The sequence below is a fragment of the Manis javanica genome, chromosome 4 (genome assembly GCF_040802235.1).
Source record: "Manis javanica isolate MJ-LG chromosome 4, MJ_LKY, whole genome shotgun sequence".
In the NCBI taxonomy this organism is placed as follows: Eukaryota; Metazoa; Chordata; class Mammalia; order Pholidota; family Manidae; genus Manis; species Manis javanica.
In genome coordinates, this window is record NC_133159.1 from 450,603 (window position 1) to 560,081 (window position 109,479).

The 109,479-nt window shown below is 62.3% G+C and overlaps 10 protein-coding genes and 2 long non-coding RNA genes across 27 annotated transcripts; 6 read left to right on the forward strand and 6 right to left on the reverse strand.

Annotated features, from left to right (window-relative positions):
• Nucleotides 1–8,650: 8,650 nt before the first annotated feature.
• Nucleotides 8,651–13,333, reverse strand: C1QTNF12 (C1q and TNF related 12). Its single transcript, XM_036999855.2, has 8 exons — nucleotides 12,927–13,333; nucleotides 10,678–10,794; nucleotides 10,486–10,597; nucleotides 10,244–10,395; nucleotides 9,619–9,727; nucleotides 9,281–9,371; nucleotides 9,045–9,123; nucleotides 8,651–8,866 (listed from the first exon to the last, which is right to left on the reverse strand). Exons 1-8 carry the CDS (start codon nucleotides 13,092–13,094, stop codon nucleotides 8,768–8,770), a joined length of 927 nt encoding a protein of 308 aa, XP_036855750.1. The 5' UTR covers nucleotides 13,095–13,333; the 3' UTR covers nucleotides 8,651–8,767.
• A 2,759-nt stretch (nucleotides 13,334–16,092) lies between these two features.
• Nucleotides 16,093–35,100, reverse strand: UBE2J2 (ubiquitin conjugating enzyme E2 J2). Of its 4 annotated transcripts, none has more exons than XM_073232998.1 (7): nucleotides 34,864–35,100; nucleotides 25,711–25,841; nucleotides 23,552–23,592; nucleotides 18,795–18,897; nucleotides 18,576–18,714; nucleotides 18,105–18,185; nucleotides 16,093–17,582 (listed from the first exon to the last, which is right to left on the reverse strand). In XM_073232998.1, the coding sequence occupies exons 1-7, from the start codon at nucleotides 34,975–34,977 to the stop codon at nucleotides 17,298–17,300; spliced, it is 894 nt and encodes a 297-aa protein (XP_073089099.1). In that variant the 5' UTR covers nucleotides 34,978–35,100; the 3' UTR covers nucleotides 16,093–17,297. The 4 variants fall into 4 exon arrangements, with proteins under 4 accessions (XP_073089099.1, XP_017534908.1, XP_017534925.1 ...); XM_017679419.3 differs by lacking the exon at nucleotides 34,864–35,100 and adding an exon at nucleotides 29,555–29,756; XM_017679436.3 differs by lacking the exon at nucleotides 34,864–35,100 and adding an exon at nucleotides 29,305–29,506.
• Nucleotides 33,224–39,659, forward strand: SCNN1D (sodium channel epithelial 1 subunit delta). 3 transcript variants are annotated; one of them, XM_073232993.1, is made up of 14 exons: nucleotides 33,224–33,797; nucleotides 34,215–34,322; nucleotides 35,855–36,216; nucleotides 36,628–36,835; nucleotides 36,944–37,134; nucleotides 37,308–37,396; nucleotides 37,473–37,636; nucleotides 37,721–37,819; nucleotides 37,944–38,061; nucleotides 38,186–38,264; nucleotides 38,344–38,401; nucleotides 38,532–38,596; nucleotides 38,753–38,794; nucleotides 38,884–39,659. In XM_073232993.1, the coding sequence occupies exons 1-14, from the start codon at nucleotides 33,609–33,611 to the stop codon at nucleotides 39,059–39,061; spliced, it is 1,950 nt and encodes a 649-aa protein (XP_073089094.1). In that variant the 5' UTR covers nucleotides 33,224–33,608; the 3' UTR covers nucleotides 39,062–39,659. The 3 variants fall into 3 exon arrangements, with proteins under 3 accessions (XP_073089094.1, XP_017534879.3, XP_017534892.3); XM_017679390.3 differs by having other exon boundaries at nucleotides 33,233–33,797; nucleotides 38,719–38,794; XM_017679403.3 differs by having other exon boundaries at nucleotides 33,238–33,841; nucleotides 38,719–38,794.
• Nucleotides 39,660–40,113: 454 nt separating this feature from the next.
• Nucleotides 40,114–54,839, reverse strand: ACAP3 (ArfGAP with coiled-coil, ankyrin repeat and PH domains 3). The gene is made up of 24 exons (XM_073233001.1): nucleotides 54,422–54,839; nucleotides 50,747–50,804; nucleotides 50,023–50,142; nucleotides 49,825–49,878; nucleotides 48,620–48,678; nucleotides 47,885–48,068; nucleotides 47,357–47,401; nucleotides 47,173–47,268; nucleotides 47,026–47,100; nucleotides 46,512–46,523; nucleotides 45,805–45,917; nucleotides 45,666–45,717; nucleotides 45,322–45,422; nucleotides 45,137–45,248; nucleotides 44,692–44,897; nucleotides 44,550–44,619; nucleotides 44,339–44,433; nucleotides 44,061–44,263; nucleotides 43,752–43,856; nucleotides 42,551–42,649; nucleotides 42,232–42,461; nucleotides 41,939–42,048; nucleotides 41,741–41,851; nucleotides 40,114–41,559 (listed from the first exon to the last, which is right to left on the reverse strand). Exons 1-24 carry the CDS (start codon nucleotides 54,466–54,468, stop codon nucleotides 41,412–41,414), a joined length of 2,505 nt encoding a protein of 834 aa, XP_073089102.1. The 5' UTR covers nucleotides 54,469–54,839; the 3' UTR covers nucleotides 40,114–41,411.
• On the forward strand, nucleotides 51,670–53,595 carry LOC118968630 (uncharacterized). Its single transcript, XR_005056391.2, has 2 exons — nucleotides 51,670–51,729; nucleotides 52,436–53,595. It is a non-coding gene; the product is annotated as an uncharacterized lncRNA (long non-coding RNA).
• Nucleotides 54,840–54,940: 101 nt separating the features above from the next.
• Nucleotides 54,941–58,061, forward strand: PUSL1 (pseudouridine synthase like 1). The gene is given in 9 exon segments (XM_073232995.1): nucleotides 54,941–55,318; nucleotides 55,425–55,482; nucleotides 55,597–55,784; nucleotides 55,949–56,098; nucleotides 56,187–56,357; nucleotides 56,928–57,049; nucleotides 57,052–57,231; nucleotides 57,330–57,481; nucleotides 57,674–58,061. Coding segments are annotated over 9 exon segments (1,305 nt in total). The 5' UTR covers nucleotides 54,941–55,088; the 3' UTR covers nucleotides 57,728–58,061.
• Nucleotides 57,964–69,190, reverse strand: INTS11 (integrator complex subunit 11). 2 transcript variants are annotated; one of them, XM_017679345.3, is made up of 17 exons: nucleotides 69,035–69,190; nucleotides 66,179–66,276; nucleotides 65,576–65,649; nucleotides 64,206–64,434; nucleotides 62,120–62,218; nucleotides 62,003–62,037; nucleotides 61,575–61,713; nucleotides 60,989–61,053; nucleotides 60,361–60,550; nucleotides 59,991–60,074; nucleotides 59,462–59,551; nucleotides 59,190–59,352; nucleotides 58,983–59,090; nucleotides 58,829–58,890; nucleotides 58,616–58,758; nucleotides 58,413–58,542; nucleotides 57,964–58,305 (listed from the first exon to the last, which is right to left on the reverse strand). In XM_017679345.3, exons 1-17 carry the CDS (start codon nucleotides 69,060–69,062, stop codon nucleotides 58,240–58,242), a joined length of 1,803 nt encoding a protein of 600 aa, XP_017534834.1. In that variant the 5' UTR covers nucleotides 69,063–69,190; the 3' UTR covers nucleotides 57,964–58,239. The 2 variants fall into 2 exon arrangements, with proteins under 2 accessions (XP_017534834.1, XP_017534841.1); XM_017679352.3 differs by having other exon boundaries at nucleotides 66,179–66,265; nucleotides 69,035–69,171.
• A 51-nt stretch (nucleotides 69,191–69,241) lies between these two features.
• On the forward strand, nucleotides 69,242–73,263 carry CPTP (ceramide-1-phosphate transfer protein). Of its 2 annotated transcripts, none has more exons than XM_017679289.3 (3): nucleotides 69,242–69,317; nucleotides 71,292–71,478; nucleotides 71,688–73,263. In XM_017679289.3, the coding sequence occupies exons 2-3, from the start codon at nucleotides 71,357–71,359 to the stop codon at nucleotides 72,208–72,210; spliced, it is 645 nt and encodes a 214-aa protein (XP_017534778.1). In that variant the 5' UTR covers nucleotides 69,242–69,317; nucleotides 71,292–71,356; the 3' UTR covers nucleotides 72,211–73,263. The 2 variants fall into 2 exon arrangements, with proteins under 2 accessions (XP_017534778.1, XP_036855594.1); XM_036999699.2 differs by lacking the exon at nucleotides 69,242–69,317 and adding an exon at nucleotides 69,336–70,376.
• A 139-nt stretch (nucleotides 73,264–73,402) lies between these two features.
• On the forward strand, nucleotides 73,403–78,783 carry TAS1R3 (taste 1 receptor member 3). 5 transcript variants are annotated; one of them, XM_036999688.2, is made up of 6 exons: nucleotides 73,403–75,061; nucleotides 75,154–75,454; nucleotides 75,541–76,323; nucleotides 76,459–76,662; nucleotides 76,807–76,927; nucleotides 77,091–78,783. In XM_036999688.2, exons 1-6 carry the CDS (start codon nucleotides 74,862–74,864, stop codon nucleotides 78,038–78,040), a joined length of 2,559 nt encoding a protein of 852 aa, XP_036855583.2. In that variant the 5' UTR covers nucleotides 73,403–74,861; the 3' UTR covers nucleotides 78,041–78,783. The 5 variants fall into 5 exon arrangements, with proteins under 5 accessions (XP_036855583.2, XP_036855582.2, XP_036855581.2 ...); XM_036999687.2 differs by having other exon boundaries at nucleotides 75,541–76,662; XM_036999686.2 differs by having other exon boundaries at nucleotides 76,459–76,927.
• A 134-nt stretch (nucleotides 78,784–78,917) lies between these two features.
• DVL1 (dishevelled segment polarity protein 1) lies at nucleotides 78,918–90,657 on the reverse strand. Of its 5 annotated transcripts, XM_036999695.2 has the most exons (16): nucleotides 90,292–90,572; nucleotides 85,057–85,126; nucleotides 84,764–84,885; nucleotides 84,445–84,545; nucleotides 84,068–84,206; nucleotides 83,646–83,739; nucleotides 83,496–83,565; nucleotides 83,284–83,423; nucleotides 83,140–83,216; nucleotides 83,003–83,070; nucleotides 82,702–82,854; nucleotides 81,932–82,063; nucleotides 81,694–81,861; nucleotides 81,415–81,621; nucleotides 80,718–80,754; nucleotides 80,106–80,245 (listed from the first exon to the last, which is right to left on the reverse strand). In XM_036999695.2, exons 1-15 carry the CDS (start codon nucleotides 90,459–90,461, stop codon nucleotides 80,744–80,746), a joined length of 1,722 nt encoding a protein of 573 aa, XP_036855590.1. In that variant the 5' UTR covers nucleotides 90,462–90,572; the 3' UTR covers nucleotides 80,106–80,245; nucleotides 80,718–80,743. The 5 variants fall into 5 exon arrangements, with proteins under 5 accessions (XP_036855589.2, XP_036855587.2, XP_036855586.2 ...); XM_036999694.2 differs by lacking the exon at nucleotides 80,718–80,754 and adding an exon at nucleotides 89,089–89,183 and having other exon boundaries at nucleotides 78,918–80,245; nucleotides 81,415–81,861; nucleotides 90,292–90,657; XM_036999692.2 differs by lacking the exon at nucleotides 80,718–80,754 and having other exon boundaries at nucleotides 78,918–80,245; nucleotides 90,292–90,570.
• A 209-nt stretch (nucleotides 90,658–90,866) lies between these two features.
• Nucleotides 90,867–108,182, forward strand: LOC118968617 (uncharacterized). Its single transcript, XR_012129919.1, has 3 exons — nucleotides 90,867–91,499; nucleotides 92,579–101,701; nucleotides 108,168–108,182. It is a non-coding gene; the product is annotated as an uncharacterized lncRNA (long non-coding RNA).
• On the reverse strand, nucleotides 92,713–96,799 carry MXRA8 (matrix remodeling associated 8). The gene is made up of 10 exons (XM_073232994.1): nucleotides 96,669–96,799; nucleotides 95,705–95,725; nucleotides 95,296–95,601; nucleotides 95,093–95,194; nucleotides 94,541–95,011; nucleotides 94,187–94,345; nucleotides 94,014–94,053; nucleotides 93,854–93,930; nucleotides 93,680–93,760; nucleotides 92,713–93,473 (listed from the first exon to the last, which is right to left on the reverse strand). Exons 1-10 carry the CDS (start codon nucleotides 96,715–96,717, stop codon nucleotides 93,448–93,450), a joined length of 1,332 nt encoding a protein of 443 aa, XP_073089095.1. The 5' UTR covers nucleotides 96,718–96,799; the 3' UTR covers nucleotides 92,713–93,447.
• Nucleotides 108,183–109,479: the final 1,297 nt, after the last annotated feature.

Consider the following 109,479-nt stretch of genomic DNA (forward strand, 5'->3'; position numbering starts at 1 on the left):
TCCATCACAGCAGGTTTGGGTTATTTCTGTTTCAAGGTAGAAATCCAGAACTCAGTGTCTCAACCCAGAGAGAAGCAAGGCAGTCTTGTGGTTGGTGACCTGGAAGCGATTCTCCCACCTTTAGATCAAGGCTAGACCAGAGAGGTGCAGAGATCTGAGTGTTCTGAGGATGAGGCGAGACCTCTCTCTACTGGAGACAGAGAGCTGGCCCTGTGTACACCGTGAAAGGATCCCGGTGAGAACGCCAGAGTGAGCAGAATGGGGTCCAGCCATGCAGATGAGGGGGAAGGTTCCTGAGGGTTGCTGACTGCAGTAGGACCCAATTCCTGCCAACCATTTTTACCTGGATGGCCCATCAAACCCTGGGAGCACGGGAGGAGTCACTGTGCGTACAGCTGTTTTCCAGATGAGGAATAGGTGCTCAGAGAAGCCACACCGTCTCACTGAGGCCCACGTGGCTAGAGTAGCAGAGCCGGGATTTGAGCCAAAGATCAGACCCCAGATCCCTACCCAGCGGCCCCTGTGGAAAATCTAAAAATCCCAGCGTGTGCAGGGCCCCGAGAGCTTTAACATTTGGGTGAATTGTGTCAAAGTGCCAACATGCACCCAGTTCTGACCTGTGACCTACAACATGGAAATTTTGTATTGCATGACCTAGCTATTAAATTTCAAAAAGGAACAAACCGCACCCTGAGCTGACCACACACATTGACGCTGTGACATTACAAAGATGGGACAGATTCACGCAGGGGCCCAGGAGGGGTGGTGGATGGGTCCTTCGGATGGAAATGCCTCACATCTTGCCTGGGCAGAATCCCAGCTGTGACCAGGTCCTATATTTTTGCAAGACTCTGCCATTGGGAACCTGGGTAAGGGAACATGGATCTACAGTTATCTCAACAGTAAATGTTTAATTTAAAAATATGTATCATATCAAAAAAAAATCTATCATATCACTAATAAAACAGGCACTCGGGAGGCAGCACCTCAGGATGGCAGGCATGGGAGGTGGTGGGGCTCTGGGAGGTGAGGTTTGAGGCAGCTAGCGAATGGGACACCCCCAGATGGGCACCTGGGGCTGGGGCTGCACCCCACCATCCACCCCTTCTCCCCAGATCTGAGCCAAGACCTCCCCATGCCCCTCAAGACTCCCCTGAGCCTGGGCCCACCTGGTGCGGCTTAACAAAAGGACCAGAGCCATAGTGGAGGCTGGGGGGAGACGGGGCACAGTGCAGGGGGTTCGCCCAGGACACGCACCTCTAGGAGACCATGGGACAGAACAGGCAGAAGGCTGGGGGAAGGGGGCACCCCCCTGCTCCAGCAAGCCCAGAGAAGACAGGCCCCACCCTCAGCTCTGGGGGGCTCCCCGGCCTCTCTGGATCCTGCAGGCCAGTGCGCAGACCAGAGCTGCAGAGAAGCCAGCCCACCAAGCTGCTCCTCTGATCCAAGTGCGCGTGGACCAGCCCTGAGCCACCCGAGAGGGTGGCAGGGGTCTTCCTTCTAGGCCAGTAAGTTCTGGTCTTCAGAAGGTCCCTGGCCTCCATGTGCACGTGATAAAAATAGACACGTCCAGATTCAAAGACCTCTCAAGTTTCGAAGCCGTCACCCAGCGGGCCAGGTTCTGGCTGCCCATGGCAGCTTGCTGGAGCCAGGCGGGGGTCCAGGCAGCCCCCAAGATGCTGACATCGTTAGGGTGGGGGCTGTGGAAGCTGCCCCCTTTGCCACCCCCAACCTAGCCATGGAGCAGCAAGGCTGCTGGGAGCTGCAGGGAACCCGAGACCAGCCCAGCCTAGCACTTGGAGCAGGAGGTGTGGGCAGGGTGCCATCGTGCCTCGGGCTGTGCTCGGACCCCTTGGCCCTGCTGCCTGTCCCCCGCCACCACACGCACCTTCCCACCCTCAGGCCTCTTGCCCCACTGGCCATCTTGCATGTGTCCCCTCATTGCCCCCCCCCAACCACTGCCCATGATCTCTCGCCATCCCTGGCTTCTCGGGAGTGCCTGGCTACCCCTGGGTCTGTGCTGTACCCCTCACACACCCCACCGCACACTAAGAGCATGACTGCCTCAGGAACAAGGGGCCCCTCACCTGCCTGCCTGCTGGGCCTACCTGCCCAGGAGCAGCAGCTGGGAAGTAGAGCTGGCAACCAGCACCCCAAAGTGGCTCAGGTACTGGGCTGGCCTGGGAGGCTGCCCTGGGCTCCCTGAATGCAGCCTCAGGATGCAAAGTGCTGCTTGTGCCTGGGTCCTCCCAGAGACGTGTCCCCCCGTGCCCTCCGACCTTCGCTGAGGTCCCCATCTGTCCACCAAACTGGGTGGGGCCTTGCTTGGCTATGGATTAAATTATGTCCCCCAAAGGGATGTTCGCCTCCTCACCCCCCCGTCCCTGGACATGGGGTCTTTGCAGATGCCATTAAGGCGAGACAAGGTGTTTAGGGTGGCCCTACTCCAGCATGACTGGTGCCCTTGTAGAAAGAGGACAGAGACCCGCAGAGGAGACACAGAGATGGCGGACATGCTGCTACAGGGCAGGCAAATGCCACGCTGGCCACCAGAGGCCAGGAAGGGCTCTGCCCAGAGGGAGCAGCTGGTGGGCCCCTGGCCTCAGCTTCTGGCTCCAGAGCTGGGAGAGGACACATTTCTGTTGCTCGAAGCCTCCACTTTGGCACTCGGCCTGGCCAGGCACAGCCCCAGACGCCCACCTTCCCTTGTCCCTCCCAACTCGGGCGCAGTGTGACTGGCACTCAGCCACTGGCCAGGTCCATCCTTCTCTGCCTCCCAGGGCTCAGCACCAACCCTGCCATCGGGCAGTCTTCCCTCTGTCCAGCCTCTGGGCTGGGAGGACAGGAGCCTGTGGTGGCCGCAGGCCCGGGCGTTCCCACATCCCGTGGACGCTGCCTCCCATGGCTGCTTGGCCCCCACATTCCTTCCACCCAGGAGCCTGGCCCTTGTGCCCCACTGGCTGGGTCTGATGGGGGGCCAGTACTCCCCTCTTGGCCCCCGCCTGCCCAGGCACCTGCCCGTCCTATGACCACCTTGCTGGGGGTCCCCAGCCCCACTCCTGCCTTCCTGTGCATGACGCTGTTGGGCCCCCACCCACCCGGACCCTTGCAGCCTTATGCAACCCCAGCACGACCCCCATGGCCTCCCTGCCCACAGGTGACCCCACCCTGTGCTGCTGCAGACAGCACACAGGCAAACAGAACGCCACCTCGGTGCATCCCAGCCCCGCGCTCCCCCTGCCACGGCATGCCCTGGGTCCCCCTCTGCTGGGGTCTGCCTCACCCCTTCCTCCCCAGGACCAAGCCTTCCCCACCGTGGGGTCCCACTGGCAGGGGCACAGAGGGTGAGGTGGCCTGAGTAGGGGTGGCAGGGGAAGAAGAGTGGCAAGGAGGAGAGGAGAGGGCCATGGGGCCAGCCGTCCCCATGAGTGGGCCTCTCCTGTCTGCCCCTGGGCCAGCCCCTGGCCTCTTCTGGCTGCTGACCAGGAGGCCTACAGCCTGGCCTCATGGGCATCCCATGGACCGTGGCTCCTGGCCCTGCTCTCCCAGGGCCCAGGGCTGGTGGGCGTCATGGAGGCTGACGGCCAAAGTGTTAGGCGGGGACCACAGTGCCACCTGGGTAGCGCAGCCCCCCAAGGGGCCTGGGAAAGGGCACAGGATATGGGTGGAGTCAGGAAAGATCAGTTCCTTTGAGGCAGGGCACCAGGGACCTCAGGCCTGGGCCAGGGGTACCTATTCTGGGAGGTCCCAGGAGCTCGGGATCCCAGCCTGGATACCAGCTCAGCAGCCCAGGTAAGAAGACTGGGCTGAGGTGCGGCACCTGGTCTGAGCACAGGCAGATGCCAGGGGTCTGCCCAGCCCCACCTGACTGGCAGGGTCCTAGCGGGAGTCTCCCCAGGCTGCTCTCAGGAGACCTGGCTGGCAGGTACCTGCTCCTCCCCTGGCATACACTTGAGGGATGCTGCTTGGCCATCTCAAAGGAGGAATGTAGGGCCGTCCAGCAGGTGAGAAGGGTCAGGGTCTCTACAGAGGGCTCTCCACGTGACTCTGAGATAAAGGCCACCCCACAGCACACACCCCCACCCTGTGGCTCTGGTAACTGGTGGGCAGCAGGGCCTGAAAACCAGGGAGGCCCGAGCAATGGGGACAGGGGGCTCAGCAAGGGGCAGAGGCTGGCCTGGACGTCAGAGCCCTCTCCCCACACCCCTGGGCCCGCCTGCCCCTGCCTCAGCCCCTACCTACCCTTTCCCTGCAGCGGCCAGCTGGCTGTGATGTGGGTGGTGCTCCAGGCTGAGGAGAAGCAGGGCTGCGGCCCCGGCCGTGGGAGCGAGGCAGTAGCCGGCCACTCCTCCAGAGTAAACACCACGGGTGGCTGGGTCAGCAGGACAGGCACCCAGGGAGGACCCTCACCCAGCTCCCACCTCCCGCGGACCCAGGCCTGACCCAGCCGGTGAGCCGAGGAGAAGGAAAGCCCCTCCCGCCAGTGGCATCTGAGGGTCTCGGAGGCCCAACTACCGGGGGGCTCCTGCACCCCGGCCACAGCCACCTACCTGGTCCCACACGGTGAGCAGCAGGAGAGACGCACCGCAGGCCCACCCCCGTCCCATTCCCAGGCAGGCCCCACCCGCCCCTCCAGCCTCCCCACGTAGGCCTGGAAGTACCTCCCGGAGTCTAGCCTTGGTGCATCCTGCTGTGAGTGGGCGGAAGGGCTGGCGCGTGCTAGGTGGCAGCTTCTGGAGACACTTCACTTGGCCTCCGACACCCCTTCCTGTTAACTCCTGTCCCTGCCGCCACTCCCTCACACACGCAGGCTCCACAGAGCAGCCTGGAGGGGCCACAGGCACAGGCGGGGGTCCCACCTGCCCTCAACACTGCCCCAGGTGTGTGTGACATGCCAGCTGTTGCAAAACTGATGTTATCAAACCAGAGGAACCCGTGAGTCACCGCCCCAGAGCAGGGGCTGCACCCCAAAGTCTCCTGAACAAAAGCCCTTTGTCCCCGAGCCCCTGGGGCCAGGCCTGCTGTGCACACTGTCAGACTCCCAGTGGCAGCAGTAGGCACAGGCACAGGTCAGGGGTGTGCCCCCAACACTGGGACGTGCTTCCCAGCCCGCCTGATCCAGCTCAGGGGGCTAGGCAGCGGGAGACCCCGGGCTGCCAGACGCCTCGGCTTCCAGGTCAGCTCCAGGGCCAGGCCTGCAGATGCAGCCCCTTTTTGACACTGGAGCAGGGCCCTGAGGTCATGCAGAGCTGGAGCAGCAAGAACTTGGAGCCCAGAGGGCACACCAGCCAAGCCCCTTCCATAAGCAAGGCCCCCCCAGGATGTAGCACCCTGCGTCCCCAGCTCATCCCCAAAAGGTCTCTTGGCCATAGCCCAGTCCTAGGTCAGCTCTACTGCACACAGGATGAAGGCCTCAGATGAGACGGGGCTCCCCAGGGCTCAGGACCCCCTCTGCCTTGTCCCCACCCCTGAGATCCCCAGCCGTTGCAGTGAACCCAGCAAGAGCCCAGGAAGCAGCATGTCGCCACCCGGGGTCTGGCAGCTCCGTGGCCACCTGCCCGGCTGTTCAGCCTGATGGGCTTCCTAGCTTCACTAACGCCAGGGCTCTGACACCAAGGGCCCTGGCCACCATCATTCGTAAGCTCAGGTATTGAGCCCCCCGGGTCATAAACACCTGCTCTGTGCTTGCTCCTGAGGCACCTGGCAACTCCAGCTCGGCAGAGGTCACCCCCCTGCCCCACCACCATCACCCAAACACTCAGGCCACAAGGACACAGGGGAACATAGTGGGGTCCACACGGGGAGCCCAGGTATATGCAGGGCCATCTGCACAGGGCCCTACAGGCCTCCACTGCATGTACCCAGGCCACTCCTGGTCCTCGGCCCAGGCCACAGGGGTCAGAACACCTGGTCCGGGTGTAAGAACCTCCTGGTGCGCCAAGAGGGCCCTGGCTGGAAACGGCCCATGGCTCAGACCCCCCTCCCAGCCCCAGGCCCACCCTGACGACAACGAGGTCAGACTCACAGCAAGGCCTGGCCACAAAGGGCCAGGCTTCACACCCCTCCCAGGCACCCCAGGGCCCGAGCCAGGTGGGTGGGCCTCTCCTGCCAGCCTTAGCCCCAAGGGGGAGCCACGGGGCACAGAGCCAGGCAGCCTCCTTGCTCCCAGCCAGGAGCACACAGCCCCACTCCTGGGCCTGGCTGTCCCCTGGCTGCTGCCCCTGGCTCCCAAGAGGTTCTTCCGGCTCTCCCCAGCCAGACACCCACATTCCTATCTGCAATCAAACCCAGCAGCAACGATGCTGGAGGGTCAGGCTCGGAGCCGGCAGACACAGGCCCGCTCCCAGCGCCCTAGAGCTGGCCGGAGCCAGGAGGGGCAGGTCAGGGGCAGCCGGGCTGAGGCCCCAAGTTCCCCTCCTAGGAGCCTCCAGGACAGTGGAGCAGACGCCTCACGATCGGACGGCGCTTCTAAGAAGTGAGCTGCTCCGGGGCCAGGCTCGGGGTCAGGGGCCAAGCTGAGGCCAGAAGGCGCTGGCACTGTGCTGGCTGCTCTGGCTGGGCCCCAGCCAGCGAGCTGTCACACCACAGCTGGGGCCAAGCCACCCGGGCCGTGAGGCTGCAGGCGGATGACAGAGCTGGGCCCAAGGCAGGTCTTCAGGGGCCTCGTCTGCCCTGGGGCCAGCCTGTGCCTTGAGGGCCTGAACCCCAGGCCACCCCAGCTCACACCCTTGCGCACCCCGCCTCACCACCACTGCCCCACTCCCCCGGCTCTGCTTCTGCACCCCCAGCTGGGGGCTCGACCGGAGACGGCACATTCCGGGGGAATCACAGCTGAGTGGCTAATGACCTCTGATCAGGGTGGCAGAACCAGGGCGGAGGAGGGGCAGACAGAAAGCAGGTGGAGCTGCACGGCGTCCCCGGCGCCCTCCAGCGCCCTGGCCCCTCATCTGTCTGCTCCTTGTCTCTCGTCTCCTCGTCTGTCCCTGTCTGCAGGGCCCTGGGCCCCCGTCTCTGCAGCAGGTCTCGTCTCTGTCATCGCACCCTCGAGCAGGTGGGTGAGGACGAGGCCCCCTTGTGGGCCAGGCAGGACGGAGGGGGTGGTTCTGGCTGGAGCCAAGGGACCCACGTGAGCCCCTGGGAGCAGCGAGGCCCCAGGCACAACCAGGGGTCTGGATGGGAGCTGGCCAGCTCCCCTGGCATCCCCACCCATGGTGCCCTGGGCAGTTCGACTGGTCACAGCCTCACTTTCCCCTCTGTGACAGGCAGCAAGCTCAACTGGTGCCAACTGCCACGCCAAGCCACAGTTCCAGACCTCAGCCCCACACAGGACCTCCCTAACAGGAAGTGCCCTCTCCCCTGCGTGCCCCTCCTCTCCCAAACCCCCTCCACAGGGACCCTACCCGGCGCATACACCCCACCCTCACAGGCTGCCAACATCCCCACTCAGACCAGGCTGGCGCCTGCCGCAGACCTCCCCCAGACTCCCCAGCCCCGACACCACCCTGCGGGGATCAGGGGGAGAGGTGGGGACGGGTCAGCGGCCAGCGCCCGCTCGGCACCAGCATTCTCCTGCTTCATTACCCAGCAAGCCACAGGGAGGGTCCCTCCTGTGGCCCCCAGACAGGTCAGGGTCCTGGGGGAAGGGGCTGGGTAATGGCCCACAGCCTCTAGCCACCACCTGCCCCACCTCCCACCCCTGCCCTCCCCCTGCCCTCCCCTGTCTACAGGGTGAAGGAGCACTTTGCTGCTCAGCCTTAGAAGCAGGGTCGCCAGGCCCCCTGCTTTGGAGCTGAGCCCCACTCCACCTGGTGGCATCCCCAAAGGGGCACCGCCAGCCTCAGCCCTCCAGGACAGCTGCCTGCCAGAGGGCCTGGGTACCAACCAGAGACAGGACCTCAGCAGCTCTGCAGAGGCCCTGACATCCCAGCCCCAGTTTACACCCTTTGGTCTGGGTCTCCTGGAACCAAAAAGGGGTGGGGGTAGGGGACCCCAAATCCACAGGACCTGCAGGCAGGGCCTCGGCTGCCCCACCTGGGGCAGTTCTAACCCCATCTTTGGGGTGGAAAGTTTGTGCTGGCCTAGAGTGGCCGCAACCACAGGGAAGGTGCCTGCCTGCCTGAGCCAAGACAACACATGGCCAGCCCTGCACACGTAAGCACTCAGCATACCCAGGTGGGCAGGGACACCCTCCAGGCCCACCCGTGGTGCTAGAGCAGTACCCATGTCTGCTCCTCCACACCTGCCCCCATAGGATGAGGCCTCCAGAGCGCTCCCCATCCTGCCCCGCAGACACGCAGGGCACACAGAACCTGGCCACCATCCAGCTCTCCAAACCCGGGCTTCTAGAGCTCCAGGCAGAAGAGGCCTGGGTCCCTGGCCCTATAGGTGTCCACAGACTACTGCCCTCCAAGGCTGCCCCAGGCCATGGGCAGGGCTGAGCAAGGACCTCATGGACATCTGTCCTTGTCCTCAGCAGTCACAGGGGCTATGGGAGCTGCATCTGGAGCTGCAGGGCATCAGCAGGAACCCCTGCCTCCAAACAAAACCCACTCCCCACCCACCCTGCCCCAAGGAGTGTATCCTAAGGCCACATGCCCCTCCATGGCTGCCACCCACCTCCACCTCCACGATGACGCAGTGACCAGGCACAGAGGCTGGGGGCTCTTTATTGCCATGACCACAGGTTTAACAGAGGGCAGCAGGTGTGGGCAGGTGGGGCAGCTTCCCTGAGGCCCTCAGGAAGTCCTCTCAGCCTCTGACGATGCCCTCACGCGCCCAGGAGCAAGCCAGAGAAGCTGGAGCCACTCTGGATGGTGAGAGCCACCCCAGAGCCGTTGTCCACAAAGACAGAGGTGTACTGTCCAGCCTGCAGACACCCCACAACGGACATCACCCCATGGCGACAATGCTCCAGTCCCAGGCAGAACCCGCCCCAGACCACGTGGCACCCAGGGCTCCTGAGTGTCTGTGTGGCCATGCCCCTCCACCAGCTGGGCTGGGCCATGCCCAGGCCACGCTCAGAGCCGGAACCCCTCTGGCCTCACCTGCAGCTGCAGCAGCCCCTGTGCATGCACCGTGAAGGCCCTGCCATTGCTCTCCAGGCCTGAGACAGCCTCCAGGGACCTGCGCGTCGCACCCAGGACCGGCGTGAGAACACAGCCAGCCCCTGGGCTGGGACCTCACCCCAGCACTCAGTGCCACCCTCCACTCTCCGAGGGCAGGATGGCCCTCACTCAGGCGCCCACCCCTCCCCCTCAGGCGCCCCAGAGGCCCCACTCACGCGTGGCGATGGCACAGGGACTCGATGCAGACCAGCACTCGCACTGTGTCCCGGGCCCGCGGCCGAGCCCTGCCCTGCGGCTCCCTGTGGTCTGCAGAGACATCCTGTCTGCCGTGGCCTCAGGAGGACAGGGCAGAGAGGGCCGAGGGCTGGGGCTGGGGGCTTAGGGCGCACTGCCAGGGACAGGCCCGGGAGTGGCTACAGCTAGGAAGGTGAGTGTGAGGCCCTGCCCAGGCCCCCAGGGGGAGTTGGGGTGGACAGGAGGCCCTGTGCAATGGGCCTCTGGCCTGGGGGCTGGCCCCGCCCCACCACATGCACCCCAGCCTGGCCCCACTCACCCACGTGCAGGCTGGCAGAGAACTGGAAGATGGCAGTCACTGGGGCTGTGAATCGGCCCGAGGCCAGGCTCAGGCCAGACCCCCGCAGGAAGGCACCCTGGGCAGTGGGCTGGAGGGATGGCAGGTGATGGGCGGATGCAGGGCCCCAGCCCTTGTCTTGTAAGCCCGCCTTGGGGAGGCACCCATGACCAACAGCCCCCAACCCCGAGCAGCCTCAGGTGAGGCTGTGTGTCGGCACCTATCTGGGCCTCTGCATGGGGGCTCCAGGACCCAGTGGGCACATGAGGCCCCAGAGGCCCCATGGCAATGGTGTCTTGGCCACTCACCACCTTGGACCCCAGCCAGGTCTTGTGGAACATTGGGGTCCAGGCAAACCGGGCCTCGTGACTGATCTGGGCCGCTCCCCCAGACCCCTGCTGCACGTATGTGCCTGGGCAGCCACCTGGTCACAGCTATAAGCCCTGCTCACCTGGGGAGGCCTACCCAACACCCTGCCTCCCAGTTAGTGGCCCTGTTAATGCATGAGGACGTGCAGCAGATGCCCCCAGAGATGAGCAGGGATGGCCAGGCCCTCGGCACCCACCCCGGACCCCCATGTGCGGCCTGCCCCCCCACGCGCACTCACAGCCTGGAAGCCCTGCAGCTCCATCAGTGTCTTCTTGTCCACCAGCACGGGGCCCTTCAGCCGGCAGTGGAAGGCTTCGGCCACCAGCCTCCCACCCGCATCCTCGGGCAGGAACGGGCCCAGCAGCCCCGAGAACCGGCGCTCGGTGGCCTCTGGGGGGACAGGGGCAGGGATGGCAGCTTGGAGTCAGCACGGGCCACCCCCAAAGCCCGGGCAGGAGGAGTGGGGAACAGGGTCCTCACCTCTCAGCATCTCCTGAAACTCCCGCAGGAGCGCCTCCTGAGTGATTTCTGCTCCGGGGGGGCCTGGGGGGCCAGGAGGCCCAGGAGGCCCTGGGGGGCCAGAGAGGCCCCTCTAGGGAGAGGCAGGAGAAAGTGAGGATCCTGGTGGCAGCCACAGCAGCCCCCGCCCTGGGTTCAGACCCCGGGACTCACCGACTTCTTGTCCCGGCCTCGGCACCGTTTCTTCAAGGGCCCATCGTCTGGACGCCGGACAAAGTTCAGCCATGTTTTGTGGGCATCTGAGAACTCAGGCTCTGAGGCCTCAGGCAGCTAAGGCCAGGGGACAGGGCGAGCAGGCTGACTACTGGGCCCTGTTGGGACCTGTCCCACTGCCCCCAGTGGAGAGCAGGCAGCCCCGGGGCCTAGGCTGCCTCAGGGCAGACACACAGGCCATGGCAACAGGGCACCACAGGGCTCCCCTGGGGACTTGGACTAGGACAGCAGGGAGGGACAGGGCTTGAGGCCTGATGTCCAGACCCTGGTTTGGGTTCTGGGTGGGAGTGGCAGTGCTCCTTCCCATGACACTGTCCCCAAGCATATGGGCACACCCCACAGGGGCTGGGCGGGCTGAGGCAGGGGTGCAGGGCAGAAGTGAGTTTTCCAGGGATGCTTCCGAGAGTCCCAGAGCCGCACCGGGCGCAGAGGGGGCAGGCACAGGCCTGCTCTGTGCTGGGCACTGAGAGTGCGAGCCGGCAGCCTCAGAGCTCCATCTGGGCTGGGACCAGGCCACAGCAGGTGGGTCCACCTCGCACACAGTAGGGACAAGGGCCAGAAGGGGCAGAACAGAGCCACCCAAGACTGTGTCCCCCACCCTCTAATCTCCCCTCCTAAGCCCTATTCCTGCACCAGGGCAGGTGGGAGGGGAGGAGCAGGGACATCCCTAGCCCCAGTCGGAGAAGCAGACAACATGCTAAGGGGGGCGTGGGCTGGGGAAATCTCTCCCAGGCTCCAACAGGAAGCCCATAAAATGGGAGGGAGTCTAGCAGATGCTGGCCTGTCTGGGAGAGAGCCACCACCAGGAGGCTGGCAGAGTCCTGGCCACGCACCCACCATCAGAGCCACCCCAGGCAGGGCAACCTGAGGGGCTCTGACCCAAGATCCCGTGAGCAGTCAGCCCTCAGAGGAGAGCTGGGCAGCACCTTGACCAGGGACGGCCAGGGCTTCCTCCCACCCTGACCCGGGATCCACCCAGGAAAGAGAGCACACTCAAATGCTCCTGATTCCTCGCGAGTCTCTTATCTACCTGATACCCTGGCTGCCCCAACTCCAGCACTTGAGGGACCAGTGGTTCTGGGGGCTAAAGGCTGCAGGAGCAGAAGACAGGTGGAGGACGAGCCCTCCACCAGCAGGAAGGGCAGAGGCCCTGACCTCTGCATGGGTCCCGTCTCACAAGTCCTGGGGCACCACCCTCCCCTGGACTGCCCCACACCCTTGGTCTGGAGGCACAGCCCTGGGCAGCGTGATCCAGGCAGGGTGGTGAAGTGTCACCGAGGATCTCTCTGCTGGGTGACTGGCTTGCATTGCTCAAGACCCTCTGCTCCTGCCCAGAACCCGTCTGCAGCCCCACTCTTCCCTGGCTGGCAGGGCTCAGGGACTCACTCCCCTCAGCCTGCCCATCTGGAAAACGGGGCCTTGGGCTCCCATGGGGCTGCGTGGGCAGAAAGCAGCCGGGCTGGCCGCCACAGAGACGCCCTCGAGAGGCGGGAGGCCTGGATCAAAGGCACAAGGGCTGGCGGTTGAGGAGGGTGGGGGGCCTGCCGGGGCTACCGGCCCTCACCTTCCAGCCCTGCAGCCCCTGGGTTGGCAGCTGCAGGAAGCCGCCAGGCCTGTGCTGCTGGGGTCAGCTCCAAGACCCCCTCAGGAGATCTTCAGCCCAAGAGGGTGGAGGCCCAGGGCTGAGATGGGTCTCCGGGGGGACGCTGGGCACAGGCTGGGGCTGGAGGGACTCCAAGGACCAAGCACATCCCAGGCCAGAGGCCACCAGGATGCTGGCTACACGTGGGGGGGCAGGGAGGGGACCTCCAGGAAGCGCAGCCTTTGACCTCTGCAGCCCCAGCTGTGGATCCCTGGCTCCCAACAGAGCAGGCTGCCGGGAACTCTGTCCCACCGGCTCCAGAATTGGCAGTGGCACCTACTGGCAGCAGGTTGCTCCGGGCCTGGGGGCCTGGGGCTTCAAAGGCTTTTACGTAGCCCCGCCGGGCAGCCCCTTCCCTTCCCCAACCCCTCCCAGACGCAGCGGGGCCGAGGCCGCCCTAATCCCGGCGGCTGGGGCTCCTGCCCAAAGCCCCAGCCGACCCAGGCGGGAAGGCGAGCCGCGGGGCCGCACCGGGCAGGGCGGGAGACCCCAGCGGTGCCGCAAGTGCGCGCACGCCCCACCCACGTGCGCCCGGCCCGCGCGTTACCTTGTGGAAGGCCGGGTACCCCTCGCTGTTGGGCGCGGTGGCGTTGGGGGGCTCGAGGCGCTGCCTAGGCTGCCGCGGCCCCTTGGGCTCGCGCCGGGCCCCGACGCCCCCGAGGTGTGCCAGCTGCGGCCACAGGAGGGCCACGGCGACGGCCCAAGCCCAGCGCATGGCGGCCGGCGGCTCCGGACCTCGGCGGCTCAGCGCCCCGGAGCGCTCATGGGGACGCGGCCCCAGGGGGCGCCGGGCCGGCGGCGGGGCATGTGAGCGGGGAGCCGAGGTGGCGGCGCAACGCAGGCGGCGCGAGGGGCGCGGCGGGCGCGCTGGGTCCCACGGGATCGGCGGCGCCGGGCTCCCCTCCGCTGCGCCCTCTCCGCCCGCGCCGCCGCGGACTGAGCCCTCGCCTCCTCCCCAGCGCTCGCGGGCTCCAAGGGGGAGGGCTCACGCGGCGCTCGTCAAGCCGGCCGGGGGCGTGGACGGGGCGGGAACCCCACTGACCCGCGCCACCCGCACTTCCACTAAGCAGCGGCCGCACCTGGCGCCACCCCTCCCCAGGAGGGCCCGCGACCCTGGGAACCGTTAACACGGATGGCGACTGCGCGCACGCACCCCAGCCCCTTTAGGGTGCTGGCCCTGGAACCCAGGGGTGGAGACGCACTCGCAGGGGCTCCCAGACCCACCAGCCCCTTCCTATGACCCACCTCCCTCCTGCTGCCCCTCAGCCTCCCAGCCCCTCCTCCTCTGGGGGGCACAGGGCCAACCCTTACCTCCTGAGGGGCTTCCTACCTCCTGAGCAGGGGGAAAGGAAGACGATTCCCCCAGCCCGTCCCCTCAGGGGTTAGCACGAGGGTGAGCCGGGCGGCTGGGTGCTGCTGGGTGAGTCCTTTCCCTCCACGGCCCCGGGTCTGAGATTCCCCTCCAGCTGGACAGCGACGGTGGGCGGGCCCCGGACTACCTGCTGGGGCCTGCAGGCCCCTCACCACACGGGGCTGTAGGGGGTAGTGTTCTTGAATCCTAAGCTGGGACCCCTGCTCCAAGCCATCCCTCAGCCTGTGTGGACCCAGGCAGGAGACAGGCAGAGCCATGGCTGCCCCCCTGCATGCATTCCTGCCTCAAGGGAGTGGGCACACTGTTCTGGTGGACAGCACAATAGGGCCCTCCAGGCCTTCCCCAATTTCCAGACGTCCATGGGGAATTAGAGGCAGCCAAGCAGGAGACTGCTTGGGGTCAGCTCCAAGACCCCCTCAGGAGATCTTCAGCCCAAGAGGGTGGAGGCCCAGGGCTGAGATGGGTCTCCAGGGGGACACTGGGCACAGGCTGGGGCTGGAGGGACTCCAAGGACCAGGCACATCCCAGGCCAGAGGCCACCAGGATGCTGGCTACACGTGGGGGGGCAGGGAGGGGACCTCCAGAAAGCGCAGCCTTTGACCTCTGCAGCCTCAGCTGTGGATCCCTGGCTCCCAACAGAGAAGGCTGCCGGGAACTCTGTCCCACCAGCACAGAGTTAGCAGCTACAGGCCCCAGGCCCACGGTTAGCAGCTACAGACAGGGTGGCCCCAGAGACAAGATGGGTGAGGACGTGAGGTGTGCCCACCCAGGGACACCCATCCTTCCTTGCTCAGGCAGAGGTGGTCACCTCCTGGGACAGCAGTGGCCAGTTCTCACCTCAGCTTCCTCGTGTGTCCAGCTGGCATGCCAGCTCCCAATGCCTAGGCCCTGAGGGGGGCCAATGCATGACCTTTGTGTCCTGCCCAGTTGAAACCCTCGGTGTGGCCTGCACCCAGTACAGGGTCAGGAAAGGGACCAAGAGACTCCCACCAAGCTGCGAGGCCCCTTCTCACAGGCGGGGCGCCTGTTTCTCTGTCAACTGTATCCTGACGGCCTAATGCTTCAGGGCCTGAAGGCGTGCCAGCAGAGAGCCGCTGGCAGCACGCCATCTGACTGGCTGTGCTGCGAGGACACGGCCAGCTGGGCTGGCCTCCAGCAGTCCCACAAGCTAACGGACGCAGAGGTGGGGACTCAGGCAGGTCCAACCTCACCCGACAGCAGCGTCTGCTCCCCGTCGCCTTCAGAGCCAGCAGGAAGCAGGAGCCGCCTCACTGGCCCACAGGTGCCAGCCCACAGATCTCTGCCCAGCTGTGCTTTGCAGCAGGAACCTGCCCCCTGAGCTGGGCCCTGGGGGTAGGCCCCTCAGGGTCACATCCACTGGGCACTGGCTCTTCTTCCCAGTGCACCCCAACCACCATGGATCCTTCCATTGGGAAAAGGACCAAAGGGAGCCTGCTGGAGTCGACCGGGCCTTCCTGCCACAACCACCAACTGCCCCCTCGGAGGCGTGACTCAGCCCACTCTCCCCACCCACAAAGCACATGTCGGGACACAAGTCATCACGACTCCCTAGGAAGGGCTCGGGGTGAAGCCGTGACACAGGGAGAGCTACTCCAGCCTGAGTGAGACCTCCAGGCTGGTCTGCTGGTCCTGAAGCCTCAAACTCAGGTCTGGGGGAACCTTCTTGGGGGTAAACACAGGAAATACTTTTCTCTAATCGCTGTCCACACCAGCAACACGTTGCTGTCCACGCATCCATAGAAAACAGATCTCGTCAGGGGCTTTTCCGTCCCTTGCTTAAGACAGACTTCACAACTCGGCCTGCACTACAAAGGGTTCAGCCATGCCTGCCAGGGATGCCACGTTCAAGAATGCGCTAAGGACACCCAGCTGCCCTTCCCCCAGGGACCCCAAACAAGGGGGGCCTGTGATCCCAAGAGCAACAAGAACATGGGGTTGATGCAGGGCCCAACAGATCACCTTTATTTTGGGTCACTTCCAATAGTTCCCACCTTGGACTCAGTACAGCACAAACCCACATCCGCTGATGCAGGTTTCACATACAGGGAAGGAATACGGACGTTAAGTGAACCATCTGCTAAGCGTCCTGCCTCCCGGGAGCCTCAGGGGACATTGAGGGTTTGGGAAGGACGTCGACCCCGAGACGCCCTCCTGTGGACCAAGGGCTAGGCCTGCCCAGCAGCAGGCATCACCACCAGAGCCACTGCCACAGGTGCGTGGCCACCTCCGTGCAGACCCCCAGCCGGGCCCGCTGGCAGCCATTCACAGACTTGCATTTCCGCCCACCGAGACCCAAAACAGCACAGAATTCAGGCACAAACATAATGACTTTTTTTAACACACAGAGTGAATTAAGCACATACAAGTGGCACCTTACAGAGCAACCGTGAATAAACTGATGAAAAAAAGTCGGAGGTCACAGGCACAGAGCTGCAACCCCATCGGCTCTGGAGGGGGGTCCGGCCTCAGCTGGCAGCTGACGCAGCCCCTCCCAAGCCCTGTGCGGGAGCACCCACGACACAGAGCAGCAGACGTGGGCAACCCAGGGCCCCGGCCGCAAGGCCGAGACGCTGCCAGCTGTGGCTCCCACCTTGGGCACATCCTCCTTGGGCAGACTTTTCCTTTCCTTCTGTGATGCTCCACCCATATGATCGTCCAGGAAGGGCAACACCTGATGCGGATCAGCTGGACAAGGGCATGTGGACCTATTGGTAAGGTCCACGGAACCAGGCATGAGGGAAGCCGCCAAGCACGGAGCGCCGTCTGCACCTGTGCAGAAAGGGCTTCCGGGCCACCCCACACGCAGCCTTCAGAGCCACGCTCCTGCAGGTCCAGGGGGCCGCCCCACAGCACGGGAGCCTGGCCCACGGTGGGGACAGGGCTTCTGGAGGTAAAGGGCGACCCCTTGTGGTCAGAGTGAGCACATGCTTAACTTCAGCTTCCGCCAAAGACCGCGCCTGTCCAAAACTCCCCTTCCGTCCAGGTGAACATGAACGCCTGCTGAAGTGCAGAAGCCAAACCCTACGTCTCCTGTATCCCCATCCGTGGCTGCCCCGGACAGCTGGCCCCTGCCCTCAAGGGCTGGATGCTGCCACAGGCCTGGCTCTTGCCTGGTCAGCAGGGCCTTGCCAGATGAAGAATGCACGCGGAGCACTGGATAGGCATCGAGTTTTATATTTTTAAGTGAACAAATCTAATAAAATGAAAAACAGGTTTACTAAAACAAGTCCAAGAGACAATACAGAAGATAAGCTATAAAACCAAAGCGCGAGGGCCCCTCAGGGATGCCTGGGCTCCACGGCCCCCAACAGACCCAGAGCGACAGCAGGAGGCTGGCACTCCTTGTCTCCTCCAAATCCAAACTACACGCTTTGGTTTTGTTTTCCTCTTAAAAGGTTTTTAAAAGGTTAACACCAGGAGTTAGGCAGGCCTACCCCATACTCGGCGGGCCGTATAGCCAGCCCACGTCGAGCTGGGCCCAGCGTCCCTCACTTCCGACTGCCTCTGACAGTTGTGGCGCGTGGCTCACTCCTGAGCTATGCTCCTCAGCACATACTTGACCGTGTAGGCAAAGGCTGCAAACCCAACAATAACAAACAAGTTCGCCAGGGCACCGCCCAGGAGTCCATGGTGCCGGTTGGCCTGCTGGAGCCCTGCAAGGTGCGGCCCGGCCCCCGGCGCGTGCCCGTTGAGGAGCGGGAGCCCGTTCTGGCCGTGGTGTGTCTCCCCATCTGGAATCACATCTGGTAAGGGGAGAGCCTGGGGTCTGCTACTGAGTTCATCTTGTGCTTTCTGCTTCTGTTTAATTTCCTAAAAGAAAACAGGTTGGTCTAAACAAATCGCTTCCTCTAGGACTAAGGAGGGTCCTGCAATCCATCAAGAAGACCCTGTGAGGCTGCGTGTTCAAATCCCGCTCCCGCCCCTGAGGGTGGGTGCTGCTACGAACCGTTTTACAGACAACGGCCAGGTGACGGGGTCACACAGCCCTGACCTCGTGAGGTGTGCTCTCTGCTCCAGTCCCATGACCAGGGAGTATCCCAGGCCCTGAGCGGGGCCCCCCAAGAGCCTGAGCAGCCAACCTGGGGAGGTCAGCTCGACGGGAGCTCAGCCAAGCTGCCCCAGCCCATCCCTGGTGCCCAGGTATCAGGGCTACTGCACCTGCCAGGCTCTACAACCCAAAAGCGTGTGTGGGAACAGGCGCCTTCAGTGCCCGCCTAAGGGGCACAGCACAGGGACACAAGGGGAACACACTTTCACTTCACAAACGGTTGAATCTGAAAGTGTTTCTGATGTGGGGAAAAAATCCGATATGACCAACTCTCACTTTCTTACCTCCACAACTTCAGGAAATAGTTCACAGAAAACTTTGTCTTTTAAATTAAATGCTAAACTTTGTGCAGCCAGTTGTCTTTTCTAGGAAGAAAGAGAAGGGAACATCAGCCTGAAGGCCCGTGTCAACTCCTTCCAGCCCTAGCAGACGACCTTACAGCCGGGCTGGCCCCCGTCCCGTGGGAGCACTCACTCCGGGAGGCTTGCTCTTCCCAGCGAACTGAGACTCATGAAGGGCTACGCATCTTTCCAACAATTAGTAACATCACACTCAATTCCTACTTGAGCAACAGAAAGATGAAAGCCCCTTAACAAGGAGCGTGTGCAGCTGTCTGTGGAGGGGCCGTGTACTGCCGTCCCTCCCCAGGCCCCGAGGACGCCTGCGCCTGCTCTCCCGCTGCTGAGGAGGGCAAGGAGCCCTGGAGCAGGGTCTCTACAGTGGTGCCGGGGAGCGGGCGTGTATGCGGGCCTCACCGTGAAGTCCGACGTCTCCACACTACCCAGTGTGGGGCCCTTCTCCACCATGAAGCTTAGGAGCCCCGTCAGGATGGTGGACACAGACCAGGCTGGGTTCCATGTGTCTGGGTGGAAATCCGTGATGGAAAGACACAACCTGCCAAAACAAGACCCACTTGACAGCGCACACACACTGCGGCCACGATCGCACTCCACATCAGGGCAGATGGACCTTACCTCGTGTTACACTTGAACCTTCCATTGGGTGTTATCATATAAATGCTGGGAGGCTTAAAGGGAAATTCTCTGGGAAAAGTGAGTTTTCCGTGATAATAGCCACCTACAGCAGAGAAAGAGCCTTGTCATGCCCGAAGAGCCACGCCCGTGGTCTGGACCCCAGCACCCATCGCCACTGTCCTCCTCCCGCCAACTCTCCCCACCTCCACGCCTACCCACTGACCATCCCTGCATCACTCACGTCTTGCTGGTGACCTCACTGGCGGCGGGCTCAAGACCACCAGCCTGGAGCAGGCCCCCCAAGGCTACTGCAGGCCCCTCTGCAGCCCTGAGCCCACCCGACTGAGCAGAGAATCAGAAGAGAAACTGCCCAGTCTCCTGGGTCCCCACAGACCCCCATCACAGCAGGTCACCCCTAATCCAGGTCCCCTCTCTTCACCAAACCACACCTGACAGCAAGCAAACCTACCATCGTTTCTCCCACCTTAAACATAAACTTTGACCCCACTGCCCTCCAACCCCAGCAACTGCTCCTCTCCTGCAGGTAAAAGCTCTGGACAGTCCATCCACCCTGCCACACTGAGCCAACCCCTGACAAGGTTTGAAGACACCAGTCTCCCAAACTTGACCTCAAGGTCATCAGACAACCCACTGGTGAGTCCTACTGCACCCCAGGCCTCACCACCACTCCTGCCCCTGCCCCTGAAAGCCCACCCTGGTTTGGCCCCCTCCCCCTCCTCACCCTGTGCAGGCCACCGGCTCCCACCTAGGGCCCCACCACAACACTCCTGGGGTCTCACAATCTCTCCCAACACAGGGAGACCATGATGCCTCTCCAGCCAGCACCTGCCCAACAGGTCCAAGACGGAATTCCCACTATCTCCCCAAAACAGCAACTCCATCTTCTTAGTTGCTCAGACTAAAATCTTGGAGGCCTCCTACCCCCACAGCACATTTACTCCCATGAGCCCACCTTCCATTGATCAAGAGCCCTTTCTGGGCTGCCTCCACCCCTGCCCGCCCTGCTCCTGTCTCACACCAGGGAGGCACCTGGGCGCCTGTTGGGAATGCAGAGCTTTGAGCCCTCCCAGACCAGCTGAGTGGAACGTGCACTTGACAGGATTCCCAGAGGTGCAGGCACAGGAGGCCTGAGGACCTCTGCCCTGTCCCCCCACTGGGGCTCCCTGCTGGCCCCCAGCACCTGGGTGCCTCGAGGGTCGGGACATGCCAGTCCCAAAGCACTGCAGGTCTCTGCTCATGTGCCACTCCTGGGCGAGGCCCCACCACCTCACAGGGCTGCAGTGGCCCACGCTGCCACACATGACTGCTGTCCACAGGGACAACGATGTGAGCAAGCGCCACCTTTACGGCCGGCAGGGCAGGCAGACAAGCCCGACAAGAGACTAAGGTAGAGCTGACATTCCCAAAGAAAATCATTAAGAAAAGCCAAACTGGAAAATAAGCAAGAGGAATAAGCAGGCATTTTCCCCAAAAGGAAGCAAGAGCAGCTGACACACTGCTGACAACTCTTTCGGCTCCGTACTGATCAGGAGGGGCTTGAACGCCCAGAAGCCCACCCCTCGTGGCCTCGTGGAGGGTGGTGGAAGGCGGGCCCACCACTCAGGACTCCCAAGGGGGAGCCGGCCAGGAGGGCACCTCCACACACACACACACACACACACACGCGCACACACACACACACACACTCTCTGGCAGTCCCACCTCGTTACCCACTCAGAAACGCCCAGGAGGGCACCTCCACACACACACACACACACACACACACACACACACACACACACACACACACACACACACACTCTCTGGCAGTCCCACCTCGTTACCCACTCAGAAACGCCCAGGAGGGCACCTCCACACACACACACACACACACACACACACACACACACACACACACACACACACACACACACACTCTCTGGCAGTCCCACCTCGTTACCCACTCAGAAACGCCCAGGAGGGCACCTCCACACACACACACACACACACACACACACACACACACACACACACACACACACACACACACACACACACACACACACACACACACACACTCTCTGGCAGTCCCACCTCGTTACCCACTCAGAAACGCCCAGGAGGGCACCTCCACACACACACACACACACACACACACACACACACACACACACACACACACACACACACACACACACACACACTCTCTGGCAGTCCCACCTCGTTACCCACTCAGAAACGCCCAGGAGGGCACCTCCACACACACACACACACACACACACACACACACACACACACACACACACACACACACACACACACACACACACACACACACACACACACACACACACACACACACAGTCTGGCAGTCCCACCTCGTTACCCACTCAGAAACGCCCACTGGTGCCCGAGAGCACCACTGGGGGGGCTCCTACATGGAGCGCATGACCAATGGTGCACACAGAGAAACAGCAACTTGCAGGGCACACCCGAACACAGGGGGACGCAACTCTCCACGCTCAAAGCTGTGCACTTCAAACTGCAGAGAACAAGCCTGGAGACACGTCCCCAGGGAAGCCCCAGCCAGGCAGGGGCTGTGGAAGGCGGAGCCTCGCCCGGAGGGTAAAGCCTCCTACCCGCTCCTGAGCCACCCCAGCAGGGCAGAAGAGTCAGGGGAGTGACCTCCCGAGCGGCTCCCACCTGTGTCCTGCCCGGTGTCCATAGCGGACAGGCAGGCACAGGGCAACAGCCAAACCCTGGGGGAAGAAACCGTAGCCAGTGCAAGGCCGCAAGGGAGGAGCTGTCCTGGGCTCCCCCTGGCACCCTCCACCCCTGCCTGGAGCTACACGGCAGATCCCAAAATCGGGCAGAGTGACTCCTCCAACTTTACTCCTTTTAAAACCCATTTTGGCTGTTCTAGGTTCTTTGCCTTTCCACAAAAATATTAGAGCAAGAGTTTTGGAGTAAGTCTGAGTCTGCCCACACTGTCAGCTTCTGACGGGACTGCGTACAGTCTCAGCACCACCACAGGGAGGGCCCTTCAGCACTGTGTCCTGTGAGGCTGACTCTGAGCAGCGGGGCCGGCGTGCCCACAGAGCAAGGGGCAAGAACAGGGTTGGTTCTCAGCCAGACGACGTGACCATGGGAGAAGAGTGGTGAGTGACTGGAAGGGTCAGAACACCCAGAAGCCAGAGGAGGAACAAGCGACAAGGATGCACAAATGCACACCAGCCAGGTCTATGCTGGCCCAGACACAGAGGCCTGAGAGCCACCCCTGGACGTGGCAATTCAGAGTGGTCCCTGGGAGACCGTGATGAGACCCGTCAGCCACAGGTGCGGAGGGGAAAAGGGGTAGGGGAGGAGAGGGGCCGGTTAGTGGGGAGGGGCAGCAGTGAAAGCCCGTTCCTGAGGGGCCTCTGAGGGTCCTTGGAAGGACAGCACAGCACACCAGGAGCATGAGCAACAGGAGCAGCAGAGCAAAGCACAGGAGATGGGGACAGGCCCGACGGAGGAGTGAGCGGCAGGCAAGCCGGGGTCTGGAAAGGGAGCTACCGTGGCCCAGGGTCCCCTGCAGTCCCGGCCCCTGGCAGCACCTGCTCCCTCCGCCTGCCACCTTACCACCCAGGTATCATGCTCTCCCTTCCACCAGCAACAGTCCTGGCAAGTCTTGCAGGCCGGGGTGGAGTGGGAGGGGGTGCAGTCACAAGATGAGTAAATGTTTGCTGTTCACTTGGGAAATATTAAAACTACAAAGAATCAAAAGCTAACACCCAGGCACAATCCCACTTGTGGGACAGAGCACACTGCTCGCTCTTGGCATCCGTTCTTCAAGTGTGTCAGCAACGCACATGTTTAACACGCATTTTAACAAGACCTTACAGGCGGTTCTGATGCCCACCTCACTGTATTTCTAGAACCGCCCCCCCAAGCCCCGACACTGTCCTGGGCATGCAGGCGGCCCCACCCCATACATGTGCTCCTCCACGCCTGTTTCCCTAGCACACATCCTCCCAGAACTGGGCCTCCCCGGCCCAACTGCCCGGAGCCCCACTGATGTCCAAAGCACAGGGGCTCTCGCCTCTTACTCTGGCAGCAGAGCCTTCCCAGTGGGGCCTGCTACCATCCCACCAGTGTGGGCCAACAGCCACGTAGCTCTGGCCCCAAGGGCAGGGCCTGTGGCCAGAGAGTGGAAGGCACTGCCCACCCACCTGCTGCCAGCCTTCCTGCCAGCCCCCAGAGCCTTGCTGACTGAGCGTTCCAAGTCCTACCCTGTAAATGACACCAGAGGACCTGGGTGGCATCACCGACCAGCCTGGGCAGCGGGCAGGAGAGCGGAGGGCCCATCCCAACCAGGGCAGGGCCCCATCTGCACAAGGGCCCCACCACCTGGCTCAGAGGACTTGGCACAGAGCAAACTCTCATACATACCCTTTCTTCTCCTTAGATCATAACAATCCTGGTGCTAAGATCAGGGAACAAGGCCTGTCTTCCCTGCTCTGACCTCACCAACGTAAGGCTGCGTAAACCTCTGATAGTGGCAGATGGTCCCTGGAGACTGAGACACAACAGCAAAACAAAACTCCGAGCAAACCCCTCTGACTTGCAGAGAACCCAGGTTAAGTTCCAAGCATGTCCAACCTAACTAATGCACGTCCAGATCAGAGCGGCATTTACACGTACAAGGTTCATTCAGCGAGGTTCATTCAGAATATGAAAACTGCCTCTTACCCTCCCAAGTCAGAGCAAAGACTTACCTTCATAAGGAGTCATCTCAGGGCCTCGGACCACGTAGTGCCTGAGGGAGAGAAGGAAATCAGCTGGCTTTGGGAATGGCAAACTCTCTAACCCGGAGCTGCTCCAAGGCCAGGGTTTTGTAGGATCAGCCAAAGCCAGATGCTCCCACACATTCAGCGAATGCACAGAAGCTACACTACCGGCCAGCGGCTTGTTCTCAGAGCCCTTCAGAATCTATGACGCACAGCCTTCGGTCACTTTGTAACAGGAGCTAAGAGGCCGTACCCTCTAAGTTTCCCAGAGTGCCCTACGTCCACCATATGTAAAAAGTCGATCTTCTCTAAGCATTAACGTCAACTGAAAATTTTTACAATTTTACTTATTTAAGTCAAAAAACTGATTTTCAATACACTCTTGATATGTACTTAAAAATCTGTATTTTTCAGTGTGCCCAAATATCATGCAGTAGGCTTAATAGCAAACAGTGACATGAAGCAGCTCTGTATCCCCTGCCCTGATGTCCTGGAGGAACCAGTAGCGACCTCAGCGCAGCTGTCCTTGAGCAGGAAGAACAGGGACAGCCCACGACTGTCACCAAAGCCCTGAGATGGAGCCCAAGCCCAGGGGCCCGTGTGCCTCACACCAGGAGCACTGCTGCCCACAGACCCACTTTCCACACAAATAAAGGAGGGTGACTCTACACCAAGAGGTTTTTGGCTTACAAATTTTCAAACAGATCAGAAAAGCACAAAGTGGCCCAGGAACAACCCTCAGAGCTAGCATATGATGCATCCGAAACATGGCCCTAATTCATCACTGCTCTCGATTCCAGTGCCCAGAGTGCGAACTGGGGAAGGGATGGGAGAGTGCGCCCTGCCGGCACCCAGGGCAGTGGAGTGAGGAGCAAGTGCCACGATGCTCGGGGGGCAGGACTTCTCTGGGCGGGGGGGTGGGGGGGTGCCCCAGCTGGGAAGAGCTCACAGAGCAACCAGGGAACTGCACCCTGGGGTATCTCACCCTCACCCAAAGGTGCCTAAACTGTGCAAAAAATACGGAAATCTGCTTTCCTGCAGGGTGTCTGCAATATTGGCTGGTGCCAGGTGGAGGTGCCTCTGTGACCTACCCCACACAGAAAACCTGGGCAAGGGTCTCTTAACGGGCTTCCCTGGCAGACAGCGTCTCACCCACTGCTGCCGCTCAGCGCGGGCCTGGAGTCCAGGGTGAGACAGTGAGCCTGTTCCCAGGCTCTGCCTCTGCCCCTTTCCCCGATTCTGATTTTGTTGTGTTTTTTCACTGTAATAAACCTTACCACTGGTCACTCTAGTCAATGATCAAACCTGGGGACCCCGACTTGCACATGAATGGCCCCCACACCATGAAGATGCCCCATGACTGCTGAGGAAGCAGCCCCTCCATCTGCCAGCCAGGTCCTGGGGCCGCCCTGGTTTTGTCGACGGGGGAGGGAGAGCTCCCTGGCTCACTGCCACCTCACTCCCAGGCCAAGGCTCACCTCACCCTGTAAGCCGAGAAAGGTGCACCCAGAATCCTCAAACACCTGTCCAATCTGGAAAATACTTCTTTTTAATTCAGTTAAATCTCTTCTCTCCAGATTAAAAAAAAAAAAAAGGTAAGTTGTTTTTAAGATCAAAATACAAAACACCCTTCAAACAAAGAGAAAATTATTTTCAGACCTCAGCCCTGCACCTCGTTTCTCAGCCACAAGGCAGCCTGCAGAGGCAGCCCTTCCGCAGGGCGTGCAGCATCCGCACAGTCTGAGGTACCCTGAAGGCGCTGCGCTCTCAGATCTTCACGCATGTGCCCCAGGGGTAGGGGAGCGCCTGTCCAGGCCAGTGCCAGGAGCTGCTTATCAGAACCCTGTCCCATCACTAACTCTCCAGGAGGACAGGCAACTTCACAGCACCAAGAAAAGAAGCAGAGAGTCTAGAAACACAGCCTCTCCTCCGACAGCCATCAGCCCCCCTGCCCTGAGGTGTCCCTATGGACCCCACAATGTCCTCAGCTGCAGCCCATTATGAAAACAACCAGGAAGTGTCTGCAGGCCTCAGCCGCTCTGCCTGAAAGGCATGGGCACACCTCTCCCAGCGCCTGACAGGAGCACCAAGCCTGGCCAGCCAGCACAGCCCAAGCGGCAGCTGGCGGGGACAGTGTACAGCCTTACCATTCTAGAATGTTGGAGGGGAGGGGCTCAGCACAGATGTAAGGCACTGGGTCCTTCTTGATCCGAAGGTAGTCCTGTTTCAGACGCTGGGTCGCTGTTGTTGGGGCTCTCTTATTGCTGCTGTTGCTCATCTATTTAAAAGACATTCATGTTTACAAAGAACGACAAGAGACGCACCACCACAGCAGCCCTCAACCACATTGTCATTTCCTCCTTGTCATTTCTGCAGCTCACCATTTGTGCACAGTCCATCCCAGCCACCCCAAATCAGGCCTGTAGGTCGTCCCGACTTGCCCACCCGCTCAGATGCCTGCAGACCTTGCAAACTGTCCTTCTCCATCCACCCTGCCACAACTTTCACTTATGCAATGTCAGATGAAAAAACCCCGAAGGCTTGCTCTTGTCCTCAAAAAACCTAAATGGGGAGAAAGACATTTAATTGCAAAGGGCCATGGGTAGAGGTATGCTGAAGCCAGCCCAGATCAGCTCCCGAGGGACCGTGACATCTCTCGCAACTCCGTGCTGGGAGATCCCACACCAGCGGAAGTCAGGATGCACTCCAAACCAGCCCCCACGAAAGCCCATTTACCTCTAGTCCAAAGTGAGGGGAAGGAACTGGGAAGCTAGTAAATAGTCCTTCCAAGAGACTCAGGGGCACATGCCAGGCAGAAGGGGGAGCAGCACCTTCCAGGCAGAAGGAGCTACAGGTGAGCAGCAGAGGCCTAAGCAAGCTCGGTATGTCCAGGAACAGCGCTGGGCCACGGTGTCAGGAGCCACAGTGCAGTGAATGGTGGCTCACAAGGCTGGCCAGGCATGCAAAGCCACCAAGCAGCGTCCCGTAAGGGTCCTGGGCCCAAGTCAAGGCAGATCAGATCTGTTAAAAAGGTCACTCGGGTGGCTCAGCAAAGGATGGAAGGGACAGCAGGGGACAGATGGGATGGTGTGGGGAGGGGCAGGACAGCAGTGAACTCTGGGGACCAGGGATGAGGCAGAAACCGTCAGTCAAGGGCAAAGACGAGGCCTGGCTCCAAGGACCCTGAGCCGCTCCACTATGCTCCAGAGGCCGCGGGGAGGGCTGGCGAGGATGGACAGAGCTCAGCTCTCACGGGCACCAGAACAGCTCCAAGCCCCGTTTCACACACTGAAGCTTACCCTAAGTAAGACGGAAAAGCCAAGTTGTGCTGCTAAAAATAAAGCATCAAAAAATAAATAAATAAAATAAAATAAAGCGTGGAAGCTACTGGTCTGAAATGCAGCAAAAGCAGAGGACACATACCACAGGCAGGCAGGTGTGGAGAGAAGAGGAAGGGCATGAAGCCAAGCAGTGGCAGACTGGACGGGCATGAGGGGGGAGCCATGCCCCCCTGCTCATCCTTTCACCTCTGACACCCAGTGACCCGAGCTCTCCCGACCACAACACTGGACATCTGCAGCCAGATCCCACCCTGACCCTCCGCAGTCACTCCACACGCAGGACCCGCCCCTCCTCACTGCTGCCTCAGGACTTTTGCGCTTGGCCCCACAGACACACTCCCTACCTCAGTATCAGGTCTGCAGACTCCTGGCCCCTTCACCTGGGTGGCTTCCCCTCAGAGCACAGCCCCGGCAGACAAATGCCCAGGGCTCGATGTGCTCACTCTGTTCCCCAGGGCCTGCAGGGCACCCATTCGGCTTCCTGCTCCGAGTGCCTAAAGTGCAGGCCCCTTCCCCTCCTCCTTCCCTTCCCATCCCCCCACACTCCCCAGAGGCAGGGTCTACCACTTCCCCGTCCACAACAGCCTCTTTGGTCTCCCCTTCCATCCATCCTGGACGCGTCAGTCAGACTAACTCAACACACAGTCCTGATCACAGCCTTCACGACTCCACCAGAGCCCCCAAAGAAACGTCAGCTCCTCCCCCTGCCTGCCAAGCTCGCTGCAAAGCAGCCCAGCCAACCCTCCTAGGTCCTGACACCCAAGCCCTCCTCATCCTAACCACAAGACAGGCGACTCACCCAGACTCTTCCCGGCCCGCCTCGGAGCCACGCTCTCAGACCCACCCTGGTCCCCAAATGAGGGCCTCCGAACTCCGCCCAGCCCACACCGTGCCAGCGCACCCACAGCAGGAGCAAGCTACAGACTGGCCAGGAAGGGAGTGCTTCCCACAGACGGTCTCCAAGCTCCAAGCCGAGAGGCCGAACGCACAAGGTGGCTCACCTTGCGGGGACACCTAGTGACAAGCGCAGCAACAGTCCAAACGCAGAACCACCACAGGACTCGGTTTCTTTTAAAAGTTCAGCCAAACATTTCACTTTGCCACGTACTAAACAATTCACAGGACATTTCAAATACGACTGTGTCTGGACTCAGGTAAGTGGGTAGGTTGGACAGCCACTCAAATAAAACAGACCCCGCCTGGCCGGCCACAAACTCTCTTATTCTTGCTCTCAAAGGCCTCACCTTCAGAGCCGTGTTTATGACTCATCTACCCGGTTCAGGAAAGGAAAGGGCCCTTGAGGACTTAGAACTGTGCCCTCACAGCCCCTCCTGGTGGTCTCACCTACACAGATCATGAAGCATGTCCCAGGTTCCCCTCGAACCAAGTCCACAAAAGCAGCACACACACAGTGTATTACATGAAGAAACTGGCTGCAGACACAGGAAGGCCCAGGCATGTTCACACACGGAAACTGAAGGGGCGCCCACACCACGGGCTCGGCCCTCAGCCCCATGTTGATTCCAACTTGTCATACGCCCACCATCTGCTCACCCTATTGTTCTCTCTGCAAACGCGTAACTCTGGTGACCGTGTGGCATGAGACCCTGGCCTGACTGACCAGATGGGCACGGGACACAGCCATGCCCCGGACTTTCGCGGAAGGCTCTCCCTTCTCCTCCGTGACTGCTTCACAGGCTGGACAGAAGCCCAGGCCCATGGAGGCAGCCCCACCACCACCCACGCCTCCACCTAAGAACCGACCTGCCAGAGATCAGCTCTGCCAAGATGTGCAGACCACTCACTTCAATTCCAGGCACCAAGATCCAACCATACCTGAAGCCTACGCTCTGAACTTTCCTACTCAGACTCTGTAGCTTCTTGCTGTTAAGCTGGATTACGCCAAATTTCACTCACCTGGAACAGAACAACTGTTCTGCCGTGGTTTATTCTTATTCACTACTAGCTCTATTCCCACTGGGCTGTGGCCTCACCTCTCTGTAGCCGTTTCAAGCCTGGACCAGGCAAGGGACTGGGAACTGGATTTGAATTAAATACAGACAGCTAAGTGGTATCAGCTGAAAAAAAATATAGAAGTGTACACCTGGCCAGAGAGTAGGACGACACAGGTCATTAGCAGCGGCAGAGTGAGGCCAGCACAGGGCAGGAACTAGCCCCGGGCCCAAGTCCCGCTCGAGCAGGCCAGCAATGGAGCGAACCACTCCGCCTTCCCGCTCTCACAGCCTGAAATCTCTGTTATCCCGGGCGGCATCATCTTGGACACACTCTTTCCTGGCTGCATGAAGCAATTTGGGGCTCCAACTGTTCAGGGGTGAAGCGGCGGCGGGTCAACGGCAGCCACCCCCACCCCACACGGTTTCCCAAGACGCATTTACACACCGAGATCTACGCCGGCTGGTCCTGGGGGTGCCCGCAAGCGTGCCACTAACTGCGGGCCTCTCCTTAGGACAGCCAAGTCCTCAAGCTAGCCGACGACCACTCCGGCCCGGAGCCCCGGGCGCCCGGCCGTAACCGACCTCGGGTTCCGCGCACAGAAGCTCCGGGCCTGGGCCCCGCTAGAGGGGGTTCGGGCGGAGAGGGGCCATGCGGGGGCCCCGCGCCCCCGGCGCAGGCCCGCGGGCGCGCTCACCTCTCCCCGTCGCCGCGCGTGGGCCGCCGCCGCGCTCAGGCTCGCCGAGGTCGAGGCCGGAGCAGAGAGCGGAGAGAGGGGCCCACGCCGGAGAACTGCACAGCGCCGGGACAGAGCCCACCGCACGGCCGTAGCCCCGCCACCGCCTCAGTTTCCAAGATGGCCGCTCGCGGGGGCCGGGGGGCAATCCTCACTTCCGATTCCGGTGCGCAGTTCGCCGGGTCCGCCGCTCTAGACACCCGGGCTGACGTCGCCTGCGTCTCGCTGCTGTCCACCGCCCCGCGAGGTGGGAAGGCCGGCGCGTGCGCAGTGGAGAACAGCTCCGCCCGGCGGGGAAGCGAGTGGGGAGGTCGGTGCGTGCGCAGTGGAGCGCAGCTCCGAGGGGCGGGGACCCGAGTGGGGAGGTCGGCGCCTGCGCAGTGGACGGCGGCTCTGCGGGGCGGGGACACGAGTGGGCTGTCGGCGTAGTGGCGAGTAGCTCCACGAAGTTGGATCCCTAGGTTCCCGGCCTGTGTGGTCGGGCGCTACCCCTCTCGCGGGCAACCTCGTCCTTGGCCCTCTCCGGCAGGAGACCCTAGGGGCAGTCAGTGGCCACAAGGGTCCTGGACCCCGCAGCCCGCACACTCCCCTCCCCGCGACCGGGGGCCGAGTGGAGTCCCGCCGAGAGCGGGACGCGCCATCCCAGGAATATAGGCCCAGTTAAAAGGTTAAAGGGTGACTCCAGCACAGGGCAGCCTGACTCTAACACCGGCCGCCCTCCGAGGGCTCTGCCCAGACCGGCCTGGGGGTCCAGCTCTTGCGCCCCCTGAACCGGAGGGCGCAGGAGTACGAGAGACCCCAGCCCTCGAGTGACTGAACCCCTGAGCGTCACGTCCTGGGCGTGGGGCCGGGGAGCGTCCTCAGAGCCCGAGCCAGGTGGGGTCCGTCTTGGACAAGCCTACCCAGCCCCTGCCCACGAGGAGAGCTTTCCTCACAAAAATAGCTCCACTGTTTCCCAACCGAATATTCCACCCAGCCCATGAATAGGGTTATTATGCACCGGCGGACGCGCTGAGGATCCTTTCGGCTCGCGTGGTCGCCTCCCTGGCCCTGAGGGAGGTGGAGCAGGGCTTGGCCACCAGCCTTGGGGGTGGGGTGGAAGCAGGCAGGTGGGGCTGCTGGGGGAGGCCCCCCAGCAGAGGGCTGCTCCCAAGGGCTGCTGCATCGACAGCCCTCACTGCAGGGCCCTGGCGCTGGTCCTGTCCACCTCACGTCTGCTTTGGAGGATCGTTGGAGGGGATGTGAGGGCGGCAGGTGGGCACCTGGCAGGCCAGCATGTTGCCCACCACCCTCCTTCAAGGAGCAGCTCAGATCAGGGCTGAATTGGGGACTGGGTGTTCCTCCCCACAGGTTGTGCCAGGAAAATGCTGCAGGGTAGGTGTGAGGCAGACAGTGGTCATCAAGTTGGACAGATCTGGAGGGCCATCACTGGGTAGGACTGTGTGACTGTGTGGAAGAACTGGGATTCAGGCCCTGAGTCCTCGCCCTTCACCACAACCCCAACTACCTTCTGGGGTAGACCACTGGTCAATGAGGTGACTAACCGCATGGCAATTGACAGTGGACATCAAGCCCCGACAGGTCCAGCTGGGACCCTGGCAGCTGGCCACACTCACCCCTGAGTCCAGTCCACCCAAGGCTCCTTAGGCAGGAGGAGCGGCCACTGCAGGGCTGGCCCTGCACCCTGGGCAAAACTCAAAAGAGTGCCCATCGTCCAACAGTTTGCCAACATGCAAGTCAGCCTGTGGGAGCCCAGGTCTGCCTGCCCCGGGGCTCTGCCCCCTGCTGTACACTCAGAGGCCTTCTCAGGATGGTGCCTTCATTCCTCCACCTCCCCTGAGGGCTGTGCTGTCCCCACAGAGTGCAGGCCTGGCTGATCTTAGCATGTGGCAAGTCACAAAAGGGAGGCCACCCTGGGGCTCCTGGGAGTTTGAGCCACAGGTGTGTCCAGCTCACACACACCTGCAGAGCATGGGCAGTGACACTGTGGGGCTGGGGTCTCTGGCAGATAGAGGCCCTCTCCTGAGTCAATGTGTCCCGTTTGAGATGGGGGTATCCACTTACATGGGAGCAGCATCTGAATGGGAAGGCTCAGCTCAGCACTCCCCAGCATCAATCCCCAGCCCCATGCTCACCAAGCACCCCTGAGTCACACCCAAGGAATAAGGTACCTAAGACAGGTGCGGTCAGCAGGTCTTACTAGGACCCTCACCCCACCAACCCCACATATGCTGCCTTCCTGTCAGCAAGACCCAGGCTGCCCAGGCCTCTGACAGGAGAGCTGGTGGCCTCAGCAGTTGGGAAGGGAGTAGGCTGCTGGGCTGGCAGCTGGTCGCAACTGGGACCTTCTTAAGCCCCAGACCCACCCTGCTGGAGCAGGAGAGGCTGGAGCCAACTTCAGGAGGGATTTCCTGACGGTGAGCTCTGCGGATGGCCAAGCTGCAGGAAGCCGTCAGCGTGTCCACTTCTGAGCATCTCAGGGGGGCCACCCTCTGTGTTGCAAGAGTGCCAGGAAGCTGAGGTCAGGACCAAGAAGACACCCCCGCCCCAGCTGATTGCCCCTGCCCCTCCCCAAGGCAGGACCTGAAAGGTCACATCTGACCAGTAAGGACTGTCTGGCTGGGGCTCAAGGGAGGGCACCAAAGGAGTGGAAAGGGGCTCCTTGGGGAGGGCTGCCACTCAAAGGCCTGGTGGGGGCTGTGCCAGCAGGTCAGGGTCAGCCACCCTCCTTGCTGGGGAGAGGGCAGAGAGTGCGACGCTGTCCACCTGTGCCTTCTCTCAGGCATTCTCACATCCTTTCAACATATAGCCACTGAGTGACCACATGGCTCACATCGCGCCAGGAGCCTGGGACATCCCGACCTGACTCAGCCTGCTGACCCTTGGCCCTGGTGCCTTCTGCTGGCCCCTTGGCAGTCACCCTGGCTTTCCCCAGGAGGAGGGGAGAAGGGTTTGTGCCTTCCACCTAGATGAGCTCTGACTCAAGTCCTATAGGACGTGGGTCACAGCAGGCATTCCGTTGCCCCTGGCCAGGGCTTCCTCTCCCATAGGAAGGCGGGGGCTCCTGCTCCCTGCTAGCTGTCCTTGGCTGTCTGGGACCCACTAACCAGACCTGGGCTCCCCGAGGCAGGGTCTCCAGGCCCCGTTCCAGGCTGGCCACTTTTGCAAACTCCTGAGTTGGGAGACACAGGTCACTCCAGTTCTAATTACTAAGAACACCTGGGGCCCTATTCTTCTGCTGAAAGGCCTCCCCCAGGGCAGTGTGCCACCCACCCCTCCAAAGGGAAAATGCTCAGGGGAGAGGACCAGAGACCCCCACACCAGTGCTGAGTCTGGGGTCTCTGGCCCAGGGAGGGGGGTCTCCACACCAGTAACATCAGCTGATCCCATCTCTACCCTGAGCATAAAGAGGAAACTCAGCTACATTTTCTGCCTGGGGAAACAGGCTCAGAGAGGTTGAGTAATTTGGGCAAGATGACACAGCCTAAGGTGAGTGACAGAGCCGTGATTTGCACCCACACCCAGGTGAGTCCAGGGCCAGCTCTTCCCCAGGGATGACAGCATGACAGCATGACTTCCCTCTCCCGGACGTCACAGTGGCTTTCTGCCTCCTTCCAAAGCCACGAGGCTGGTGACCTCACCCCTCCTCAGAGCCAAAGCCCCATCAGCAGGGCCTGGCCGGGGCAGGGGCGGAGCTGCCTCCCTCGGTGCAGCCCAGGTCCTCAGCACTCATTTGGGTGGGGTGTCAGGACCCCAGAGCCTGCCTTGGGAGGGGGCTGTAGGGCCCAAGCCAACCCCTAAAGCCTGGGACCAGGCTGAGAGTCTGGCCCCTTGGGATGGTGATCCCGGGTCATCCTGGGGGCATGTTAGGCCAGAGATGGTGGGTCATCCTGGGGACGGGGTCCTGGGCTACCAGCCTTCAGCACTTGTGATCTGGGCCCTGAGTGTGGTCTGCATCCTTAGCGTGTGTGTGGCATGTCAGAGGTGCCTTTGTGTCTGGCAAGGAGACTGAGCCATGTGCCACAGAGCACCAGGTGCCGTCTCCACACCCAGGCCCCAGGTTGTTCCCACAATTAGCCCATCCCAGTGGCTGGGCGGCTGGCCCTGGGGAACACTTGAGTTCTGGGAGCAGAGGCCCCTGCTCAGCGTCCTTTGGCCACAAACATCTATGGCAGAGCCGGCCGCACAAGCCAAGCAGCCAGTGGTAAGCCGGCATCCCTCCCAAGCCTGGCAGGAGAGAGTGGGCAGGTAGGTGGGGGCCCAGGGCACATGGGGGTCTGCAGGGAGCAAGAAGGGCAGGCATCTAACCCAAGGGAGGCCGGAGCTTTGGGGCCCAGAGGGGACACTCAGGGAGGGGCAGATCTGCATCCACGGGGGTCTCAGACCGACACAGGACTCCCATCTCCCTCCAGAAACTGCAAACCCCTCACCCCGAGCCAGGCACAGGGTCCCACGCCTTACTTCCAGGGGCTCCAGACAAGAAAGGCTTGCTTAGGCGGGGGACCCCATCCCTGCCCCCCAAGGGTTTACCTTCCAGGTCCAGAGCAGGTGTGGCTGCCCCCAGCAGGCCCAGCCCCTCCCCGCCACTATGCCCCACACCCAGTCTGCCTGTTATAAATAGGACGCTGCCTGGCTAATGCTGAGCCACGTCCCACTCTGTCCTGTCACCTGCTGGAGCCACCACCACAGGAGAATGGCGGCCCCTGCACAGGGAAGATCCAGCCTCAAGGTAACATGAGGCCCCTGGCTGGGGGCTCCCCTTACCAGGCGTGGACAGTGGGGCCAGGCATCTCGCAGTGTTTCCCTAGCCTGAAGCGGAGGGGCCTCTGCCCCATACGTCACCTGGAGCACACACAGGGCGAGGGCAGGAGGGTCACACAGACCCACTGACAGTGGGCTCAGTGTATATAAGAGTGTGTGTGTGCATGTGTGTCCACATAGGAAGGGGCCGTGTGCCCCACCTGTGTTGTGGCTGAGACCTCCCAGAACTCAAGTGCCCAGACTCACCCCGATGCATCTCAGGCCCTCTGTCTCAGGTGTCTGGATTCTGCCCCTTCTTGGGAAGCCCTGGAGGCTCTGAGTGGTCCCTGAGATGAGCTCCCCTCTCCAGAGCTCCCCCTTCTCCTGCCCTGGTGGCCACAGCTAAGGTGGGAAGGGGCTGGTGTGGGCTATGCGTCTAGGCGGAGGGGAAACATGGTTAACAGAGTCGCAAAGAACCATCCACAGTTCCTCTGCCTCACCTGAGACACACAGCCGAGGCCCCGCCTTACCTGTGAGGGCTCCGCGTGGTCATGGGGACGTACAAGGGCGGCTCTGCGCCATATGAGACCCGCCATCAGCACATCTTGCTGGCACATGCCCCTGGCCAGGATGCCAAGAGGCATATGGGGGGCCCACAAACATGGAGACCCCCAGGGGGAGGCCAAACCACCCCCATCTCGAACCTGGGGCCCAGGAAGCTGGCCGGCTTGCTCCGACGTGTGTTCCCAGAGCTCATGAGAGCGGCCTGCTCAGGCCCAGAAGAGGGCCAGCGTGTGCTCCCGGCTCAGCCCCCTCCCCAGGGGCCAGCCCAGACCCAGCCCACAGGAGGGGGCTGAGCCCAGGACGCTGTTACTCCAGTGCAAAAGGGCCTAATGATTCAGAGCAAGGTGGGGACAGCGTGGAAAGTCCCTGGGAAGCTCGTACAGTGACTCAGTGTGCATCTGGGGCCCGCAGGCCTGGCTTGGTCAGGGTCCCACATCTCTGGAGCTGGAAGACTGGGAGCCCAGAGGCAAATCTTCCAAGAGCTTCTGTCCCCCAACATTGGGCTCTGGACCCACAGACACAACACAGCCGCTACCCTGAGCAGGTCGCCTGGCCTGCTCCTCCCTAGAGGTCCCTGTCCCGCTCTGGGGACAGCAGCAGAGACCCTCCCCGCTTCAAGCCCACCTGCAAACAGGGCCAGGCAGGGCCTGTATGCCATGCCCTCTGCTGTCCCTGCCCCCATCACCCAGGCCTGTCTCCAGCCCTGATAAGACACCCAGACACCCAGGCCTCGTGGGATGGCTGCCGGGTCTGTCCCAAGCATTGACAAGCCTCTGTTGGAGCCTCTTTGGAGTGTGAAGAGACTGGGCGGTGCCTCTGGTGGCCAAGGGACACAACTCTCCAGGGAATTCCCAGGGACAGAGAATGGAAGTGGGACTGGCCTGGGCTAGGGAGACCTGGCTAGGGGTCAGGCCAGCAGCAGGCAGGGCCCTACTGAAGCTCACTTCTTGGACACAGGCTGGAGCTGGGGGCCCCAGGACCTGGAAGTGCCCCCCGGCCCTGCCATCACGGCCGCCACCACCAGAGGAGAGGCATGGGGAGAGGCTGGTGGAGCTGCACACCTCCTTCAGAGAGCTGTTCGCCTTCTTCTGTGCCAACGCCACCATCCACGGTGCCATCCGGCTTGTCTGCTCCAGCCAGAACCGCCTCAAGACGGCATCCTGGGGGCTGCTCTTCCTGGGCACCCTGGGCATGCTCTACTGGCAGTTCGGGCTCCTCTTTGAGCAGTACTGGCGGCGCCCTGTCATCATGACAGTGTCTGTGCATTCGGAGCCAAAGCTCTTCCCGGCGGTCACTCTGTGTGACATGAACCCGCACCGGTGAGGGGTGGGGGCTAAGATGAAGGGTGGGGTGGCCTGAGGGTTCCCAGCGCCTCTGCTCCATAGCCTGTGGGCACCTCACCAGGTGTGGTCGCAGTGGAAGCGCCAGGGGTTCACAAAGCCCTGGTCACTGTGATCCACCTCACCCCACCCCTCGCCCAGCCAGGCCCTCTGCTCTGTTGGGGTGGGGCTAAGGGACAAGGCAGAGCCATATGGCAGGCCAGAGCTGACTCCCGGCTCAGGACCGCCTTCTAAGCATCCCAAGGAAGGGGGAGGCTGCTGTCCACTGACCTCTGGTGTCAGCACCGTGTGGGCCAGCATGGTTCTCCCTGTCACCATCCCATCCCTGATGTGGGAGACCTTGGGGGTGGGGCCCTGACTCCCCTCCCCTCCCTCACCCTGCCCTCTCAGGCCCAGCTGGGCCCACCGCCACCTACAGGCACTTGATGAGTTTGCCCATGAGAATATCTACTCCCTCTACAAGTTCAACTTCAGCAGAAGCAGGGACACCCCCATCGTCAAGGACCCCGGCCCCGAGCCGGCCTTCCAGCTGGACCGCGGAATCCGCCTGCAGAGGCTGAGCAGCTCGGATGGCCAGGACAGAGTGGGTTTCAGGCTGGTGAGTGTCCGGATCCCTGCAGGGTCTCCACATGCTGTCACCTGCAGGGTGCTGAGTCAAGCGTGGGCAGGCGAGGGGGCTGTGCTGACCTGACACCCCCCCACCTAGTGCAACAGCTCGGGCGGTGACTGCTTCTACCGGGCCTACTCGTCGGGTGTGACAGCTGTCCGGGAATGGTACCACTTCCACTACGTGAACATCCTGGCCTTGCAGCCCGTGGCCTCTGAGGACAGCCACAGAGGCCACGGGGGCCATTTTGTCTTCTCCTGCAGATACGACGGCCAGGACTGCGAGGCCGGGTGAGGGCCGCTCCCCTCTGCTCCACCTAGCAGGCGTGGGGGCCACCCCCAGAGGCCTGCTGGCTACAAACAGGTCCCCCCAGAGATAAGGCCAGCCAAGGTCCCTTGGGCCACGCTCAAAGGGGTGATACACCAAAGGTGTGTGCTGGTCTGAGCGTGGCCCCTGCTTCCAGGCACTTCCAGACATCCCACCACCCCACCTATGGCAGCTGCTACACCTTCAATAATGAGTGGAGGGCGCAGCGCCCAGGTGTCACCCATGGTGAGTGCCATCCCTGGGCTGGGTGTGAACAGGGGGCGTCCAGGCCAGCCCGGCCTCATTCCTGGCCTTCCCCTAGGGATCAGCCTGGTCCTCAGGGCTGAGCAGCAGGACCACCTCCCTCTGCTGTCCACGGAGGCTGGCATCAAGGTCATGATTCACAGGCGCAACCACACGCCTTTCCTGGAGCATCGAGGTTTCAGCATCCGGCCGGGGACTGAGACCACCATTGGCGTCCGAGAGGTGGGGCCGGCCTCTGGGGGTGGGGCGCAGCCCTGGGGCCTCGAGGGCACGGTGGCGGGAACTGAAGCCGCCCCCTCCCCCCAGGATGAGGTGCACAGGCTTGGGAGCCCCTATGGCCCCTGCACCCGCGGCGGGCAGAGTGGGGCTGTGCAGCTGCTGTACAACGCCTCTTACACCATGCAGGTGAGCCGGCGTGGGCGAGGGGCAGGGAGGCTGGGGGAGTGAGGTGAAGCGGGCAGCAGGGAGGCCCGGGGGAGGGGTGGCCACCCCTGGGAACCCCAGCTCCAGTCCCTTGCTGTTCCCCTAGGCCTGCCTGGTCTCCTGCTTCCAGCAGCTGTTGGTAGAGACCTGCTCCTGTGGCTACTACTTGTACCCCCTGCCGGCCAGGGCTGAGTACTGCAGCTATGCCAGGCACCCAGCCTGGGGTGAGCCCTGTCCTGCCCCCACCCACCTCGTGGCCCTTGGTGGCAGAGTCACCCGCAGGCTCTGTTAGGAAACCTCCCCACCACTAGTGTCACTCCTAACAGGTTCCCTGTGACCCCTCCCCAGGTCACTGCTTCTACCGCCTCTATAGGGACCTGGAGGCCCACAGGCTTCCCTGTGCGTCACGCTGCCCCAGGCCCTGCAGGTGAGCAGGCCATGTTGTGGTGGGGTCAGGGGCACTGCCCTCGGCGCCGGCATGGTGTGATGTAGTCTGTCTCTCCTAGGGAGTCTTCCTACAAGCTCTCTGCCGGGACCTCCCGATGGCCTTCTTCCGAGTCAGTGGTGAGTGCTCTGAAGAGGTGGGGTGAGGGGCACCCCAGAGCCCACCCTAGGCCAGCCTCTGCCCTCCCCAGCCCTGCAGCGCCCCGCGGGCTGGGAGGAGTGGTGACCACAGCGGTCCTACTGTGTGCAGGACTGGATCCTGGCTGTGCTGGGCAAGAACAGCAACCGGAGACCCAGGGGGAGCCCAGGCCCCAGGTGGGTGCGCCCCTCCTGCTCTGGACTCATGTCCTGGCCTCTCCCCTGCGATCCTCACCCTTCCATGCCCCCAGGGAGGGCTGGTCCAGGGCCCGGCCCCTCATGCCTCTGCCCCGTCCCAGGAGCAACGTTGCCAAGGTGAACATCTTCTACCAGGAGCTCAACTACCGCACAATGGACGAGACTCCCATGTACTCGGTGAGCCAGCCAGGACCAAGGGCCAGGGGCGCACGGGGCACACAGGTGGGCGGGCCCCTTCTGCGCTCATGGCCCGCTGACGCCTGCAGGTGCCTCAGCTGCTCTCGGCCATGGGCAGCCTCTGGAGCCTGTGGTTCGGCTCGTCCGTCCTCTCTGTCCTGGAGCTGCTGGAACTGCTGCTCGATGCCCTGGCCCTTGCCCTGCTGCTGGGCTACCGCCGGCTCCACAGGCCTCGGGGGTCCCAGCGGGGGCCGGTCAGCTGACTAGTGGTTGCAGGCATGACATCCACCACCCGGGCGGCCCACCTGGTCTCACCTCCCACAGTGCTTCCGGGAATTCCGGCAGGTGTCTCGGCTGAAGAGTTAGGCCAGTGTGGCCCCTAGACTCCCAACCCCTGAACCAGCCTGAACTCGGTCTGACCCTGGGGGCTGTGGCAGCAGAGGCCAATCCTGGTTGCCCAGGATTGGCCAGGCGAGCCCCACGGGGCCTCCTCAGGCCAAGCCAGGCCCAGGACCCTTAGCTCCAGAGCTCACAGGTGGGCAGGCGCCCAGCCACCCTGCCCAGTGGTGGCCTCGCAGGTCTCAGGGAGGCCCCGGCAGGGAGGAGGGTAGTGTCCCCACCACTCTGTGTTCCAAGAGTGACTCTGTGAACATGTGTGAGCATGTACATGCGTGGGGTGTGCCTCCACGTGGGGGAGTGCTTGGAGTGTCATGTGTCTGTGTGTCTCTGTCCACACCTATGTGCATGTGTGTGCAGACATCAGGCAGGGCCTTAGCTGAGGGAAGATGGGAGAAAAGGCAGGACCAGGCTGGGCACTGGGTGGTCTTGGGCTACTTTGTAATAAAATCAATTATTCTGCCTGGTGGCTGGAGCCTGTCTGTCCACCCAGTCACTCTTCCCTCAAAGCTGAGTACTTGAGGCCGCACCTCCACCTGCTTGGAGCCACAGACATACTGCAGGGGCTGGGAAAGAGGAGGTCCCTGGGCCGAGGCCAGCTCGCAGGGCCAGGGCTTGTCCAGGGGACCAGCCTCACCCATTGGCAGCCACCCCTGCTCCCACCAAGAGGCCAGAGTCCAGGCCAGAGAAAGGAATGGGGCTGGGAACCAGGCTGGGGGTGTCAGGAGTCAGTTGCCTCAAAGAAGCCCCAGTCCCCCCATCAGGCGCCTGGCAGACGGCAGCTGTACTGTCTCACTACATCCTTCTGGGATACTGGTGCGCCCCGCCCCAGGCCACCCCTCGAGAAAAGCCAGGAACCTAGACGCCTCCCCTCCCCAGCCCCCTGAGTGAGCAGAGCGAGGCGGGTGGGCCGATGACGGGCAGCAGGTGCAAGCGCAGTTTATTAACTGATCTGGAGCAGGGCCCGCTCTGCCAGTCTGAGGCTCGAGCACAAGGCCCTGTGGGCACGAGGTCCTGACGCAGGCAGTGGGGCAGGAGTGGGAGCAGAGCTCAAGCAAGGAGGGAGGAAGGAGTTAATTCTGCTCTTTAGGGCTCATAGCCGGCAGGTGAGAGAGTTGGGGGAGCCCAGTCAGCACCCACCTTGCTGCCCATGGGGCCTCCCTAGGCAGCCTTTGCATAGTGACCAAGCAACTGGCCTTGGCCTGACCAAAGACCCAAGTTGGGGAGAGGCCCAGCCACTGCCCCAGGGCTCCAGAAAAGGGGCCCACTGAAGGCATTGGTAGGCCCTGGGCAGTGATCCAAGGGACCCCTGGGCCCACTGAGGGCCTAGCCCAAGGGGTAAGGCTGGTGAGGGAGCAGGGCAGAGCTGCAAGGGTCCCCTGTGGCAGCACACAGAGCCGGGGGTCAGGGTGGTGCTCCGGAGTCCACAGAGAGAAGGCGTGAGATCAGGTGAGGCTGTTGTAGAAAATCCACTCAGTCTGTGACAAAGAATATCAGATGCAGGGGTGGAAAGTGACAAAACCCTTTATGCGCTGGCTTTGGGCCAAGTACCTCTGCAGGAGGTGGGTTAGGGCCGCCAGCACGGGGCTGGCGTGGCCAGCCCCGTGGCCTCAGGACGCCTGCATCCAGCCAGGGCTGAGGCCCCAGGCCAGAGCCTCTGCCCCCAGCACCCAAGAAGCCCAGCCCGGATGCTGGGGTCACTAAGTGAGGTACATGGGTTGATTCCCTGGATGGACTGCCCCTCTGACCTCAAAAGGCGCTGGTGGCCAGCCACCAGCCAGGGCCCAATGGAGGGGGTCTGGGGGTATATAGGAGAGACCCAACTAGCAGGTCAGCATTCTGGGGCAGTAAGGGTGGGAGCAGGAGGCGACACAGGCAGGGGTGGGGACAGGGGCACAGGGACAGAGGGGCACAAGGTGACTCAGGGCCTTCAGAGTGGTTTTTGACATGAGCAACCCAGACCCCCGAGGAAGAGGTCACCTGGAGACACAGGGTCCCCGCGTGGGGGGAGGGGCCCCGGGTGACACAGCGCCTCCCAGGGAACATGGGGCTTCAGAAGATTCAGTGCTGGGGCCCCGGGGGTCCGGCAGCTCCACCAACGGCAGAGCAGGCGGCTAGGGCTCTCCGAGCCCAGCACGGGTGCCCTCTGGAGCTGGGCCAGGCTGTCCAGGCACGGCAGGGTGAGAGCCCGAGGCGGTTTGGCAGCCGGGCCCGTCCCGCCCTAGCTTTCCTCCAGGTGGAGGCTGATGAACTCCTGGATGCACCTGCGGTACTGGAGCTCCGTGGGGCTGCTGCCCGCCAGGAGGCCTGCCTGGCCCGCGGGAGCCTCGGCCTCCCGCATCTCCTCAGCCATGCGGGCCAGCCGGAGCCTGGAAGGGCAGCAGGTTGAGGCGCGCCCGGCCCGCCACACCCCCCCACGGAGATCCCCGGTGGTCACCTCCATGGGGACGCCGCCCCAGCCCTCTCCTCCGGAATCCCGACGGGTCCCCCCTACCTCCCAGACCTCCTCAAACCAGACACGGGCCCCAAGGTGAGCCAGTCTGCGCTCACAGCGTGACGATGTCGGCATTTGCCTCCTGGACCGCGATGCTCAGCGGGTCCTGCTTTTTGTGGTCCACCGCATGCTGGTCCGCCCCCCGCTTCAAGAACAGGCAGACCTGGCTGAGGGCGGAGGGACGAGTCGGGGAGGGCTCGGGGAGGGCGGGGTATCCCAGGCCTGGGCGAGCGGGACGCGCGCCCACCACTCACCCAGTGCGGCCCAGGAGCGTGGCGTGGTGAAGGGGAGCGCGGCCCCGGCTGTCTCTTTGGTTTACGTCCGCCCCGTTTTGCAGGAGGAATTCACAGACGATCAAAGAGCCCTGGGGCGCCGGGGAGTTCCCACTGAGCAGAGGAAGCGGCCCTGGCGGGGCCCCAGCACTCCTGACGCGAGCCCTGGGTGCCCGTGGCCCGACGGAGCCCTGTCTCCAGCAGAGGGATGAGGGGCCCTGGGTGCACGCCACGGAAGATGCCCCTTGTCCTGCGCAGCCCCCGTGCCTGCTCACCCCTAGCACAGCCTGCACCAACGGCGTCTTGCCCTCGTCCTCCACGTCGGCCCAGTTGACCTCGGCCCCATGGGCCAGCGCTGCAGCCAGCGCGGGGAGGTCGCGGGTGCGCGCTGCGCGGTGCGCCAGTAGCCCAGGGTGCAGCTCGCGCACGTCCGCCAGGCCCCAAGCGTAGGCCTCGGCCTCGCCATCCGCGTCGCCGCTGGACTCCTCCGACTCTGCTGCGCCCTCTGTGGAGAGGGGGACGGTCAGGGACGGTGACCTGGCCCAGAGTGGTGGTGGGGAGGGGCTACGTCGGAGGCGGGGAGACACCACCCACCCTCCTCAGTGACACTGTCCACCGCGGAGCTGGCGCCGAAGGCCAGGACGTCCGAGCTGCCGTCAGAGCTGCCCCCTAAGCCGCTGTCGCTGCTCAGACCTGTGGGGTCCGCAGGCAGAGGGGTCCTGAGCATCCCTGACTCCTCCCAGACCCCTGCGGGAAGGCTGGAACACCATCCATCCTCCAGGGATGCCCCCAGGGGACAGGATCAATCCCCACTAGGGAGGTAGCCCTGCCCAGAATGGGAGGAAAGGGGTGAGAACCAAGTAACAGCTCCAAGGTGCTAGGAGGGTGGCCCACCCGGGAGCCAGAGCCATGTGGAAGCCCACCCTCTCTGCAGGTCTGCCTTAGCAGCATGGATGCTAGCAGGATGAATAGCCATGCTCAGTCAGTCATTCAGCCCTGTTTGTGGCCAGTGCATGCTGAGAAGTCCCTGTGCAGAGATGGGGTCCTTGCCAGGCCCTGGAGACAAGGGCCCCAGACAGCACTGGGCCAGCTCTGCCCAGCTCAGGAGGGCAGCCCAGGCTTGGGACCGGCGAGGCAGCGCCCTCTGCTGCCCTTGTCACCAGCATCAGCCCTGCCAATTCTCAGCCCCTCCCTGCCTTCTGCTCACAATGCCCAGGGGGCTCTCTACCTGCCTTAGGCCAGTGGGTGCTGAGGAACCCTTAACAGGCAGCGCTTGGGGTGGAGCCCTGACCAGTAGCATATGCCCCCAAATCCAACAGGGGCTGGGGAAGACGCACATGAAGCCTCTCAGGAGCCGGCTGCAACACATGCAGTCAGGCCCCAGGCCCCCAGCACACATACACACACACACACACACACACCTGTCCTGTATATCTGTTTGCACATGTACAACCATGTGCACAGTCCACCCACACACCTGTGTGCACCGGCACACACACATTCACACATCACTCTTGGGGGGGCACGGCCTCAGCCTTCAAGTCAGTGACCAAGTTACTCCCAGACCCTCGAGATGCTGTCCCAGCCTTAGCCTGACTGACCCCCAAATTCTCTCCAACCCAGACTAGCCTCAGTGATACCGCCTCCCCAGTCCTTCCCCCTGCAAGGAATGCCCAGCCCACCAGTCCCTGAGCAAGTGGCCGTAGCTCCCCTCATTCATCCAGCCCCCAGGCAAGCCAGGCTTGGACCCTGCTCTGCCGCCCCAGCTGGGCTGAGGAGCCCTCCCAGCACTCACTGCGTGGACCAGACGCAGCGGCCCCAGCATCAAAGTAGGAGAATAGGGAGTCCAGCTCGTCCGGGCAGAAGAGCGAGTCCCTCCGGAACTTTCGCTCCACAGTGCCTGCAGCAGGGGGTGGGGAACTGAGGCCCAGGGCACAGTGGGGTGCCCGGGGCATGCTGGCAGCTGAGCAGAGCTCAGAGGTGCCCCTGTGAGCCCCTGGCTACCCCGTCCCTGCCCCACCCCACCCTGGCCTCCCTGGTGCCCAACCCCCACCCCTGCCCAGGCACATGAGCCCAGGGTGCCACTTGACGGCAGCCCTCCCACCTGAAGACAGAGCAGCCACAGAGGGCAGGACAGGCTCCAGCCGGACCTTGCGGCGGGCAGTGGGGACACGGGGGGAGCTGTGGTGGCGCTGGCACTTCTGCGCTTTCCAGCGACGTGGGGCCTCCCGGGCTGGTGCCAAAGGTGGCTTCCTCAGGAACTTCTTCTCCACATACTTGTCCTTGATCCAGGCCTCCTTGTCCCGCCTGGACCCGGGGCAGACATGAGCTGGCCTCCAGGGGCTGGGGCTCCCCGGCCTGTCCAGGCTGCCCCCGCCTCACCTGGGGCTGCTGGCTGTGGGCTTCCTGCTGCCCAGTCCCTCACACTGGGCCTCATAGATCTGGTTCACAGTGCTGTTCCCAAGCTCGCACATCAGCTAGCAGGAGAAGGGGGTGCAGGCATCAGTCCCAGATCACAGATGCCCCCAAAGCTTGCAGACTTGACCCCCAGCCCCCACACCATCAGCCTGCAGCCTGCGGTGGCCCCACACACCTTCAGCAGCTCGGGCTCCCATGAGTCCAGTGTCAGGGACCGCACCTTGGAGCAGTGGACACCCAAACTCCTGGACGGCAAGGAGGCGGGGAGTCAGAGCGGCTCCGCCACGGCACCCCACCCAGCCCGCCAGCGGACCCACCTGTGGATGCCTGAGCACTCGATGCAGAGCAGCACGCCCAGGTTGATGCTGGCCCAGCGGGGGTCTGGCTGACCGCAGTCTCCACACTGGCTGTTGCCAGCCACGTTCTGCATGCGCTGCAGCACACCCTCACCCTTGCCGCGCTCCCGAGAGTCTGTGGCTGAGTCGATGCTGCTGGTGGACGGGGATGCCGCACGGTCCAGCCTCTGGGGATGTGTGAGGGGCCATTCAGCCCTACAGGAGCTGGAGTCTGTCTCCCCAGCAGGCCTGCTCTTCCTCCCCAGACAGAGGTGCCAGCACAGGATAGGACCCCTGGAGCACAAGCCTGAACACGCATATGCACGCACTCACACTCACATAAGCACCATGCACACACATGCATGTGCGCACACATGCCTGCATGTAGCCCACTGGCCCTCTCCCCACAGCACATGTGGAGCCACACCTCGCTGTAGCAGCTGTCCGGGCTCTCCCGGTAGGCGGAGGCAATGCTGGCCTGCACCGCCTGGACCCAGGCCTGCCGCAGCTTCTCGGAGTCAGCCTGCAGCATGCAGCTCCTGGGGGAGGGACCGTCAGGCCCAGCAGGCAGGGCCCCCTCCCCACTCCCCACCCCGAGATGGGCCTCCTCACTTGGTGGGTGACACGACCTCAAAGCAGAACCTCCGCTCGATGTCCTCGCAGGGCTTCACGGAGCACAGGCGCAGGTCGTCCACCACCACAGTCAGTGCGTCCTGCGGGCGGTGCACTGTGGCCCTCAGCTCAGCACCCAAGACCTGGTCCTGTGCTGACCTTCTACTTATTGCTCTACCTTGGAGTCAGACGGTATGACAGGAAGGGGCCTCTGTCCCCTGGCCACCCAGGTTTGGTGCTGTTGGTGTCCTGAGCCCTGTGTGACCCCCGCTGACCAGCCCACCCAGGTCCAGGCCCAGGGGTGCCTAGCTGTCCAGCCCAGCGCCAGCAGCCCTACAGCGCACCTTGAGCCTCTTCCGGTAGACCAGCTGGCTGTTCTGGATGGAGAACCAGCGCCTGGGTGGGCAGACAGGTCAGGAGGGGGGTCAGGCAGGCCCGGACCCCATGTGAGCACCACAGCCCCTGAGCAAGGCCTGCCCTCACCGGTTCCAGGTCTTGAAGGCGTTGCTGGCCCTCTTGAAGAGGTAGCCCTCCATCACCACACCACTTGGTGCATCCACATCAAACTCTGCTTTGGGCTCATCATAGGAGAAGTCCTGGGGGTGGTCGGAGCCCAGCCCCCGTGAGCAGCCGCCCTGGCCTGTCAGCACACCGCTGCCCTCCCAGGCTCCCCCAGAGCCCAGGCTGACGTGGGGAGCTGCTCTTCATAGCCACTTCCTGACCCGAGCAAGGCCCACTGCCCCAAAACCCCATGGGGGTAGACGCCTCCCATCACAGCTGGGAACCCAAGAGCACCCTCCCCACCCCCAGCCCCGTCAGGACAGGGGCTCTGGGATCAGGAAGGAAGCTGCCTACCCCCCACCCTGAGCCCTCCATTCATGCCGCCAGCTGGGCCCGCAGCCGGCCTGACAGAGCTCCATTCACTCGAGCTGAGGAGGCACTGAGTGTTGTCCTGTGCATCGGGCACCCAGCCACCTGCTCTGGGGCTGAGTGGGGGCAGGAATGGGCAGCTGCTGCCGCACCCGCGGGGGGATGCTCCCAGCTCAGCCGGCTACTGCCAGCTGGCTGTGCTCCCTGGGCCGGTAGGAGGTGTCCTTGGTGCTGAAGCGCTCAGGGTGGAGAGGACAGAGGCCCCACCCCGCCCATCTCCCTCTTCCTCCCACTCCCTCCCCAAGGGTGGAGCCACTCACCTGCAGCAGCGTCTGAGAACCAGCCACGGGGTGGGTGGGCGGAGGGAGAGAGAGCTGGTTAGCAACGGCCCACCCCCAACCAGCCAGGCTCTCAGTGGTCCTGAAATAGCTGCTCTGCCCTGGGCAGCCCAGGGGTGGCCGTCTGGCAGGTGAGCCAAGAGGGCCCAGCAGGAGCCAGTGACTGAGACCCCAGAAGCCACTCCTAGCCTCAGAGGAAGATGCTGGATTGGGCTCCAGGCCAGCACCTGTGAGCTGAGGGCATGGCCCACGGCCCACCCAGTCCTGGCCTTGCAGTGGGTGGCCATAGGCCCGCCCATCCCACGGCACTGTGTTGAGGTCCCCAAGCAGGGGGACCTGTTCCAAAGAGAAGCAGGGCCAGCCTCTGCAGAGCGGGCAGGCCTGGGAAAGGACGGGGCAGGCGTGCGGGTAGGCCTCCCAGGTCAGCAGCTTGTAGGGGAGCGGAGGGGAGGTGGTGCCTCCGGGGCCCCGTAAGGAGGGCAGGGCAGGGCCTCACCCGCTGCTGGATGGCCGCGTGCTTGCGCTCCATCTCCCGCTTCTCCACTGCTGAGGCGATCACCAGCTGGTCTAGCTGTAGGTGCAGGGGGGAGAGTGAGGCCCCGCTCAGAGACCCCAGCCCAGTCCCGCCCTGCCAGAGGGCCACCTCGGCGGCCAGCGTCTTCATGTAGGGGTCCAGCTGGTGCAGCAAGCTGTAGCCCTGCTGGAAGAAGCTGTACTGGGCGTGCATGAAAGACAGCATCTGCAGGTGGGGGCACAGGGGGGGCCTCCTCAGCAATGGCTGCACTTGAAGGGGGCACTCCAGCCCCACCCCCACTCCAAGCACTCACAGAATCCAGGATCTCGAACTTCTTCCTGGCCTGGAGGACGTTGATCTGCCACGGGCGGAATGAACAGGTGAAGGGTGACAGGCTGAGGCAGCCCTTAGCCTGTGCCTGGCCAGAGTCCACTCAGGCTGCCTGTGCTTCCCTGAGACCCCCAGCTTGTCTTCAGCTCCCTGAACCTGGGCCAGCCCCACCCAGCCACGGTCCTGGTGTCCTTCCCCAAGCCAGAACGTTGGGTCCCTCCCGTGGGCAAAGCCGAGCATTCTCACCCTGCTGGGAGACTCTCCAGATGCTCCTCAACGAGGTCAGAGGCCTCTGCCCCTGCGGCCCACGGCCCCGGGCTCGTCCCCAGCCCACCCTCACCTCTGGGCTTTTGCCTGGGCACCCCAACCACGTCCCTTCCCGAGAGCTGGCATCTGAGGCTTTCTCGATACAGAGGAGCTGCTCCAGACACAAGCTACATCTGTCAGCAGGATCACCTCTCTGGCCTCCCGCTGTGTCCCAGGACCCTACCCAGCATGCCCAGTGGCCCACCTGGAGCACGTAGTCCAGCGCCAGGTGGCGGAAGCACTTCCGGGTAAGGGTCAGGGCACCTGTGGCCTCTTCCACCTCATGGGGCCGGTGCCGCGGGGCCTGGGCATTCCTCACCAGGGACAGCTCCATGTCCTCTCGCACTCTGTCAAACTGTTTCTTGGTCTCCTTGAACTTCCGCACATCCCTGGGGCCAGCGATGTCGGGTTGGGGGTCTGAGGAGGGGCATGTGCGGGGTCTCCCACCTTCATGAAAGGCCTCGTTCCCTTCCTGGCCCCTCCCTGTGCTCCTGGGCCAGATCCTCTTTCTGCCTCCCTGTGCTGCCCCGAACCCCGTCCCCACGCAGGGCCTCCCCCTGCCCTTCATCACCTCACTCCCAGGATGGGTCCAGCCCGCGGCAGCCTCCAGCCTCACCGGGGCTCCAGACTTATATACCCATCAACTCAACGTCTCCATGGGGGAGGCCCATGGGCACCCCGACGGCACATGCAGACACCCAGCTCAGACTCCTGCCCACGCCAACCTGCTCCCACGAGTAGCCTCCTGCCTGCTCCTCCCCTTCGCTGAGGCCCCACCTGCCCTGTTTCCTCAGCCCAGCCCTAGCCCACCACCCGACCTGTGTCCTCGCTCAGCCCCCACCCACAGCCAAGGCCTCCTAGGCAGGCCCAGGACCCCCCAGGTCAAGCATCGCTACACTGCTCCCATTCCTGCACAGGCATCACCCCTGGGGCCACTCACTCCTTGATGAAGTTGTGGAGCTGCTGGCGCACAGACCTCTGGGCTTGGTCAAACAGGATCTGGAGGCCCAGGGCGCAAGGCAGTTGTGAGGGGTCCATCCCCACACCACCCTGGAGGCCAGGCCTGGCTGCCAGGTGACAGAAGCCACGCCCACTGCCTGGGCCCCTGGCTGGCACCCTCATAGAGCCACTTCAAGAGACCCAGGGCAGTGGGTGTGGCTCCAGGCCTGGGCTAGCGCCCAGAGGCCACAGCTGTGACCACCTGCCCATCTCCCCCACCTGGCTCTTGGCCAGGCTGGAGGCCAAAGCTGACCCAGTCTGGCCACCTCCTACAGCCCCACCCCATGCTGCCAGATGGGGCGGGCACACTTGGTGCAGCACAAGACATTCACAGCCCCTCCGTAGGAAGAAATCAGGTCTGGGCCTGGAGCGAGGACCAGGCCTGAGGGCCACATGTTGGGTGACTGTCAGGAGCTGGAGGGGCCTCCCATGGTACTGATCAGGCCCAAAATCAGGCCCCCACGTCGGGAGCCAGGCCCCAAGGCGAGCAGACAGGCAATCAGAGGGATGGGGCAGGACAAGCTGTCCTGAGCTGGTTTATTTCCGCACTTCCCCTGTGGGGGTGGGGTGGGGCCCTTTGTTTAGTCTGGGGCTCTGGCTCCCAGGCCGTGGTCTGCCCACTCTGTGTGCCTTGGCTGTTGTGTGTGTCTGTGCTGGGGCGCCCAAAGGGCTTGAGGTCGCCTAGACCTAGCGTGGGTCGCAGTGAGGTTGGGGGTCACCCAGAGGCTGTATCTGGGCCTCCGCTCATTCTGAGAGCTGCCTCCTCCTCCTGGTCAGAGGGCCCTACCTGGTTGGGGGGCCCTGGATGAACCTCCCAGGACTCCCCCGCCCACAGACCCCAGGGCCCTCTGCCCTGGGCTGTGTTGCTGCACCCCCGACCCCCAGGATCCAAGTCCCTCCCCACTGTCCAGCCCTCACGTGCGCCACAGCACAGTGGCTCAGTGACGCCCCTCACCCCCTAGACTGGAGGAGCAGAAGCGCGGCCTCCCACAGCCGGTGGCCAGCTCAGCTCCATCTGGCAGCCCAGAGCCTTTCCAGGCTAGGTGGGGCCTGCGGGGAGGTGCCGGGCAAGTGGGGCCTGGGATGGGGTGGCTGGAGGCATGAGCCCTCAGACGGCGCCAGACCCCCAGCCCTGACAGGGCTTACCATGTGGTAGTTCACCATCTCTTGCAGGCTGTCTCCAAACCGCTGCAGACATTCCTGGGGGGCAGACCCCTTGCTCAGATGGGACGGCCAGGCCCCCAAAGTGTCCAGCACCTCCCCATCCACAGCCCAGGGCACCCTCAAGAGGCAGCCTGCCTGTGCCCACCCCTGACCAGAGTCAGAGGTCAGCTGCCTCCTCACCGAGATGACAGCATCGCCCTGGCACTGCTGGGACAGGTCACGGACGCCACTCACGAAGAGCCTGTTGGTTGTGACATAGGCCTTGCCTGCCTCGATCATGCCACTGCACAGTTTCACCAGCTGACGGGGGTGGGGGGGGGTGGGGGGAAGCGGCACTCACCACCTGAGCAGAGCCCTCGTTGCCACAAACAGGCCAGGCCACGGGCAGCACATGTCCCCAGGTGGCCAGAATCCAGCTTAGGGCCCATGTGGGACAGTGCCCCTGCACAGCCACTGCCCCAGAGCCTGCCCAGACCTAGCACAGCAAGGTACTGCCTGGCCTCTGAAACGCAGTGGGAAGCTGACGCAGGACAAAGCCCCAGGCAAGGAACCCAGGGCTGAGGTGGGCATGTGGTCCTGGCCCAGAGTCAGCAGGACCAGCCAGTGCGGGGCTGGGGAAGCTGCCCCTGCTTCCACCCTCTTCCCCTTCCCTGCCCTCCCCCAGTCAGTCCCTCTGACGCACAGCAACCCTCAGCAGCCCAGGGACAGTGGGAGGGGTCTCACCCAGGCCCATCCCACTTGATGGGAGAAGACCTGGGGCCGACACTTGTGCATGTGGTGTGTGCACCTTGCCCAGGTATGGAAGGATGAGGGACACACAGGTGGCTACACACGAAATGGGGTCAGGACTGCGCATGGGGGTCAGGAGAGCAGCCTTGGACCCCCGTGCACCCCAGGCCCTCACCTTGTCCAGCTTGGCCTCGATCTCAACCACGTCAGTCTCCACCTCATCGACAGTGGCCCTGCAATAGGAATGGCGGGGGCTGGAGGTAGACCTGGCAGCTTTGCCTCCCCGTGCACCACCCAAAGGGGTCTGTGGGGGAACAGCGCTGCATGGCGCACACCTACTTGCTCCCTGCCATCCCATGCCCCTCAGACACACCAGGAAATGGAGACTGGGAGAGGCAAATGCCCTGGCAGGAGGGGAAAGGACTGGGGCCCAGGTCCACCTGATGCCAGAGCTGCCCAACACCCACCACTGCAGGGAGGAAGAGGCCCCACTGGCTGCGGTGCCCCACCCAGGGTCTGGCTGCTGTGGCCCCAGGGAGAGAAGACCAGACAACCCCTAAGGATGGGGGTGGCTGGAATCCCAGCAGAGGCACACCCCCAGAGCTCCAGAGCTAGGGCCAAGCCTCACTGGCCACTCACATGGTCCAGCCGCCCCATCTCTGCGGGGCTCAGAGTTGGCTCAGACCCTATCTGAACCCTCGGCCCCTCTGCAGCCCACTGTTGCCTAGGGCCAGTAGACCCTGGGGCAGACCCATCTCTGTCTGCACCCACGAGCTCCGGGCAGCTGCGCTCTCTGGTTCTCACGGCACCAGGGGACCTCAGGCCAGTCGTGGTGGGCTGCCCCGGACTCCCTCAACCCAGAACACCTAGCGGCACAGTCTGCCCTGAGGGGGTGTGGGTCTGCCCTCACGGTAGCCCATCCTCAGGAGGCAGTCTGACAATGGGGTTGCCTTGGGGAGGGAAGAGTTAACGCATGACCTCACCAGAGAAGCCCCGGAAGGCAAGAGGCAGATGGACCAGACACGTGACCTCTACCCCCCCAAGCCCCACCCGCTCCAAGCTCCGGGAACAGGAAATAGAGAAATAGGGCCCCACCCCCAAACCAGCTCAGCTGGCAAGCTGGGACCATCTGGCCTATGGAAGACAAGGGACAACGGGGTATGGGGCTCAGGACTGCGGGAGGCAGGCCTCCAGGGACAGGTCCTGGATGGGGGTCAGGCAGAGGGGAGGGCACCTGGCCCAGGGGCCCGTGCTGCCTCTCGGCCAGCAGAGGGAAGGCGGGGTTCCCGGATTCCCGGGCCTGGGGGCAGGAGCTCCGTAAGCCTCACTTAGGGGCCGAGTGGGGGGCACCTGGCTGCCCCAGCAGGGGTCTTGAAGCCCCCTCAGTCCTCCCAGCAGGACCTGGGCTCCTCTCTGAGCAGCCCCGTCCTTCCGGCACGGGAAGGAGACCCTGCTCCGGAGCAGGGGAGGGGGCCTGAGGGGATGTCTGCTGCCCAGCTTCCCAGGGCTGAACCGCAAGGGGGTGTGGACTGAGGGGTGGCTGGCTGCATGAGGCTCAGACCCTGGGGACCCGACTGGTGCTGAAGCCTCCCCCACTAACGGTCCCAGGGCAGGGAAGGCCCCCCCACTCAGGAGAAAGTGCCCCCAGAGCCCCAGCCCCCATGCCCCCTCACCCACTCCACAGCCCCAGCTGTATGGAGGGCTGCCCTGCTGGGCCGGGTGCCTGGTCCCTAGAGGGCAGGTAGGGGTGGGCCACACCTGAGGCTGATGTGTTCACTGGGCAAGGGGGCGCTCAGCAGGGAGCAGAGAGCCGGCGCCTTGTACAGGGGCCCACACCCTCAGCTCTCCCCTCCCCTGTCCCCAGGGACCGACCGGGGCGCCCTCTCCTGCCTTCCCCCCAGGATTCCCTCAGCTGCTTAGAGAATGGAGAGGAGGGTGAGGCCGGCTCCCCCACCACAGACGTGACTCAGCGCCCGAAGCCCCACCCAGGGGAGGGGGCACCAAGAACAAGGGGCAGGCGGTGCCCCAAGCCTGTCCGGGAGAGTCTGGACACCCTCCAGACGGTACCCCAGGGCTGTGGGATTCTCCCAGGCTAAGAGTATGCAGGAAGGGTCCCCCTTCCCAGGGCCAGGACCACCTGGCCCTACGTCACTGATTATATTCTCCCTCACAGCCCTACTTTGGCCCACCCCAGGCCAGCCTCCGGGAAGTCCAGGTTATATCCTCAGCAGCACCTGAGGGTGAGCGGACAGAAGGACCCCAAGATGGCCTCAATTCCACTAAATCTCAGCCCAAAAACCCATCCAGGGCAGTTTCTGTAGCCCAAGGTCTGGGGGAATCTCCTCAGTCCCCACCCCAGGCCTGGCTGGGCACTTTCCCTGGCAGGTCCTCCCTGCCATAGGAAACACAGCAAAGCCCAGGCAGCTGCCCCCCACTGCGGTGCCACAGGTGGAGCAGGCTGTTGTGGGTGGGAAGGCTGGGGTGAACAGGGTGCTGGGGCCCCAATCTGACCAGGCAAAATAGGCCTGGACACCTCCAGTGGGGGAGAGCATGAGATTCTGAGCCAGGGGCCATGGCGAGGCTGACCAAGACCCCAGCTGAGGCCCTGGCTCCACCTCCCCACCCCAGCCTGGTCAAGGAAGGCAGTGCAGTGGTGGAGACCCAGGATCGTGGGTGCCTGAGCCACTCACATCTCCCTGCCAATCAGCAACCAGGAGATGGGGGAGCACAGAGGCTTGCCCAGCCCCACTGCCCAGGCCATCCTCTGGACCAACTCCTGGTGCCTCGTCCACAGCCTACCCAGGCCCTAACTCACACCCCTGTGAGGTGGTCGTGCAAGGGCCCTGGGGTAAGAGAGCCGATGCTGAGGCCCTCCCAGAGACCAGACACGCACATGCACATACCCGAGCACACACGTTCAAGAGGCACAGTAGCCATGCTCATGTTCTGTCAAATGTGCATGCATGCATGCATCAGCACAGGGCGCTCACAGATCTGTGTGTGTTCATGGGCTCCAGTGCTGGCATACATATGGACAAACTAACCTGTGTTTACTGCCAAAACGCACTTGTACAAAATGAATACACAGTACATGTGTTTCCACACCAAGGGACAATATGTGCACACACATGCATGCACCCACCACCATTCTACACTCTGGCATCTACAGGGAACCCAGATGCAGTTCACCCACACATTGATGTTCAGGGTCTGGCACTTCAAGGAAGGGTGCAGAGACAGAGCTCACACATGTGCACCTGAGCAAAAGCATGTGCTGATGGGTTCAGGCAGACAGGCGCACGTAACACACATGTGCACAGAGATGAGCAAGCCTGTACCCCCAGGAAGGACCGAACACAATTCCCGGGCAGTGCACAGCCCAGAACCTCCCACCGGAACATCACCCCTCATCTGTTCCACCTAGCCCGAACCGCCGCTCCAGGACCGAGGCAGGGCTCCGTCTGCCTGTCACCCATGCATTACATTACTCTGGGCACAGGGACCCTGGCATATTCCAGGACAGACGCGCACCCAGACAGCCCTGGCCAGAGCAGGGCCACAGGAGGCACAAAGCGGGGCGGACGCTGCCACTGAGCCTCGGCCGGCCGTCGGCGGCCCCGCCCCACGCTCTCACCCTCCGAGAGGAGTGACCACCAGCGGCATCTTTTGTTTGGGCCCTCGGCCGGGCGCTGCGGGTTTTGTCCGAGGGGGAGTCATCCCACTCCCATCCCGCTCTCGCGCGGGGCAGGAGAGGACACCGACGCCCCACCCCGCGCCCACCCGGAGGCCCGGGGACCCCGAGGGGGCGGTGACCCAGCTGACCACAAAGGGTCGCGGGTCCCGGGCGCACCTGAAGCGCGGCGAGTCCTTGATGCACTCCTCGAACTCCACCGTCATGGCTGCGGCGGGGCGCGGCGCTCACTGGCAGGAGGACCACGGTGCCCCGAGAGGCATCCCTGACCGTCCCTGCCCGCTCGCCCGCCCGCCAGCCTCGGAATGGGCCGCCGAGCCGCCGCCCCGCCCCGCCTGTCACCGCCGGGGAGCGTCGCCAAAGTCAGCCGCCCGCGTGCCGCCCGCCTGTCACCGCCGGGGAGAGTCGCCAAAGTCCGCCTCCCACGCTACGCCCACTGTCACCGCCAGGGAGTGTCACCAAACACCCCGCCCTGCGGTCGCGGGCACGCCCGACTCTGGTAGAGACGCTCCTTTGTCCCGCCCTCTCGTTCCCGGCCAAAGCGAGTCGCGGGGGTGGGCGGGCCCAGCAGAGCCGGGCTCCGGGAGCAGTCCGTCAGGCCACGGGCCCCGCCGCTCCAGCTATCCGACGGACGCGCGACTCGGGCAGTTTGCAAACCACGTGCGTGGGTCGCGGCGAACGGCCAGGCTCCGGAAGGACCAGAGAGAGGGGGCGGGCGAACGGGGCCCACGCGCTCCACAGCGGGCTGGCACTTCGCACCTGCTCCCTAAATCTTGCCCCGCCTCCGCTCCCCGGCCCTTGGCAGCCAGGGGGCTGGGAAGCTGGGATGCCGGGGCGGGGCGAACGAGAAAGCGCAGGCGCGGGAGCGGAAGGGCGTGGCCAGGCTGCGTACGCGTGCGCGCGCGCACGCGCGCGTGCTGGACCCACGTGCACCTCCAGTGACGCTCCGCCCTCCCAGGCTCTGCTCGCTGGCGTGGTCATGGGCTCGGGCCCGGTGGCAGGCTGGGTGCGGGCGCGGTACCTCGTGTACTTCCAGTACGTGGGCACGGACTTCAAGTACTTCCTCCGGACCTCCCACACCCATGCCCGCGACTCCCGTGCAACCCGGCGCGCCGGGGAGGGCGACCTCCGCCCGTTAACGTGCGTCCTCCTCTGCCCGCAGCGGGGTCGCGGCTGTCAGGGGCGCCCAGCGAGCCGTCGGGGTCCAGAACTACCTGGAGGTAAGAGCCGCCGCCGCATGAAGGGGGAAGCAGGGACGGGGCAAGGGAAGCCGTCCCTCGGGCCGGGTCTTCGCCCGCTCTGCCCGCCCCGCCCCCGGCGTCTTGTCCCCGTAGGAGGCTGCAGAGCGGCTCAACTCGGTCGTGCCGGTCAAGTTTACCATTTCCAGCCGCACGGACGCCGGGGTCCACGCGCTGGGCAACGCGGCTCACTTGGACGTGCAGCGCCGCTCGGGCTTGCCGCCCTTCTCTCCCGAGGCCCTGGCCGAAGCCCTCAACGCTCACCTGAAGCACCCGGCCATCCGGTGAGCGCCACTTTGGTCTCCCTGGACTGGCCCACTGCGGGTGGAGGCCAGAGGTCAGAAAGGACTTTGTGTCTGCACAGAACTGGGGCGTTGGGGGAGATGTCAAGATGTCACTTGGGTGGGTAAGTCACGCGGCTCTGCTGTGCCTGACCTCGCTCCCACAGGGTAGTTCAGGCCTTCCGTGTGCCCGACGACTTCCATGCCCGCCATGCTGCCACATCCAGGACCTATGTGTACCGCCTGGCCACCGGCTGCCCCCGGTATGACCAACTGCCCGTGTTTGAACGAAATCGATGCTGGGCCCTGCGGGCAGAGTGAGTGTGGGTGTGGTTGAGGAGGAGGAGGTTGCCAGGCCTACCTGGTTGGCCCCTTTCTCCTGACCACTCATCTGGCTCCCTGCAGCTGCTTGGATTTGGCTGCCATGCAGGAGGCTGCCCAGCACCTCCTGGGGACACATGACTTCAGTGCCTTCCAGTCGGCTGGCAGCCCGGCCACTAGCTCGGTGCGCACCCTGCGCCGAGCCTCCATGCACCCTGACCTGGCCGGCCCCTTTGTCCTCGCCCAGGAGAGTAGGTGAGAACGGCGGCCTGCGTGTTGGCCTCAGGCTTTGTATAGGGACAAGGCTCAGGCAAAGGACGGACATTGCCTTTCTCGAGAGCCCCCGGCCCTGCCTAGGGCCTATTTTTTGCGGATGGATCTTGGCAGCTGCTGAAAAGGTTCTACTGTGGGAGCAGCAGCAAGCCAGTGCCTCTGGCCCAGCCTGACTTCCAAAACCTTCCTCTTGGGCCAGCACTGAAGGAAGGCGGGACTTCTGTACAGACAGCCTCTGACTCAGCACCTGAGTTCCTAGCCCAGGGCTGGGGTGTGTCACAGATGAGCTGGTCTGGAGCCCACACCCCAGACCAGGACCTCAGTCCCTGCAGCCCCTCCTCCTGAGGGACCTGTCCCTGTGGTTCCCAGAAGGCTCTGCTGTCCCCCCCCCACTGGCTTCACTGAGGGTGGGATGGTCAGTTGGGGTCCTGGAGGTGGAAGAGAGGGTACCGACCAGTCTTCCCCCATATCCCCGTCTATCTCCCTTGTCTGGGCCCGTGCTGTGGGTTGGGGCTGCCACGTGGCCTGTACGTAACAGGCATGTGTTCTCAGGAAGTTGCGGTTCTGGAGCCTGGAGTTTGAAAGCCAGTCCTTCCTGTACAGACAGGTGGGCCCCATCCTGGGGGCAGTGGCAGGGGATGGGCTGGTGTGGGAGGCTGAGGCCACCATGGTAACTGCAGTTGTGGCTTGCAGGTCCGGAGGATGACAGCTGTGCTAGTGGCCGTGGGGCTGGGGGCTCTGACACCCACTCAAGTGAAGGCAATTCTGGAGAGCCGGGACCCCCTGGGACAACACCAGAGACGTGTGGCCCCAGCCCAGGGTCTGTTCCTCAAGTCAGTGTTCTACAGGGAGCTTGGTAAGACCAAGTGGCCTGGGAAGGCCCCTGCACAGACCCCAGTAACAGACCACCCTCTCACGGATGGGTCCTCACTGGACAAGGGGCTCTGGTGGCAGTGCCAATGAGCCCTTCTCTGTCATCCCAGCAGATGGGAATCCAGCTTATGCCCAGTGGGAAAGCCAGGACCCAGAAAACAGGGAGATCCCGCCCTGAGCTGCAGACCTCAGGCTGGAGACCAGCAGGCCATGGGCAGGTGGCCTGCAGTGAGGTGAGGGGCCTCCTACCCAAGCCCCACTTCTGACCTAGCCCTGTAAGCAAGTTCCCAACTGAGGCGGCTGGAGAGGGTGGTGAGGCGCTTGACCCCTGGGACAAAGCAGGGGCTCTGCAGCTCAGCTGGAGACTAGACCTGGGGCCGGCCCAAGTGCCTGCAGAGAGCCCCCCGCCCTCCATCTGTCCGTAGGTCCTGCCTCCCCATGGCCTCCATACCTCAGATGACCCCCAGACACCCAGCTGAGGTCAGGGCAGCTGTGACACAGTAGGCCCAGCTGCTGGAATCTGCCCAGCTCTACAGGCCCATGCGCCTGGCAGGAACCAGCCCTGTGCCATCCAGCTCTCAGCCATCAGGCCAGAGCAGTCCTCCTGCCTCCCATCGCCCTGAACCTGCCCAAAGTCTCCACTTCCCTGGGCATCCCCATCTGCCCCAGGTGGGCCACGCTGGGGACGGACTGCAGGAGACAGTATGAACACCAGGACAGGGGCACTCAGCCTTTGGTTTTACTAGAAGTGATGCCCCCAGAGCGCCCACACATCTTCTGTGGGCTCAGGGTAGAAATAAAAGGTGAAAAGGCTCCCAGGCCTGCTTGCTTCTCCAGCTGCAGAGGGCCACTTGGGCAGGCATGTGTCACTGTGGTCTTGTCCCCAAAGACCCGGCTGTGGGCTCCACAGCTGGGGATACAGATGGAAGAGCCAGAGCACAAACAGTCCTGGCCTAAAGGCCAGTCCCCTTGGACTGGGGGCCAGCTGGCCTCAGCTGGGGGTCTGAGGCAGGCCCTTCTTGAGCAGCGATGTGAGGTGGCTTCCTAGCTCTTCATCCTGTGGCCGGGGGTGGGGGTGGGGGGCACTGTCAGTCCACCTCCCTGACCCACCCCACCAGTTCTGGCCTTCTGCCAGGCACAGGATCCCTGGGACCTGCCGCCTACCTGGTAGGTCCAGGAGACCAGCAGCACCTTGGTGCCAGGGTCCTCTGAGTGGGCTGCGGCCTGAATGAGGATGGACTCCACGGTCACAGAGCCATCAGGGAGGTGCTGAATGCAGTGGTCCTTGAGGGTGCTGCAGGGAGGCAGAGTGAGACCCTGCCATGTACCCTCCCCACTAAGGCTGGAAGGGAAGGGTAGGTGCCCACCTCTTCAGGTGGCTATAGACACGTGAGACGATCTCCTGCTCCTTTCGCGTGTCATGCAGGTGCACACGGCAGGTGAAGCGCAGCTGGTGTTCGGCCAAGCCCAGCTCTTTGAGGGCTTGTTCTGAGGACACTAGCCGGAAGTTCTGTGGGGAGGGGGCAGGTCAGGGAGTGTGGGATTGGGTACCCCCACAGTGGCCACACGTGCACACTCACACTGTCCTTCATGATCAGGGTGCCATGCAGGAGTCTGGGCTTTTTTGCATCAGGATGCAGTCCTGCAGAGAAGGGAGCAGAGACTGGAGCTGCCAACAGGGCAGTCCACTGCTGAGCAGCCATCCGCCCTGCCCTGCTTGCCCTGCCAACATACCCTGTGCCATCTCCCGTTTCAGCAGCCCCAGCGAGATGCCCACGGGGATGCTGGGGCTCGTGGGCAGTGTCACCGTCTCACCATTGGCTGGCATGTAGCAGCTGACCCCTGGCCAGGGGGACAGAGTCTCAAACCAGGCCTGCAGGCATGGACCCTGTGGGCGGTCCCTGCCTGCACCCATCAGGCCCACCCACCCAGGCTGCCTACGGAACTCCTGCTCGATCTTCTGCTTTAGGAACTCCATCTTCTTGGCCTCCCCGTGTACCAAAAGCACGTGCTCAGGCTCTGCCTGGCCCACCAGCTGCATGATGCCCTTGGCATCGGCATGGGCACTGAAGGACATGTACTCCACCTGCATCTTGACCTCCAGCTGCAGCACCACAGAGCACACGGGCAGTCAGCAAGGTGGCATGCTCTGAGGGCCCACAACCCGCCCAAGAGGGACCCAAGGAGCTGTCAGGGAGTAGGTGGGGACTCACCACCTGCCGCCCCTCCATCTCTAGCTTGCGCTGCCCGCTGAGGATTTTGTGGCCCACAGTGCCCTGCACGCAGTAGCCAGGCATAATGACCTTTGGGGGAGGGAGCGATGGAACTCATGGATACCCTTGAACCCCAAGTGGCCATCCACCTCCATCCCCGGGCTTCCTCCTGGGACATCTCCCTAACCCGCCCTTTCTGCGTGTCTGACTTGAACCCCCATGGAGGCCCTTTCCCTTTGCCAGTGGCTCCTCCTTCCAGGCTTTCCAGTCCCTGTTGCAGACCCAGACAGGCCCAGCAATCTCAGCACAAGCCAGCCCAGGACTGTGTCAGCTGCTCAGGAGGCTGGAGGCCTTCCTGCCTTGTGGACAGGATGACCCAACGGAGAGTCACAGCTACCTGGGCCAGGCCCCAGGGTACCAGGCCCTCTCAGGAAGGGGCTGGTGTCCCCAAGCCAGGAGAAGCCCCTTCCCCTAGCCTCTTCAGTGCTGGAGGCCCTCCTGGGAGCTGGACCCAGGGCCAGGCTCTCACCATGTTCTTCTCATTCCCTGCCCACTTGCGGAAGATCTGCAGGGACTGGCCAGCATGGAGCATCCCTGGAGTGGCAAACACGACCTGAGGGGTGGGCATAGGGAGTCGGGAGCTAAGACGACGTATACTGGCCGCAGGTCTAGCCCCTCCGCTGCTCTCAGTGCCTCTTGACCCTGCGCCTGTCCCAGGGCACCCCCTTCCCAGCTCCTGTCCCTCCCAGCATGGGTGTGCCCTACCCAAGGGAGACCTGCAGGCCACAGCGCAGCAGCACCCACGTGGACACCCGGCGCTCGCCCTGGGTGGCCCAGCCGAGAGCTGCAGCAGGCACAGGGTGGCTGTCCCCACCTGACCCCACTGGCCAGGGCCTCACCATCGGACCCGGGTTGTCAGCAAAGGCTCGGTCGAAGGCCTTGATGTGCTTGAACTCAAACATGTTCCTCTGGACAAAGGTCTTGCGGATCTTCTGGTTGGTCCAGGTAATAAAGAGCTTGTAGTAGTGGTTCGCCTTCTCTGTCAGGCCCGTGGAGAAGTAGATGGGGGCCCTCAGGTTCATGCGCTCCCTGAGGGTGGCACAGGGCCTGTGGTGGAGGCTGCCTGGGCTGGCCCTGGTCACCCCCATGCCCTGTGCTGAGTCCAGTGGAACAGCCCATCATCTTCCACCCCTATGGCCGTGGCAGGCCAGGGCCCTTGGCCCAGCCCCCCACAAAATGTTGGGGCTAACAGAGGGGACACAGCAAGTGTGGGGCTTTGTGCTGTGTGTGGTCATGGGCTTTGTGGGGTCCCCACAGGCACTGGCACCCGAACCTCAGTTGTGCTACACCCAACAGCTGCCATGACTGTCTCAACTCTTCACTCAGAGCTCTGTCTGGAGCTGGGCCGAGGACCCTCCTGGGCTGGGTGTGGGCTGCACGGGAATGGCCTGGCTCATCTGGCACAGGCACTCTGCTCTCTACCACCCATAAACCGAGGCTCCCAGAATCCGTCCCAGCTGCACCCACCAGAAGGTTTCCAGCAGGATGCAGAGCTCCTGGGCACGTCCCAGCGCAAACACAGGGATGAGCACCTGCGGAGGGACAGCGAGTCTGGCTCAGCAGGAGCCCCTCCCTTGCTGCCCACCCGTCTCGGGCCCACGTCTGAGTACAGCAAGTGGGTGGACGTTCACGTGCCGGCTCCCTGTGGCCGCCTTCTCAAGCAGTGCTGGGAAGACCAGCCCTGCCAGCAGCTCTGATGGCCGGAGGCTGCATGCATGCAGAAGTCACGGCCAGGGGAGAGCCGGGGCCCTGTGCAAACCACAGGCTGCACCAGCATTCTGCCCTGTAGTCCTGCTCCAAGACACAGTCTGTCTGGAAGTGACTGTGGTGTATTTTCTGACCTGGAAGGACAACCCGTCCCCTTCACTGGGATGAGACACAGGGGCGAATGAGCCACCCCCAGAAGGGTCTTCTTCCCAAACCTTCCCTCCACACTCAGAAGGCAGAGCGTCCCGCCTGCTGCCTGTGGGCCAGGGGCAGCCATAGGGCCTCCCCTGTGGCTACGTGGGCACATGGCCCAGAGTCTCCCTGGGGCTCCCAAGTGGCCACCTACTTTCCCGCCACGCTCCACAGTCTCATGGACCTTCTTCAGGAAGTCTCGTTCCCGGCAACGCTTGGAGTCACGGATGGTTGTGGCGTATGTGGACTCTGTGATGAGCAAGCTGGGGCGGCATCTGTCGATCCAGGCGGCCCTAGGACAGAGGTGGACATAGCCAAGATAGACAGTCCATACGGCTGCAATGAGCAACACCAGCCACCACCTTCTGGGACCCTCTGGCTGATAGCCTGCCTCCTCGGCACAGGCCAAGGAAGTCATGTGTCATAGGCAGACCCCTGGCCAACAAGAGGAGAGACTCTGCTCCACAGGGGAAGACACACAGGGGACACTGATTCAAGGACCATGCAGGCAGCTGGCACACCCAGGGGTCACTGCGCTCTGGTGAGGATACCCCACAGAATAAAATACATTGGCCTACTTACCCCAAATGCCGGTCCGGGGTCATGTTATAATCACCCTGGCAAACAATGTGATGGTAAGGAGAGTGCCCGGTTTCCTGGCCAGGCAGTCCCTCCTGTGCCCCAAGGGCATCCACTGACCGTGTAGACCACAGACTCTGAGCCCACTTTAATCTGGAACATGGCTGCCCCCAGCACATGGCCTGCATAGTAGGCCTTGATTTCCAGCTCATCATCCACCTGTGGGGAAAGGCCTGAACTCAGCTCTGTGGGCTGTGCCAGAAGGGTGGTGACAGCTGGGGGGCTGGGAGGCGGCGGGCACAGGGGAGATGACATGGTTCCCTCCGCTCCTCACACACACATCTTCAGCCGAAAGCAACAGAGTCAAGAGACGAGACAAGAAGGCCAAGAAACTAGAGTCTGAAGGAGCAGACGGGGACTCCTGGAGTTTTCAGACATGGACTTTTAAAGGACTGTGATTAATATATTCACATACATTAATGGAAAGTGAGAGACAGGATTAAGAATGTTGGCAAAAAAATATTTTTAAGAAGTACAAGTTGTAAGACCAGAAGCTATATAATAAGCTAAATTAAGAATTTAATGGATGAGCTTAATTGCATATTATATGTAACCAAAAAGATAACTGATGACCTGAAATGTACAGAAGGGAGTGTTCTGCAAGAAGCACAGGAAGACAGGAGGGTGGGGGAGCACCTGAGGCGTCACCCCGCGCTCAGCTGCTGAGAGCCCCCCACAGGGGACGAGCAACCTTGGGAGAACCTGACAAAAGACAGTAAGCCGCAGATCCAGGACGCCGGCGCCCTGAGCAGTGTGAACGTGAAGAGGATGGTGGGTAGGTCCAGCCAGCACACCTGCCAAAGCCTAAGAGGAAGGACATAATCCTACAAGCGAAGTGAAGGCTCTCCCCTGAGCTGGTCAAAGCGAAGGAAGTACGCCAGCCCGGACGTCCGCAGCTGAGGGAGGCGTCCCCAGGAATGGGGGGGAGACACGCCCACCTGCAGACGGGTGGGACCACCCCACGGGCAGGTTCACACTGGCGCTCTTCAGGCGGATGGTAAGTCATCCCAAACGAAAAGTAAAGAACACAGGGAGCAAACGGGGGCAAAAAGGGGAGACGTGAAGGTGACCTGAAGGAAATCTGCCCTCAGCAGCACTAAGAGCGACGTCCACGTGGGCTGCACACTCTGGAAACGAATGTACAGAAATAACTGCCTGTAGGTCTGGGGAGGAGTGAATGGACTTCGAATGTCCTGAGACCCTTGCATCGCCCGAGGAAGAGGCAAGAGCCCCAAGGGCCTTAGGTCTCGTTGTCACGGCTGCGCTCTGTCAGCGCTACCGCTGTGAGCTATAAAAGCATGTAACCACTGACCGGAAGACACATGGGGTTTTTAAAAACCGATTAAAAGAAGGCTATAAAGAAAAAAACTCAGAGCAAGCAAGACAAATGGGAAGCAAATGGGAAGAGGGTAGAGCTAAACCCAAACTTATCTCATTAAACACAGACCCAAGCGCCCACCTGAAGGACAGGCTGTCAGGCTGGACTAAAAAACCCAATGTGCACGCCACTCGGAAGAGCCACATTCATCATATGAAGCCGAAAGGCTGAGAGTGAAGAGATGCGAGCCCACGCACTGCTCAAGGCCCCACCCAGAGGCGGAAGAGGCAGGAGCAGTGCGGCAAGAGACGTTAACGTAAAAAGCACAAATGCTTCATACTGACAAAAAAGTTTCGAATAAAATGACCATGATGTGTAGCACAGTGCCAAGCGACACCCACGACCCTGAGGAGAAAAAGGCACATCCATCCTTTTTGTGATGAACTTCACCAAATCTTAGGTCAGCTGCCTGTTCAAAACCCCGCACTTCGCCCGACATGCAGTTACTGAGACAAAGCCCGGACTCGGGGCTTGCCCGTTTCACCCATTGGCCTCCCCAGATGGTAGCCTGCGCACCCAGACCTCAGCGGGCCTGACCCAGACCCTCGTGGTTCTCCGATGGCACCAGTGTTCCTGCAGGGGGTGCCAGCCTGTCCCTCTCTGGCCTCTTCAAGGTGCTCAGGTACAGAGCTGGGGTGTAGTAAAGAGAGGCCCCACATGCTTGGGGGTGGGGCTCAGCCCCAGTCCTACATGCCCTTGCCCCAGTGCCCACTGGGCTGGGACCCAGTCCCCCGAAGGGTAAGCAAGATGGTCTGCGCAGGACCTGACCTGGACTGTCTGATGGAGGTGGACGGCCACCACCTTCTTCATACAGTCTTTGATCATCTGGGAGGTGAAGAAGTTGGCCTCGCCCTTCTTGTCCACGGCAATCTTGCGGTAGTCTTCCAGCAGAATGGGACAGATGGCCTGGGTGGGGTGGGTCATGTAGATAGGCCCGTCGTAGCCCACCATCTCACTGAAGTAGGGGAGCGCCCCGCAGTGGTCCAGGTGGAAGTGGCTGGGGCAGGCAACACAGGTCAGCCAGGGCCACTGCTCCCCCACAGCACCCCCACCAGCAGCCGCCTTCACTCATGCAGGGCCTACAGTGTGTCTCCTATACACTGGGCAGTGAGAGGTGAGCAAAGCTGATAAACCTGCCATCCTCTGGACTCAGACCAGGCGCCCAGCACAGCAGGAAATACGTGGGACAGATGGCAATGCACTGTACCAAAAAAGGAGCTGGGGGCACAGGGTCTCAGGACAGTTGCCATCTTCACTGGGTTGTCAGGAAGACACTGTGGCATATGAACTGGGGCAGGAAGGAGGTGAGACAGCACCAGGAGGCCTGGAAAGGCACTGGGGCAGAGGGAACAGCAGGGCCATGCCCCCCAGTGGGTGAAGCAGACCCACCAGGTCTAAGAAGGAACTGAGGCCGCAGGAGCCTCAGAGCAGCTGAAGCCAGGCTGCCCTAGACAGGCTGCCTCTGGCTGGCGTATCCCCAGGTTGTGTGCTGCTCCGGTCACCTAGGTCCGTGGTGGAGGTCAGGGTCACAAGGGCTGGATCCCAGAAACTTTGGTGGACTGCAGGTGTAGTGGGAGGGAGGGAGGGGAGGGAGGGGCCCCATTCAGCCAGGCTCAGGGGCAGGGTGGATGTGGGCAAACGGGGAAGCGTGAGGATCCAGGACCAGCAGGAAGGGTGTGCTCACTGCTGCCGAGCGCCACCGAGAGGCTGTGAGGGTGCCCGAGAAGCAGCGTGGGGCCTGGCAAGTGAGATGCGCCATCGCTGCATTGGTGGGGCAGGTCCCTGCATGGGCCTGCTGCCCTAGCAAGGCCTCATCTTCCTGGGACGCCTGAGGCTCTCATCCACAACGCTCAGGGGCACGGACCACAGGCACTCACAGCACAGAGTGCCCTCCAGCCCCGTCAGCACTTGGCTGCCTGCAGCCTGCAGGGAGCAACCGCGAACATCTGCGACCTCACACAAAGATGTCCCCTGACCTCGGGGATGCAGAGGGCTGGCCCTGGCGGGGAGCCACACAGGACCCAGGACAGACCCCTGGCTGGCAACACACCACAGTCCGAGTGGCTCTCCTGGGCTCCTAAGGGTCTGGATGTGGAAGCTGGCACCTCACAGCACTATCCCTGGCCATGGCCACCCACCTGATGATCACACAGTCCAGGAAGTCGGTCAGCCGGCCATTGCGAGTGATGTAGGAAAAGTCAGGGAAGCGCCTCTGAGAAGCCAAGAGAAAGTGTTAAAACACAGCAGGCTGCAGTCTCCAGGCAACAGGGTAGCTGGTACTCTAGGGAGCTTCCCCCAGGACATACGGGGAAGTGAGGGTACAGGCTGAGCCTGGACACCAGGACCCCACCCAGGTGGGCTGCGCCGGGACAACTGACTGCTCACAGCCTCCAAAAGGCAGGGAGGGTCCAACTGCTGCAGCCAGCAGCCCATCCAGGGTGGGCCAGGCCTGCCCACACAACCCTGCAGGAGCCTGCTGGCTCCTGCTCTGGCACAGACCAAACCAAACCCCATGAAAGGTGCCCCACCTGTCAAGCAATGTGTGGGGGCTGCCCAGGAAGGCAGTGATCCCTGGCCCACCTGCCTATTGGCAGTGCCCGCTTGCCAGACTCCCCACTCCATGGTCAGAGCCTGAGACTCCAAGGCCCAGGGTCCTGCTGCAGACAGCAACAAGGAACAGTGCGCGTGGGGGCCCTCCCCAGCCCTGCGGGGGCCCCCAGGGCATCCACTTAAGGACTCACGTCATCGTTGAAGCCCATGTGCATCCCGCAGTCCAGCATGACGTTCTTGCCCGCAATGGAGACGAGGATACAGCTTCGGCCCACATCCTGGCCGGCCCCTGGGCATGAGGGTGGGGTGAGAGGTGCCACCACACCCCTCTCCTATCCCTCATCCCTCCCCACTGCTGCAAGCGATAGCCCCAGTCTCAAAGCTAAGACCTGGCTGCCTGCCCCAGATCCCCACTGGGCTCTCTGGGTCCTTGGCCTTCTAGACTCCTCAGCAGGCTGGGGAATCTGGACCTCCGTGTGGATGACGTGTGAGGGGAAGCTGCCACCAGCTCCACATGCTGGCAAGGGAAGTGCAGAGGTAGGGGTCAAGGTGTCTCCAACAGCAAGTAAGTCTTCCCTCGTGCCCTCCTCCACTGCACCTCCAGCCCCAGACCCTGCCACTACTGCCCAGGGTCAGATGGAAGAAGCCCCTCACTGGAGGTGGCGAGCCCACCCACTTGAAGGCAAGGGACTGAGTAACAAATGCTGGATCAGTGGCCCCAGCACTCACTGGAGGCAGGCCAGCCCTGCGAGTCTGCCCACCCCTTCTGAAACCTCAACTGGAGCCACATACGTGTTGTGGGGTCCCCTCCCTAGGACCTGCCTCTAAGAGGCATCTCTTGGTTTCACCACAGAGAAATGCCATGTGGCCTTAGCCCAGCCAGAAGGAAATGGCCCCAGCTGACCAGCAATGTCCCACCACTGCGTCCCCTCGGCCACCCCCCAGCCCAGACCTTAACCTGGGTCCCATCCACATTCCTATAGTCCAAGCCCCGCCCAGCTGCTCCAGCCCCAGCAGGGCACATCCTGGCCACCTCATATGACCATGTGTCACCTCCTCTGGGGCCTAGGGCCTCAGGAAGAAAGGGGCACAGCCTCGGGAGGCCAGATGACAGCAAATAACCTGCTTCCCATCTTGTTCCTATGAACTTTCCTCTGCTAGCCACCTGAATCTTTTGTTAGCACCACACACACCAGGGTGACTGGGCCACAGCCCAAGTAGGGCACAGGCTGGTCCTTGAGAAGTTGTAGTCGCCTGCAACAGTGGGTGATGCCAGCCCAAAAATTTGCCTGCATGCCTCGGGCAGCCCAACCTCAGGTGGTAGACTGGAGGTCTCCCACAGGCCTGCTCCTGCCCCCACCAGGCCATGAGCTCCCTGAGGGCAGATCTCAGCTGTCTGCTCACTGCTGCACCTCCAAACCCAAAGCCATGCCTGGCTCAGAGGCCCTCCAGACATTTGGGAAGGAGCAAGGGCCACCCTCTTTACAGGCGAGGATGGAAGCCATGGAAGTCATGGCATCAGCCTACAGGCACACAGCTCCAAAGTGTGGGGCCAGGGATGGTTTTCTCACTCCAGAGCCCAGCTCTTAGACACTGGCTGCCTGCTCCCAACGGGACACACAACAATCCCAGGAAGCAAAGATAGTGGCCTGCACTGGGCAAGAGACATGGGGACAGAGTCTAGGGCACACAAGAGGCAGGACTCAGAAGAAGACAAAGGAGATGCCCTGCCCACAGCAGCTCACGTCCTAGGGCTAGGAGACAAAGACAACAACCACACACTCGGTGCATCAGGCAGAGGTCAGCACCACTGAGGCAGGGAGGGGGACACAGAAACTTCCAGAACCATGACAGGTGTGTCCTCCCTGAGATGACACTTTCCAAGCAAGGTGGAGAGAGCAGCCAGGGAGGAAGAGGCAGCTGTGCAAAGGCCCTGTGGTGGGAGTAACCTGAGAGGATGCTCCATATGCAGCCCAGGTGACCAGGGAGCCCACGAGACAGACACTACCCAAGGGAGACAGCAGAGCAGCAGCAATTCCGCTGTGACGGTGCTGTGGCTGCGACCTTGGGGTACCGAGGTGCAGATTTGGAGCGACAGAAGCAGTAACAAGACAGGAATATTCATTGAAAGTGAGCAGCAAGAAAAGGAGATAAATGGGAAAGGGGGTGCTGAAAGGAGGATGCCAGAAGCAGGGGGGCACAGGGGGCTAAAGCAGCCAGGGGGGACCCCGTGCCAACAGCTACCACACCACGGGGGTGATGACACAAAGGGCAGTCCGGGGATGTGCACTACGTAGCACCCAGCATGCCAGGGGCAGGGGTCGACAGCTCAGTGTTCACACTGGGGGCCGGTTGCTGTTCTGTTAGGACGTGGAGTCGTGTGGGGCATCTGTGCACGGCCAGTGAAGGAGGGGAGGCAGGTCCCACAACAGCCTATGGCACGTGTGCACAAAGAATGCGCGGACACCTGCGGGGGCTGACCACCACAATGGGAATCTCAGGTGTTCCTGGGACCCTGCATTCCGTGTGACCTTTCCTGCTCCACACTGTTCCGTACCGTTTCATTTCTTAAAACTGCGTTTATACCGTTTGCAAAAAGCAAAGCTGCTTTCTTAACGTTAAGGACGTCAAGTAAAACAAGGTTTGAACTGAAGGAGGATGGCCAGACTGGGTCAACGAGGGGCCGCAGGTAAGCTGGGCGCAAGGCGCATGGAGGAGGTGGAAGGAAAGCGAGGGGAAGAAGAGGGAGGCAGCGGGCAAGGCGCCTGAGGCATCGGTCCACGTGCAGGCGAGGTGACCGTGTGGGCAGGGGACCCGGGGCCGAGGCACGGAGGGGGGGGCAGCGTCCGCTCGGCGCCTGCTTTGGGCCGCGTGCTCGCTGCGCTGACAGGTCAGCCGGGCACGAACGGGGGCGTCGGCCGGGACGCGACCCCAGCGCCGTCCCTCCAGCGCTCCTCCGGGCTCCTTCAGCGGGGCCTGCGGGCCGAGGCCTCGCTGACCGCCGCCCAGCCCCACGGCGAGGCGCCGGCCGCGCGCCCTTCACTCACCCAGGGGAGTGACTCTGATCTCGGGCATCCTGCCGGGCGCACCCACCAAACCGGCGGGATCTCCGCAGCCCGACCAGGCCTCCGCCTCTCGCGACCCCGACTCGCGGCGACACACTGCGCAGGCGCAGCCCCCACAGCTTCCGGTGCGCCTGTCCGAAACCGGTTCCGCTCGTCGGGCCTCCTGATTGGGTGGCTGACAGCCAATCCCGGGCGGCAGGGTAGGCACGGGGGCGGAAAGGGTTGTGGGACCGGCGGCCGCAGCGCAGGTGAACCGGGGGCGCAGGTGAGCGGGGAGCGGCGGGCTCGGGCCTGCTGCAGGAGAACCGAACCGAGCCCAACCGAACAGGGCGGGCAGGGCTGGGCAACGCCGAGGGGCCGGGCGCGGGACGCCGGCCCCGGGAGGGGGCGGCCGACACAGCTCCCACGCCCGCCCAGGCCCCGGGACCCTAACCCATCTCTGGGTTGCAGCTAGAGGAAGACCTGCCCAGGACCGGGGCTTCACCCTCCCGGAGCCCCTGGTCCCAGCCTTCCCAAGCGAGACCTGCAGGACTTCCTGGACAAGGCCCTTCTCGCACCCGCTGGGCCTGGGGTTGAGAGGGTGGGTGCCCTCTTCTCCTGGGGGCCTTTCAGGCTATCAGCCACAGGGCTTGGGTGCTCAGGCTGCCCTTCTCCTGCACCCTGACCTTGGGCCGTGGCCTACCCCTGGGGGAGCCTTGGCGGTGCCTTGCATCACCTTACCAGAGCTGGCAGGCTGTCCATCCCCAGCTGCACAGCCACTGCCTTTCCTGTTGTCCCCAAGCTCTAAAAAGCTCCTGACAGCTCCTGTTTGGCCGCTGGGTCAGGTTCTGGCAGGAAGGTCAGGCCCACAGGATGACTGGTGGCCAGGAAGGTAGCCCTGAAGGCCTCAGAAACCATCTACTCACTGAACAGAAAACTAAGGCCCTGAGAGAGGGGAGGGCCATGCCAGAAGTCTCTGGAGCATCGTCTCCCTGAGGCCAGGCACGGCTGTTCCCTACACCAGAAGACAGGGTGGGCTCACCTCTGGGGACTCCACCTGATGCCAGGCATGTGGTCCGACCTGTGGGGCCTGCAGGGCCTCAGTACCCACTGGGCCTCATCAAACACTCCTGGCGGCCTGAGTGTTGGGCAGGGCAGGGTGTGCTGGCCCATTTTCTCCAGACATGAACAACCAAGTTTTAGGACAGTGAGTGACTTGCCCACAGAGTGGAAGGCAGAACCTGCACGGGCACCCAGGTGCCCTGCTCCTGGCTGGGGCTCTCACCACCGCGTGGCCAGCATCCCTGCTTGCCGGGAGCCCTGCAGGACTCCCACGCCCAATGGGGTAAGAGCTTCTCCCACACAGTGAGCTGCAGCTGAGTCTCCAGGGCCCATCAGAGCAGCACCCAGGGGCAGCCCAGAGGCACCCATTTAACCTAAAGGCACTTGGATATTTGTGGAGTGATTCTATGAATGCATGCAGGATCCGGAGCAGGACTCTGGCCTGGGGCACTTCCCGAAGATTCCCTGGGGGCTGGGGGAGGCCTTCTGGTTATCTTCAGAATATGGAAAGAATTTTGGCCCAAATACCCTTCTGCATGTGGCATGTACAGTTTAAGTAGGGGCTAAAAATTTGGTGTCTGTCCATCTGTCCAGCAAATGCTGATTCCGCAGCCTCTGCTCTGACTTTGGGGATGCGGCAGTAGCCAGAAGAGTGTGGCCTGCCAGCCATGCTCCAACCCTCCCAGCTCGCTCACTCCACTGTCTTTCTCCATAGTATCTATTCTCTGTCACCTTCCATGCTAGAATTTCCTGTCCTTGTTATTGTCTGTTCCCGCCCCCCAACTAAAATGTCACTCCTTTGAGGCAGGCTCTTTGTCTCACACACAGTGCACCAAAGTGCCCAGAAGAGCACCTGGCTCTGGGTGGGGACTCAGCAAGTATTTCCCCAATTAAGTAAAAATGCATATACTCCAGTGAGAGAGACCAACAGTAAATAAGCAAAAAGGCCCAAGTGCAGATGTCCGCTTCAGATGAGATTTGGCTTAGTGATATGGCAGAGACTGAGGCAGGGAGGCCGATGCTGAGATCTGTGGGCCGAGCAGAGGGCACAGCAGGGTCAGTCGCTGTGACAGCGTGTGTGGCCCGAGCAGAGTGAGGTGGTCTCCTAGGGGACCAGCCTGGGGACGAGGCTTACCGAGGGGGGCAGTGGAATCTCAGCTTCTCCTTTCTCACTGCCCCTGCCCCCTAACCCAATAAGACCCGAGGAGCGAGCTGACCGACAGCAGGACAGCCCGATCTGCGTGGTCCAGTTCCTGGGGAAGAATGGATAACCTGGAGTCCGACTTCAATCTGAAGAGCGTTCTGGTCAGTTTCAAGCAGTGTCTCAACGAGAAGGAGGAGGTGCTGCTGGACCACTACCTCACCGGCTGGAAGGGGCTGGTCAGGTGCGTGCAGGGGCCCGTCTGGGGGCAGGGCTTTCTGGCCACACTGCCCACACATGCCCTCTGCCCGGCACGTGCTGACCAGGCTCCTGCCTGCCCGGGGCTGGTCAGCCGTTGTCGCTCACCACCGAGCCCTGAGCCCTCTGGTCCAGGTGGGAGTGGGGAGCCATCTCCCCTGCACCCCCGCTGAGCGCCAGCTTCCCTCCATGCAGGTTCCTGAACAGCCTGGGCACCATCTTTTCCTTCATCTCCAAGGATGTGACAACCAAGCTGCAGATCATGGAGCGGCTGTGTGGCAGCCCACAGCAGGAACACTACCACAGCCTGCAGTCCATGGTGGCCTATGAGGTGGGCAACCAGCTGGTGGACCTGGAGCGGAGATCCCGCCACCCCGACTCAGGCTGCCGGACCGTACTGCGGCTGCACCGCGCCCTGCGCTGGCTGCAGCTCTTCCTGGAAGGCCTACGCACCAGCCCTGAGGATGCACGCACTGCCGTGCTCTGCACCGACTCCTACAATGCTTCACTGGCTGCCTACCATCCATGGGTCATCCGCCGGGCTGCCACCGTGGCTTTCTGCACGCTGCCCGCACGCAAGGTCTTCCTGGAGGCCATGAACGTGGGGTCCCCCGAGCAGGCTGTGGAGATGCTGGGTGAGGCCCTGCCCTGCATTGAGCATGTCTACGACATCTCCCAGAAGCTCTATGCTGAGCACACCCTGCTGGACCTGCCCTAGGGGCCAGTGGGCCCAGGCACAGCAGCCTCCCTTTCTCCAGAGCGGGGCTGCGCACTGCAGGCCTGTCAGCCCCACTGTGGGGATCTCTTGATGCTCCACGAGTGGGACAGTCACTGCCCTCACTGCAAGCTGAGCTTGTCGGGAGCTGCTGCCCAGCATGGCCCTCAGGCTGCGCCTCCAGCCTGCCACGCACAGTTGCAGACAGGTGGTGACAGAGAAGGGCTACACTCTGCCCAGGGCCATTTTAGCTTTACCTGTTGCCAAGCTACAGGTGTGTCCAGGCAGGCCGCATCTTGGTTGGTGAAGTGCAGAAGGCAGGTGGGTGGGGGCAGGATGGCATGCATGCAGAAGCTGAAGAAGCTGCCTCAGCTGTGGGTCCAGTCACTAGTCCCTGGAGGGTAGAGGTTCCATCCTCTTCACCAGCCAAATGGCCCAGTTGGGACCAGGATGCGGTGTCTGTGCCCAGGTGCCTCAGGCTGCTTGTACTGGGCAGGCTGTCCCCAGGACATGGCAGGACCCCATTGGCAGCAGGGCCCTGTGGGCTCTCCTGCCCCCCACCTGCTTGTTGGCTGGGGCCCACGTGCCCTCGGCAGGGAAGACCTGCTCTGTGGCCCTGTTCACGTGTCAGTTGCCTCCTACAGCCACGCGTACGCCCGGGCAGCTGCCTGGGAGTCGCACAGCACAGCCTTGCAGCCCTGGAAGTCAGGACTCCACTGGGCCGGGGCCGGGCCCCCTTCCAGCATCTGCAGGACGCTGTGCCTGTTGCCTGCCCTTGCTGCCTCGTTCCACAGAACTCAGGAGACCCAGGGTGACAGTGCGGGGGGGCGCCTGGGCCCCTCTGCCCCGATGGCAGGCTCACGGAAGGCTGTCATCCGCTGCTTGAGGGCCCAGCCTCTCCCACAGGCTCTTTACTGTGAGCCCTGGACCTTGGGTACCAAGGGGACAGTGTCCACTGTGCAGCAGACGTGCCCAAGTGTGAGCTTATGGGGACCCTTGGAAACTAATACAGTTGATGGCTTTCCCAGCATAAATAAATTACACTCCCAGAACTAGGCACTGTGCTCCAGGAGGGGCAGTCAGGGAAGTTGGGTTGCGCCAGGCACCTACTGACCAAGGGGCTGAGTGAGCCCCCACTGCTGTGTTCACAGGGCAGCATCGACCATGGCGACACAAGGCACACCTCAGGCAGCGAGGGACAGGCCTCAGCTTGGCTGCCCCAACCCCTGCCAAGGTCTACGTTATCCCCATTTTATAGGCAGGAAAACAGAATCGCCCAAGGGGCTGGGATGCAAGGGCAGGTCTGAAGCCAGCTGTACACCCAGTGGAGAGAAAAGACCCACCTAGGCTGCAGCCACACGGGAGCAGGGGATTTGCTGTGTCCTGTGACAGTGGCCCTGATGGGATGTGTCAGGCAGGTTCCTCTGTGACACTCTGCCCAATGTCACTGAACAGGGTGTCCAACACCAGGCCACCTCCAGAGCTGTACCCTGACCACCTCTGCCTCACACCCAGCAGGGCCCCGAGCCCCATGGGTGCCACCAGAGGCCAGTGACTAGGAGGGACTGGTGTGGGGGGACAGCCGGGCATCCACACAAGTCTGCCAGAGCAAGCTGTGTGTGCATGCAGACACGGTGCAATGCACCATGCAGGTGACATGTTACATGCATGTTCTGAGCATTCCCTGCGTTGTGGCCCTTCCCATGGGTCAACAGGACAGGCAAGACCGAACCTCAGAAGGCTGTAAACTCCAGGTCGCTGGAAGACACCCCCCCCAGGGGTGTGACTAGCCACCCTCAGTTCCTCTGGGCGCACAGGGCACCCTCACCCCCAAGCTGTGTCAGGGAGGCCTCTAGGCCCAGGGACACTGGTCCCTGGGTACCCAGGGGTTAGGTGGGGTCTGCCCATCCTTCCAGCTGGCCCTGCACACACCTGGTGCTGACACCGCTCCAGGGCCCGTTTGGTCAGTACTTTTCCTCCCTCGTTTGCATGTGCCTTCCTGCAGGCCCAGCTGTGAGCTTTGTTTTCAGGGGCGCTGGTTGCCCCCCGTGCCCACAGCCAGCCGTGGAGCTCCTGAAGCTTCTCCATCCCAGATCCCCAAGGTTCACCGTTCCCGGGCAGTCTGAGAGGCCACAAACCCCACCCCAGGACCCCTCCCAGGGTTCACGCCAGGCTGGCCACCCAACCACCGTCCTGGCTGGCCTGCCTCCTGGGCCTCCAAATGGAGCCACTCCTGCAGCCCCACCCCAAGTGCTGACAGTGCCTCACGCTTTGTGCCCACTGCCCAGGGCACTGGCACCTCTGCAGGCAGCTAGGAACCCCAGGACCCTCTGCCAGGGGTCCCTGGGGTCTTCCTCCTCCCAAGAATGGGGTGGGTGCTGAGGGGCTTAGACATGACGGGTAACAAAGTCATGGTCAGTGGCTCCTCAGAGCCTGCCTATCTGGGTCACTGTGCCCAGAGGGCCTGGTGGCGGCATCAGGATAAAGGAGCCCAAGGTGTGCAAACCCACAGGCCTGGGAGATTGAGGATATTTCCAGGGGCCCCAGGCTGGGCAGGTGGGAACAAATGAGAGTTTTGCTAAACAAATCTCCCCACCCTCCTGCACTCACATATCTGGGCCCCCACCTGGTTTGCCCACTGCCATCCCTGCTGGATGCTGCCGCCTGCCATGCCAGGCCTGGCTTTCCTGGCCCTTGCAGCTCTCCTTGGCCTTGGGGCAGGGACGCCGCTGTGCCTGTCCCGGCAGCTCAGGATGCAGGGGGACTACGTGCTGGGCGGGCTCTTCCCCCTGGGCTCTGCCGAGGATGCTGATCTGAGCAGCAGGATGCAGCCCAGCACCACAGTGTGCACCAGGTAGGAGACCAGCGTGGAGCTTGGGTGGCGCCGGTCGGGGTGCTCCCAGTGGGGATGAGGTGTCAGCTTCCTGCAGCCCCGCATGGCCACAGGTTCTCCGTCCTTGGCCTACTCTGGGCACTGGCCATGAAGATGGCCGTGGAGGAGATCAACAATGCGTCAGCCCTGCTGCCGGGGGTACGGCTGGGCTACGACCTCTTTGACACGTGCTCAGAGCCTGTGGTGGCCATGAAGCACAGCCTCACATTCGTGGCCAAAGCGGGCAGCCACACCATTGCTGCACACTGCGATTACACGCAGCACCAGCCCCGCGTGCTGGCTGTTGTCGGGCCCCACTCGTCTGAGCTCGCCCTTGTCACCAGCAAGTTCTTCAGCTTCTTCCTTATGCCTCAGGTGTGCCCCTCCCCCTCATCACCTGCTCCCCACCAGACCCGTCCATGGGAGCCCCTGTGTCAGCAAGCTCCTCCCGGCCACTGCAGGTCAGCTACGGCGCCAGCACGGACCGGCTGAGCAACCGGGAGCTGTTCCCGTCCTTCTTCCGTACTGTGCCCAGCGACCGCGTGCAGGCGGTGGCCATTGTGGAGCTGCTGCAGGCGCTCAGCTGGAACTGGGTGGCCGTGGTGGGCAGTGATGACGAGTATGGCCGGCAGGGCCTGAACCTCTTCTCCAGCCTGGCCACCTCCCGGGGCATCTGCATTGCCCACGAGGGCCTGGTGCCGCGGCTGGGCGCCAGCAGTCTGCAGCTGGGTGCTGTGGCGGGCGTGCTGCAGCAGGTGAACCGGAGCAGCGTGCAGGTGGTGGTGCTCTTCTCCTCCGCGCGCGCTGCCCACACCCTCTTCAGCTACAGCATCCACGGCAGGCTCTTGCCCAAGGTGTGGGTAGCCAGCGAGGCCTGGCTAACCGCGGACCTGGTCATGACCCTGCCCGGCATGTCCCAGGTGGGCACTGTGCTTGGCTTCCTGCAGCAGGGCGCCCCAATGCCTGAGTTCTCATCCTACGTGCAGACCTGCCTGGCCCGGGCTGCCGACCCCACCTTCTGTGCCTCGCTAGACGCTGAGCCGCCGGGCTTGGAAGAGCACGGGGTGGGGCTGCGCTGCCCCCAGTGTGACCACATCACACTGGGGGACGTGTCCGCCGGGCTGCTGCGTCACCAGACCTTCACTGCGTACGCGGCCGTGTACGGTGTGGCTCAGGCTCTCCACAACACGCTGCTCTGCAATGCCTCGGGCTGCCCCAGACGGGAGCCCGTGCGGCCCTGGCAAGTGAGGGCGTGGCACCCTGCCAGCACCTGCATGCAGCCTGGGCCACCGGGTGTCCCCAGAAGCGATGTTGGCGGGGTGTCTGAGCTGGAGGCTGCCCTTGGCCCATCCCATCCACTGCCTCAACCCTCTCACCAGCTCCTGGAGAACATGTACAACATGAGCTTCCGCGCACGTGGCCTGGCACTGCGGTTTGACACCAGTGGGAATGTGGACATGGACTATGACCTGAAGCTGTGGGTGTGGCGGGACCTGGTGCCTGAGCTGCGTACCGTGGGCACCTTCAGTGGCCGCCTGCAGCTCTGGCACTCCCGTATGTACTGGCACACTCCAGGAAATAAGGTGAGTGTGGGGCCGCCTGTCCACGGACACACAGCAGCTCCCTTGTGGCCAGGAGCAAGCTGTGGCTTGACTGGAGGGCCTGAGGGCTACCTCAGGACTTGGATGGGTGCACCCACCCTTCTGAGCCCTGGGGCCCCGTGCCAGGAGCCCGTGTCCCAGTGCTCCAGGGAGTGCAAGAAGGGCCAGGTGCACCGTGTGAAGGGCCTCCACTCCTGCTGTTATGATTGTGTGGACTGCAAGGCAGGCAGCTACCTGCACAGCCCAGGTGAGCCCCTCAGGTGGGGGGGCCCCCAAGTCCCTGAAGCATAAGTTGGGGAAGGGGCCACAGGATCAGGAGCATGTGGCCGGGCAAGAGCCCCAGCATGTCCTGGCCCCGCTCAGAGAGTGGAGCCTGACCCCCCAGCATCCCCTCTCTTCCTGCACCACAGATGACCTCATTTGCACCCAGTGTGACCAGGACCAGTGGTCACCAGACAGGAGCACACGCTGCTTCCCTCGGCGGCCCAGGTTCTTGGCATGGGGGGAGCCCGCCATGCTGGTGCTGCTCCCGCTGCTGGGCCTGGCCCTGGGCCTGGTGCTGGTGGCCCTGGGGCTCTTCATCCAGCACCGGGACAGCCCACTGGTCCAGGCCTCAGGTGGGCTGCAGGCCTGCTTCGGCCTGGCCTGCCTGGGCCTCGTCTGCCTCAGCGTCCTCCTGCTCCCTGGCCAGCCCAGCCCCACCAGCTGCCTGGCACAGCAGCCACTGCTCCACCTCCCGCTCACTGGCTGCCTGAGCACACTCTTCCTGCAGGCAGCTGAGATCTTTGTGCGGTCAGAGCTGCCGCCAAACTGGGCGGACATGCTACGTGGCTGCCTACGGGGGCCCAGGGCCTGGCTGGCGGTGCTGCTCGCCATGCTGGTGGAGGCGGCACTGTGTGCCTGGTACCTAGTGGCTTTCCCTCCAGAGGTGGTGATCGACTGGCGAGCGCTGCCCACAGAGGCCTTGCTGCACTGCCGTGTGCACTCCTGGATTGGCCTTGGCCTGGTGCATGCCGCCAACGCCACACTGGCCTTCCTCTGCTTCCTGGGCACCTTCCTGGTACAGAGCCCACATGGCCACTACAGTAACGCCCACGGCCTCACCTTTGCCATGCTGGCCTACTTCATTACCTGGACCTCCTTCGTGCCCCTCTTTGCCAATGTGCACGTGGCCTACCAGCCTGCCATGCAGATGGGCGCCATCCTCCTCACTGCCCTGGGCATCCTGGCCACATTCCACCTGCCCAAGTGTTACCTGCTCTTGTGGCGGCCAGAGCTCAACACCCCTGCATTCTTCCTAGAAGGCAGGCCTGACAATGCCAGAGGACAGGGTGGCAGTGGAGGTGGGGAGGGAACTTAGCAAAAATGAGTGACCCCTGACCTGGTGACCTCACCCCAGTGAATCCAGACCTAGCTGACCAAGTCCCTACACAGCAACCCCCAAACTGTGCTGAACTCTGCTGAGACCTCACCTTCAGCTCTAGATCCTGACCCCAAGCTGACTGCTGACCTTGACCCCACAGTGGCCCTGGGGCCTGCAGCACACAAGAGGAGCCCCAGCTCCATGGGATCGCACCACCTTGGGTCACAGAGAGCCAGGCTCTGTCTCTGAGCCCCGCTGCTCTGGAGAGACCCAGGGAAGGTTCCTCAGGGCAAAAAAAGGGTCCCCATTTTTGCCCTGAGGTTCCCCAGAGGTTAGGGAGCCCCCAGCCACTCCTTTAAGGCCAAGCTGGACGTCGCTCCTGTAGCTAGCCCCAGCATGGGGTTCCCAGCCAGCACCCCTCCAAGCATCACAGGAGGGGGGGGGGCTGGGCAGTCCTGGCCATGACCTGACTGTGGGCCTGAGTGTAGGACAGGAACGTGGGCAGAGGGCTGCTCAGGGGGAGGGGGCAGCCAGCTTCCTTCTCTTTCCCTGGCCTGGCCTGAGCAAGTGGACCAGGTCAGCTAGACGTCAGCACTGGGGACAGAGCCCAGGCAGGGTGAGGGGTAAGCACCACGGCCACCACCCACCGCTGGACCCCAGGAGCAGGGAGCCAGCACCACGGACAGAAGGCTGCCCTCCAGGACCCCACCAGCAGCCAGCACCGAGGGCAGAGCCTTGTCAGTGGTCTAGGACCCAGAGGACATGGGCCAGTGCTGGGTCAGCCCTCAGCCAGGCTCTGGGGAGCCTGCATGTGCCCCACACCCACCTCCTGAGGCAGCCCAGCGGGAGCAAAGGGACACAGGCCACACGTCAGTCCCATAAAATTAAATGCTTTAGTGTTTAAAATAGCATTTACACAGAAGCAGCTCTATTAACTATCCGGAACGGACTCTCGACTTGGTATCTACAGCTCAGACATGTGCAGGCCAGAGATGCCAGGGAAGTGGCGTGCGTGGGTGGACAGCAGGGGAGGGTGGGCCCCCAGGCGGGCCACCCCTACTCCCCTGGACCCGGCCCCTGTGGCAGTGTGCGTCTGTGCCCCTTGCCCTCAGGGTCACACTCCCCCTCTCCCACCTCCCCCACACTGACCCTCCCACACACCCAGACACAACCTGTGCCCAGCACTGACTGACACCCAGCAATGGGAGTGGGCATAAAAACAACTCTGCTCTAGCCTGTTAACGGGGCTGACTTGGCCACCACCTCCCTCAGAGCACACAGGCCAGGCAATAAATAAATAAATTAGATCCTTACCCAGGGCAGCCACAGAAGGGCCTGCGGGTGCTGATTCCACCCCCAAGAGAGTGCCTCAGCCTGGGCAACATGGGTGAGGCCTGTGAACCAGACAAGGAGGGGCGCCCAGGCCCAGGGCCCACTTGTCATCTAAGTGTTGGGCCCCACGCTCAGCCTTGTGCGCAGGTGGGGGGATCCCTGAGGCCCACCCCAAGGGGTACAGGGCAGGCCTGCCTGAGCACCGTTGACGAGTGAGGCCCCCGTTGCTGTCTGACGGACACACGCTGCTTTGGCTGGGAGGACACCTGCTGCCTCAGCCCACTCCCACTGCCCTAGACCCGGGGAACCCTACGATGGGCCTGGACCCCACGGCACAGCCCACCGCGTGTGGAAGCACAGGAGTGCCTGACCCAGGCCAGTGGCCTCTCAGGTCTGCCCACATAAGCCCCAGGTGCAGCACCCTCCTGAGGGACCACAGAAGCCCATGGCAGGCCGAGCCAACGGCACTCTCTGTCCTGGGTCACATGATGTCGACGAAGAACTCACAGGGATTCCCCATGGCCTTCTGGAAGGACTGGCGGCTGCCTGTCAGCTCCGGGGGGACAGCGGCCAGCTCCCGGACGGGCGGCCCCCCAGGCGGCCCCCCCCCCACCGAGTACGCCTTCGTCATGGGGTGCAGTGGGGGGAGCCCCGGGGCAGCGGCTGAGGCCTGGCTGCGTGGGCTGCCACCCCGACTGAGCTGGCTAGCTGGACGCTCCCACCAGCTGCTGCCACCCGCCCCACTCGGGGCTGTGTGGTCTGATTCGCTGCCACTGCCCCCGGCTCCGGCCGCCCGGCGCTCCTTCTCGAGGCCTAGGGCCCGCCGGCTGCTCCCGCCTGTGCTCCGGGTGGACCCACTGCTTTTGCTTCCTGTGGTCGAGAACGGATGAGAGGGATGGGATGGTCAGTGTCAGGCCTCACTACTTCCAAGACAGCCGGCCGCTGCGAGGGCAACCGGGGGCAGAGCCTGGTGGTCCCGAGTAGGGCAGGGTGGGAGGGGACAGCCATGCAGAGAGAAGGCCTGGGCTGGCCCCACTCGGAGAAGCACGAGCAACTGCAGCACGTAGAAGGGTAGCAGGCAGGTAGGGACGCTCCGGGGTCATCTCGGTGCCCCCACACCTCACCCACTGCCTGAACTGAGAGCCTGGTCTTACAGCTGAAAACTGAGGCCTGGCACTCCCATCGGCCATCCCAGGCTTCCCCACCTGCCTTCCATCTGACCCGGGGCCCTGGCCAGCTACTCCGCTCGGTCCCCTCCTGGGGTCCCAGGAAGAGGGGGCGCCTGAGGGAGCTGCTGGCTGGGGGCGTGTCAGGAGGGACGCGGGACAGGACCCTGGCTTACCGGCCCGAGGGTCCACCGCTAGTCCTTCAGTCTAAGGCTTGCTCAGCACAAAGCAAGGGATAGCATGAGTTACACACCAGGCACAGCCCACGTACCGTGCCCACCACCCTCTGGGCCTGTCCAGGGTCCACAGGTGCCCATCCAGCTTCCCCTGGGGCACTGCTGCCCTCCGATCCACCCTCCTCTCCCATCCCTTCCTGGGTCCGCTGGGCTGACTGCCTGGCTTCTCCTCAGACCCTGTGGGCACACACCCGCTGGCCTCACTGGCCCCCCTCAGCCACAGGCCACTGATCCTCGAGGACGCCCCCTCCCCACAGTGTGTGACCACAGTTGTCTGGAACCATCCGCCTCTGGCTCCCTGTGGAGCTGCAGGTGCCTGCAGAGAGGTGTCTGTCCTCCACGGGGTCCCGGCACCCCTCTGTCTCTCCACCCCTGGGCCACCACACCCCCACGCCCTCATCCCCACACCACTCCCAGGCCTCTTGCATCTGCCATGCTTGGAACACCAGCCCCACACAACACAACCAGCAAAGCCCGGGGGTCCCTTCTTCCCATCTCCCTCAACAACTCACCCCTTCCAGAAGGTGCCCACCCAGGGCCTGAGCAGAGAGCAGGAGAGCACGTACAGGGCAGGGGGCGGCACGCGGGGCGAAGCCAGGCAGGGCCAGAGCAGGTGGGGCGCCCTGGGAGCTCTCACCTTCACTCTGCTGGCTGCCAGCACTGCCACTGCCATAGCTGAAGCTGGGGTCCTGGTAGGCAGGCGGGAAGCAGGGCGGGGGCCCCGGGTACTGGTACGAGTAGCCCTGACCCAGGGTCCAGGGGGCAGCCAGGTGCGGCAGCGGGGCCAGTGTGTCCTGATCCGAGGTCCCACTGGAGCCGCTGTTGAGGTTCAGGGCTGCGAGATCTGGGGGGAGGACAGGTAGGTGAGGCGGGGCGGGTGGCCCTCTGGGGACCCCAGCCCCACAGCCCCACTCACTGCTGCTCAGGTCCCCGAAGACGTAGTAGCACTGCTCAGAGAAGGTGATCTTGTTCACCGTGTGCCGCAGGAAGCCGCGCTTCAGCATGCCACCGGCGTACTTGCGGGCCTCCCGCCGCTCCTTGAAGCCCTCCACGTGCGCGTACAGCCAGTCCACCACGTCTGCCCCTGGCCCATGCCACGCGTCAGGCCCGGAGCCAGGGCGCCCTGACCCCCAGCAGCCCCAGGGACCACCTACCAATGACAGCGTTGGCAATGGTGATCTTGAGCCACATGCGGTCTCGGATCTCCAAGCCCGAGTCCGGCAGCTGCATGACGCGCACGACAGCACCCATGTCGCTCTTCACTGACAGCGGAGCCTCCACCGGCTCTGCAAGGCACGGCCCCTCCTCAGCCCCCAGCGGCTGGCCAGCAGGGGAGGGCTCGGGATGAACCCAGGCCACGCTGCTGCTCCTGCTCGGCAGGGCCCCAGGCATTGTCTGCCACTGGGGAGCCCAGGACACAAGGCCAAGGCCATAGGGCCCACCCCTGCCATAGGAAGGGCCATAGGGTGGGCAGCGGGTGAGGGACAGCGGGCCTGCAGGCCCTGGATCAGGATCCTTGCCCAAGCCAGGGTGAGGCCACCTCACCCTGCAGACTCCCCATGGGTGGAGGATAAGGCCTAGCCCCCAGCCCGCCCTGCCAGCTCAGCGCAGTGGGTCCGTGTTAGCTGCAGGAAGGCAGGGTGGGAGCACTAGCTCAACTGTCCCTCCCCACCCCACACCAGCAGACCCCTGGGCAGGGACCCAAGCGCTGACCCGGCCCCTCTGGGCATCTCATCCCACAACACAGCAAGCGGGAAGAGTGTGCACGAGGGCACACGTGTGTCGGTGTGAGTCAGGCGTGCACGTGGCGGCACCGTGTGCATCCACACGGGCCCTGGTGGCAGCAGACGCTGTAGGCCGGGGCGGCCCTGGGTGCGACTGCCTGTTGTCCCCTCGCCCGGCGCCTCGGTCCCCTGCCACTTACGCGGAGCGCCAGGCACAGAGCTGGTCAGGGAGGAGGAGCTGGTGCGTGTGACGGCGCTGGAGCAGGGGCTCGTCCCGGGGCGCGGCGGGGCTCCGGTCAGCGCCACCGTGTGGGACAGCCAGGTGGCGGGGTCGATGGGCCGAACCGGGTCAGCTGGGCGGCGGCCGCGTGGCGACAGACAGGTGATGGGCAGACGGGTGGACGGACGGTGGGAGAGGGTGTGGCGCAGGGCGGAGGAGAAAGGCCCTTCAGGCTGCGCGGGGGCCCCCACCGCCCCCCACAGTCCTGCAGGGCCACTCACCCCTCGGGACGGTGAAGTAGCTCCGGGGGGTCGGGTCCCAGCACTTGGCCACCGTGAGGCTGACGGGCCTGCAGGGCGGGGCTGGTCACACAGGCCGCGGCCCCACCCGGCCGCCCCCCGCGGGCCCCGGGCCTCACCCCGTCCGGGCCACGATCTCCCGCAGCGCCCGCACGGCGTCGTCGTTGCTCATGTTCTCGAAGTTGACCTCGTTCACCTGGGGGGAGAGGCGCTGAGCGGGGCGCGGGGCCCCCGGCCGCAGGCCCGCCAGCCCCCGGCCGCACCTGCAGCAGCATGTCCCCCGGCTCGATGCGGCCGTCGGCGGCCACCGCCCCGCCCTTCATGATGGAGCCGATGTAGATGCCGCCGTCGCCGCGGTCGTTGCTCTGGCCCACGATGCTGATGCCCAGGAAGTGGTGCCTCTCTGCGGGGGCGGGGGGTGAGCGGGCGCCCCCGAGGGCCCCGCCCGGCCCCGGGGACCCCACGGGGGCCTCACCCATGTTGAGCGTGACGGTGATGATGTTCAAGGACATGGTCGAGTCCGTGATGCTGCTGAAGGAGGAGGCCTGCGGGGGACCGCGGGTGAGGGGCGCGGGCGGGGCCCCGGGCCAAGGGCAGACCCCGCCCGGCGCGCCGCACCACCTACGCGCTCCGCCGGTCGCGCGCGCTGCTTCCTCCGCCGGCGCTTGTGCTTCCGGAGGAGCCGCGACGAGGTGCTCCGCTCCGTGGAGCTGCTCAGCCTGCGGGGGCGGGGGTCAGGCCGCGCGCTGCGGGGCCCGGAGGGCGGGGCGCACCCCCCTTCACGCGGACCAGGCCGGGGCGGGGCGCGCTCGGAGGCCTCGGCGCCCTGGTCAGTCAGATCCCCACACGTGCACACGCCAGACGGGCGTGGACTGCCCTCAGGCGGTGCCGACAAACACGGAGCGAATCGGCCCGGATGCCCGTACACGCTCATGTGTGCAAAGAGCACAGGGCCTCACCCACCCACCCAGGTGCGTCTGTGCCCGACGCATACGCAGAGCAACGCGCATCTGCCCGTGCACACAGGGCCCACACATGCCCACACACCGGCTGGTGTTGTCGTCCTCTTCTGAGTCGATGAAGCTGCTGGACTCCAGCTCACTGCTCAGCATGGTGGACGCACTGTCTGGGGGCAGCCCCAGCTCCCGCCGCCGGTCCCCCCTCGAGTGCCCATTGGTCCGGGCAGCTGTGGGGAAAGCAGAGTGGGGGCTGGCTGTGGGTCCCCTGTGTGGCCTCACGCACTTGCTGACCCAGGAGCCAGAAGGGTGACACCGGGGTTGCTGAGGGGTCACTGGGGTCTTGGGCAGCTGGGCCTAGCACCTCTTCCTGGGGGCCCCATCTGGCTGCTAGGAGTAACTGGGGGCCATCAGGGGCTTGGGGTGCACCACAGAGAGCCCAGGGAGGTCTGGGGTGCAGCCTTGTACCCTCCTCACGGTTCCGACGTCGGGCTCGCTCCCGCCGGTGGCTGACCACGGACTCTGTGCCGGTCTCGTCCATCCCGTCATGGCTGCCGGCCACATTGGGGCTGGAGTGACAAGAGGAAGTGGGCTGGGGCGGGCCAGGCACTCTCAGCAATTCCCCTCCCCTCACCGGTGGGACCTGACGCCCGGGCCCACCTACCTGTCCAGTTTGGGCCTCGCTGCTGACCAGTGCCTACCCACCGTGTGTCCCTGCTCTGCTGCCCCTCCCCCAACAGGCCTGGCAGGCAGCAGGCCCCTCAAGACCACCACCCAGAGTCCTTACTGGAAGGAGGGGGGTCGGGAGTCCCCGATGCCACCTGTCCGCTCAAGAGGTGGGGGCAGGTCTGTATGACTGTCCGTGCCCTGAGACCCGGCATCCGAGTGAGTGCCCTCAGCCAGGACCAGCTGCAAAGGACGCCAAGCTCAGAGCTCCCCCTTGGGCACAGGTGACCAGCCTTCGCCCACCCACCCCCACACCAGGCTCACCCAAGCCCAGCCCCACCCCTGAAGCTCTGGGGCTCCCCTACCCAAGACAGGTGCCCTCTGCCAGCGCCCCATGGAGACCTGGGGACTCACCCAGGACACCACACGGCCATTGAAGCAGGGCAGCTTGGCATTGTCATCAGAGATCTCCTCCTTCACCACCCTGCAGGGGTGCAGCTGTAAGACTCCCATGTGGGGACCTACTCCCACCAGTAGCCTAGAGGTAAGAACCCCACCCTTGTCCAAGGTACGTCCGTCCAGCCACGTGGCCAGATGTCAGCCTGTGAGGATGCTCCTGCTCAGCACGTTCTCCTCCCACAGAGCCCTCCCAGGGCCCAGATCCAAGGGGGCCTTGCTCTGTGACCCACGGAGTGGGGACCCGCGAGGGTGGGGCTGTGGTGAGCTTCGTCCCTGCATGCACCCTCGCCCCGGCCCAGGACAAGGCCTGTCATGGAAGGCCTCAGCAGAGGTGGGCACAGCCATGCCCCACAGACACGGGCAGGTGGACATGGCACGGCACCAGACCCCTACGCAGATCACTACCTTCCTGGTCCACCAGCCCAGTCAGGGAGACAACCAGGCCCCCCTCACTGCACCAGCCAACTGGACCCTGAAGGTTGGCCGGGCACAGGGCCACCTGGGCCCATGGAGAAGCCACCCTGGAGGGTGGCCAGCCCCATGGCCACACTGCTTCGCGACCACCCCGCCTGTCTTGCTGCTGCTCACAGTCAGGAGGGTTTCAGGGCTGGGATGGCACCCAGGCAGCAGCAGAGGGCTGGGGCAATGCTAACTGGGAAGGATGACAGTGACCCTCGGGGATGGAAACAGGTGGGGGGATGCAGGCATCAGGTTCACGGGTGAGGAGAGCCGCAGTCAGCGCAGCTCACAGGGTGGCGGGGAGGGCTGTGGGGCAGGGCAGCAGCCGCTTTGGCCCAGGCACACCCACGCTGCGGCCTCCTTGACGCTCAGGGAGCCACCCCCAACGCCCCGCCTCCCTGCAGCCCAGCCCTGCCCAGCACAGCGGGATTTCCACGCCCAGAACTGGGCCCAGTGGAAAAACAGGAGCCTGGAGAGCAGTCCTGTGGCCCGTGGGCCCAGATGCCTGGACTCAGCTAATCCTGAGAAGCAGCAGGCGGCAGGAAGTCCATGCAGAGCTGGCACCCCACACACCCACCTGGGGAGCAAGGCCTGGGTCCACCCCACCCACCAAGAGGGCCCCAGAAGTTGGGGCAGAGTGGATACAGGAGACAGGACCAGCCTGGGAGAGAGGGGGCACCCCAGTGGGGTCCTGTGGTAGCCCCCCCAGATACCTCCCCGGGCCACCACACACACATGGATGTGGCAGACATCCCAGTGGACAGTAAGGGTCATTTCCAGGACCCGCTGTCCCCATCAAGGTGCAGACCCTATGTCCACTGCCCCCACACATGCACCTCAGCCCTGCAGAGCTGAGCTTCCAGGGGAAGCCAGGCCATGACCCAGCCCAGGACTTGGCTGAGGAGGCCACGGAAGAGGCTGTCACCACAGGAAGACCTGGGGTGGTCTGGGGACACCAGCTGCAGTTGACCGATGGGCTGCAGTGAGCCCTCCTGAGGCCCAGGGGGCCGAGAGCACGGTCTGCAGCAAGAGACCCCAGGTTCCGCCTCAGAGCCCAGGTGGCCCCGCTGGAGGCCTGCTCTGACACTCCCTTCTGACTCACTCCCAGGGAGGCAGAGGAGCACCCCAGCTCCCACACACAGTGCCTGTCTAGCTCCCCCAGAGATGGACACTCCAGGAAGGGAGCCCTGGAGCCCCCACTGCCCCCTGGCCGGGGCCTTGAGACGACCCTTCCCCTGAGGGTAGCGGGGCTGCCTGAGCCCTCTGTGCCCCCTACCCCTACATGGATGCCCCAGCCTGAGGACAAACCCTCCAACCTGCCCAGTGGAGCCCCCTAACTTCTGTCTGGGGTTGGGGCAAAGGCCCCAGCCAGCTAGACCAGGACAGGAGGGTGGGGCAGGTGCCAGAGCCCCTGGGACAGAGGGCCCGCCGTTGACCAGCACAGTCTCCTGGGAGGGACAATGTTGAGGTCAGGGGAGGCCTCAGCTGAGCACAGGGATAATGCCCCCGAAAAATCTGGGGCTCCCTCCTGGGCTGGTCCCACTGATGGGAGCACAGACCTCGGATCAGTCTGCACCAACCCTCGAGGGCAGCCACCCAGGGGCACCCCCACTGGCACTGTGCCCCCAACCTCAGAACTCCTGGCAAGATCCTGGTTAACCTCAAACTAACTTGTGGCCTCCCAGCCCCGCCTGCTGCCCACCGCCCCCGCAGACTCGCCCTCGCCAGGCATCTGCTCAGAGCTGGGCTGTGGAACCCAGCACAGCGCTCGGGGGGCCTGGGGCCACAGCTTGGAGCAAGCCAGCCCCTCCCAGCGGGGCCATCCCGCCTGCGTTCCCAGAGGCACAGGGTCCCCCAGCCAGCCTCCCACCTCAGGGCAGGAAGTTGGCAGAGCAAGCTGGCAGGACAGGAGAAGGGCTGTCATGGAGCCCCTGCACGCATACGCGCACACACACAGCCGATCAGGGGTCCCCAGCTCCCACTGAGTGTCCCCTGCCCCTTCACAGCCTCCTGACCCCAAAGCCCCAGGCTCAGCTCTGCAGGCTCCAGGGCAAGGAAGCCCCAGTCCTCACCCTGCTACAGGCTCCAGGAGGGCCCTACCTGGACCATCCCAACACCACCAGGGGTACAGACCCCAGCTGCAGAGGGCAGAGTGGGCACTCACCCAGGCCATCTGCCCCCAGCCCCAGATGCACAGCCCAGGGCCCACAGGAAGGCGGCCCCAGAGATGGGGGAGGGGCCAGAGCCACGGCCAGACACAGGCGCCAAGCACCAAGTCCAGCCAGGCCTGGCATCAAGGCGGGGACTGTGAACCGAGTACCCTCTGCCTCACAGACCAACAGCCGGGCCTGTTCCCCTCCCCTGTAACGCCACTTGCCAGAACCAGTGAGGCCCCTTTGGGCCAACCCACTGTGGGCCCCGAGACCCTCCCGAGCTTTGTTGGGTCGGAACAGCTATGACCTGCATGGGACAAGTGGGAGGTGGGCACAATGCCCACTCAGCCCTGTCCAGAGTATGTAGCCATAGCCACTGCCATACCTCAGACCCCCCCTTCTCTTCTTAGATGGCTGGCTGTGGCTTGGGGAACTCAGGACCCACCTCTCAGTGGGATGGGGGTTTGGGGCAGGGTGTCCAGGCTCACCAGGGTGCCCCTCAGTCTCCAAACTCATGGGGGGACTGCTATCCCAGCCCAGCCAGGCCTCACCCTCCCAGCAACTCCCACCTACATCCAATGGGTAGCCTCCAGCTCCCACCCATACTGAAGTGAGTGACTGATGAGCCCCTCTCAGAGAATGTATTCCAATGAATAAATTATTATATAGAATAAATAGAGCTTGGAGCTCTGCAGGGAGGTCTCAGGGGAAGGGAGAAAGGAGGCAGCTGATGGGGGTCCTCTGCCAGATCTGAGGATACCAGGTCACGGGTCAGAGGCCCTAGGAAGAAATAAGGTGAGCCCCCCTGTGCTGTCTGCCTCCTGCACCTGCCAGCTTCACCCTGATCCATCCTCCTTTCCTGCTGGGCCTTGACCTCTGCACCGGCCCCACATCCCAGCCATTCCCAGGCCTGCCCAGACAATCTGAAGAACTACTCCTGCTTCAAGACCCAGATTTGCCTGCCCACCTACCTCCTGAGCCAGGACACCCACTGGTCCTACAAATTCCCCAGCAGGCCTGGCCTCTGCTGGGAGTGCACATAGGGCTGCAGCCAGGAGGTGTCTGCAGCTTGTGGGTGACCCACAGTGACTGTCAGACAAAGGAGCCGGGGGAAAACCCCTCAGGACACTCCCAGAGCACAAGAGGCTGGGCACACGCCTCACCACACTCCCTGCTGGCTTGACTTTGTGACAGAGATCGTGTGTGACTGGTAATTTTCGTTAAAGTAATTAACTAAGCTAAAAACAAAAGCACCATTTCACACACCCAATGCTCTGGGCCCAAGCAGCCCAGACCCAGAGGAGTAAAGGCTGTGAGACTGCCCAGTGAGGGCAGGAAGATGACCTGGACCAGACTCCCTAAAACAATGCCCCACCTTGCAGAGCCGGGCGCAGGAAGACTGGCCAGGCAGGGCCAGGGGCATCCAGCCCTCCACGGCTGCCAAGGACACACTCTCCCCTCTGGCACTCCCTGGAGGTGGGGGCCCGAGAGAGGTGAGTTAGCCAAACATCCCCCAGGACCCCATAAAAGGCACACAGAGTGGCCCCAGCCTGGCCTGACCTGGGGCCATCCAGAGCCCTTGCAAATCACAAATTCCAGGAAATGGCCTCAATGTCACAAACACACACAAGGACATGCTCTGTCTGAGGGCGGCCAGGCACACCTGCTTGGCTCAGGAGGCCTCTGGGTACCCTCCCAGGACTGCTGAGCCAGGGACTTAGGTTACCGTGGCTCTGCTGGGTCAGGCCTCAAGTGGCCGGCCAGCCTCCTCCTCAACTGTCCTGAGGCCCAGCCCAATGAAAGGGGGAAGTCACCTCTGCCAGAGAGCCACAAAAGCCTGACTCGAGGACACTGACCCAGAGGCTGCCCCAAGTCCCCAGATAGGGCCAAGGCTACTCCCAGGAACCCAAGTGTTGTGTGGCTCAGCAGGGGCAGAGGCCAACAACCCCAGGGCAGGGATGGGTGGAGGGAAGTCCCACAGCCCCCAGTGACCCTGACCTCTGCCTCATTGTCAGGATCCTGGAGAAGGGGGCTTGGGGGAGGCTGTCCTGAACCTCTGGAGATGTTTGCAGACCTCAGCAGACAGATCTATGCCCCTGTCCCAGATCATTTCCCCTCATGCTAACTAGGGGACACCGTGAGTGACTGGGCCTCTGACCCCACCCATCCCTTCCCCAGCAACACTCCTCTGACCCTAGGCCCCATGAATCACAGCCCTACAGGCCAGGCCTAGGCACCTGCCATCCAAGGGGGTTAGTGGGACCCTGAGTCTAACAGGTGCCAAGGTGAGACCTCCGAGTCCCTGGGGCCGTGGACCTTAACCGCAGATCACACGCACTCAGCACTCAGGTACACAGGACCCGGACCAAGATGGGAGGAGAGCTAGCACTCTCGCCTGCCCACCGTCCAGAGTTCTGAGGCTCCTGGGCAAGCAGTCAGGGCCGCTCACGTCCAAAGCGCCGGACAGACAGGTGGGACACGCCACACCGGGTGCGGAGGGGCAGCCCCGGTCATACCCCAGGACGCAGGCGCAGAGGTGCCCACACGGCGCCCGCAAGCAGGCCCACGGCCCACTGACCCGAAGTCCTGGTCCATGGACTTGAAGAAGAATTTGTAGGCGTGCACGGGCCGGTTGCTGAGCACGTTCTTGAAGTCGGCCAGCGTGACGCGCTCGGGCGCCACGGGCAGCTTGACCAGGTACGGCGTCTCCTCCTCGTCCATGTGATAGATGATCTTGGTCTCCGCCATGGCGCGCCCGGCCTGGCCCGGGGCTCGGACTCGGGCGCCTCCCCGCCGCCGGCCTGCACCCCGCCCGCCGCTCCCGGCCCGGTCGCGACCAGGCCCCCGGCGCCCGCCCGGCCGCTCCGGCCCCGCCCGCCCTGGCCCCCCTCGCTCCCTGGTTGCTGCCCCGCGGCCCGCGGCCGCCCATCCGCCCCGGCGGGGGCGCAGGCAGGGAGCGCGCGAGGCCTCCGCTTCCGAGCCCCGCCCGCACCGCCGCCCCCTCGGGCCGCGCTGGGAGGGGACCGCGCGCAGGGGCTGCGCACGCCCGCCGGGGGGCGCCGGAGAGCGGCCCGGGCCCGACGTCCGGGCCCGGGGCGGGGCTGCGCACGCGCGAGGCGCCGGCAGCGGGAGGGGCCGGGCTGGGGTTCCGGTGCTGTGACCCCCCTCGCGGGGCGTCCGCATGGCTGGGCGCTCAGATCCCAGTGCGCCTCTCGCCTTGGCGGCTGCGGGGTTACCGCGAAAGCCTGGGGATGCCCCTGTCCGAGCCGGAGCCGCGAACCCTGGTCACTGAGCCCCGCGCCGGCTCCCAGCTCGCGTGCGCTCTGCCGGGCCCCGCTGGCGCTCCGAGAAACGCGGGCCAAGCGAATGCGGGGGCACGCGTGGACGCGGGGACCCAAGTGCGAGCACGTATGGTGTTCTCAGGCGGTCAGCATTTGTGCGCAGAGATGCCCGGGCACGGTCGCTTCCTGTACGCTCTCCATCAAACCATCCTGGGGTCCTGCGGGGGGCAACGAAGACCCGGGGCAGCGCCTTGGGGCTGGCAAGCGGCCGGCCACATGCTGCACCCCCTGGACAGAGAGGCCCTCCGTACCCCAACCCTAGGAGGAAGACTTGAAGCCATTAGAGGGAGTCCCGTGCGAGCGTGATGCACCCTTGCGGCCTCTCCCTGAGGCTGGTGGAGCCCGGGGCTCCCCATCTGCTTGGTCGTGACCATCCTTGGGCAGTGGGCCAGCACCACAGGAAAAATACCCGTCAGTCCACCACTGATGAGGAGCCGGTTTGGAGGTAAGTCCCCAAGCCCAGGCTGGGGCCCGCCCCCACGTCAGACCGGCCCAAGAGTCCTGAGCTCCTCTCCCCTAGGTGCTGACGGGGAGGCCAGACAGGGCTCTGTGAGGTCGGCACCCACCAGCAAAGCCTGAGCCTCCCCCTTGTGTCTGGTCTCCCCAGAAGTAACCCGAGGGAGCCACGAGGGGCGGCCTTAGAGAAAGAGGCTGCCGTGGCGCTGTGCCGTGTGCCCAGGGGGAGTCCGGTGGGAGCTCGCTGGGCGCCCGCAGTTTTCAGGCCAGAATCAAATGGCCCGTGGCCACTGTGGGGTCCTCAGGGGTGTGGACCTGCTCACACCTGGAGGCTGGACGGTTAGATAAAGACTCCTGCTTAGGATGCCTACCCCACGGTCCTGCCTCGCTTTCCCTGGCGCACCTTTTAAAATGAACCCTCAGAGTTGAGCCCACAGAAAGCTAGTGACCTTGTTAAATCCCAGGCCTTGCTCCCCTACTCTGTCTCCTTGCTGGTGACCTGGGACAGAGGGCTGCCCTTTCCTGACTCCTTGCGCCCCTGTTCTGGAATCTCTAGGGAATAAATATTAACGACTTATTTCCCGTGAGTGTATTGAAGTTGCAGTGTCATTAAAGCTGGCCTCAGAGTTTCCCCTTCCCAGAGTGAAAGCCACCTGCCAACCTGGGGCAGGGGGGCCGTGCCGCCTCCTTCAGCCGGTCATAACCTGCGTGCTGTTTACACACCAGCTCCTGTTCCCAGCACAGGGTGACAGCCCTCCTTTCCTGCCGATTGTTCTGGGAGAGCTTTGGAGGGCGGGGTGAGAGTTGGAAAGACCTGCAGCCCCCGCCCTCCCTTACGTCACCAGCCCCTGCACCTGAATGAGTCCCTCCCTGCTCATGCCCCACCTCATCCTCACGTAGTGAATCCCAGCCTGGAGTCTGCCCCCAGAAGGCTTGAACTAACACAGCCCGCGCCCCCACATGCTTCCCTCCCCACAGTCAGAAAATCCCTCAGGGCCTGAAACCCCTTCACAACAAGGAGTGGGGGCAGAATTGGCCCCCATGTTGCTCTCTCCCCTGGACACACAGGCCCAGACCTTCCACTCGAGGGCACGACCACGATCCTGGGGCTACAGATGAAGGAAAGCATTTGGGGGTTCCCACGGCCAGACTGCCCCCCACCAGAGACAGAGAAGCTGCAGAAGCAAACCTGGGACAAAGCCTAAAGTCTGATGTGACCTTTATTGTGACGGAGACCATTTCCCAGGAGGAGCAAATGTGGGGTGTGGGGCCTGGCAAGTCCAGGCCACCCTCAACCAAGTTTACCCCTCCCCTGTTCTCAGCCAAAACAGAAGCCAAAGGCCCCAACCTCAGACTCCAGTCCAGGGAGGGCTGAGGGTGGGGATCAGCGTCTGCCAAGGCAACTTGTTGGAAGCAAGGCTGGTGCCGGGTGAAGAGCAGAGGAGGGGCCCAGGGCAGCCCAGGAACAGTGGGGCACTGGCCCAGGCTGGAGCATGTGGTCCTCAAAGTTCCTATGGCACCCTGGCTGGGTAGCATGGAGCAGTCCAGGGGCACCAGCAGAGAGCTCCCTGAGGAAGGGTGAAGATGGGGTGGGAGGGCTGGCCCTGAGGGCAGGGTGAACATCAGTAGGGGCTTGGCTGTGCCCCAGGGAGGTCCCCTGATGAGTGTGGGTGCCAGCAGGCAGCTGCTGAAGGGGGCAGCAATGGAGGCAGAGGCATGAGGAGCCAGCCCACTGTTACTTGTGAGGATTAGGGGGGCTCCAGGGAGAGGAGTCTGCAGGCAGCCTTGCTCTGCACCAGTCCAGGCCAACTTCCAGGACAGTGGTTCCAGCCGCGGTTAACGGGGACAAGGTGGGCCGCACAGGTGTCAGGAGAGCACCCTCTAGGACGGATGGGAGTGGGCAGGGCTGCTGGTCCAGCCAGGAGCCCAGGGCCGCCTCATCTGCAATGCTCCTTCCTGAACTCTGCAACCGAAGGACAGGTGGTGTCTGCCCTCCACCCCTCGTCCCGGGCAAAAGAGGGCAGACATCCTGCGGCACTGCCTGGGGGGCTCCTGCCCGAGGGACCCCTGCCCATGAGGACCCTGCCCAAGGCAGGGTGCTGACCAGCGTCTTCAGGGTTCTGAGTGTGGGTGGAGTGGGGTGTGGGTCCAAGCGGCCCAGCCAGTCACCTTTGTCCAAGTCAATGTTCTTGGCAGGCAGGGGGTTGTGGGCCAGCCCAGCCCTCTCCTTCAGGATGTTGTTCTTGTGATCTGGCGTGGGGGGAGAGCAGGGTGAGGGCGTCCCCAGAGAGGTACCTGCAGCCCAGGCCTGGGGACCACAGTCTGTGCCTTGGTGCCCCTCACCTAGTTGGATGCCCTCGTTCCTGCAAAGAGCCTGGTCCCCTGTGGCCACGGCAAACTCTGCCATGTTCATGTCCTTCCTGGGTAGACGGACAGGGAAGGCAGGTTAGAGCAGGGGCGGGAGAGGGGCTTGGTCCCAGGGGAGCCGGGAGGAGGCACTCACCCCTTTGCTTTCCCAGACTTCTTGTCTGAATATTCATAGCCTGGGGAGGGGACACTTGTGTTGGGGGTCAGTCTCCCCATCCACAGCGCCCCCAGCCCCGATGCCCTCCCACCCCCGGCAGCGAGGCTCACTGGGCGATAGGCTCAGGCCCAGCGCCCCCAGCCCCGTCTCACCTCCGCGGCGGCGCTGCCGCGTGGCCAGGACCACCGTGATAAGCAGCAGGATGAAGAGCAGCAGCGTGGCCAACACGTAGCCCAGCTGCTGGAAGAAGTGCGCCCGGCCCTCCGGGACGATGACGTTTATGATGCTGCGGCCGCGCGCCAGCGTGGGGTCTGCAGGGGCCGGCGGAGGCGTCAGGGAGCGCGCCCCGCCCGCCGCGCCCGCGCCCCAGCCCGGCCAGCCCCGCGGCGCCGCGAGGGTACCGGCAGAACCGGGACGCGGCGATTGGGGTCCCCCCCCCCGGGCGATCACCACAGCCTTTACGAAGGACGGGAGTGGACGGGGAGGGGCCGGGGCTGCTCCCGCACCTGGTCCAGGGGCTCCGCTGTGGCTGGAGCCGTTGCCTGGCGAGTCCCGCGGGGGCGGCTGGGCGGCGGGCTCGGTGACCCGCAGGTGGAAGATGCGGCGCTCGTGCAGGCCGCAGTAGTGGTGGTGCAGGTGGCAGGAGTAGGTGCCCTCGTCCGCCGGCTCCAGCGGGTCGATGCGCAGCGAGAAGTCGCCGCGCGCGAAGGCGTCCGCCCCCACCGCCATGCGGTCGCGCAGGAAGGGCGGCCCGTAGGCCCGGCGCTCGCCGGACGCGTACAGGTCTAGCAGGCGGTCGGCGCGGTCGTGCGGCACCCCGGGCGGCTGCCGGTCCCAGTGCACCACCTGCTGCGCCTCCTCCACGTGCCGATCGGTCCACACGGGCGCGCGGTTCACGCACGTCAGCAGCGCAGGCGCCCCGCGCTCCGCCACCAGCACCTCCTTCGCGCCGTCCCAGTGCGCGCCGGCGGCCAGTCCTAGGGGGGGCAGGAGCGTCAGCGCCGGCCGCCGGCAGGGAGCCACGGGGGGGCGCCGGGGGGCGGGGACGGCACACTCACGGTCGTCGGTGACCTCCAGGCGGATGGCCAGGCTCTCGTAGAGGTGGCAGTAGTGGTGGTGCAGGTTACAGGTGTACAGCCCCTCGTCCGGCTGCTCCACCGCTGCGCCCCGAGAGCGAGCCCAGCCGTGAGCTGGGCGGCCCTTCCCGCGCCCCGCCCCACCCCGAGCCCACCGGCCCCGCTGCGGTGCCCGTGCCCCTTACCGCGGATGAGCAGCGAGAAGTTGCCGTCCTGGAAGGCGGAGGGCGGCAGCAGGAGGCGGCCTCGGTCGCGCGGCTCGTACACGCGCTGTTCGCCCGCGGAGTACATGTCCACGAGTCGGCGCGCTGGGCCGCCGGCCGGGCCGCCGCTGAGGTCCCAGTGGACCACGCGCTGGCGGTCGTGCAGCCGGTCTTGGGTCCACACCATGCGCTGGCTCTGGCAGCGCAGCACGGCCCGGGCACCGGACGCCCAGCTTACGACCGACTCAGACACCACGGAGCTGCCGGCCGTGGGGAGGCCCGACGGCCCTAGTGGGGAGGGAGAATCACCGAGGGAGGGGCTCGCGGGGACAGGCACAGGGCGGGGCGGGCAAGAGGGGACCGGCGGGTCCCGGGGACGGTGGTCACTAACCTGCCAGAAGGACAGCAGAGCCTGGAAGGAGAGGAGGGGTGAGTCACACAGGGCTGGAGCCACGTGAGCCTGGGCATGGGTCCCCTCTCCAGTCCTCGCTGAGGTGTGTTCGAACGACACCCGTTTAACAGGTGGGGTAACGCCAGCAGAGCCAGGAGGACCCAGGTGGGGTCTCCATTGGCCCCAGGGTGTGGGCACCTGTCCCACCCCCACGGAGTCCTCACAGCCACCTCCCTGGGTGGCAGGGACACCGCCTGCCCTGTGGTGGGGCAGGCCGGTCACCAAAGGCTGCCCTCAGGGATGGGGACCACCATCACTGCAGCAAGGCCACAAGAGCCTACCGAGCAAGGCTGAATTGAGGGGCTCCTGCACCTGCCAGGAGATGCACCACCCACATCCTCAGGGGACCTCAGACCCGCTCCCTGTGCTCAGGGCCAGAGCCCCCCTGAAGGGCAGAGAAGCCTGGACGTGGGGAGTGACCCCACCATCGGCCACCCCACAAGCAGAGTTCCTGCTCCAGGGATGTGGCTGAGCGCCCACAGCTGGGGGAGAATGTGCTGGGTCAGCAGGCCAGCGGGGCTGGATCAGGCCCTGGAGCCTCACACCTTCCCCCCACCCCCAGTCTCCTCCTGACGCTTGGGAGAAATGCAGGCCTGAGAGGGGCTTGCCAGGGAAGATGGGGGCTAGGGGGGCGACCCAGGGGGAAGCACCGACTGCCTCAGGCTCCCTGGCCCTCTGGCTTTGGTGAATTGAGAGTAAGTTCTCACCAAGAATCTAACTCTAGGCCTCACACCATCCTGGGCCCTGGGGGTCCCTTATCAGTGTGAGCTGCTCCCTCTGAGGTCCCCAGACCCAGGCGAGTCCCAGCAGGCACCTCCCGCCAGACAGGCAGCTTTGCCTGGAACAGACTCGCTCAGACCCACTTGCCGCTCCGCCTCCTGGCCCCACGCGACCCCACACTCACTCTGCAGAAGCAGGAGTTTGCAGAGCAGGGCTCGGGACCCCAGCTCCATGGCGCCCGCCTCCGGCCTCGCTTTGTCCTCCTCTGGCTCCAACTCTCCAGAAAAACAGCCCGGCCGCCTCCCCCTCCTCGGCACCCGCCGTGACATCACGGAGCCCTGGGCCGGTCCGCAGTCTGCAGACCGCCCCCTCTGCCTCCTGCCCGGCCCCTTGGCCTCCCCCAATCCTTGGCTGGCCTGGTGGGGAGGAGGAGGGCCAGGGCCGCAGCCACTCTGTCCCAGAGGGTGAGGGGAGTCCAGCAGGGACCCAGCCCCCTGGGTCAGGGAGGCGTGCGGGCATGGCCCCAGATACCTTGCGGGCATCCGTGACACACAGGGCCCTTGGGCTGCTCAGGCCTGCGGCTCTGGGGTGAGCACCCCCTCTTGCCCACCTCTGCAGGGGACACTGGTCACAGCACTGGGCAGGGCCTGTCCCTGCCTGCTGTGGAGCTGGAGGTACCCTCTATGGTGGCCAGCAGAAAGGCACGGGGGTTGGGGCCCCAGGGAGCCCAGCCTGCCAGCCAGCTCCTCCTTAGCCGTGGGAAGACCCTGGCACTCTCCTCTCTGGTGCTGCGCCTCTTCCTCTGTGAATGCGAATAAGCAGCACTAGCCCTGGGGGACCCGGGACGGCTCTGGGGAGGGCATGGTGGGCACTGTCAGCAGTCACATTTACCCAGAGTCAGCCGGCGAGACAGGGGCGGGGGATCCCTGAGGGTTAAGGGGGCCAGCCCAGCAGCTCCCTGTCCTCCAGCCTGGTGCCCCCCCCCCACCAGCTGTCCACCATCAAGGGCAAAGCCAGGCATTCCTGAAATCAAACCAGGGGTTCAGAGGCTCCCAGGAGCATCCCCAACCTGCCCAGCGGGGAGGGGAAGGAGGTAGGGTATGGGACCCGCCCCTGCCCCACTAAGGAAGGCACAAATTTGAAACTCTGGGAATCTAACAGAGTCACATAAACAAATGCAAAATCATAGAGATGCATTGTGTACCAATCCCACTCCTTCTAGTTAAGCAAACCTCAAAAAAAAAAACCACCACCACAAAAACCCACAGTGCATTTTTCAGACTGCCCACGTGGACTGAATTAGGGAGGGTCACAGGCCCCAGTCTCTGGCAGGCTGGGGTCTCCCCCGTGTACCCTGCCACAGTCCCCAAGTGCTTACACAGCAAGGACCCCAGCTCAGCCTGACTTAGGCTCTGGGTGAGGGGAAGAGGTGGCTGCAGCAAGAGGGAATGAGGGGTGACAACAGGAAGGACTGGCTGGGCGGACACAGGCCCCCTCCCAGTTTAGGACTCATTCCCTCAGCAGGATCCCTGCCCTGGAGGGTGGCACCCCTTTTGAAAACTGGAACCAGATTTGTGTCCCCCCTTCCCCTGCCCCCAGCTCCTCCCCGGGCCTTTCATTCTGGAAAAACAAGCCCCGCCTGGCTGGCCTGAGGCCTGGCCTCCTCCTGTTTTTCTAGCTGGTTTATATTAGCACTGGTGGCCTCCTTCCCAGCCTCCTCCCTCCTCTGTACCCCCGCCCACCCGTGTCTCTCCCTCCATCTGTCTGCTGTTCCTGCCCCTGTCTGCCAACTGCCTCTTCTCCATGAAGGGAAGATGTCCAAACAGAGCTGGGGGAGGCCCAGATGGCCCAGGGCTGGCCCCTGTCTAGGAGGGGTCGGGTCGGCTCCCTGCCCGGGCCAGGAACCTGGGGCACCCTCTCTCTTCCAGCAAACCCCCCAGCCTCAGGTCCCAAGCACTGCAGGCTGAGTTCTCAGCTCCGCCCAAATGCAGATGTCTCCAGGGGAGCCCCTAGGGGAAAGCTGACCCCCTTGTGCCCCTGGACAAAGTCGGACACGGCAGTGGAGGGCTGCGGATCCCTCTTCCCTGCTCTATCATGTTCTCTCTGCTGGAGGCCAGCAGAGCCAAAATGGGCGGCAGGGAGCCACTGCCACGACCCCACCTGAGTCCCTGGCCGGAAATGGCCACTGCTAAGAGCAGAGGCCCAGCAGTCTGCCTGGGCTGCCCACCAGCCACCTTCCCCTCCACAGCCCAGGCTGAGCCCTTCTGCTCCTTCCCAGGTGCCTGTGGCTCAGCTCCCAGCCTGGCACCTCACTGGGAAAAGAACAGGCCAGGAGAAAACAAGGCCACCGACATGGCCAGAGTCCCACCCTGTGCCCCAGCTGAGCCCCTAGCTGACCAGAGCCCTGGACCAACCCCAGTCCTCGGAGGCATGGCTGAACCAGCAGACCAGCCAACCAGCCCAACGCTGGCTCCTCTGTCAGGGACTCGGGACATTCCAGGCGCCAGACTCACTGGAAAGGAAAACCACAGGCACTCAGAGACAGCCAGACACACAGACACGAGCTCACACCCACGGTCACGTCATTCGGCAAACATCTGCCGAGCACCTACTGTGTGCTGGCCACTGGGTGCAGCACCCATCTGGAAGCCACACTCCCAACCCTTGTTGCTGTCAGAGGGAGGCAGGAGACACACCTGCTCAGTGACGAATGAGCATTTCAAGTGCTGAGGGAAGTGGTGTCAGAAGATTAAGGCAGGGCGGGGCGCCTCTGCAGTATTACCACGGGCCCTGGAGGGGTCCGCACGCACAAGTGGACGGCCAGGCCTCCCAGGTCTGCGGGGCTGTGCTGTGGCCTCAACCCCTGTGAGACGCAGGCCTGGGGGCTGCAGGGGTGGCAAGTCTGGTGAAGCAGGAAATGCCCAGATGGCTAGTTCAGGGCTTCCGGGATTTGCATGGGCATTCCAGGGTCAGGCTGTGGGCGGAGCTCTGAGATGCTCCCCTGGGTCCACCCTGTGTCTCCCCCTGGACTGTGGGCCACATAGTGACTGTGTGGAAGGATAGTCCTTTGTACCCACCTGGCAGAGTGCTGGGATGTCCCCCCTGGTGCATAGCCTCCTGGATTCTGCCAGCTGCCTGGGTGAGTGTGGACGAGGGCCCAGGCCTCGGGTGAGGACGTGGCCCGGATGACACCGATTTCACTAGGGAGGCCCCCGGCTGGGGACTGGGCAGACCCATATCCAGACCCCCGACCCACAGATGCTGTGTGGCGATGAACAGGCCCCGCCATGACCATCACACAGCGGTGGGAGCCAATGGCCACTGTCCCCCAGAAACAAGCAAGGGCAGGACTTAAAGGCAAAGAGAACACATTCCACAAGGAAAAGGGTTCCTCACTTTGGGATTGGCTGCTGGCAGCAGGGCATATGTGGGCAAATTGCTGGGCCACAGGGCTCACTGAGGTTTCCTCGGACCCCTCGCCATCGAGGTGAGGCCACAGAGCAGAGCTGGGTCACAGACACAGGCACATGCTTTGTCCCCCTCAGCCTGTGTTCCCACTGGTTCTGACCAGTTTTCCTGGAAGCGGCCACTCGCATCTGTTTGTCTTGGTGCTCCCCCTGGAGTCCTGACGACTTGTCTCGGGCTGCGAGGCAGGAAACTGTGCAGGTCCCACTTCTGGAGACCTGGGTGTGCCCTGCAGGAGGGCTCTCGCCGCCTTCTGGAGGGGAGCTAGGTCGGGTGACCTGTGTCAGTGCACTGGGGCGCCGTGGCCTGAGAACACAGACAAGAGCATTTGGAACTTTCATGGGCCAGCCAAGCCGTCCATCCTGAGGAAATGTGAAGGAGGAACAAAGCCCGGAGTCTCTGCCATCAGGGTCAGCGGTCTCCGCCAGGGATCAGTAGCGGGTACCCTCCTCTGCCTGGAGGGGCAGGGGGTAACACAGAAACCTACTCACTGCTCCTGGATGAGAACAGTCCTAGGATCCAGGGTTTGCCTGTGTTAATCTCTCCTTATCAAGCCGTCAACTCTGAGGTCAGGAGTCAAAAAATGCCGGGAGCTGACCAGGAGGCCGGTGGACAGCCGCGCACAGCGGGCCTCCAGAGGGGGGGCTACTGATATCTCTTCTGTCGCTTAATCTGACCATCCCCCCAGTCCGAGTAGCCCTCCTGAATCAGAAAAAGCCCCCAGAGTAAAGACTGTTAGGAATCTGAAAGCAGTCGTGACACTCAGCCTGTGACCCTGCACATTCCCCGCAGGCCAGCGGGGTTATCATCCCTGGGCTGAGAAATAGAAGAAGGTTCAGGGGACTTCAGGGCACAGCTCCCAGGCAACTCGACCCCCAAGAGAAACAAGAACAGATGAGAGCCTTGTTTGGAGAGGCCAAAGACCGTGGCAGGGTCCCCTTGTGAATCATTCCTATAGAAATCACAGCGCATGGGTACAGTGGAGATCAACAGGCGCGCTTCTCCTTCTGTGAACGGTTCCGGGAACTACGGAAAACACGCCCTGCGGTGAGCCTGGGTGGGAGTCCGGCTGGGCAAGTGTTAAGACACTTCCAGAAGACGTGGTGGTGCCTTGTAGAAATTTAACCTGAGATCAGAGCAACAGAGAAATCTTGAGGAGAGGACTGTGATGGCCTTCCATGGCTGGGAAAGCAGGGGAACATTCTGGGAGGCAGATTGTGCCACGAATCACCTACTGACACATGCTTAATGATGATTTCATGTGACCATATATATTGCTTGAAGTTTCTGTCAATAAACAGGCCAGACCAGCTCAGCATCTCTGCGGGTGTCCGTGCCCTCACTCGCCGACGCCGTTCCTCCTTCGGGGACCCCTGGACGCGCTGGAGCTGGACTCCAGCACAAAAGCCATGATTTACTCCGGTGAGATCTCACCGGCAGTGACTCCCGCCTCACAGTGGGGGTGACCTGCACCTGTGGTCCCAGGTCCACTGCCTCCCTGGTGAGCCCGGGAGGGACAGGCCTTCTTCTGGCCGGGGGACCTGGGTGTCGGGTGTCGTCAGGAGAGACCTGCCCTCAAGCGGGGCCTCCCCAGCTTGGTAACGGCTCATGTTTGGCTCGTGAGTCATATACTCGGACAGGGGAGAGACAGGTTCATCTTGACCCTGGGCTGCGCCAGCTGCCGAGCTGCACCTCTGAGTGCACCCACCCCCACAGTGGGCTCAGGGTTCCTCTGAGCATCTCTGCTTTCCGGTGAGTGCGAGCTCTCGGGTGGAGGCGCAGGGTGGGAGGCCATGGCGCAAGGTTCTCCTGCAGGCCCAGCCCCCCCACCTGCATCCAGCGAGCCACCTTTCTCTGGCCACGTGACTGAGGGGCAGAAGGGGCCTCTCCCGTGTCCAGGGAAGTACTGACCCCCCATCACACTGGTTTCTGTCTTCTGACCAGACTGGCCTGCTACGCATGAAACGGTGAAGGCCCCGGTGCAACAGGTCCCCACTGACACTGGGCCCTGACTGGCTTTCTGAACAATCCCAGGGAACACCTTTCACAACTCCCCACAGGAGTTTGTGTCATGGAAGATTCATTGCCTTGTATTTCCTTCTGAATTGTAGGCCAGTTGACAGGAGAGGCCGTTTCCAGAACGTAAGGAATCTTGCTACACTAAGGAAACCAAGCTCTGTTACATGCCCACTCGGTCTCCTCAGAGCCGCCCAGCTCCCCACCTCACTGTGTGATCTTGGGGTACACTGGGTGTGTTCTCAGGACATCTGCTTCCAGTGCAAAGGGCCCCGGCCCTGACGCGGTCCCTGTGGACAGTGTGGCAGGTGGCAGGGGGCTGTTGCTCACAATGTCACAGCCAAGAGCAGCTGGGCAGCCCCTCACGCAGAGGCCCCGGCACTTCCTTCAGAAGAGTCTGTCTGACTTGCAGCCTGTGGCAGGAAGGCAGAGGCCGCCGTGGCCAAGCAGGCTGCACAGAACACAGGGAGGTGGGAGAGCAGAGCGTCTTCTAAGGTGTGACACACCTCCGAGGCTTTGCTCAGTGGCTGCTCTCAGGGCCAGGTTGTGCTGTGGGCTGCGAGGGCGCTGAACACCTCCAGGGGCTTCCGGCGCCCTGCACTGCTTTCTGACGGTCACTGGCTGGCGAGAGCGTTCAACCGCAGAGACGAAACGAGTTCGTTGACTGTGCCAGCCTTGCACATGAACATGGTGTCTTTTACCTGACAAAAGAGCAAGGTCGTGCAGACATAGCCACAGGAACAGCACTGCCTCGGTTCCTATCTTATTTGGTATCTTATTTGCCTTTCCCTCTGTGGGCTTCATAAACAGGGACCCTTCAGACTGGAATGAGGTGGTTAACACACGGTACTAATAAATACACCCAGTTACTTTGCTGTTGTACCAGGCAGGAGGCCTGTGTCGCCAGCAGCTGTCTGTGGGAATCCCAGAGACAGGGGTGGCCGACGACTGGTCTGGGGTTTTTCATTCTGGATCTGAGGCCTGAATTCTGGAAAGGCGGCAGCAGTTGTCAGGGGGCTGGTGTGAGACCCTCTTGAGGCATACGTGGCGACCTCGGCTACCGTTTGGATCAGGGCTGCAGTTTCTAGCATGGGTTCGGCGTAGGACTTCTGGGAGCACTCGCACGAGGTTCCCGGGGAGGCTGCCGGAGGCTGGGTCTGGGCAGGGCCGGAGCACCTTCTGGTCAGCAGTGTGATCACATGTGGAAGACAAATGTTATTTTCTCTTTTCTACATACACACCTTAGTCTAACAATATCAGCACACCTTTCTGTGAATGTGTTACATGTACACATTTATACTGTTAGATGACAGCTTTGGTTTACCTACATTCAACCACCCATATGTTAGGCAGAAAGACAGAAATGAGCGGGATGGAAAGGAGAGAGGCCCCCCAAAGATGACTCAGGGAGTTGACCAAATAGAACCAGAAAGCCAGAAATGACTCAAAGAGTTGATCAGATGAAGCCACAGGGTCCAAGAGTGACTCAGGAAATATCCAGGGTCCCCCCGGATAAGAAACATCAGAGGCACAGGCACAGCACAGCCCCTGTCCCCATTTCACTAATCAGAACAAGCCTAGGGAACTGACAGCTGTCAATCAGGGACCTCTCTGTCCTGCCAAAACCACATAAAAGCAGCCTCAGAATGAGCACCCGCCTGCCTGTCTCACCTTGGGCAGCCCACTCTGCTGCTCTGTGCAGAGGGCATTAAAACTTACTTTGCTTTCTTGACTTCGGTCTCTTGTCTCACTGTATCTGACTTCCTTGCGGCACCAAGCCAAGTCCTTTCCTTCCCAACACATATAACACAATGTATATATATCACATGAATATTACCATCCAAAATTAGACATAATTTGGACAAAGATCAAGTGTTTTTTTATAGTGATCACTATTTCTGTAATTTGTATCTTTTGGAATTTCAATATCTTTGGAAATTATCCAGATATTTTTTGTAACCGTTGTTGCATAACAAACCACCTTAAAATTTAGTGGCTTAAAACTATGATGTGGTAGTGGGGAGGGGGTGAGTAGGTGGGGCTCAGGAGATTTTTTTAGACTGATTAAACTAATCTGTATGTAATGGTGGATATATGACCCGATGTGTTTATCAAAATCCAGTTGTAAGTCCGGGAAAAGGAAATTCCAGGGCAAAATACCTCTAAAAACCGAAATCAGTCAAAGGGAGAAATAAAGTTTAAAACCCATTTATTGCTCACAAACTGCAGTCCCGGGCCATCTTTCTCCTCTGCTCTGGAAGAAGCCAGCAGGAAAGCCAGCCCTCCCCTTAACCTCTCAGGTACGGATAAGCCCTCCGTTGCCCAGGTAATTACCCATTGACATGGAGATGAACTTCTCTCCACTCCTGAGGATATGCAAATATACCAAAGCCAGGTGAGATATTCTGGAAATGTTACAATTTTACCGACAGGTCACCCCTCCAGAAATCTCGCCTTACAATCTACCCGTTCCCTTTCTTCCACAATGGTCCCTGGTGAGAAAACTGGAGCATTGTGACCAGACTAATGACAAAACAATAGCAACAGCAATAAAATATGACAATCCTCAAGCTGGAGGATTCAGGTAGGTTCAAGGTCCCACACAGATTAAGTCCATAGCCCATCCATTCCATAGGCAGGCAGGAGCCCAGGGTTCAGAGCAGTCATCGTGCGGCAGCTGCAGCAGGGGGCGCATCCAGGCCACAGGGACTGTAGAAGCGAGTAACCGTGATTGTGGGAGGCCACTTTTCTGTTACTCCAGGAATACACAGGAGGCCAGCTTCCAGGCCTTTTCCCCAAGGTGCCACAAGAGCGAGCCATCGCCGGTCCACGTGTTGAAATGTCCAGGGCCATGTCCATTTTACTCCTAATTGCTGTACCCATCCTTGCAATGCATGACCAATAAAGTGGGTGCCTTGATCGCTCTCAATCACCAGCGACAGACCATAGGCTGCAAAGAGACATTCTAGGCCCCTCTTGGTGGTTTGCTGATCTGCACAACGTGCAGGGCACTCCTTCCGGGCTCGGCTGACTTCTTCAGAGGTCAATGGCAAGCCCCACCGACGGCCCACATTGTCTTTTGACCCGCATGCCACAAATGCTGGGGTAGCCATTGGGCCACATCAGAGGCAGGCTTTCCTTCTAGCCAGGGCACCCGGGCCAGTGTGCCTACTTCGTCATTCCCTGGGGATGCCAAAGGCAAATGGCCAGTCACATGATATACTGTAGGTGTCTGTGTCACACCAGTCCGTGGCCTTTGGGTCCAGTCTCGCACCCACCCCGAGATGGGATACGTGGTTACTGCCTTGGTCGGAGCCGTTCTGGCGATGGGCTCTGTAGCCAGCAAGGCGTGGTACACAGCAGCCAGTTGCTCCTCTATCAAGGTGACCTGGACCTCTGCTCCTTTCCATAGTTGTGACCAGGCTCCGGGTGGCAGCAGGAGCAGCAGCAGTGGCAGAGGCAGTAGCCTTAGGCTCGGGCCACGGGCCGGGGTTGGCACGGCCAGCAGCAGAGGTGGTGCCTCCACGACCACATGAGTGTAGATACATGTCCCTCGGTACAAGCACCACTTCTCCCCATCACTTCTAGGGGCGGCCCTCCCAAAGGTCACACCCATTATGACAGATTTCAGGTTCAGAGGAACCCTGCCCACTACCGCCAGATGTAAGTCCCGGGACTGGAAATCCCAGGGCAACATACCTCTGAAAACCGAAATCAGTCAAGGGGAGAAATAAAGTTTAAAACCTGTTTATTGCTTACAAATTGCAGTCCCGGGCTGTCTTTCTCCTCTGTTCTGGAAGAAGCCAGCAAGTAAGGAAGCCAGCTGCCTCCCCTTAACCTCTCAGATACAGATAAGCCCTCAGTTGCCCAGGTAATTACCATGGACATGGAGATAAACTTCTCTCCACCCCTGAGGATATGCAAAGGCACTAAAGCCGGCGAGAGAGTCTGGAAATGTTAGAATTTCACCCACACCAGTGAAGTGCATAGCAGGAAAGGTGAAACTTAATGTATGCAAACTAAAAAAAAAACTCATTTAGGGGGGTCAAGTGAGTCAGACTTGAGAGTCACAAGAAACCTAAGTGCATTACAGATGAAACAATGTCATTGAAGGGGATGGGGGAGTGCTGGCCCGAGTAGCTCAGGGGAGTCTGTGACACTAAAGGAATCACATGGAGGAAGGGAACAATTAAGAAATGGGTGATGGATTGTGGGAACCAGTTTTCTATTTGGGAAGGAAGTTTACAAATAAACCGGGAGGAGGCTGGAGTGACCCATGTGGCCATGGAGACCCAGTGTAGACTCGTGCAGCATGATACAAATACAGGTGGACACTGGCAGGAGTTCACTACAGATAATGTCCATCCATGGGTCAGTGTATACACACACATCCTCTGGCTCTGTCATCTGAGCGGACCCAGCAGGAACATCCCAGCAGCAGTGAGCACACCTAACATCCAAATCTTGGTTTCTAAGACCATTTCCCAACAAAGGAACCAGGGTTCCTTGGAAAACTGGGGACTGAGGGAAGAATTGTGCAGGTGAGCCTGGAGAACCTGAGTGCCAAAAAGGAAGGAAATGTTCAAGAAAGTGAGTGGTGCCGGTGTCAAAGGGACATGGGAGCTGCTGAGCCCATGGGGCCAGAATGAGCCCAACCCCAGAATCACCAGTCAGACCTGGTCACAACCCTAATGTATGTTAAGTAATGTAATATAAATAAATATCCACGGGCCCATCGGACATAAGTGATTGAATGTTGTAGTCGGGGACCACGAAAATGAGGAACTGAGTCAGAATGACATTTAACGCAGAGCGAGAGGGCCTAGATGTCCTTGGAGACAAAGCACCAAGTCAGCGGCCCCTGCGCTTTTATTAAGTTACAGCAAGTAAAAAAAGACAGGCATTGATGAGTGATTATAGGATGAGTTTTTTCATCAAGACAAACAATTGCAAACTAATCACCTGTTAAAGTTTCTGTTTGCCTCGTTAAGTCGCCCAGCCAGTGAGTCTCGCAGTGTGTTCCTTGTCTGGGTTTGGCCCGAAAGGATCACGAGAACTGTCTGCAGTCCTCGTCGTTGCAGTGCTCATGACTTGCAGCAGATTCCAGGATGCAGCACCTATTGTTCTTCTCTCTTAGTCAGTTTCAGCTGTAGACTAAGCTTGAGCAAGAACTAAGTTACAGCAGAGTTAACTGCTGGGGCATCTACAATGAGGTATCTACAACTGAACACATGAATACTGCAGAATCCCAAGTGGCATGTAGAAACAGCACAGGACTGTGGTTCGCAGCATCCCAGCCACTGACCGCACAGCGGAGCAGAGCTGTCCTCTGCCTCTTCTCCCTCATGATTCTGTGGGTCGCAGATCCCTGCACCACCCTGTGTTGGCTGGGATGGCTCAGGTGGCCTGGAGGTCCAGACCAGCTTCATTCTAGCAACTGGGGCTTCACAGTGGCCATCAGCTGGGCCCTCTGTCCACATGGTCTACTCTGTCTTCACGTGGCCCACTCTCTCCACGGGGCCCTCTCCCTGGCCATGTGCCTTCTTCTTTCCACATGACCTCCTGGCACTCAGTAGTCTATCCATGGAGGGAAGCTGCCAGGCCCCTCTGGCCTGAGCTTGGCAGCATTCCACAACATTCTATTGATCAGAATGGGTCACATCCCAGGTTCAAAGGGAGGGGAGGCCAGTGCCAACTTCCGATGGGAGAAGCGGCAAAATCCCATTGCCTGGGGATGAGGGTCTGGGGGGCAGGGGGATTGTGATGTCTTCACAAGACACACACCACAGGAGGTGACAGGTGACATAATGAGATGCAAATAATTGGGAGCACAGTGTGAGGTCTCTACAAAAACAAGTCCTTTCTAAGAGGTCAGCTACTTTAACATAGTTAGACATACATGTTTACATTTACATGACCTTAAATATTCTGTGGGGAAAAAATACTTCCCTGACCCATAAAACCAGATTTAAAAAATTTATAGAAGTTTAATTAAGCTTTGCTTGGGAAAATAACCCTAATTTTTCCAACGCTATTGTGTCATGTTGCATTTTATTATACACTGTCATAAAGTCAGGGGAAAGACATGTAGTTGTTTTAAATGGAAATTATAAAACCAGTTTAATTTGTCCAAGGATTGACCTTGATTAAAAATACTAACTGAACTTTTTCTAATATAAATTGTCCCCTATGTTTATCGCAGCACTATTTACAATAGCCAAGAAATGGAAGCAACCTAAGTGTCCATCAGTAGATGAATGGATAAAGAAGATGTGGTACATATACACAGTGGAATATTACTCAGCCGTAAGAAAAAAATAGATCCTACCATTTGCAACAACATGGACGGAGCCAGAGGGTATTATGCTCAGTGAAATAAGCCAGACGGAGAAAGACAAGCACCAAAGGATTTCACTCATCTGTGCAGCATAAGAGCAAAGCAAAAACGGAAGGAACAAATCAGCAGCAGAATCACAGAACCCAAGAACGAACTAAGTTACCAAAGGGAAAGGGACTGGGGAGGATGGGTGGGAAGGGGGGGATAAGGGTGGGGAAAAAGAAAGAGGGCATTAGGATTAGCATGTATAGTATTGTGGGGGGCACGGGGAGGGTTGCGCAACACAGAGAGGACAGGTGGTGATTATACAGCATCTTGCTACGCTGATGGACAGTGACTGCAGTGTGGTGTGTGGGGGGGACTTGGTGAGGCGGGGGAGCCTGGTAAACATAGTGTTCTTCATGTAATTGTAGATTAATGATAGCAAAAATAAAAAAAATAAAAAAAAAAAAATAAAGCTGGATGGATGGACAGAGGGATAGATAGATAGATATGTGGAAAAACAAACAATGGAAAATGTTAAATGTAAAATAGGTGATGGGTATGTGTACTATTCTCTCAACTTCTCTGTTTGATAATTTTCATAAGATTTTGAAAATAAAAAATACTCCTTAAAAAAAAAAAGAACAAAGCAAAAACTGAAGGAACAAAACAGAACAGCAGCAGAATCACAGAACCCAAGAATGGACTAACAGTTAACAAAGGGAAAGGGACTGGGGAGGATGGGTGGGAAGGGAGGGATAAGGGTGGGGAAAAAGAAAGGGGGCCTTACGATTAGCATGTATAATGTGTGGTGGGGGGGCACGGGGAGGGCTGTGCAACACAGAGAAGACAAGTAGTGATTCTACAGCATATTACTACACTGATGGACAGTGACTGTAATGGGGTTTGTGGGGGGGGGACTTGGTGAAGCGGGGACCCTAGTAAACATAATGTTCCTCATGTAATTGTAGATTAATGATACCAAAAAAAAAATTGTCAAACTCCACATTTCCAGCCCAGCATCTAAGTGGTGCTGACGTTTTACATGAACTCAAGATCCGTCAGTGTCATCTGCTCACTGCACGAATTTAATAATTCATGTCTCTTTGCCTCTTACCCAACAAACCATTGTCCTAGCTTTCCCCCCCACCCATCTTTGGAGCTGCGGATTCGTCAAGAAGATGACTTTTCTTAA

What these genes read in the sequence shown, in the direction of transcription:
- C1QTNF12 (XM_036999855.2), bottom strand. Translation starts at nt 13,094, where the DNA reads ATGCGCTGGGCTTGGGCCGTCGCCGTGGCCCTCCTGTGGCCGCAGCTG. An exon ending in CTCTGCCAGCCTGCACGTGG is followed by an intron (nt 9,372 to 9,618) that starts GTGAGTGGGGCC and finishes ATGTCTCTGCAG; the next exon opens with ACCACAGGGAGCCGCAGGGC. An exon ending in AGGGGCTGCTGCAGCTGCAG is followed by an intron (nt 8,867 to 9,044) that starts GTGAGGCCAGAG and finishes GGGTGTCTGCAG; the next exon opens with GCTGGACAGTACACCTCTGT.
- SCNN1D (XM_017679390.3), top strand. Translation starts at nt 33,609, where the DNA reads ATGTGCCACAGAGCACCAGGTGCCGTCTCCACACCCAGGCCCCAGGTT. An exon ending in GGCCAGGACTGCGAGGCCGG is followed by an intron (nt 37,135 to 37,307) that starts GTGAGGGCCGCT and finishes CCCTGCTTCCAG; the next exon opens with GCACTTCCAGACATCCCACC. An exon ending in AGGGGGAGCCCAGGCCCCAG is followed by an intron (nt 38,597 to 38,718) that starts GTGGGTGCGCCC and finishes GCCCCGTCCCAG; the next exon opens with GAGCAACGTTGCCAAGGTGA.
- UBE2J2 (XM_073232998.1), bottom strand. Translation starts at nt 34,977, where the DNA reads ATGCCTCTTGGCATCCTGGCCAGGGGCATGTGCCAGCAAGATGTGCTG. An exon ending in CCCTCCAACATTCTAGAATG is followed by an intron (nt 23,593 to 25,710) that starts GTAAGGCTGTAC and finishes TCTCTCCCTCAG; the next exon opens with GCACTACGTGGTCCGAGGCC. An exon ending in AGGTTCAAGTGTAACACGAG is followed by an intron (nt 18,715 to 18,794) that starts GTAAGGTCCATC and finishes TTGTTTTGGCAG; the next exon opens with GTTGTGTCTTTCCATCACGG.
- ACAP3 (XM_073233001.1), bottom strand. Translation starts at nt 54,468, where the DNA reads ATGACGGTGGAGTTCGAGGAGTGCATCAAGGACTCGCCGCGCTTCAG. An exon ending in TCTACCGGAAGAGGCTCAAG is followed by an intron (nt 45,423 to 45,665) that starts GTGCGCTGTAGG and finishes CACCGCCCGCAG; the next exon opens with GACGCACTGACTGTGGTGGT. An exon ending in CGGACAGCTGCTACAGCGAG is followed by an intron (nt 44,898 to 45,136) that starts GTGTGGCTCCAC and finishes ACACATCCCCAG; the next exon opens with AGGCTGGACCGTGCGGCATC.
- INTS11 (XM_017679345.3), bottom strand. Translation starts at nt 69,062, where the DNA reads ATGCCCGAGATCAGAGTCACTCCCCTGG. An exon ending in ACATGGGCTTCAACGATGAC is followed by an intron (nt 65,650 to 66,178) that starts GTGAGTCCTTAA and finishes TTGGCTTCTCAG; the next exon opens with AGGCGCTTCCCTGACTTTTC. An exon ending in ACCTCCATCAGACAGTCCAG is followed by an intron (nt 62,219 to 64,205) that starts GTCAGGTCCTGC and finishes CTTTCCCCACAG; the next exon opens with GTGGATGATGAGCTGGAAAT.
- CPTP (XM_017679289.3), top strand. Translation starts at nt 71,357, where the DNA reads ATGGATAACCTGGAGTCCGACTTCAATCTGAAGAGCGTTCTGGTCAGT. An exon ending in GGCTGGAAGGGGCTGGTCAG is followed by an intron (nt 71,479 to 71,687) that starts GTGCGTGCAGGG and finishes CCCTCCATGCAG; the next exon opens with GTTCCTGAACAGCCTGGGCA.
- TAS1R3 (XM_036999685.2), top strand. Translation starts at nt 74,862, where the DNA reads ATGCTGCCGCCTGCCATGCCAGGCCTGGCTTTCCTGGCCCTTGCAGCT. An exon ending in AGCACCACAGTGTGCACCAG is followed by an intron (nt 75,062 to 75,153) that starts GTAGGAGACCAG and finishes GCATGGCCACAG; the next exon opens with GTTCTCCGTCCTTGGCCTAC. An exon ending in GCTTCTTCCTTATGCCTCAG is followed by an intron (nt 75,455 to 75,540) that starts GTGTGCCCCTCC and finishes CGGCCACTGCAG; the next exon opens with GTCAGCTACGGCGCCAGCAC.
- DVL1 (XM_036999694.2), bottom strand. Translation starts at nt 90,642, where the DNA reads ATGGGCGGCCGCGGGCCGCGGGGCAGCAACCAGGGAGCGAGGGGGGCC. An exon ending in TCCCGACCCCCCTCCTTCCA is followed by an intron (nt 84,546 to 84,763) that starts GTAAGGACTCTG and finishes TTGTCACTCCAG; the next exon opens with CCCCAATGTGGCCGGCAGCC. An exon ending in CACCGTCACGCTCAACATGG is followed by an intron (nt 83,424 to 83,495) that starts GTGAGGCCCCCG and finishes CCGCCCCCGCAG; the next exon opens with AGAGGCACCACTTCCTGGGC.
- MXRA8 (XM_073232994.1), bottom strand. Translation starts at nt 96,717, where the DNA reads ATGGAGCTGGGGTCCCGAGCCCTGCTCTGCAAACTCCTGCTTCTGCAG. An exon ending in CTTCTCGCTGCTCATCCGCG is followed by an intron (nt 95,195 to 95,295) that starts GTAAGGGGCACG and finishes CTCGGGGCGCAG; the next exon opens with CGGTGGAGCAGCCGGACGAG. An exon ending in GCGGCAGCGCCGCCGCGGAG is followed by an intron (nt 94,054 to 94,186) that starts GTGAGACGGGGC and finishes TCCCCTCCCCAG; the next exon opens with GCTATGAATATTCAGACAAG.